The 144,179-nt window shown below is 42.4% G+C and overlaps 2 protein-coding genes across 3 annotated transcripts in view; one reads left to right on the top strand and one right to left on the bottom strand.

Moving 5' to 3' along the window:
* Window positions 1-58,837: 58,837 nt before the first annotated feature.
* Window positions 58,838-112,538, bottom strand: LOC147897962 (fiber). Its single transcript, XM_087380738.1, has 3 exons — window positions 112,195-112,538; window positions 59,249-59,331; window positions 58,838-59,141 (listed from the first exon to the last, which is right to left on the bottom strand). The coding sequence occupies exons 1-3, from the start codon at window positions 112,271-112,273 to the stop codon at window positions 59,109-59,111; spliced, it is 195 nt and encodes a 64-aa protein (XP_087236864.1). The 5' UTR covers window positions 112,274-112,538; the 3' UTR covers window positions 58,838-59,108.
* Window positions 112,539-139,576: 27,038 nt separating this feature from the next.
* The window catches only part of LOC147897963 (39S ribosomal protein), an 18,847-nt gene continuing 14,244 nt past the window's right edge, over window positions 139,577-144,179 (top strand). The window contains exon 1 of one of the 2 annotated variants that reach the window (XM_087380754.1): window positions 139,577-140,033. In XM_087380754.1, coding sequence (XP_087236880.1) covers window positions 139,674-140,033 — 360 coding nt within the window. In that variant the 5' untranslated portion in view covers window positions 139,577-139,673. The remainder of the gene's footprint in view (window positions 140,034-144,179) is intronic. The other variant, XM_087380753.1, reaches the window with a different exon arrangement.

Raw genomic sequence — 144,179 nt, forward strand, 5'->3', positions numbered from 1 at the left:
CGCATGACCTGTCATGTGGTTTGACGCACCTAGGTCAACATACCACACATCATTGCTTTCTTTTGCACTTTTCACAGAATTGGTCATGTGCTACACCATAAACAAATTCTCATTTCTATCATCACCCTGTCTACTAGAGGATGCATAATTGCCTTGCTGTAATTTTTCATTCATGATATCATTCTACTTTTTATAGCAGTCTTTAGCCATATGACCCATTTTACCATAGTAGTAGCATTCAACATTGCTATTTGCATTTTGGCCTCTCTACCATCCACCACGACCTCTTTGGCTCCCCCTACCTCTAAGCTTACCACCTCCTCATCCATAGGACTAGTTTTCTTGAATTTGTTGCATATTTTGATTTCTACCATGGCCTCCAGATCAGTAGCCTGCTCTACTTTGCCTCTACCTCTTCTAGCATTTGAGTAGAAGACAGCTTCTTTTGAAGTTCCTCTTGAAGAAGATGCACCACCATTTCTCTGCTCTTCAGAAATTAGAAGAGCAATTAACTCCCCAAAATCAGAACAATTCTAACAGACAGCAATGGATGTCTGAAACTATGCATAATCCTTTCCTAGACCATTCAAGGTTACAGAAACTAAATCATCATCTTCCACCGGTGACTCAATGGAAGCAAGTGTATCTGCAATCTTCTTCACCTTTATTGGTAGTCATTAATGCTCATACTTTCTCTCTGCACATTATGCAACTCCTGCTTGAGTTGCATTTTCTTGACTTGTGTATTTGTGCTATACGTTTTTGTCAAAGCATCCCATGCCTCCTTCAGTGTGCTTGCATCCTGAATATGCACAATCATAGAATCTGAAATAATGATAAACAGCCAGTACATAACTTTCCTAGCTCTCTCATGCCATCCTTTAAATGCCTGCAACTCCTATTGATTGGGAACATTACGAATAATTGGTTCTTATTCAGCTCCAGTAATGAACTCCCAATAGCCTTTTCCCTTAAGGAAATTCATCATTCTAAACTTCCATGCTGGGAAGTTGTTCTTGTCAAGCTTTTTAGTGACTATCTGTGAAAGAGCATCAGACACCATTATAGAACACTGTAAAAATATTCTGTCACTGCAAAAAACACAACTTCTGCCTCACAAGGGCAATTCTACAAAACTGCCGAAAGTGGTATTTGACCACATAGTCACTTCCTAGTGACGATTATGCATCAACAGGCAACAAGAATGATTCTGTCACTCCCAATATCTCCGTGCACAAGCATACGATGCAATTTCTGCAGTAACTTTTCATCGACCTATGGAACAATGGTCGCATAGCAAAAATAGGGCACCTTTTTGAGTGCCTACGAAAAACTTCTGCCACCAAAATGGCCCCAAAAATGGCCTCAAATCAAAAAAATAATGTCAACAAAAGCTTTGCCCTTTTCCCGTAGCATAAACTACCCTCTCGTTGCACTATGAACGGCATCCCAATCTGAGAAGTGCACTCTTGCACTTTTTGGCTATGCTACCTGCAGAGATTTGCTCCCAAACTCGAAAAAGGAAAGCAACATTGATCCTCTTACCAAGACACCATGAACTTGGTTTGCTTTCTTGAGCTCCTTACCATGAACCGAGCTTTGATAGCATGTAAAGAGAGTGGGAGAGAAGTAAGGAGTCTCACTTAATGGGGGAATATACACAAAGGTGGAGGCTAAAAACAGTTTTCCTCTTCTTAGTTGTGAAAGCCAAAAGAACTCTCTCTTAGTACAAAAGGAATAGATGTGGGTATCAAACCAAACTCAGCTAACCTAGGTGGCATACTAACCTCGGGGGGGTCACTCATCATATGTAACCCTATCACGTGAGTTCAACAGAAGGATATTTTTTATTTCTAGAATTTACATAAATAAATATACATAAGGGATTATTTAAAATAGTTTTGGAAAAAATTTACAGATTTGTATAGAAAAGGGGTACATTTTATTAATGAAAAAATTACAGATAAGGGATTTTAAAAATAGGCCTTGAACGCACGTGATATAGAAGGTTTATACATAGTAACCCCCCTGAGATACTAACTAAGCCACTAACTAGAGTACATAAAGATAGCTATCATCCAGCTATTATTCATGGGCGGTGTACCAACCACATTTGCAACTAACAAGTCGGTGACATAAATGCACAACGGTCACCCTGGCATATCACAAGTGAAGCTCGATATCTCAACACAACACACCTTATGGGTCCTCTTACGTGGAAGGGTGGCACATGGTCATGCCCCTCCACCTCAACCCTGGGACTTATGCATACCATATTTTATTATACTATTGCCATACACACATATTTATGCCTTTTACTTTGGTCAAATTTATCCATAATAACACACACACACACACACAAAAATACATTTGCTTAATAAATGTATCACACATACACAGACACTTATTTCTTTACACACATACACACACACATGAATACTTTCCTATCTATGAATTATTCTTCTATATACCCCCGTTAAATCTTCCCTTCACGCTTTCTTTTTAACCACCCCACATAGCAAGCCCACTAATCGTCCCATACCTCCTCTAATCCCTTCTTAACCCATGCACTCATTTGCTCCTTACTCCACTCGTGACTTAAACTTCACTTGTGGCTAAATCATTTTTTCTAATAATCCATATGCTTGTCTATATTCCTAGGTAAAGCGATAACAAGCCGGGGAAAATAGGCATTACCTGTCTACCCAAACATAACTATGATGTTCTAACACCTAGTTTGTTTGGATGGTGGCAGGTAAGTGGACCCCGACCTCAAAACGTGGACTACCTGAGGATTCTACCTATTTTTTCAATATTATGTTTGTCAAACTCAATATTATTCAAAATCCTTAATTTTGATCGAAATTTTTGCAAACTCTAGTTACATTTTTCAAATTAGATGTCTCAAACATTTTTTCCTTATATGTTTCTCTTTTTTAAAGTTTTTATCAAATTAATGGAATTAATTGTATGGCTCAATTATTGATGGGACTTTTTAATCTAAACACACACTTTGATTTCCCAACTAGCCTTTGGTTCGAAGCTAGTGCCATGTAATTAATTCACATCCATTGGATAATTCTTTAGCATGGATAATCCCTAGTCATGTTGTGATCCACCTTTTTCTTTACAAATTTTTATATCTATTTTGTAGAAGTGGTTTATGCATGTACTATTGGCATTATTTTTTCATTTTGATACTTATCATATAGATCCACTTTTATTCACTTATTATTAGTAGGTGGGGAGTAAGTTATGATGGGCTCACTCCCCACCATGTGGCCTTACCCTCTGGGTTGGGGGTGGGACACACACACACATACACACACAAAATAAATTTTATTAGTAAATGTATTCTACACACACAGACACTTATTTTTCTTTACACACATACACAGACACACATATGAATACTTTCCTAACTATGAATTATTCTTCTATGTACCCCCGTTAAATCTTCCCTTTACACTTTCTTTTTAAACACCCCACATACCAAGCCCACTAATCGTCCCATACCTCCTCTAATCCCTTCTTAACCCATGCACTCATTCTCTCCTTACTCCACTTGTGACTTAAACTTCACTTGTGGCTAAATCGCTTTTTCTAATAATCCATATGCTTGTTTATAATCCTAGGTAAAGCGATAACAAGCCGGGGAAAACAGGCATTACCTATCTACCCAAACATAACTATGGTGTTCTAACACCTAGTTTGTTTGGATGGTGGCAGGTAAGTGGACCCCGACTTTGGAACATAGACTGCCTGAGGATTCAACATATTTTTTCAATATTATGTTTGTCAAACTCAATATTATTTAAAATCCTTAATTTTGATTGAAATTTTTGCAAACTCTAGTTACATTTTTCAAATTAGTGTCTCAAACATTTTTTCCTTATATGTTTCTCTTTTTTAAGTTTTTATCCAATTGATGGAATTAATTGTATGGCTCAATTATTAATGGGACTTTTTTATCTAAACACACACTTTGATTTTCCAACTAGCCTTTGGTCCGGCTAGTGCCATATAATTAATTCACATCCATTGGATAATTCTTTAGCATGGATAATCCCTAGTCATGTTGTGATCCACCTTTTTTTTAACAAACTTTTATATCTATTTTGTAGAAGTGGTTTATGCATGTACTGTTGGCATTATTTTTTCATTTTGACACTTATCATATAGATCCACTTTTATTCACTTATTATTAGTAGGTGCAGAGTAAGTTCCACATGGTGGGCTTACTCCCCACCATGTGGTCTTACCCTCTAGGTTGGGGGTGGGACACACACACACAAAATAAATTTGATTAGTAAATGTATCTCACACACAGAGACACTTATTTCTTTACACACAAATACACACACACACACACACATGAATACTTTCCTAACTATGAATTATTCTTTTATGTACCCCCGTTAAATCTTCCCTTCACACTTTCTTTTTAACCACCCCACATACCAAGCCCACTAATTATCCCATACCTCCTCTAATTCCTTCTTAACCCATGCACTCATTCACTCCTTGCTCCATTTGTGACTTAAACTTCACTTGTGGCTAAATTGTTTTTTCCAATAATCCATATGGTTATCTATATTCCTGGGTAAAGTGTAACAAGCCGGGGAAAATAGGCACTACCTGTCTACCCAAATGTAACTATGATGTTCTAACACCTAGTTTGTTCAGATGGTGGTGGCAAGTAAGTGGACCTCAACCTCGGAATGTGGACTACCTGAGGATTCAACATCTTTTTTCAATATTATGTTTGTCAAACTCAATATTATTAAAATCCTTAATTTTGATCGAAATTTTTGCAAAGTCTAGTTCCATTTTTCAACTTGGATGTTTCAAACATTTTTTCCTTATATGTTTCTCTTTTTTAACTTTTTATCCAATTGATTGAATTAATCGTATGGCTCAATTATTGATGGGAATTTTTAATACACACACACACACACATATACACCATTATCTCTCTCTTTCTCTCTCTATACACACACATATATATATAGCTATCTCGGTGTATCACATTGAATGAAAATTTGGTGATTTTTGCTATCGTAATCCTTTTTAATATATCATGCATTTTTTGTGTGATGTGTTGTTTCTACCTGCAATAGATAACTACAAATTTTTTGTTCACAGGATCGGTGGTTGGACCTGTCAACACTTTGGCACCCCCAAGGGAATGATTTGAAAAATTGAGAATCCACAAGGCCTGAGGAAGTCAAATACTTTAAGGGGATCAAATCTTATATTGACAACAAGACTGATAGAAAATAAATTACATCAAATTATGGCATAGCCAGGGCTGAGAACCCGAATAATGAGTCGAAAAATACTTGCTGAAGGAGAACTTGTGAAGAAGATTTGTGAATATGCTCCTTTGCACCGTTCTCCTAATGACTTGGAGGATGCTCCCAATCGCATAGATCCATTTTGGGATGCATATCATAGTAAGCCCATGGGAGGAGGAGGCCGCTTCTGAACTACACATCATGGCATGTTCCTTCACATTGTTTTAGAGATTGCCGATCCATTGAAGAAGCAGGCAAGGCAACTAAAGGGGGGCTTATCAAGTAGTTAGGCCGCTATCCAAGTACACTTGGATCTTCAAGGGGGAAAATGGTACCAGCTACCTACAACTAGAGAAACTGCAATGCCCATTGCATGAAAGACCGGGGGTCATTTGGCAATCTCTGATTTTGCACTATCGGGGATGGTTGGGCTGCCTATGGTGCAGGCTTTTGACTAGGTGGTGGAGGCACCTATGGCAAGATGCAACTGCTAGCGGATTCAATGCTACTAGTGGAGGAAATGGCGCTAGCTAGGGAAGAGCGGATCGATTGCAAGAATGTATCTAGGAAAATTGAGAGAGCATCGCACACCGTGTGGATTCTAAAATTTGTAATTGTGCTGCCAACTGAGCAAGGCATTGGATGCCCATGTAGGCATTGTCAACAATTTGTCGGTTGGATATGAATTGTTATCAGGTAGTGCTAAGGTTCTACTAGAGCTACTGCTTCTCAAGCAGGAGGTCATTTTGCTGTTAGTGCACAATATGTAGACCGTCACTACCATTTTGATATGCTCCTCCTGCACTTCCTACAGAATTGTCTTGGAGGGAGGAAGTTGTTGCACTCATTTTTGTGGTGGAGGGGGAGGAGGAGGCTTCTTCGTTGACCAAACCAAAGGCACGAATCGTGTGTCAGTGTATCTTCTTGAGGATCTAGATTCCCTTGGCTCTGTGTTATGCTCTCTTTTTCTATAGGAGTCTCACGCTCTACTTGAGCGTCTTGATCTTCTTCTTGATCTTGTCATCCTACTCCACCTAGCTCTTGGATTCAAGCTTGAAATGCAACATGGCTACTCTAAGTTTGTCCTTGGTGTTGTCTCAATTGCATTCTAGGGCCGTAACATGTTCCTCTAGGAGCCAGAGTGGAGGGGACTCTACTTCTTTAGCCAATCTAGTAAGGAGTAGGAGTCCATCCATTCACGGAGAGTCTGTCATCAAGGGGGATTTTTGCTCTATCATCAAGGGGTATTTTCCCTTTCAAGGGGACAGGTTTGCTTGCTTCTCGCTACTAGGATCAAATGTAGGCATTGTCTCTTAGCCCTGTACTAAAGACTATCCGACTGACCCAATTATGGTAGTGTGCCTCTATGGTTGGAGAGTGGTAGCACCAGTAGCATATACATGAGGATATTGGGCATCTATTTGCATCCAAACCCTAGGATGAGCTCAATGTGGTGCCACCACTACTTGACCTACTCTACTATGGGTGACGAGTGCTTTCATCTCCATCAACATATCATCTTCCATGGAGACTACACTTTCTGGCTAGTTTTGGGTTGTGTGGAGCTACATATCCTAGAGGATGGCTTGAGCTGTCATATCTGCATGTTGCTAGAATAGGCTCTTGAGCATTCAAACTAGCTTCTCCTTGACCTACTAATGTGTGTGCTTGAGGCTTTCCACCTCATGTAACAGCTACTAGGAGACCTTGGTGCTAAACTCCTAGCGTAGCCATGCCCTCTCTTTCTCCTCCTATTGGAGCTTTCATATTCATCATCCAATGGCCAAACCACAACAAAACAATCGACCTCTATATCTACTTCTGGCATAAACTCTCTCTTCTTTGGTCCACAATATGGATGTGGGAGTAATGATACAAATTCATTTTCAAAGACTGGAGTTGGGCGCAAATCGTTATGAGCATTTGGCCAAAACATATTGCATTCTTCCTTGACATCCTTTGAGCCTCGCATTCTCTCAAGGTCCTTTCTTAAATTTCATGTCTTGTTAATTACAGAGGTAGTGTGTTCTCTCCAAGTAGGCTTCGAATCAAGATATCTCCGGAGCATTTCCTCTTTGTATGTAATAAATGCTTTTAATCCTTCTATTTCACAGTTAGACCTCTCATTGAATTCTTGTATAGGAGTCCATGTTGGATACCTTTCCTTGCTGGGAATTGAAGTTAAGAGACTGTAAGGTTCTTCAGGTTTCCATTTTGTATCATGAGAATACTGTTGCCATTGCATTACGGGTTTTTCATCTTTTTAAAAAAAACGAAAGTAGTTTGGATTGGTATGACCTATCAATGCATCACCACCCATTTGTATGAAAGGTAGAATGAAGCTCTTCCAATCATACATTCTTTCGAGCCTGTCACATACTGTACTTTCCTTACGACCACCAACTTGCCTGCCACATCTTCTTACCAAGTCATCTATTGTCATCACATCCTTGCATTTAAGCTCCCTTGAGACTATGCTAAAAACCTGATCGATATCCTCATGTGTATGCCCAACATACAAAAATTCACATTCGACCTCATTGAAGATTCGATGAGCAACTAGCATGGAGCTGAATGCAAACATGAGTACATTCTTATTTTCTCGCCAGCAATTATCAGCTTGTATTCTCAAAGTCGGTGGTAGGCGACCTTTTTCTACATGTACATTGCGAATTGCCTTCATAATAGATGCTACAACTTGATTGCTATCATGTAGATGCAAGGAATCAATCCATATATATGCAAAGAACTTAATTCCATGCACTAACACTCCACATAGATGTGTCTTTAGAAAGTTCTTTCCTTGTAATTTAGGTGGAGTGACAATGAGGCAATGTTGTTGTATTCTAATCCATGCCATCTACAATAAGGCACATGTAGTCATCGGGATGCGAAATAGCTTGCTCCTTCCAATATGGATATTTTTGTCTAGAATGTCGAATAAGGTCATGATGATATTTTTGGTTTTTTTTGTATAATTCCCTTTGATTTGGACATGTTGCACTCTCAATAACTCGCTTTAAATCATCATAGACATTGCACTTTGAAATTTTTTGCCTCCTTGGGATTTTAACATATCCAAAGTTCTTCTTCCAAAGAGTATACAAAGTATGAGAAGAAGCTATGGCATCCCCTCTTTGCCTTTGCTTTTCTACAATAGAGTCAAATACTTCGAGCTTTGTCAAGCCCATTGGAAGTGCATTTCAGTGATCGCATCACCGTTAGGGAGTTTGGTAGATATATGGGGTTGAGGTAAAGCATTTTCATGTATGAAGTCTTGCAAAATTGCTACTGCCCTGATAGTTGAGATTCTTGATTTGGACCTTCCTCTATTACCGTGAATGCTAAATTTGTTGTCGCCCTTTGCCTTGGTGACTAAATCCCAATATGTACCATGGGATAATCTAGTAATATTGCGATATGCCTTATTGCAAATCCTTTTTCCATTTACGAGAGGTTTTACCTTTTGTCTTGAACTTAGCCTTTTATTGCCATTCTGAAGAAAGCAAGAGAGACTTGTGAGAAGGTATTCATTTCTTTCGCTTCCTCTTCTTTGCCACACGTGTCCTCTACATTCCCTGATGTCTGCAAGATCAATGAAGCGCATACATCTTCGCTTGCAACATAGATATCCCAATGCATTTAACATGTTCTTCTCCTTCATTACTCTCTTCCTCTTTGGTTGCTTTTGTGGATCTGCCTGGATTCGCTTTCTCTTCATGCATATGTATGACCGTTTTTGTTCCTCCTGCATGTTGTTATCTGTATTTATGCACTTCTTCTCCTCACATTTGTTTGTAACCAAGCATCCATGATTGGTCATTGCATCCTTGGCCATATCACAATCAAAGTTAAATATTGAATAATCCTCTGTTGATGTCATCCTCGTTTTTAACATACTCTTAGGACCATTCAATGAATTCAATATTCTACGAGAGTATTGAGAACCTTGAAACTCTTCCACTCCTGAGAGAACATCACTCATTGGGACATCTTGCATGGCTTTCACAAATCCACCAGATTGACACCAGGTTTGTTAATATGCATGAACTCATCCACACTTGAAAAGACGTCACTATTGAAACCTTTGCCCTTCTCACTGTGCAAGAATTCATCCACCCCAGATAAGGCTTCACTTCTAAAATCATTTTGTTTCTCAGAACCAATGAACTCATCCACTCCAGATAAGATGTCACTTCTATAATTGAGTATATTGAAATCATCCAAATTTGAAGTGATAGAGCCTAGCACATGGGCACACTTTTTAGGTCCTTTGATATTGTAGTATACTTTGTCTTTATCATTGAAAACCACATGCCTCTTTCTCATGTTTAAAAATTGCATGCTCCATCTCATATTATTGCCTACCTCATAGTAGGGATCACATAAGGATGTTATGTTATCAACCATACCATCATTAGTGACTTTTAAAATCCTCATTTGTGCAAATGACCATTGCTCCACTTGTTCAAATCCCAATACTTCACCTTCTGCTACAATCTTATTTGCAAATGATCTCATTTGTAAAATGTCCCCTATAGTAAAATCCAAGGTGGTGCACTTTGTATTCTTGATAATGTCTGTTGCATAAGTCTCATCTTTGTCCCATGCTATAAATGATTTGTTGGATGTATTGTAGGGCATAACATCTCCAAGTGTTTCCATATCTCCACATTTATACTTTAGCTCAACATGTGCACTAAGAATCTTTGATATAGTAACTGCAACCTTATCTTTGCCAAGTCTTCGAAAGTGGCAAACTAAATTGGGATCACTATCATGGATTGTAGCAAATGCAACTACTTCTCTTTTGCTACATAAAATCACATCCATCCCTGGAACAAAATCTATAGCCATCTCCTTTGTGAGAGTCCTTCACAAGCAAGCTGCAGTAGCAACAATTACATAAATATTAGTCTCTTTTAAATAATCTACTCATTTATTATAATTTTTAATTAGTACTTAATTTATTGGTGGGAGAAGTTATCCGATCAAGTACTCATCAGATGGACATGCCAAGTTATCCTTTGCATGGTCGATCGAGCATTAAATACTATTTTTGCTCTAGTGTCATGCACATCCGTAAAAAAACACGCTACTAGGTATGTTATCCAATCAAGCACTTATGGGATGGGCATGCCACTTTGCATGTAAGTAAATTCCTCCTAGTTGAAGGTGTGTGCAAAGTATTGTGCCCATCAAATATGCTTTGCATTGTCAATCACGCATAAAACACCGTTTTTGCCTTAGTGTCATGCACAACCATGAAAAAACACGGTCCTAAGTGTGTTAATCAAATAAGTACTTATTGGATGGGGGCTCCACTTTTCACGCAAGTCCGTTTCAACTAGGTTGAGATGCATGCAAAGTATTTTCACCATCGGATATGCTCTTCATGGCTGATTATGCATTATACAACGTTCTTCCCGTAGTGATATGCACATCTACAAAAAAACACACCCTTAGGTATGTTATCTGACCAAGTACTTATCAGATGGGTGTGCCTCTTTGAAAAAATTACAATACCACCTAGGTCAAGGCATAGGACAAGTATTGTTCCCATCGGATATGCTTTGCATGGTCTATCGAGCATTAAATACCATTTTTGCCTTAGTGTCATGTACATCCATAAAAAAACACGTTGCTAGCTGTGTTATCCAATCAAGTACTTATGCGATGGGAATGCCACTTTGCATGTAAGTCAATTCCACCTGGTTAAAGGTGTGTGCAAAGTATTGTTCCCATCGGATATGCTTTGCATTGTGGATCAAGCATAAAACACCGTTTTTGCCTTAGTGTCATGCACAACCATATAAAAAGGCAGCCGTAGGTGTGTTATTCAAACAAGTACTTATCGGATGGGGGATCCACTTTACACACAAGACCGTTTCAACTACGTTGAGGTGCATGCAAAGTATTGTCACCGTCGGATATGCTTTTCATGGTCGATCACGCATTATACACCATTTTTTCTCGAGCGATGTGCACATCCGCAAAAAAACACGCCCTTAGGTGTGTTATCTGACCAAGTACTTATCGGATGGTGTGCCTCTTTGAGAACATTCCAATACCACCTAGGTTGAGGCGTACAAAAAGTGTTATGCCCATTAGATATCCTTTGCATGATCGATCGAGCAATAAATACTATTTTTACTCTAGTGTCATGCACATCCGTAAAAAAAGACACTGCTAGGTATGTTATTCGAAATAGAACTTATGGGATGGGTGTTCCACTTTGCATGTAAGTCAATTCCACCTAGTTGAAGGTGTGTGCAAAGTATTGTGCCCATCAGATATGCTTTGCATTGTCGATCAAGCATAAAACACCGTTTTTGCCTTAGTGTCATGCACAACCATGAAAAAGCACGGTCCTAAGTGTGTTAATCAAACAAGTACTTATCGGATGGGGGCTCCAATTTGCACGCAAGTCCGTTTCAACTAGGTTGAGATGCGTGCAAAGTATTATTACCATCGAATATGCTCTGCATGGTCAATTACGCATTATACAACGTTTTTCCTGTAGTGATATGCACATCCGCAAAAAAACATGCCCTTAGGAATGTTTTCTGACCAAGTACTTATCAGATGGGTGTGCATCTTTGAGAACGTTTCAATACCACCTAGGTTAAGGTATAGGAAAGTATCATCCCATCGAATATGCTTTGCATGGTCGATCGAGCATTAAATACCATTTTTGCCTTAGTGTCATGCACATCCGTAAAAAAACACGCTGCTAGGTGTGTTATCCGATCAAGTACTTATGCGATGGGAATGCCACTTTGCATGTAAGTCAATTCCACCTATTTGAAGGTGTGTGCAAATTATTGTGCCCATCGGATATGCTTTGCATTGTCGATCAAGCATAAAACACCATTTTTGCCTTTGTGGCATGCACAACCATATAAAAACACGGCCGTAGGAGTGTTATTCAAATAAGTACTTATCATATGGGGGCTCCACTTTGCACACAAGTCCGTTTAAACTACATTGAGGTGCATGCAAAGTATTGTCACCATCGGATCTGCTTTGCTTGGTCGATCATGCATTATACACCATTTTTTCCCGAGTGATATGCACATCTGCAAAAAAACACGCCCTTAGGTGTGTTATCTAACCAAGTACTTATCGGATGGGTGTGCCTCTTTGAGAACATTCCAATACCATCTAGGTTGAGGCATACAAAAAGTGTTGTGCCCATCGGACATTCTTTGCATGATCGATCGAGCAATAAATACTATTTTTGCTTTAGTGTCATGCACATCCATTAAAAAACACGCTGCTAGGTATGTTATCCGATCAACCACTTATCGGATGGGAGTGCCACTTTGCATGTAAGTCAATTCCACCTAGTTGAAGGTGTGCACAAAGTATTGTGCCCATCGGATATGCTTTGCATTGTCGATCAAGCATAAAACAACGTTTTTGCCTTAGTGTCATGCACAACCATGAAAAAACACGGTCCTAGGTGTGTTAATCAAACAAGTACTTATCGGATGGGGGCTCCACTTTGCACGCAAGTCCGTTTAAACTACGTTGAGATGCACGCAAAGTATTGTTACCATTGGATATGATTTGCATGGTCGATCACACATTAGACACCGTTTTTTCCCTAGTGATATGCACATCCATAAAAAAACACGCCCTTGGGTGTGTTATCTAACCATGTACTTATCAAATGGGTGTGCCTTTTTGAGAACATTTCAATACCACCTAGGTTGTGGTGTAGGAAAATTGTTGTGCCCATCGGATATCCTTTGCATGGTCGATCGAGCATTAAATCCTATTTTTGCTCTAGTGTCATGCACATCTGTAAAAAAACACGTTGCTAGGTATGTTACCCGATCAAGCACTTATGGGATGGGAGTGCCACTTTGCATGTAAGTCAATTCCACCTAGTTTAAGGTGTGTGAAAAGTATTGTGCCCATTGGATATGCTTTGCATTGTCGAAAGCATAAAACACTGTTTTTGCCTTAGTGTCATGCACAACCATGAAAAAACATAGTCCTAGGTGTCTTAATCAAACAAGTACTTATCGGATGGAGGCTCCACTTTGCACGCAAGTCCATTTCAACTATTTTGAGGTGCGGGCAAAGTATTGTCACCATCGGATATGCTTTGCATGGTCAATCATGGATTATACACCATTTTTTCCCTAGTGATATGCACATCTGCAAAAAAAAACACGCCCTTAGGTGTGTTATCTGACTAAGTACTTATCAGATGGGTGTGCCTCTTTGAGAACATTTCAATACCACCTAGGTTGTAGTGTAGGAAAAGTGTTGTGCCCATCGGATATCCTTTGCATGGTCAATCGAGCATTAAATACTATTTTTGCTCTAGTGTCATGCACATCCGTTAAAAAAACACGCTGCTAGGTATGTTATCCGATCAAGCACTTATGGGATGGGTGTTCCACTTTGCATGTAAGTCAATTCCACCTAGTTGAAGGTGTGTGCAAAGTACTGTGCCCATCGAATATGCTTTGCATTGTCAATCAAGCATAAAACGCCGCTTTTGCCTTAGCATCAAGCACAACCATATAAAAACACGGCCATAGGTGTGTTATTCAAACAAGTACTTATCTGATGGGGGCTCCACTTTGTACACAAGTCCGTCTCAACTATGTTGAGGTGTGTGCAAAGTATTGTCACCATCGGATATGCTTTGCATGGTTGATCATGCATTATACACCATTTTTTCCCTAGTGATATGCACATCTACAAAAAAACACGCCCTTAGGTGTGTTATCTGACCAAGTATTTATCGGATGGGTGTGCCTCATTGAGAAAATTTCAATACCATGTAGGTTGAGGCATACAAAAAGTGTTGTGCCCATCGGATATCCTTTGCATGGTCAATCGAGCATTAAATACTATTTTTGCTCTAGTGTCATGCACATCCGTAAAAGAACACACTGCTACTAATGTTAGTCGATCAAGCACTTATGGGATGGGCGTGCCACTTTGCATGTAAGTCAATTCCACCTAGGTTAAGATGTGTGTAAATTATTGTGCCCATCGGATATGCTTTGCATTGTCGATCAAGCATAAAACACCGTTTTTTCCTTAGTGTCATGCACAACCATGAAAAAACACAGTCCTATTGTGTTATTCAAACAAGTACTTATCGAATGGGGGCTCCACCTTGCACGCAAGACTTTTTAAACTACATTGAGGTGCGTGCAAAGTATTGTCACCATCGGATATGCTTTGCATGGTCGATCACGCATTATGCACCATTTTTTCCCGAGTGATATTCACATCCGCAAAAAAACACGCCCTTAGGTGTGTTATCTGACCAAGTACTTATCGGATGGGTGTGCCTCTTTGAGAACATTTCAATACCACCTAGGTTGAGGCATACAAAAAGTGTTGTGCCCATCGAATATCCTTTGCATGGTCGATCGAGCATTAAATACTATTTTTGCTCTAGTGTCATGCACATCCGTAAAAAAAACATGCTACTAGGTATGTTATCTGATCAAGCACTTATGGGATGAGTGTTCCACTTTGCATGTAATTCAATTCCACCTAGTTGAAGGTGTGTGCAAAGTATTGTGCCCATGGGATATGCTTTGCATTGTCAATCAAGCATAAAACACTGTTTTTGCCTTAGTGTCATGCACAACCATGAAAAAACACGGTCCTAAGTGTGTTAATCAAACAAGTACTTATCAAATGGGGGCTCCAATTTGCACACAAGTCCGTTTCAACTAGGTTGAGATGCGTGCAAAGTATTGTCACCATTCGATATGCTCTGCATGGTCGATTACGCATTATACAACGTTTTTCCCGTAGTGATATGCACATCCACAAAAAAACATGCCCTTAGGTTGAGGCATACGAAAAGTGTTGTGCCCATCGAATATCCTTTGCATGATCGATTGAGCAATAAATACTATTTTTGCTCGAGTGTTCTGCACATCCGTAAAAAAACACGCTGCTAGGTATGTTATCCGATCAAGCACTTATCGAATGGGAGTGCCACTTTGCATGCAAGTCAATTCCACCTAGTTGAAGGTGTGTGCAAATTATTGTGCCCATCGAATATGCTTTTCATTGTCGATCAAGCATAAAACAACGTTTTTGCCTTTGTGTCATGCACAACCATGAAAAAACACGGTCCTAGGTGTGTTAATCAAACAAGTACTTATCAGATGGGGGCTCCACTTTGCAACCAAGTCTGTTTCAACTACATTGAGGTGCGCGCAAAGTATTGTCACCATCAGATATGATTTGCATGGTTGATCACGCATTATATACCGTTTTTTCCCTAGTGATATGCACATCCGTAAAAAAACACGCCCTTAGGTGTGTTATCTGACCAAGTACTTATCGGATGGTTATGCCTCTTTGAGAACATTTCAATACCACCTAGGTTGCGGTGTATGCTTGATCGATAATGCAAAGCATATCCGATGGACACAATACTTTGCACACACCTTCAACTAGGTGGAATTAACTTACATGCAAAGTGGCACGCCCATCCCATAAGTGCTTGATTGGATAACATACCTAGCAGCGAGTTTTTTTACGGATGTGCATGACACTAGAGCAAAAATAGTATTTAATGCTTGATCAACCATGCAAAGGATATCCGATGGGCACAACACTTTTTGTACGCCTCAACCTAGGTGGTATTGAAATTTTCTCAATGAGGCACACCCATCCGATAAGTACTTGGTCAGATAACACACCTAAGGGCGTGTTTTTTTGCGGATGTCCATATCACTAGGGAAAAAATGGTGTATAATGCGTGATCGACCATGCAAAGCATATCCGATGGTGACAATACTTTGCATGCACCTCAACATAGTTGAAACGGACTTGCGTACAAAGTGGAGTCCCCATCAAATAAGTACTTGTTTGAATAACACACCTATGGCCGTGTTTTTATATGGTTGTGCATGACACTAAGGCAAAAACGGTGTTTTATGCTTGATCGACAATGCAAAGCATATCCGATGTTGATTGGATAACATACCTAGCAGCGTGCTTTTTTACGGATGTGCCTGACAGTAAGGCAAAAATGGTATTTAATGCTCGATCGACCATGCAAAGCATGTCCGATGGGCACAATACTTTTCCTACGCCTTAACCTAGGTGGTATTGAAATGTTCTCAAAGAGGCACACCCATCCGATAAGTACTTGGTCAGATAACATAGCTAAGGGCGTGTTTTTTTGTGGATGTGCATATCACTACGGGAAAAACGTTGTATAATGCATAATCGACCATGCAGAGCATATCCGATGGTGACAATACTTTGCACGCATTCTAATCTAGTTGAAACGGACTCGTGTGCGAATTGGAGCCCCCATCTGATAAGTACTTGTTTGATTAACACACTTAGGACCGTGTTTTTTCATGGTTATGCATGACACTAAGGCAAAAACGGTGTTTTATGCTTGATCGAGAATCCAAAGCATATTCGATGGGCACAATACTTTGCACACACCTTCAACTAGGTGGAATTGACTTACATGCAAAGTGGCACTCCCATCTGGTAAGTGCTTGATCGGATAACATACCTAGCAGTGTGTTTTTTTACGGATGTGCATGACACTAGAGCAAAAATAGTATTTATTGCTCGATCGATCAAGCAAAGGATATCCGATGGGGACAACACTTTTCGTATGCCTCAATCTAGGTGGTATTGGAATGTTCTCAAAGAGGCACACCCATCCGATAAGTACTTGGTTAGATAACACACCTAAGGGCGTGTTTTTTTGCGGATGTGCATATCACTCGGGAAAAAATGGTGTATAATGTGTGATCGACCATGCAAAGCATATCCAATGGTGACAACACTTTGCACGCACCTCAACATAGTTTAAATGGACTTGCGTGCAAAGTGGTGCCTGCATCCGATAAGTACTTGTTTGAATAACACACCTAGGACCATGTTTTTTCATGGTTATGCATGACACTAAGGCAAAAACGGTGTTTTATGCTTGATCGACAATGCAAAGAATATTAGATGGGCACAATACTTTTCACACACCTTCAAATAGGTGGAATTGACTTATATGCAAAGTGGCACGCCCATCCCATAAGTGCTTGATCGGATAACATACCTAGCAGCGTGTTTTTTTACGGATGTGCATGACAGTAGAGCAAAAATAGTATTTAATGCTCGATCGACCATGCAAAGGATATCCGATGGGCATAACACTTTTTGTATGCCTCAACCTATGTGGTATTGAAATGTTCTCAAAGAGGCACACCAATCCGATAAGTACCTAGTCAGATAACACACCTAAGGTCGTGTTTTTTTGTGGATGTGCATATCACTAGAGAAAAAATGGTGTATAAGGCGTGATCGACCATGCAAATCATATCTAATGGTGACAATACTTTGCACGCACCTCAACATAGTTGAAACGGACTTGCGTGTAAATTGGAGCCCCCATTCCATAAGTACTTGTTTGAATAACACACCTAGGACCGTGTTTTTCCATAGTTGTGCATGACACTAAGGCAAAAACGGTGTTTTATGCTTGATGGACAATGCAAAGCATATCCGATGGGTACAATACTTTGCACACACCTTCAAATAGGTGGAATTGACTTACGTGCAAAGTGGCACACCCATCCCATAAGTGCTTGATGGGATAACATACCTAGTAGCGTGTTTTTTTCGGATGTGCATGACACTAGAGTAAAAATAGTATTTAATGCTTAATCGACCATGCAAAGGATATCCGATGGGCACAACACTTTTTGTACACCTCAACCTAGGTGGTATTGAAATGTTCTCAAAGAGGCACACCCATCCGATAAGTACTTGGTCAGATAACACACCTAAGGGCATGTTTGTTTGCAGATATGCATATCACTAGGGAAAAAACGATGTATAATGCATGATCGACCATGCAAAGTATATCCGATGGTGACAATACTTTGCACCACCTCAACGTAGTTGAAAAATACTTACATACAAAGTGGAGCCCCCATCCGATAAGTACTTGTTTGAATAACACACCTACGGCCGTGTTTTTATATGGTTGTGCATGACACTAAGGCAAAAACGGTATTTTATGCTTGAGCGACAATGCAAAGCACATCCGATGGACACAATACTTTGAAAACACATTCAACTAGGTGGAATTGACTTACATGCAAAGTGGCATTCCCATCGCATAAGTACTTGATCGGATAACACAGCTAGTAGCGTGTTTTTTTACGGATGTGCATGACAGTAAGGCAAAAATGGTATTTAACTAGCAGTGTGTTTTTTTTACGGATGTGCATGACACTAGAGCAAAAATAGTATTTAATGCTCGATCGACCATGCAAAGGATATCCAATGGGCATAATACTTTTCCTACACCACAATCGAGGTGGTTTTGAAATGTTCTCAAAGAGGCACACCCATCCAATAAGTACTTGGTTAGATAACACACCTAAGGGTGTGTTTTTTTGTGGATGTGCATATCACTAGGGAAAAAATGGTGTATAATGCGTGATCGACCATGCAAAGCATATCCGATGGTGACAATACTTTGTTTGCACCTCAATGTAGTTGAAATGGACTTGTGTGCAAAGTGGAGCCCCCATCCGATAAATACTTGTTTGATTAACACACCTAGGACCGTGTTTTTTCATGGTTGTGCAGGACACTAAGGCAAAAACGGTGTTTTATGCTTTCTACAATGCAAAGCATATCCGATGGGCACAATACTTTGCACACACCTTCAACTAGGTGGAATTCAGTTACATGCAAAGTGGCACTCCCATCCCATAAGTGCTTGATCGGGTAACATACCTAGCAGCATGTTTTCTTATGGATGTGCATGGCACTAGAGCAAAAATAGTATTTAATGCTCGATCGACCATGCAAAGGATATCTGATGGGCACAACACTTTTATGCACATCCGCAAAACAACACGCCCTTAGGTATGTTATCTGACCAAGTACTTATCGGATGGGTGTGCCTCTTTAATAACATTTCAATACCACCTAGGTTAAGGCATAGGAAAAGTTTTGTGCCCATCGGATATGCTTAGCATGGTCGATCGAGCATTAAATACAATTTTTACTTTAGTGTCATGCTCATCCGTAAAAAAACACGTTGCTAGGTATGTTATCCGATCAAGTACTTATGCGATGGGAATGCCACTTTGCATGTAAGTCAATTCTACGTAGTGGAAGATGTGTGCAAGGTATTATGCCCATCGGATATGCTTTGCATTGTCGATCAAGCATAAAACACCGTTTTTGCCTTAGTGTCATGCACAACCATATAAAAACACGGCCGTAGGTGTGTTATTCAAACAAGTACTTATCAGATGGGGGCTCCACTTTGCACACTAGTCCATTTCAACTACGTTGAGGTGCGTGCAAAGTATTATCACCATCGGATATGCTTTGCATGTTCGATCACGCATGATACACCATTTTTTCCCAAGTGATATGCACATCTGTAAAAAAACACGCCCTTAGGTGTGTTATCTAACCAAGTACATATCGGATGGGTGTGCCCCTTTGAGAACATTTCAATACCACCTAGGTTGCGGTGTAGGAAAAGTGTTGTGCCCATCGGATATCCTTTGCATGGTCGATCGAGCATTAAATACTGTTTTTGCTCTAGTGTCATGCACATCCGTAAAAAAACACGCTGCTAGGTATATTATCCGATCAAGCACTTATGGGATGGGAGCGCCAGTCTACATGTAAGTCAATTTTACCTATTTGAAGGTGTTTGCAAAGTATTGTGCCCATGGGATATGCTTTGCATTGTTGATCAAGCATAAAACACCGTTTTTGCCTTAGTGTCAAGCACAGTTGTAAAAAAACACGGTCCTAGGTGTGGTATCAGATCAAGTACTTATCTAACCGACACACCACTTTTCATGCAACTCAATAACACCTAGGTTGAGGTGGGTGCAAAGTATTGTGCCCATCGAATGTACTTTGCATGATATATCACGTATTAAACTCTGTTTGTGCCTCAATGTCATCCACAACCATACAAAAACAGGCTTTTAGGTGTGTTATCCAACCAACTCCTTATCAGATGGGTGTACCACTTTTCATGCAATGCAATACCACAATTTTTGAGACTCATGGAAAGTATTGTGGCCATCGGATATGCTTTGCATTATTGAACAAGCATTAAACACTGTTTTGGCCTTAGTGTCATGCACAACAGTCAAAAAACGCGGTCCTAGATGTGTTATTCGACTAAGTACTTATGGGATGGGCACGCCACTTTGCATGTAAGTCAATAATACCTAGGTTGAGATGTGTGCAAAGTATTGTGATGATTGCATATGCATTGCATTATCGATTAAGCATAAATCAGCGTTTTTGCCTTAGTGTCATGGACAACAACCAATAAAAAACATGGTCCTAGGTGTAATATTCTAAAAAGTACTTGTCAGATGGGGGAGCCACTTTGCAAGAAAGTCAATTTCAACTAGGTTGATGTGTGTGCATAGTATTGTGTCTATCGGTTATGCTTTGCATGGGGGATCACACATTATACACCATTTTCCCCCTAGTGTTATGCACAATCGTCAAAGAACACGCTCTTAATAGGTATATTATCATACCAAGTACTTATTGAATGGGCGTTCCACTTTTCATGGAATACTATACCATCACTTTTAAGGCACGTGCAAAGTATTGTGCCCATCGGATATGCTTTACATGGTAGATTGAGTATTAAATACCGTTTTTGGCCTTGGTGTCATGTACAACCATCAAAACACACGATGGTAGGTGTATTTTTCAAACAAGTACTTATCGGCGGATGGGGATGCCACTTTGCACACAAGTCAATACTGGCTAGGTTGAGGAACGTGCAAAGTCTTATGTCCATTGGATATGCTTTGCATAGTCGATCGCACATTATACACCATTTTGTTCCTAGTGTTATGCACAATCGTCATAAAATATGTTTGGAGGTGTGTTATCCAAACAAGTACTCATGGGATGGGTGCACCACTTTGAATGCAAGTCAGTACGACCTAGGCTGAGGTGTGTACAAAGTTTTGTGCCCATCAGAGAAATGTAGATGCGATAATATTAGAAAATTCTTAGTATGTGTATATGTGTGTGTATGTGGCAAACAATTTTGATACAACAAAGTAAACAACTAGTGCACAAATTATGCACTTCATACCTTGAGTAAATAAGCTTGTTGATGAGGATAAATATGCCCTTGAATAAAAGCACAGTTGTTGTATGACCACAATAGGATCGCTTTAACACCTGTGATTTAACCCACATTGAGGGAGACTTAGGGAGAGAGAGAGAGAGAGAGAGAGAGAGAGAGAGAGAGAGAGAGAGAGAGAGAGAGAGAGGGAGGAATGAAACTTCTGTGCTAGAGGTAGGGAGAGAGTAGGGAGGGAGAGGGGGAAAGAGAGAGAGAGAAGAGAGGAGGGAGACTTAGGGAGAGAGAGAGAGAGAGAGAGAGAGAGAGAGAGAGAGAGAGAGAAGAGAGGAGGGAGACTTAGGGAGAGAGAGATAAAGAGAGAGGGAGAGAGAATGAAACTTCTAGCGACTGTGGCCACCAAGAGAGGGAGGTAGAGAGAGAGAGAGAGACTTCTCGCTGCCGTGGCCACTAAGTGAGGGAGGGAGGGAGGGAGGGAGGGAGGGAGGAAGGCTGAGAGAGATTAAGAGAGAGAATTCAAAGAGAGAGAGAGAGACATAGAGAGGGAAAGAATGACAAATCCTAGCAGCCAAGAGGATAGAGGTAGGGAGGTAGAGAGGCTAAGAGAGAGAGAGGGAGAGAGAGGGAGAGAGAGAGAAGAGGAGAGAGAGAGAGAGGAGATGGAGAGAGAGAGAGAAATAATTGCAAATCCTAGGGAGAGAGAGAGATAAAGAGAGAGAATGAAAAATCTTAGCCGCCATGGGAAGGAGAGAAAGAGAGACTTGAGATAAACTAAGAGAGAGAATGAGTGGGATGAGGACAGAGAGGGAAACACATAAGAGTTGTCAGAGAGAGAGAGAGAGAGATTAAGAGAGAGAATGAGGTGTCTTGACTATGGCTACAGAGAGATTTAGGAGTTGAGAGAGAGAGAGAGAAAGTAAAGAGAGTTTTATATATTTACATGTTTTATATTATACTTTTAAAAATTTATAAAAGAGTGAATTTATGATTTGTTTTCAAGGTGAGATAATATTTTTATATATATTCATCTTTTAAATTGAAAAATGTTAACTTTTCTTTAGATACTTGTTCTTCATTTCTCTCACATGCAGGTTTAGCCTCTACATCAAAACCCCTTCTTTTGCATATTTAAGCCTCTTAAACCCCAGCACATTAAAATGAACACAGAAAAAGAAATTATTCATTGCTTTTCTTCACTTCGACGGTTGGTTTAGCATAGTTTAGCATAGATTAGATTGTCTTAGAGGAGAGACAATTCTCCAAGTTGCCAATCAAAGCCATGCTCAAATTTTTCTAACTAGTTCCTAATCGTTGTCAGTCCCTTCGCTCACATGCAGTTTAACACTAATAACATGCTATTAAATAAGACCTTTTACCATTTACCAAGAAGTTTATCAGTGGGCAAATTGCATGAGCAAATATCAGTGGACAGATTACATGTCATGGGACACATTGGAGTTTGATGATTATTGGTTATTTTTATTGCATTTGTATAAATATTTAAGCTCATTTATTGTCATAAAAAACCTTGTAAAGCCTTCTATGCTATTTTTTACATTTATTGCATATGAAGCGCCTTGTAATAAACTCGACCATCCTGACCATTCACTATTTAATGAGTATCAGTGGGCTGCATAAGTGGATATCATGTGGGCTGCATAAGTGGATATCAGTGGAACAGTTTTTAGTGGGTTGATTGCATCAGTTGGGTATTAGTGCACAGATATCAATGGATGGATAGATTACATGTCATCACGAAGATTGAAGCTTTATGACCAGAGGGCAAATCAATGGATGGACAGATTACATGTCTTCATGAAGATTGAAGCTTTATCACTAGATGACATTTTATATTATTGTAAAGCTTTATTGGCTAATTTTTTTACATTTGTACAAATATTTAAGCCTTGTAAAGCCTTCTATTCTATTTCCCACATTTATTGCCATATGAAGCCTTGTAAAGCCTTTTGGGCTATTTCCCACATTTATTGTATCAAGCGTTGTATATTGTACTTTACTTGTATGTATCTAAATTCTTCATTATCTTTTCTTGTAGGATTATGGAGCAATCAACTAATGTGGTGGCTATCCTAAATGACTCTGAGATCAGAGAATGGGTTTTTGATGTCACTTTGAATTTGAAAGGAAAGGAATATAGCCCCAATGGCTTTAATAGGTGGGCTCGATGTCACATGGGTAGAAGAGCTTGGTTTCTTCATCAAAAGGAAAAGAGACTCTTTCTACTTATGTCAAAAAGGGAGTTCAATGGTGTTGAAGATCCATGGGATGCTACTTTCTTCAAAAAAGATATACTTCAAGCCTTCTAATAGGCATAATGATAGAGCTAAAAGAGACTTTTATGGATATTTTTACAAAGAGTTCAGATCCTAAAGTTGGCGGTCTTCATTTTGTTGTGTCAAGGAGAGACTCAAAGACCTTTGTGATGCCTCCTCCTCAACCATCAAAGTTTCCAGAGCTGCAAAGTGCATTGGAGGCTCTTTCATATACTTGGGAGCAATTTCCTAGTGTGGTGACAAAAAGGATGCATACAAAGATAATGTTTGAGTACTTTCAGGATGCACAATATGCTCCTCATATTCAAGGATCTTCACATGAAGGAGATCAAAAAGCTCAGACTTTGATGCAGGGACAAGAAGAACAGGCACATTGTCACAAACGTGTAGAACATGAGCACAAACTTCTAGAGCAAGAAATGGTGGATGTAACTAAGGATGATGAAACACAAGCCTTGTGTGCACAGGAATGAAAAAAATTTGAAGAAGATCAAGGTCGATCCATTGCAGTTATGCTAGAAGCTCTTGCTAGCAAACCACGACGTGAAATGCAAAAGGCTAGTACTGCAAGAGCCACAGTTCCAAGCAATAAAAAAAGGCATCATCCCACTGTAGAGAGAGATAATGTGGATGAAAAACGGTTAAAAGAAGAGAAATATGAAGAAGACTCAGAACCTGAGGTTGAAGATGATCAGGATGAACTCACATCAATCAAAAATCTTAATCTGCATCTTAATGAAGCAGTTACAGATGATGATGTGGGATATATTTGGGGTCAAAGGATGTGGTTTGTGAATGCCAAAGATGTGGAAGCTATAGCTGTCTTTACTAATAGCCGAAGCCATGATATATCCTATGCACTGCAAATATATGAGGCTTTGAGAGATGGTAAGAAACCTGTGGCAAGCAATGTGGTCTTGCGCCCAATAATGTTTTGTCTAATCAAAAATAGTTTTTTGGATCAAATAACATTTACAGGGCCTACACATTTCGAGGAAACCTTCAGTCGATTCTTTAAAGACACTCTTAAAAATATTCCACATGAACAAGGCGAAGAGGCACAAGGTGAGAATATGCTAAAGGAAGCAAAGAAGGAATTCCTCCTTCATTGCAGATTCCAGCCCATTGATGGTCAACATTGGGCTTATGCTTGTAATCAGATCGCAAAGAAAGCAAAGGAGGTCAAAAGACTCACTTCAGAACAATTTGCAAAGATAAGTTCATTCCATTATTATCCTACAACAATCTATATATTCAAGCATGAGATCAAGTATTTGATTGAGTCCGAAAGACTTAATCATTATGTCCATGGAAAGCATAAGATATCCTCAACATCAGAGGTCTTACAGAAGGCAAGTGTTATATGGACAACAAAACGTGCATTGCTTGTGAGCGTGGACAGTTGACCTATGAAGATCCTTTGTTTATCTCCGAAAAGTCAAAGGTAATGGATAAGAAGGAGTTGATGGCAAGGATGTGGAGGCCTATAAAGTACTTACCTGACAAGTATGCATCCATGGCAACACAAAAAATTTTAAAGAAAGAATTGTTTTTTGGAAAAAAAGACAGACCACTGCATGGAATAATGCATCAATGTACCGGTGAGGCGTGACGCAGTGCATAGTGCCATTAAGTATTTGGTGTCAGAGAAACAAATTCCACTTACTCATTGTAACAGTGACTATAATGTGGTGAAGCATATAGCTTCTTTGTCAACACCCAAGGTAAAGCTATGGGCAAACAAGTGGATTAAAAAGGATGAAGATGGGTCATAAATAGTAACCTCTTATATGAGAAATGAAATCCCACAATAGGTGGTTGCATATGTGGAAAGATTAATCAGCAAGATAAGGATGCCGACAGATATGCACCAAAGCTTTCAATTCAATGTAGAGGTTATAGCAGAGTCTGGAAAGCTTGTGAACTTCAGGGGAGTCTCAGAAGATGACTTCTTCAAGAATGAGTCAGCATGGGATAAGCTATTCTTTATCAATGAAGTTTCTAGTGATGATATCCATAACTTCATTGATAGAATAGTATATACCACCATTAGCAAAGTGGCAATTTGCAATATTGTCATTTTTGTTGATAAAAAAGACAAAGAAGCCATGCAGGTTACTCTAGAGCGAGCATATTCATCAGATTTGAAGATCTATAGTGGTGTTTATGCAGCAAAGAGAGGCAAGAGAGAATGTGGCATAGCGATTCAATCTCTTGAATCATTCTTTTTGTGTATGCGGAGTCCCAATACTGATCACTCCTTACAAAAGAACATAAGAGGGAATTCAAATAATTTGGGATTGATGCTAGAAGAGCAAGATATTCTCAAGTCCATACATTATCAAAAAAACAACTATGGAAGTCCCACAAAAAGTGGGAGTCTCTTGCTTACCATGATGGAGAATTTGCTACCGGCAGGTTGGGAGGTCACCTTGTATAGGATGGGATATTTATTTGAGGATCTCCTTAGAAAAGGCAACTCCACAAATATTATTGAAAATAAGCATTTCATGGCTTATTTTCAGCTTCAAGCAGATCTAACCACAGGCTATGAAAAAGAGATAGACCACAAGGACATTGATGACATGGATGATTACCTTGAAGATCATAATGTCCCAGTTGATGATGATGAAAAGATGGACTTACATGACCCGTTCAGAGAGAAGTTGGTGGATGAAGACAAATATTATGATGATGCCTTCTTTCATAATTATGGCTTGCAGGGTTATGAAAAAAGGCCACTATGACAATACTTAGCGGTATGAACTCTCTATTTCTCAACTAAATACAATTTTTTAAATAAGATTTAAATTTAAAGATAATGAATCTAATCTCTCATATTTGTTTACAGGCAATAGAGGGAGAAGAAATGGATGAAGTCAATATGGAGGCACTCCCTTCTACTTCAACAATGCAACCACCTCTAAATTTGATTGAAGAATCCCATGAGCACAAGAGCTTTAAAGACACCATGGAAAAGCAGAATGACCCCAAACATAGAATACAAGCTATGACAGAGACCCATTCTGCAAATTTAGCTGCATTGGATAAAATGGAGAGCTCATTTGAAGTTAGGATCATTTTGAAACGAGAACCTCAGTATTTGAGCTTTGGTAGAGAGGAGGTTTCAATCCTCTCCAATCCTTTAAAAGAGGTTAATGACAATGTTATCTTGGCCATTCTCAGGTAATGTTTGTTTATTTGTTGCTACTTCAATGAGCTAACATTTGTTTATTTATTTACAGTGTAGTTATATATCAGTTTCCTAGTGTAGAATGCAAATCAATTCTATGAGCTAATGTTTGTTTATTTCTTAGTGCAGTGTAGTTATTTCTCAGCTTCCTAGTGTAGTGCAGCATCGTGTCTACATGCTCGATGCTCTCCTTTCTTCAATTCTTATCTCTCCTCTAATAAGCTAATATTCATTTATTTGTTGGTGTAGTATAGTTATCTCACGATTTGGTAGAGCCGTACAAAACCGTGTGTATATGTTGGATTTCCTTCTTTCTCCTATACTTAGCAATAGCAGAAAGACGATAGCCGATGTTTGTAAATGGTTACAGCCTTTACATTTACATGGCATGCAAGTCCTATTTATGGCATATCATGAGATGTATCATGGCAACCTTTATTTTCATCTTATACTGGCAACATTGTGTTAAATAATAATGGTTCTTAATTATTCGTGTAGGGAACATTGGAGTCTGGTGGTTTGGGACCTTGAAGACAACTATTGTTGGTTTGTTAACTCGATTGCAGGCTTTCATGGCTTAGTGCAAATGTAAGTATTCTATTAATTTGTTGTTACTTCTATATTATGTACCTTATGTAATAGACACACTAAGTTTTTTTAATATGTCATGATGAGGAGGTCGATTGAGAAGTTGGTATCTGCTATCAGAGAAACAGGACAGTACAAAGACTCGGTAGACTTCCAAAAGCATTTAGTAGTAGAGCAGGAAGATGGGCATAGTTGTGGGTGGAGAGTTGCCTACAGTTGCATGTTGATTTTCAAAGAAATTTTCTCACTCAAGCCACAGATCTCATCGGAAGACTCTTTGGAGCTCAAATATTCAGAGGAGGATATACAATTGTTTAGGGCTGAAATCATTGCTACCATTAGAATACAACATGCAACTGAAGCAATATCAGAGCTTGCATTTAAGGAAGAGGAGACTGAGTCTACTGTGAAAGCACTGCACACTAAAGAAGAAGTAGAGACTCAGTGTACACCTATAGCACCACAGCCTCCACTGGAAGTATCAAAAGAGTTGCCATAGCCTCCGCTTGCATTTAAGGAAGAGGATACTGAGTCTACTCCGAAAGCACTACATACCACAGAAGAAGTAGAGACTGAGTGTACATCTAGAGCACCACAGCCTCCATTGGAAGCATCAAAAGAGTTGCCACAGTCTCCACTAGAAGCATCAGAAGAGTTGTGATGCATGTATGATGTGTTTGTATATATGCATGAGGAGCATATTCTCATGATGTTGTTTACTCCATGAATATTATGGTTGACATTTATTTGTTGCAATGTATGAATCATGATGTAGTTTTTGTTGATTATATACCAATTTCTAACTTATTACTTAAGTGGCATTTAGTCATGATATTTATGCACACAATTTTATGATATGAATGTGTGATGATGTGATTATTAGGAAATATAACCTTCTGTGATGAGAATTTTGATATGAATATGTGATGATGTAATATTTGTAATATATTTCATGGCAAAGTATCAATTCCCAATGCTCCACTCACTTAAAGTACAGCATTCCCAATGCTCTGCAAAATTTTATTTAGTTGGACAGTCTCCACTCACTTAAAGTAGAGCATTTCCAATGCTTCTCTCACTTTATTCCAACCCTTATCATAGCGAACACATCGTGCCTTAGTGCACTTGTAATCTTCCATCATAGTCCTTCCACAAACACTCTCTTATTTCTTACATCCTAGTCCTTCTGATTAACTTGTATTCATCTTTCACTTTACGTCTTCCCTCACTTTCTATCACTCTTGAAGGAGGGGTAGCTCACTGTGCATACATTGCTATCGCTCCCTCACTCTCCTTCTCCCACTTTCCCTCTAAGACAATGACTAGTTACTACCCAACTTATTTTACTGAACTCAAATTCTGTCTTAGATCTCTTTTGTATGGACCAATGAAGGGAAAATCATTCGAGGAGGATATGTTATGCACATGGCTGCTTGATTTGAACTCAGTAGAAGAGGTGAATATCCTTAGCTTTCTTTTTCGCTTCTTTTAATCACGTACTTCTTATGCGAACGAGTTAAATTTTTGTATAGGATATGGCGGTGGCTAGAAGCTGTATTGAAAAAAATGGTGAAGATGAGGAAAGCCAAGAGAGAAAACAAGAGTTGTTGAATGCTTACAAGTCGGCAGAAGATTCGAAACAAGTTGTGAGGAGAGTCTGTGAGGAGATTTGCGATGCCAGCCCTGGTTACGCATGGCCTGCAAGTTTAAAGTCTGCTTGTTTTCATGAAGCCAATGCCATAGTAGGCACTTTCGAGGACATATGCTCTCTCTAATGACTTGATAGTCAAGTGATGGAAATTTAATTCCATAGAAATTTAAAGTAACTATGAAATTTAATTCCATAGACTTATGTGTTTTCTAAAGTAACTATAATAGACAAGAAATGAAACTACAGTTCCATAAAGACTTTTTAGTTCTCTAATGTAAAGTTGTAATAGACAAGAGAGACAAAGATGACATCTTCTAGGCTGAGCTAATGGAAGGTGTTTTTTAACACCATATGGCTTTGAGTTATATGATCTACTTCTTGTACAAATGTGTCATGCTTTTTTTTAAATGTACTCTAGTTTTTTAAATGTACTCTAGGCTTTTTTCTAATTTGATTTTTTTAAATCTTACTTTTTGTCTCTTTTAACAACATGAAGTCCTCTTTTTTTAATGTACTCTAGTTTTAATAACATGTCACGTCATTTTTTCTAATTTGCTTTTTTAAAATCTTACTTTTTGACTCAAAGTTTTGTTTTATAAGAGCCTCTTTTTTATCCAAAATTATCTCACAAAACGAATTTGGACAGTGCACTAGTCCAAAATTAATGAAATAGGTGTTCATTGTGAGAGAGAATTCTGTCAGAGAGAGTCAAGCCCTTGCTCCTTCAAGGCAAGCTCAAGATTCCGCCTTATGAAGCTTGAGATATGATCATTTGTGTTCGGAGATGAGAGATATGGTTTGAGGTTCATTTCTATGAACTTTGTAAGGTTCACCTTTTGAAGGTTCTGTAATCTTAGCTTGAGTGCCTCAAATCTCTTTGATGGTTCTATTCTCCACAATGAGGTGTTCTTTTTATACACCGAGCCATTCTTTAAGCACAACAAACTATTCAAGCAAGCCAAAGAAGCATGGTCTTCTACAATAGCTCCAAAGCACGTGCACACCTGCAACCTTTAGCGCTCCATGCATCTAGCCCGCCACATCTATATAACCAAAAGCTCCTCCAATGAGCAGTCCACCTCATCAATGTAGCTCCATGAGCTGTAGCTATAGTATGCATGCAAGCTCCTCGACTCCTATAATGCTCCTTTTTTAAGAAAATGACTCCACAACCCCAATCGACCCAACTCTCATAGTCCTACAAAATAGACATCCACACTCCATGACCACGAGGGAATCTTAAGATATCTTGAAAAAATATGCGTAAGATTCCAAAGATTCTTATCTCAGGCTCCTCTAGCTGGTTGTTGCTAACATATGGCACGTGCACCACATCAGCCTTATCGAGCCATGTCTACATCCCTCAGATCCCACCACGTCATCAAGGTATCTGATCTTCCACATCACCGCTCTACCACGTCATCCACACTAATAGTCTACCATGTCAACAGGCCAACTTGAGTGCCATATCAACATCTCTAATAATCTACCATGTCATCAACTAGGCCCCATGCCATGTCACTTACCACCTATGTAGTCCACATCATCAAACTGCCCAATCAGCTCCTTGCCTTGTCATCATGACACATGGCATAGTGCTAGCAAGGAACACTTGCCTCTACACATGCACAATGCATTTCTACATATGACTTCAACCTACCACCTCACCATAGGCTATGTCATCATTTTGATCACCTTCATGGGATCCAAATTTGGCCATCCTTTCGAGAGCCATAACTTTTGATCCAAAAGGAATTTTGCAAATCTCTAAAAAGAAAAATTGCTCGCCAGCTCATGCGCTACGTATTTGTCACATTAGATTTCACATTTGAGATATTCACAGCTTAGCATCATCAAATCTTCATCAGTGGACTCTTGATCCATTACAGTGTACTCAGTACTTAAAATGAATTAAGATAAAAATCATTATCTGCATTTTGTGCTTTGATGTGTAGTCTAGTTGTAGACTAGCACCACGATAGAGGAGATCCAACTCCATCAAGCCAAGTCATCCATTGCCACATTACCCAATTAGTTCCCACCCCTTTGGATCTATCATCGGTGTATGCATTCACACATCTGACACTAGCTCAGCTTCTTGTGGCATTTGGCATTGCATCACCTTAGTATGACACTTGGCAGATCTTCTCCTCGAATTCAGGATTGTTGCACACATCTTGCATGCACATATGCCACCCATGTACAATCACATTTGTTGACTATTTTTTAGCATTAGTTCCCAAACATACATCAGCCTTGTACGACCTCTTGGCTATGCCTGATTCTCAGTTGTCATCTTTATTTTACAAACTTGATCCTTGGCATGCACGTAGTTCTCACGTGACTTGGGTTCGACCATTTAGCATAAGCCCCTTAGTGGCAGTTCTTTTACATTATTCTCATGGGTAGACATCAGGTTTAGCCATAGCGTAACCTAAGGAGACTCAGTGTTTCATCATGTACTTATGGTTGTCATATACAGTCCATACTTGATGCAGATTAGTGGTTGGATTCATGACTGTAGATCAATCCCTACATTAGCATTTGGCACCTCATTCACTTCAGGGATATATTATGTTTTCACAGTTGTATTTTAGGCTTCTAGGCCTTTACACTATCAGCTCCTTCTTTTTAAGCCTATGACAGATGCTACATCCCATAATTTAAGAGGGGGTGTTGAGGATGGTGTAAATTGCACCATACCTCTAGGTCATTAGGGGCAAACTGTAACCCTAACCCTACAACTTCATGTATAGATATGTGTGTACTCCTCTCTCACTTCCACTATCATTGAAGAGGTATACCATATCTTTGAAGAGTTTCTCAATAGCCTTAAAGCAACTCCCAATGGCTTTAAAATTGGAACTGATAACTCTAAAAGTGCAAATGTAGGCTACTAATATCTAAACTTGGATACATAGATTTAAAGTAATGTGTGGACATTAAGATACTAAGAGAGGTTAGAGAGGGGTCAAGTTCCTTTAAAGTGGCAACTGATAGCTTCCTAGTGGGGGCTGATAGCATTAATCAATCTCCAAATATATTCAGTGCTCTTGTTTTGCATGCTATTAGGTTCTTTCAATTCCATTGATACAATTGGTCTAAAAATTTAAACATGACTCACTATGTTTGTGTGAGAGATGTAGTTGTACACTAGATTTAAAGAGTTGCATTTAGATGTCCAAATCATTGTAAGCATCTTTGAAGGCATTAAGCCATACTTTGTATAAAGTATGGACTAGCACACATGTGGTTGCATTGAACATGTGCAAATGATTTTCTTGGAGAACCATGTGTCTCATCCATAATTTGGGCCTCATGGCCATATATGTTCATTCAAGTTTTTAGTATGTGTCACCAAGGAGGGAGTAGGTTCTTGCACATCATTATGGAATATGTACAAGAGTGTGACAGACATATGGGAGCCTATAGTTTGTGCAAAGATGGATGGATGTATGTTTCACAAGTTTACATGCTTGGCTATTTGGAACCCATCCAAAATGTAGTACACAAAAATTGGTGCATTGTCCAATAGAAGAGGTACATAACAACGTGTTAGTGGTGTGGCTGTTAAGGTTTTTCATCACATAGAAACCATTTTTGATGAGGAAGGAAAGAAGAAGAGAAGAAAAGAACTTGTGCAAAAGAAGAGGCCTTGCAAGGATTTGCTCAATATGATCAAGCGGCATCTTGCCTTCTTTGTTAGGCACAACTTCATTTATAGGTGGCAAGAAGAACAATTTAAATTGTGTCTCTCAATGCTATTGTTTCAATCATTGATTTTACTGAAGGCTCTAGGTGCAAAAGATAAACTCAATTGGGAGACACTTCGAAAGCCAATCATTATGTAAAGACCCCATATAGTAGGTACTATCAAGGGGTAGTAAAAAAACCCCTACCTATGGATTTTTATAACCTATACATCCCTTGCGTAAATTTTGAGATGATTAAGAAACCCTTATGTATGTACATTTTCTATAACTCCATAAAAATATAAAACCCCTTCCATGAATCGCACGTGCTATCTTACATATTTCTTAGTAACCCCCTCGAGGGTTTTCCCCCATTGGTCCCAAATGGAGCCCCACTCCCTAAGGGTATGAATATAGATGAAATAGCCATCGACCTTCTGACATGAGTGGCCCAACAAATCAAGGGTCTTTGGCATAATCATCTACTCCCTAGGAGAGACAATGTGTGATATGGACTATGCATGGGCAACCATCCTACAAATGAGTGCCCTCACCTTAGGGCTAGACTGGTGCTCTATTGTGCTCACTATGCTGGATGGGAAAATCATGAGACATCTCAGTGTTGGTATACCAAGGTTTAAGCCCCAACCTATGTACCAATAGAGGCAACTCTAACCTTGCCTATCCCATCTAACTAGTTTAATTAGGGCCAACTAGCAAAACAAGGATCCCCTTCTACTAACCAAGGGCAATATAGGGCTCAAAATATCCCATTGCCACCACCTACTATCTTAGGCCCTCAACCCCCACCAACACCTTGGATCATCCCCATGAACCAGGTGATTGTTAAGGAACCACTTAGTGAGTGGGAGGAACTAGATTATGTCCCATAGACAAGTGACTATGTGCCTATGAAAGTTGCTTATGCCAATCTGGCTAGATAAGCCATTACATATTGTATGATGAACAATATTTCCTAGTGTAACTAAATGTTTCTCGCCCCTCAATGGGCCCGAGACATGAATACATTTGACACAAAAACCAATGGTACAGTGTTAAACATGTCAAGGCCCACATTGAGCGAGTGAGTGTCCCTACAAGGCACTAGCCAACAAACCAGTAGCATGCTTTAAGTGTCAAGGACCTCACTTCCTAATGGACTACCCCTACAAGGATGACCAATACCTTCCCATAGCATCTGCCCCATTACAAATGCTATGTGCTCAGGATGTGGGGTGGATAATATCTTAAAGGACTGTCCAATGAGGAGAGCCCTAAGGATGGCCCTAGATCCTAAGACTAGCATTAACGTGCTCTGCATTGAGAGAGGCTAAGTGTCATTGGTGTCTTTGAATGTGATCACTAGGGTCTAAGCTAGGACTATAAGTAAGGTATAGGTGTAGTTAAAGTAGGGTAGGGATTGGACAAGGCTATCATCCAAAGTTGGTCCAATTAGGACACGACTACTATATCCACTTCCACATCTTCAGAGGACACATAGAGTCGGTACTAGATCCTACTAACCCTTGGCCTAAATAAAAGGGTATTGCAAGAGGGGTACATTCACACAAGTAGAGCTCAAACCTAGCAGATCATAATGAATCCTTTGACCCCACGATCAAAAATCAATGTCTCGTAGAGGCACAATAGTTGCTTCATGATTGTGCCAAGAGAAATTTGAGCAAAGGTTCATGACCAACAAGGTCATGGATACTATTCATTCGGTCTACCAAGCCCTAAACAGGGCTCCTAAGGCCTTTGCCAACTTGGAAAAGGTGTATGAGGAAGGATCGAGTGGCATATCGGTGGGATGACTCCTCCTAAGACATAAAATGAAAGAAGATCCCTCATAGCACCAAACTACTGAAGAGGACCATATTCCCTTTTATGGATTTTAAGGATTTAAAAAGTATTATAATACATACTTTTGTATTTAAAAATGCATCCACATTCTAAACGTAAAAAATGTGCTTTTTCAATCGATTAAAGTTGGCCTATTGCCCAAGAAAATACCGTGCGATATGCCCAATTACCATAGGGTATTTTCTTTAATGTATCACATAGTATAGGCTTATATCGCAAAGTATCCAGCACATCATATGAAATCATACTATACCATGAAGTATATCTTAGGGCACCATGCATCACAACCAAGACCACCAAATATTTTAGGGTAACAAAGTAGGGCCATTGAGCTATCGCATGGTAGCTCAAGGTACCACATGGTAGTTTTGTGATATGCTATAAAAAGGCCACCTCCCCATATTCTTTGCAAAAACACCATTCAAGCTATCAATTTTGGAGAGTCACGCTCTTCGCTTTCTTCTTCATAATTTTGTTTCTATTTTGGTGTTAGTTAGTCAAGCCACTACATCGGTTAGTCGGAATCACCTCACCGTGGCTAACTGTACTGTGTATGTGTGTGTGTGTGTGTGTGTGTGTGTGTGTGTGTGTGTGTGTGTGTGTGTGTGTGTGTGTGTGTGTGTGTGTGTGTGTGTGTGTGTGTGTGTGTGTGTGTGTGTGTGTGTGTGTGTGAGAGAGAGAGAGAGACAGAGGGGTGAAAGCATGCTACGGTGTATATACAAATGGCAAAAATGTAGTCCTATGTATTAGTACTATTTCAAAAGAACTCGAGTTAATGCATGCACATATTATTATATACACAAATTAAAAAGAGAACAAATTTCATCAAAAAAAGGGGTTATGGTTACTATGTGCTTGTGTAAGTGTGTGTGGGGTGGTTTTGACAAAGTAGGTGGGTGTGTATGTGTGTAAATGTGTGCATGAGTCCAAGTGTCATAGAAGTGTGTGTGTGTATGTGTGTGTGTGTGTGTGTGTGTGTGTGTGTGTGTGTGTGTGTGTGTGTGTGTGTGTGTGTGTGTGTGTGTGTGTGTGTGTGTGTGTGTGTGTGTGTGTGTGTGTGTGTGTGTGTGTGTGTGTGTGTGTGTGTGTGAGAGAGAGAGAGAGAGAAAGAGAGAGAGAGAGGGGTGAAAGCACGCTATGGTGTATGTACTAATGGCAAAAATTTACTGCTATGTATTAGTATTGTTTCAAAAAAAGAAATATGTTTCACATACAAAAATTCAATCATATATAGACTTCATACTACTATTGAATTTATAATCCAATGGGGATTAAGGAGTTTTGGTGACATTCATTCATCAAGGATTTACAATTTGTAAAGAAAGAATTTATATTAGATTGGTATTTAACCAAAGGCATAAATTCAATAAAAAGGCTTTTGTGTTCTTGTGAGAGGTGGGTCCTTGAACTCTTCCATGCAATCAACCATAGGGGCTAGAGCTTGATCCCTCCAGACTTGGCTAGAGTGAAGATGAGACATGACAAGATCATGCAAACCTCACAATGACATGTTTGCCAAGATCTCTTCATGCACCTCCAAGGGGACACGATACACAGTTATGTGGCCTTTAACAAAGTCATTCTTTACTTGTAATATATGGAACTTGATTTCCAACATTGCATTAGCATGCATTATAGAAGGCAGTGCCTCATCACATAGAAAATAACTACTTCTTCCAATAGGTAGTTTGGAATAGAAGATATAGCAATGAGATTTACAAATTCTTGATAGTATCCAACCTAAAGGGAATATATATGTGCAACAAAAAAGGCCTTTTTGGTCCTTCCATCAAATAATTGAGGTGTCAGCCAATTATTTTTAGAAATCTTCTTGATATTTGCCCTCGATCTCTTGTTATACATTAAGTACCTGGGTAATAGGTTCTCCTTTGAATTTGCCACACATCTTGCATGCCCCCAAATCACAAATTTTGATTTGCATTTCTTTATTGGATGCATAATCTAGGAGAACATTTCACTTCTTGTGTTGGCATGAATGATGGGTGTCTAGTGATCTAATGCATGCAACAATCATTTTGTAGGTGCTAAAACTACTTTAAAATAAAGAACACATGCAATGCTAATGTAAATTAAGCCACTCACAAATGATATGCAACACAATGGGCTGCTTTCATGATGCAAAATAACTTTCATAGAAGTTCAACACCATATAATAATAAAATACTAAATACCTTTTGCTTTCTTAAACAATGGAGTATTATGTCAAGTAATATGCAGACCACTCCACAATCCACTATCATAATGTGTAATGTTAGTTTAACGTATTAGAAATCTTCATAAAGTGACTATCTAGTAGCAACCTATCAGGTGGTAGAGGCTAGAACCAAAAACATGCAACAACATCACATAGCCAAGATGATCTAGATTAGCTTTGCCAATCACACAACTAGTTGGGAAAGGTTGTTATTGGGATGAACCGACCAACAAAAGCGGTCCATCATTTGAATAAAACACGGGTTTATTTACACCTATGTATAGAAATAGTACATAAATAAATATGGTATATAAGTAATCAAAGTGGGTGTAATCATTTAGAAACCATGAGCCATCACTCAACTTCAATCTTTATTAATGAAAGAACACACATCAGTCAAGGCAAGACGATTCTGATTAAAGCGGTCTCCTGGCCTTGACCGAAAGCATGCTATGATGTATGTAAAAAGTACTCCTTTTGGCAAAAAATGGTGGAGTTATAAGAATCCATTTAGTACTAAATAGTATAGTAGTATTTTGTAGAATGAGGCCATCCTTCCCTGCACATCAACTCTTCACTACACAGCCCTTTCTTGATGATAGAATGTTTGTTGATTGAATGTATAGGTAGAATTCTTCATGAATTTCAGAGAGATTGATGTGAAGGTAAACATTGGCTTCCACGCATTTTAGAATCTTAAGCCTTACTATGTTTAAAAACTAAAGAAAAGGAATAATTGCTGCTACATCTATCATACAAGGATAGATTTGTTGCAAATCGTAGTGAACACTCTGAGACAAGATACGACATCTTTGCATGGGCCTATGTGTGATTGCTTATGCAAAGTTTGTAGGCCAGCATGAGAAGAAACATATGTTGCATACACTAGCACATACTCTTCTATATATGAAATGTGGAGGCCAGTAGTATGTCCAAAGAAAGAGAATGCTGAATGGCATGATCTTGATTGCTTACATCACAAATGTGAACAATGCCCAAATCCTTTTTTTTGCCCATGTGAGATAAATAATGCAAAAGGTGCATTGATAAGGTGGAAGACATATGAGTATGTCAGTGAGAATCAAAAGAAAATAATAAAACTTGTATACAAGGAAACAACTCCAGCCACCATCATCCAATAGTTTGAGCACCACTTAAAAGTCTTTATGATGCACAACTTCTCTAGTTACTAGTAGAATTTTCAATTTAAAGAGTATCAAATGTTTTTCAGAGGATGTGGTGGTGTAAGTACTTTATTTTCTAGAGAACTATACTTTTAAAGTGCATAATGAATTCCAATAAATGCATTAGCATAATGATCAATGTACCATCATGGTTCAAATTTGCTATTATTGGGAGATGGGAGAGATTATAAAACAATCCATCTTTTACATTTTAAATGACAAACAACATGACACACTATTCATGTAGCATTGCTTTATGCTCCACTACCCATGGCTATTGTCCAAAGGCATGAAGTTGAAAAGACATTGGGTTTGGTCAGATGGGGCAGTATCTTAGTTCAAGGCAGCATGCCCATTGTACTTTGTTGCAAGGTAAGGAATTTGCAATAGGTCTTTGTTGTTTTCTACATCACTGTGAAGATGCTACACATTTTGAAGTGCTATATAACAAACTAATTTCTCTTTTGGTTGTGCTAGGTGCTGCCCTTTGACTGGTATTCAGATGATGTGGAGCTTTTTTGGTAGAGGACATGGAAAGGAAGAACGTTGGTGTAGTGATAAAGCATGCATTAACCACTGCCGAACAAGTGGAAGAAAATGGTGTGAATCTATAGAATGTTCATGAGGTTGTGTACTGGTTGACTTGGAAGATGGGAGAAGATGTGAAGAAAACACTCTTCGTGGAAGTAAGGGTGGGTGATCTAGATAGGACTAAAACATGGGATTGCTAGACCACCAAAGGGACTTGGTCACGACATTGCATATTTGGTTTTAGATGCAAAGATCCTACACAGGAGCCAATTAGAGGTTTATCATGATTTTGTTCATTTTTCATGGATGAATCATGGGACAAGTGCACCAATTTATCTCATGCAAGTTCGTGGACTTGGCATAGGCTAGAGACCACCATCAATGGACTGAATGCAAGAGCCATAGAGGATGGCCGAACAAGTCCATGATGAAATTCTCTTTTTGTTTTGTATCATTCTCTTTGTTTTGGAGACATTACACTCTCAAGTGCTCATTTTAGATCATCACAATCACTACACTTTGACATTTTTGGCCTCTTTGGGATTTTAACATGTCCAAAGCTCTTCTTCCAGATAGTATACAAATTGTGAAAAGATGTCAGAGCATGCCCTTTTGCCTCTATGTTTCTCCAATAGACTTAAATACTTCTTTTTTTGTCAAACCTATCAGAAGATGCATTTCAGATAGATGGGGTTGACATAAAGCATTTTCATGAATGTAGTCTTTCAAAATTTTTATTGCCAAGACCATTGAGGCTCTTGGTTTGGTCCTTCCTGTGTTTCCATGAATGTTAAATTTTACTCCATACTTTGCTTTATTAGCCAAATCCCAGTATATGCCATGTGATAACCCTATAGTAATGTGATATGCATTATTGCAAATACTTTTTCCATTTATAAGAGGCTTTATCTATTGTTCGAAACTTTTCTTTTTTGTTTCATTTACCAAAAATCAAGGGAACCTCGTGAGTAGGTATATATTTCATTTTATCCCTCTCCTTTGCCACACCTATTCTCGACACCCCTTGATGTCATGTAAGGTAATGGAATGCATACATCTGCGCTTGCAACATGTAGATCACATTGCTTTTATCATAACATCTACCTTATTCTCTTTGGTTGCTTCTCTACATCTGCTTTCATTTCATGCATATGTATGTCCATTTCCTTTGTACATCCTTATTTAAATTTGTACACTTCTCCCTGTCAAATTTATTTTCACTTTGTTTTCATAGGATGTTGCATCCTTGATCTTATCACAGTCAAAGTCAAATACCAAATAGTCCTTTGTTGGTTTCTTCTATGCATCCTTATTTGAATTTATACATTTCTCCCTTTTAAACTTATTTGTCACTTCATTTTCATTGGATGTTGCATCCTTGATCTTATCAAAGTCAAAGTCAAATATCGAATAGTCCTTTGTTGATTTCATTCTTGTCTTTGAACCAATTATCGAACTATTTGAATCAATATCCTTGTCATCCATGTTTGATAAGCCAACACTTTTGAACTCTTTGTGCCCCTTGTCAATGTATGTGAATTCATCCACTCCATATAAGACATCTTTTCTAAAACCTTTTGCTTTCTCAGTACCAATGAACTCATCCACTCCCAATAAGATATCACTTATATAGTTAAGTGCATTGAAATCATCCAAGTTTGAGGGGACAACACTGATGATATTTTTATCCTTATTGATGTGCGTGAATTCATTGACTCCAGATAAGACATCCCTTCTGAAATCTTTTTCCTTCTTGGTACCACTAAAGTCATCCACTCCTAATAATATGTCACTTCTAAATCTAATTCTATAGATGATTGCATTAAAATAATCTAATTCTAAAGAGACCACTTTTGATGTCTTTGCCTTTCTCGGTGTGCATGAATTCATCCACTCTAGATAAGGCATTGCTTCTGAATTCTTTATCTTTCTCGGTACCAATGAACTCATCCACTCTTGATAAGATGTACTTGAGTCCATTGAAATCATCCACATCTGAAGGGACAAAGCTTGGCTCATTGGCATATTCTTTAAGTCCTTTGAAATTGTAGTAAACCTTATCTTTATCATTGAAAACCGCATGTCCTTTTTTAATCTTCGAATCTCAAATCTTTTCCTTCCTCACAATCTGGACCATCCAATGACACTACGTTATCATCCATTCCATCATTAGTAACTTTCACAATCCTTATATATGTAAATGACCACTTATCCACTTGTTCGAACCCCAAAATTTGACCTTCCACTATGTTCTTATTTGCAAATGATATCATTTTCAAAATATCTCCCACAAGTGAAATCCAAAGAAACGCACTTTGTATTTCTGATGATATGTGTTGGATAAGTCTCATATCTATCCCATGCAATAAATGATTTGTTGAAAACATTATAACGCATAAAATCTCCAAGTACTTCCATATCTCCACACTTATGCTTTAGCTCAACATATGCACTAAGAATCTTTGATACAATAACTACCACCTTACCTTTGCCAAGTCTTTCAAAGTGACAAAGAGAATTTGGATCACTATCATGGATTGTAGCAAATGCAACAACTTCTCTTTTGCAACATAATATGACTTCCATCCTAGGAATGAAATCTATAGCCATCTTCTTTGCAAGAAAGCTGTGGAATAATTATAAAAAATAGTAGTCTCTTTTTAATATTTTACATATTAGTTGTAACTTTTTATTGAATTACTCTATTTTATTTTACTTTTACTTTATTTTATTTTATTTTGATGGCGATACAAATTTAGGGGTTTCCAATAATGAATTCAGGTTTAGCATTTAGCTAGTAGAATCTATAATTTAAATTTGTGATTATATGTTTTAGAATAATTCATGATGGTATAAATATTTTAGGTCTAGCGATGAGAGACGGGGGACACTTGTCACTAAACAAAAGCTCCCTAAATTTTAAAAAGAAATCTAAGGGTATATGTGCTATACTTTTTACATGCTCATGGTGGTTTATAATAACCCTTCATCTAATTATTAGTAAAATAGGTGCCATTGGCAAACAATGACTTCAAAAAGGCATGATTTGGTTTTGAGAGGACCACACAATGATTGAGCACATTGAGAAGTGATGGGGAGTCAACATGACACTTAAAAAGATGGCCACTCGATAGTAGGAGACCCATAAGAACCTACTCATAAAAATGGAATAGATCGATCTATAGTATATCAAGCTTGAGGAATGGAGACGGATGATGATGGTGATGGAGACAAAGGGGGAGGTTTTCTTGAGGGTGACATTCAGTTTGGTCACCGTCTCCTCCCAACGCCCATCAATCCTGAGAATATTCCCTTTCATCTACATGTGTCGCATGATCTCTTGATAGAACTTCCGCAAGCTTTTTTGGATCGTGCCCCTTGTCATCAAACTGATGAGTTGGAGTTCTTAGATGAGATTTGGATGAGATTTGGTTTCCTACTTTGCCAAACCAAGCAGATGTGTGCTGTTATGGATAAATTTGTCTAAGGAAAAAAAGGCATAAATATGAGTGTGTGTTTGTATGTGTGGCAATAGTATAATAAAATATGGTGTGCATAGGGCCCAAGGTTGAGGTGGCAGGGCATGACCATGTGCCACCCTTCCACGTAAGAGGACCCATAAGGTGTGTTGTACATAATCCATGGTAGTAATATTATAAAATGTAAGGTGGCATGGCTCCTCCATGTGCCACCCCTCCACCTAGGCTACATTTAGTGAGATATGGCTCAAAGTCCATGGGAGAAGTAATATAAAATAGGTGGAGATGGATATTATATTGAGTTACCCTCCATATGGGATAGGCCCATGTGGGGGAGGTATAGAAGGTCTAAGAGAGCAAGTTAAATAATGGGGAAAGTAGGATGAGGTGGCAAGATTCCTTGTGCCACCCCTCCACTTGTCCTCGTAGAGGTTTGACCATATTATAAAATTTGGGAGAGACCAAAGGAGTATCATAGACTTGAGATATGGGGCTTGATTTATGTGGAAAAATGAGGCAAAGGGTTGTCGCACACAATTGAGAGTGCGTAACCGCCTAGCCCACATGGGAGACTTTTCCACACACACCATGCATGTGGGAGGAGGCATTTATTGGGAGAGACTCCCTCTCTTGGCTATAAAAGGAGGGGGCTATTTCTTGATGGGATACGCTCCTTCTTGTAAAGCCACCTAGCTAGTACTTTGATTTCCCCCTTCTCTTTCTTCCAAATAAAGCATGGTCCTCTTTTCTTGATGTCTCCATTTTTACATTCCTCCTCCAATCATGTACATGCTTCTCTTCCCCCTCTCCCTTTCCCCTTGTGCCATAGTCTCCCTCTTCATTCCCTCCCCTTCTAATCCATTTTCTCCTCCCATGATAATGTTTTGTCCTCACGTTCTCCTTTCCTCTATGGCCCTTAAGCATCGCCATGCTTAGTGTCTAGCCACTTGTCTTGATTTCTTTTCTGGCTAATAGAAATGGTACAGTGGCTGCTGGGATCAAAATCTCCATAGCTAGTGGTGTAAAACCTATTACTCCTACGACTGGGTGTGGCTCTGCAGCCTCTTCTGTGCACAGTTCTCTACTTTTGCACCTCCAAACTGTGTACCTTCCCTATCCCTACAGTTGCAAAACCTCCCTGCTTTTGCACTTTCAGACTGCCTGCTTTTTGCTCATAGTTTCTACGTGTATTGTGGCTGGCAAATCTTCTGCTCGTATCAGTCACATTTGTAGAACTGTAACATCTGTACTCCTTCTGAGTTCCTATGCGCACATTTGATCCACGCATCTACTGTGTTCACCTGCGCAACAGTTTCTAGGCTCCTGCATCTTCTGGTCACGGATAGTTTTTCTCGTTTCACGCATCTATTGTGTTCACCCATGCAATAGTTTTCTGGGCTATTGTGTCTCCTGGTCGCAGACAGTTCTCCTGAGTTTTTGCAAAACTGTAACAGCAGAACCTATGCCCCCCCTCTCTCTTCTCTTCTTTTTCTTCTTCTTCTCCTTCTCCTTCTCCTCTCCTCTCCTCTCTTTTTATGAAAGAGTAGGATTTGAACCCAAGACCTCCCCCTTCACAAAAGGGAGACTTATCATTTGGCCAACAAGTTGGAAGTGATGAAAATGCAATGATTTTTATTTATATATTGAAATCTCGGGAATAACTCTCTAACCATGGGGAGTTTACTCTTGCTATAAAAAGCAAAAGTACTTCATTTCATGTGCTCTATTCATATCTCCTGCTTGATCGCTAATTCGGAACTTTTCCAAGTCCACTTCACGGATGCACGCCACACGAGGAGGGTGGATAATTATGTCACTTCTCGATGCATTTAAGGATTTGGTGCCTGGTCCTCTGCACCTTACGACTACCAATGCGCGAGATCTCTTTCTTGATCTTCATGTCGACCTTCAATTGGCTGATTGTCTAGTGCATTGTTCAAGGAGACGATGGGTGGGATGATACACCGTGGTTGATTCAAGATGAAGAACTATTGATACGCTGGGAGAGCTTTGATTTTAATTCTACTCATTGTGTGGTGATCGAGCTACTTGTTGCTTTGAAGGTAATTAAAAGGGTGTCCTTCATTGAAGGGTGGGATGCTCCCCAAGCTTGGGGGGAGATTTGGCGCATCTGCTTATTAATTCCTGTGGATAAGCTCATCTTGAATGGTTTATTCTCAATCTCACTACAAAGGTTTCTAGGCCTCGGATATGGTTGGTGATGTTTCTACCAAGGAATCCATTTGTACCTAATCAACATTTTGCGCCTCATTTCGAGCTTCAAGTTGTAATTCTTTTTGGTCTAAAGATAAACTAACAACAAAGGATTGCAAGTTTATTTGGTGCTGAATGTTTGGCTCAAGTGTTAAATTCTCCCCACCCTCTCCTTCTACCTATCGTGGACTACCGAGAAACTTGGGATGTCTGAATTTTAGTCTTGGTGAGATGACATCTTGGATCCTTCAATTTGATGAAGCTTACAAACCTTCGACCAAGGCTGCTGGCATAGGTGTGAAGCTCACTTCACCGGGTGGTGAGGAGTATTGTTATAGCAAGTCTACACCTGCAAGTACTTGCAATCAAGCTGAGTACTCGACGCTCATTTTTGGGATACAAAAGGCACAAGAACATCACGTTAAGTAACTGGAGGTGCAAGGAGATTCTCAACTAGTGTGTGAACAAGTTAGTGGAAGGTGGAAGGTGCGGAGCAAAGGCTTGGTTCCATGACATCAACAAGCATTGGAACTTTGCAACCAATTTGAAGAGGTAAAAATTCAGCAAATCCCTCGAGCTCGAAATCTAGTTGCTGATTTCTTGGCACATGAAGCTTGTACTTCAATCATGCATAACGCGAGTGGAAGTACCATCCCAACAAAGCCACAAGCCATGAAGGAGAGTGATCATTTGTGAGGAATGCAAAGGTTGTGGTCATCATAAAACTAAGTGTTGGGCATATTTGATACGATTTTACTGACTTCGGAAGATTCTCAGAAAGGTCCTCAAGGACATTGCTCAAAAGAAGGATGCCAAACTGCACACCCCTTGAAGAAATAGCATGGCGACTATAAGAACTGGAAGAAGCTGAAAGTGATGTGCAAGCTCTCCAGCTATTGACATTTGTCATGGCATTCTTGTTTGCCTTGATGAACAACCTCATGCAGCGTCGTGTCTCTAACCCTCACTTCTAAAGATAGACGTGATATCATGAGGGTTGGTCCTTTTAAGATTGTCTATGTGCTATTCTATGCTGAAAATTCTTCCCATGTAGTATTTCACAATACACCAATCACACCCCACCCTGCCTATGTGTGCTTTGTGGATGTATCTTCACCCAATTTTTAGTTCAAGCTTCCTCTTTCTATTGTTTATCCATAGATAAGCCTCATCTTGCCTCTCTCTTTTCCATCTTCCAAGCATGGTTGACATTCCCATGTTTTGTGGATGGGTGGAAGAAAATCCAAATGAGAATCTTGTGGCCTTCAAGCGCCATTGTGTTTCTCTCAACTTTCTTACTGAAGACAAATGGCTGTTGGTTCTTCCCACATTTCTAAAGGGTTTGGCTCAAGTGTGGTATGAGAAGCAGACTGAAGATGTTTGCCAAAGCTGGCCAAGGTTGATAGTAGTGATGATTGAGTATTTCGGCAAAGAAGAGGAGCCGGAGAATGTGTACCTGTAGGTGGCAAACTTGAAGTAGTTAGAAGGTGAGACGGCGCGTCGATATGTGGATCGAACGATCGTGCTCTTGGACCGTTTAATTTCCACGTAAGAGACAATGCCGGATTTCAAGCTGGAATGACTCAGCATGTGTTGGGCTACCTTGTAGTAGGAGCAAGTGACAAATTCTGCCTCAAGCTTAAATGGGAGAATCCAGAAACTATGGTGCTAGCACATGAGATTGCTCAAAAGTTTGACAAAGTTCAGTCTAACCCCGCTTCAAAGAAGATGATAGTTCCTATGGAATCCCCTCAATTCTTGCAACAACAACCTGGGGGGTCTAACTCAGGGGCATACCCCCACCCCTCATCACGGATGTATCCACCACCTCCACCTCAAATGTATGGTCCTCCCTTAGATGCTTACCCACAATAAGGTGTATATTCTCACCCTCTGCCTCGAAGATTTCCTCAGCCTTGCCCACGAGCCCCCCTCCTTTCTACTCCCTCGGCCCCTCCAACTAAAGAGGCCCCCCCTGCAATAGAACCTGGAGTCAATGACCTAGCCAAGGACCTGAATGATCTTTGGCTTGAGATGGTGGGCATCAGAAATCAAGCCAATCACCCTCCAAGAGACTGTGCTAATGTTGTATGCTACGAGTGCCACCAAAAGGATCATTATCGCATAGAATGTCCCAATATTCCAAGGTTGAATCTTCTAAGTGAATCAGGCACTAAGGATTCTGACGTAGAGATCCTTGCAGGAAAAGAAGTCGTACCACCTCAAACCCCTCTCCAAACCATGGACCAAGCTGCCCCAGGAAGAAGGTGCCCTTCTGAGAGCCCTCAGATCTGAGATGGCAGACCCACCAATAGAGAAGACTAAAAGATCCCGCAGGAGTAAGTGGTTGCCCTCGGATTTTCCCATCGGCTCAGACTATTCGGTAGTTTAGGACCTTGCTCATCGGTCTTTGAGCATCATGCTCCCTCAACTAATAGCATTAAGCCCTAAGGTAAGACGTGAGCTGCAGCAAGGGCTCTCAACAAGGAAGAGCAAGAAAAAGGGAAAGGTATGAGAGGTATCTTCTATCTCTAAAGAAATTGATCGGCACCCACATACAGTAGATGTCATCATAGATAATTACTGTGTCAAAAATGTGTGTGTTGACGGGGGAGCTGCATGTAATATCATGGTGCCCCGAATCATGAAGAAATTGAATTTGAAATGCACAAGGCGTTCCTCCACTCGAATCAAGGTAGCAAATGGTTGACGACTCGCCACCCTGGGAGTCATTGAGAATTTGCCCATCACTGTTAATGGGTTGACCACTACCATCAATTTCTATGTAGTCGACATCGAAGATATAGGCAGGAGTTACCCAGCCATACTCGGGAGACCATGGCTGAGAAAGAGTGATGCAGTCAGCTATTGGAAGATAGGACACATGTCTTTTGGTGCTTCTAAGGAGAAGATCCCGGTGCAACCAGGTGCCATGGAACCAGAAGAAGAAGAGGAGTAAGATAGTGATACTCTCTCATCCTCGGTGCCTGAATCAATGGAAGGATCAGGCCAGGGGGAGGAGTTCTCAGATGAGGAAGTTTACATGATGGGGGTGTCTCTAACCCTGCCACCTACAGAAAAGGTAACAGCTAGTCCTTAATAGCTTAAATCTATGCTTTCCCCAGACCTCACTCCAAGTGAGAAAGATGAGTTCTTAGAAATGTTCGAAGATTTCCCTGACCTTTTTGCAACTAGCTACCGCCACCTTCGCCATGTGACTGCCATAGAACATAAGATAGAGCTGAAGCCTGATCCGAAGCCTATGGCTCAGAAGTATCAGAGATTAGGGCCCCTACAGATCGATGCTCTGCACTCAGAGTTGCAAAAACTTGTAGAAGCTGGGTTTATTGTTCCAGTTCACAATACTGAATGGGTTTCACCAGTGGTAATCACCCCAAAGAAAAACAACAAGTGGCGGGTCTGCATCGACTATAAGAAACTCAATGCGGCCACCAAGAGGGACCATCATCCTCTTCCCTTTCAAGACCTCATTCTTGAGAAGGTAAGTGGTCATGAGATGTATACTTTTTGTGATGGTTACTCCGGGTTTTATCATATCAAAATTGCCGAAGAAGATGTGCTCAAAACCACATTTGCCACACCCTGGGGGACATTTGCATTCAAGATAATGCCATTTGGCCTCACCAGTGCTCCTACTACCTTTCAAAGATTTATGCAGATGGTGTTTGCTCCTTATTTGGGGGATTTCTTGGAGGTGTTTTTAGATGATTTTTGTATATTCTTGTCACATAAGGAGCACATCATGAAGGTTAGGTTGGCCTTCCAAAGGGTCAATGATGCAAATGGTAGTCTCAACCCTGAGAAATGCATGATTGGAGCCACTCAAGGGAGGTTACTGGGACATATTGTCTCATCTGAGGGCATCAAGCCTGACCCCAAGAAGGTAGAAGCTATCCTCAAGCTCTCCCCGCCAGCAACCAAACGTCAGGTACGCTCGTTTGTCAATCTCGAGGATACTATCTCCGTTTCATTGATCAATATGCTGCTTTGACACGACCCATGACTATGCTATTAAAAGATAGGGTTGATTTCTCTTGGGATGAGGATTGTGATCATGGGTTTGCACAAATCAAGAATGCTCTGGCTTCATAACCCATTCTACACAATCCAGATTGGTCAAATACTTTCTATATCAATCTTGGGTTTGGTGAGCACACTCTAGCAGGTATTCTTCTCCAGCAAGGGGAGGATCCGTTCATGTATCCCATTCGATTTGCTTCTCGACAATTGCTCGACACTGAGCGATGCTATTCAAAGGCTGACAAGCATGCCTTGTCTTTGGTGTTCTGCATTGAGAAATTTGAGCATTATGTGGCTGGAAAGTCCTTCATTATACTCACTAGCACTGGTCTTGCAAAGCAGGTTCTTCAATCACCAAATCCCATGGCCAATTGTAGAATTAGACAAAATGATGAAATATGCAACATTGAAATAAACCCCATTTTTCAAAAAAAATCAATGGGACACTGCCCTCGCACCCCATTGGGACGCTGTCCTTAGACCCTACCCTACTATGGCATAAGGACCACAAGTGGGGGATGTCGCCCCTTGACCCTGCATCAAAGCAGAATCAGCCTAGAATTAGAGCCTCAACTACACTGACCAACACATTCACTTGAGATTAATAAGAGTCCTAAAAGCTAACCCTGAGCTTGAGGATAGTGCCTCAAATACCATCTTGTCAACTTACACAAAATTCAATGAGCTTTCAAAACAATTCTTATGCCATGCATGAACCACCACAAGGTGACTTGTCTAGCTCAAAAGAGTCCATGAGCCTAGATAGAGACATGGGAGAACCCTCCAATGTTAGATCCCTAGTGGCTCCGAACTCCAGCTTTGAACTCCTGCTTTAATTATCCTCAATCTCCTACCCTTCTATAGCAGCTAGATTAAGGGTATCCTTTTCCAACATGATGAATAGGCTTGGAAAAACTGAACCGATGAACATGTTAAACCCATTTGCTGGGCAGAATAGAGTGTTGGTAGAACCTCAGGTGTCAACCCAACCATCAGCATCAGAAACAATTACGAAACGAAAGTCCCATTGTATCTATTGCCAATCAACCCCCACCATATCCATTCTTTCATGAAAGCCTGTCATATAGGGGTGAAATTGGCCTCAGACTCCCCCTTCACATGCCAAAACAAAGTGGACAAAGGAGTAATCTGGAAGGTCCACAAATAATACCCCCCACATCCAGAGTTCCATCATTTCCTACTTGGCCATAGAACATGGGAGGTATGCCATATCCAATGATGTCTCCTTATAGGCCTACGCCTCAATAGAACATGCCCTTTCCCAAAGGACATCCATCCCAATTTGTTAGGCCCAGCTGGCCCCAAGTCACAATGCAAATGCCTAGTGGTTTAGAGTCCCCACATCCTACATTTGTACAAACATTGGATCATAGTGCAAGCACTAGGAAGGAGGGCCATGCCTTCTACATTTATGGGAAGAGACCAAAACCCTTCTAGAAGTAACCCATCACAATTTCCAAGTTAATCACCAAGTTCTTAGGAGAAGGATACCCAGTCTCCCATGTACAGCATTTTGAACATATCTGCGAGACATTTGGTGACATCAATTATTTAGACAAAGTCAATGCTTTTGGCTTGACTCTTGATGGCAAGGCAGGTTTCTAAAGCATGAGGAGATCAATTGGGACACCTTGCACAAGGCATGTATTGTAGGGTTTGCCTCAAGGTTATGAACCTGGAGGAGTTGGCTACCAACCCGTTAAATCAATTGAGCCAACAGTTGAAAGGGAGAGTGGCAAAGGAAGCTCCTAGTAATCCTCATCTATTCCTGAGGCATGATAATGTGGGTTGTGGGATATGTATTGGAAACCATCCCATCAATGAATGCCCTCGCATTAGGCCAAGGCTTGCACTCTATTGTTCCCACTATGTGCATTAGGAAAGTCATGACACATCACAAGTATCATTATCCTAAGGTGATTCTTCAACTCATGTATCACCCTACCTACATTGTATAATGGGCACAAAATGTTTCATCACCCCCATCAATATTGAGACCTCAACGACCACCACCAGAATCACTCCCATGAATCAAGTGTTGGTGGAAAACTACCAACAAATGGGAAGACCATGAGCAAAGGCTCACTCGAATCAACTACTTCCAATATGCTGAGAATGTATGTAAGCTTAGCATCATAAGTCATTATATTATGCAAGACGACCAGTACATATCGGTTGACTAAATGATCCCTATCTCTCAAAAGGCAAGAAATATAAACACGTTGACAAGCAGACTATTAAATCAATGCTATACTTGTCAAGGCCCTCACAAGACCAATGAGTCTCCATATAAAGAATTAGCTACACGGTCCCTACAAACACACTAGCACCATTGTGCACTAGGTGTGTTGCTAAGAACTTCTCAATGCGGAGACCACAACAACACTATCTACTATACCTAAGAGTGAAAGTCTTAATCTTCTCAGCATTGAGAGAGGCAAGGTGTCCTCTCTGTATCCTTGAATGTAATTACAATGGGCAAGGTCTTTAATAAAGAGCTTCATAAGCAAGCAAAAAAAGACAAGGCCAGTATGTTACAACCTAGGGAGGCAACTCAATCTATATGTGGAAATATTAAAGGCACCACTAAGATCAAAAAGGTCCATGATAAAGTAATCATCCAGGATGGGTATGATGAAGGCACTATCCTAGCGCACATGGAATTATAGCCTAGCACATGTTGGGCTAGCTTTGACCACGTTGGGTTAGCTTTGACCATGTCGAGTTAGCTTTGACTATGCTAAATTAGCTCCTAAACTAAAGGTTATTCAGTTGCAATTTTAGACAAAAATGGTAAATTTTGCATACAAATTGCATTGAAATAAATCCCATTTTCAAAAAATCATTGGGTTGCTGCCTCCGCACCCCATTGGGATGTTGTCCCTAGACCCTATTCTGCTGTGGCGCAAGGAAGCCATAAGGGGTTTTTGTCCCTTGACCCTGCATCAAAGCAGAATCAATAAGGAGGTACCAATTAATTAACAAGTTGGGCTAGATACTTTTGAGAGTGACAACACTAACGCTTTACTTTCCATCTTCTACCAAGATAAGAATGCTATGGCAATCTTGGATGGAGGAGCCGATGTAAGTATAGTCACTAAGCAATGCTAGGCCAAGTGGGGGGGCGACCTAAGATGGATAGCACAAACCTCATAAGTCAAATTGGTAGATGGAGCAATATCCCAACCGGTAGGAGTTCTAAAGGACATGAATATTAAGACCTTCGGTCTGACCAATTGAGTGTGGTTTGTCGTAATGGCCATAATAAATTCACTAAGTACTAAAGAAACTCAAATTATGCGTCTTGACAACATGATAAACCTACCACCATTACACCTTTTTACACCATAAGAGCCATGAAACCTAATGAAATTTAAACTTGCATTTGTTGACTCCATTGATACTAAGGAGATAGATATCACTCCATCTCAAATTTAGCTAGAGCTGATATCAATAGGTGCAACATGCCAAATACAGGCCTTCGCAGATAGTCAAGCAAGCAACAACTCTCCTAGAAAACATTAAAACATCTCATCCAGGTACTCCTTGAAGTCTGTCATTCTAAAATTCAATCCATAGGAGTTACCTCAATTAAGGTTGTTAGTTCTTTAATGATGAATGTTCCCATGGACAATCATGTTGTGCCTTGTAAGTTTTTTGTAACTCCAGCAGATATCTTAATGGAAGCCATAATTCTTGGTAAAATTTGGATCCAAGGCACTTATAGAGGGTTGTTTAGCCGATGAGTCAACCCATCAAGGTGCTCCCAAACGGACCAAAATTCAAGCATTGGCATTAACATCTTCTTCCACCACTGGACCTATGAAAGCACCTCACCAACAAAGAAGACAAAGAAGAAGAGCAACCAAGCAATTGTGGGTCCGTATAAGGATCTATTATACAGGCCTAAGGATACTTTGAAGGTGAATCATACATTTGGATTCCGATGAAACCTCGACATCAAAAGCTAAACCATCTTGTAAACAACAAACCCCAACAAAAAAGAGCAAAATAATGCCATCCAGCAAGAAAGGTACAATACCGTTGGGTTCCCATAAGTCTAATAGAGGTCCATGTGTAACAAGATCAACTCCATCATCTTCAAGCAACAATGACAATGTGCTCAATGAAGAGCAGCAGAAAGAATGGAGACCAAAGCCTCTAAAATCATCATCATCAACAAATGAGAGGCAACCGTCACAGTCAAGCCTACCCATTATGAAAAGGGATGGCAAATATTGGCAAGCAAAGCCACAAGAACCCACCTTGGAAAAGGTAGAACCACAAAAACCTGCTCTTAAGTATAAGGAAAAAGCTCAAATTCAAGAGGGCCACACACAAAGAACATCCTCTCTATTCTATCGAGTAGTTACATAAGAATTTATCTCCAGAAAAGGTACAATAACACAAGAACATGCTCGACCAAAAGTCTATCGAAATGCCCTTGAATTCATTGCATCCTCTTCAAGGCAAACGGCAGTTACACAAGAATTTGTCTTCAAAAAAGAGACACATAAGAACTTGCCAAGAAAATAATAAAATCTACTTTGGGAGCTATAATAGAACCTTCCTTCATGACAAATTCAGCAGCAAGCATGTGACCGCTACATAAGAACCTATCACACCTACAAATTCAACATCAAGCATCATGACAACTACATAAGAACCTCTCACACCAACCATGCTAAACACAGTGGAAGTCACACAAGAACCTTCCAATGAGAATGAGGAATCAACCTTACTGATAGCTCTCATAAGCAACTTTGGCTCAACAAAAACAAAATATCTCTAAGACATTGCGAACCTATTCACATTTGCTACAAAGAACATACATCACTTTATTATGGTGATACAATGGAAGTTGAACATGCGAGAGGATGTAATTAACAAAGGCATAAGAAAGTTGAGATAAGAAAAACCACTGCAAGCTCAAGGATGTTGCAATGATGACACTCAAAATGTGGATCCTTAAGGGCAGCTTCACCCCTCCACAACAATGAGTGGAGACTCCAAAAGTTAAGCCTACAACACCAACAACAAATAATGCACCAGTAATAGCTACACAAGAACCCGCTCCTAAAAATGGAGTGGTAACACAAAACCTTACAACAAGGTCCACAAAGGGCAAGACAACGATAGTTCAAGGCCTTAATAGGTTTTCCCAACAAGGAATTACAAAGCTACTCATTCAACATGCCATTCAGTCCACCTCCATAGTAGTCGACCCACAAGAACCTACTCCTAAAAATGGAGTAGATCGACAAGAACTTGCTGGTGACGAAAGATACCAGTGACCTTAATGAAATGTTGGTATGCCATGGAAAGAAATTCCTCACCAACCAAGGGCATGCATTCCTAAATTACTTCATCAAAGATATGGGACTAATCAAAGACATGTCAACCCCGTGTGTCTCCATAGTAGAACAAGTGGCCCTATACCAATAGCTCCAAGGGATGAGTACGATTGCAAGTTGAATTTGATGACCTCAAAACGGGTCTGCATGAGTTTCTTATGATCCTCAGAGTCTTTTTTTCAATGGAATTTACTAACCCCACCCTTCATTAGCTAACTCCAAATCTCCCTCCTCTTTTTATTTTTGTCTATTCTTTTTCTTTTTGCTACTATAAACCTCTTCAGCCATAGTCAAAAGTGTGTTGGTGTATTATCAGACTCCTCTGAATTTGATGAATGAAACAAAGAAAGCTCCAGATGATGGCACCACAAAGATATTGGGCTCAAAGAAACTTCCAAGCAAATCCATCAATGAAATGTAATCCATCAAATGGGTTCAAAATGAAGACCCTATGCAAGAAGCACGACAAAATATCATGCACGACTCCAGATGTACAAACATAGCATGTCAAAGATAGTCTTATGAAATTCCAATAGAAGTCCTGCTATAATTTTGTATGGGACGTAAGGAGAAGCATGACAATATACTGGTACATACTCCGCTTACGCTAGCACCTCTAGGATCTTACATCAATCCCTACTAACACCTTACTAACTTACATCTTCTTCTTCTTCTTCTTCTTCTTTCTTTAACATATGACAAGTATTCATCTCAAATCCATCCACCCAATGTCTAGCCATTGCAATTGCTCATGTTGTGTTGTGCCAATTATACTGGAATCCGATGCTACTAAACAAAATATGCACCTCCCCTCAACAATTCCACAACAAAGGATCCACTGAATCCCTATGAAGCAATGCAGCTAGGGAAGGTTCCGCAAGGGTGGAGCCAGAGGGGCCCAAGGTGCTTGTAAAGAAGGATGAAAGAGAGTGGTATAAAGAGAATAGGGTTGGCTCTACTTCAAAAGCTAATATGTATAAAAGGCCAAATGTTTGACTTTGGTCTTCAATTATTGATTGTAAGTTTTGAGAAATAAAATCTATGTTTTTTCCCAAGAGTTGTCTTGTATTTCTCTTGTCTCTTGCCTTTGTGAATGCCTCTCATCCCCCTTCACTTCTTGTTTCCCATTCCCTCTTCCTCTTTCTCTTCCTTCTCCCCTCGCTTCTTCCCCTTATTCTCATGAGGATTCACATTTGCAACAACTTCAAGAGCCATTTGAGTGACACTTATGGACCATGCATGCTTGCATAGCTCCCATAAGAAGTATCTCGCAGTAGGAAGCTCCATCGTCATACTTCCAAGATACCCATGAAACGTGAGTTAACGATGAAGATTACACACTTTCCAAATAAGTCAAGGAATCGCTAAGAACCCATGTCCAAGGTAGAGACACAATGCCCAACAATCACAATAAATACACAAAACCCTTGCTGGAGAAACAACGCCCTATCAAAGCGCAAAACTTGGTGCACGAGCGTCAAAAGAAGTTTAAGCAAAGACTCAAGGCAAGCAAGAGAGCTAACACAATTCATCTAAGGCACTGTAAATTATTTGAAGTGCCCGAAAAAGTGAAAGAGGAAATTATCTCACGCTCTTCAATGGAAAGGTCCACACTAATATAGCAAATGTTTGAAAAGGATCATGCCTTAAAACAAGTAGAGGAGTGACATGACCTATGGATTTGAAGAGCCAAAATCATTCGGCTTGAAACTAGTCACCAGACCCCAAGAATTTGCTGGATTGTTCTCGTTCTTATCCACTGAGGTAAAGATGCCCATCATGGCACTACTACACGAGCTAATCCTACTCTATGGAGAGACCTCCCAGATTGGATGAATGAGCAAATAGTAGCTCCTAAGCCCACCGATCCTACAACGGTCTAACTCCCAAATGAATCCCATCACTTTTCGAAGGTATCCATCAATAAATTGACCCAAGACTTTGAGAGTAATGATACAAATGTAGTGCCACCCATATCCTACCATGATAAACACGTAACAGCAATCTTGGATGGATGAGCTCGTCTTTATCATCACCAAACAATGTTGGGAAAAGAGAAGAAAACCTCACATGGACAGTACCTCCACGATAGTAAAATTAGCTAGCTCCATCAATAGGGACAGAAAAGAACATTAAAATCAAAAAATTTGTGGCCTCATATTAGGTATGCTTTATTGTGATAGACTTTCGCAACTAGCCCCATTCGCATGCAATCATATTGAACAGACCTTTCTTACATACGACAAGATTGATCCATGATTGGTGCTCTAATACAATTTACCTACGAATGCACAAGCAAGTCATGAGGATAGATCTCTAAACATGAAAGGCTTACCCTATGTCGAAAATCTATTCACAACTGAATCTGACACTACCAATAGGTCGACTTAGTGTGTTCAAAGCTTATAAGAAAGAGGAAAACAAGAAGAGTCTTGAAGACTCTTGGTGTGCTCCTTTACCCAAATTAAGAGACTCACTAAATTAGATACATATACTAACCACAATAGATCCACCAACTACTAAAGAATTTCAAATTATTCACTATGAGAATGATCAACCTACCCAATGAAAATGAACCTACAATTGCTAACTCCATTGATACTTAGAAGATAGTTGTTACTTCATCTCACATTTGAGTAGAGATATTATCAATAGATGCAACATGCTAGATACAATCCTTGACAGATGGTCGAGCAAGCAACAACCTTGCTTCGTGGGAAACATTAAAACATCTTAGGAGATACTACTTGAAGTGTAATTATCAGATTCAATCCGTAGGAGGTACCTCAATTAAGGTTGGTTATTCTATAATGATGAATGTTTCCATGGACAATCACATTGTGCCTTGTAAGTTTTTTGTGACTCTAGCAAGGTACCTTAAGAGCAACAATGGTCCTTGGTAGAAGTTGGATCCAAGCCACTTACAAAGGATTGTTTAGTAATGAATCACCCCATCACATTCAAGCATCAGCATCAATATCTATTTCCACCTCCCAACCTCTAAAAGCACCAACAACAAAGACCACAAAGAAGAGCAACCAAGTGGCTCTGAAAGGATCTACTAGAGGCCCAAGGGTACTTCAAAGGTAAATCATATATTTGGATTCTAACAAAACCTCCATATCAAAAGCCATCAACTCCATCTCCAAGCAACAACAACAATGTGCTCAATAAAGAGGAGAAGAAAGAATGGAGGCCAAAGCCTCTAAAATTGTCATCATCAACAAATGAAAGATAACAACCAAATCCAAACCTATCTATTATGCAACATCAAGGCAAATATTGACAAGAAAAGCCTTAAGAAACTATCTTTAAAAAGAAGCCTTACGAAACTATCTTTAAAAAGATAGAACCATAAGAACCTACTCACAAGGACAAGGAAAAAGTATCCATATAAGAGGATCACTACACAAAGAACATCATCTACCTCCTATCAAATATTTACACAAGAACCTATCTCAAAAAGGAAGTAACACGAAAACCTACTCGACCACCAGTCTATTGAGAAACACCATTGATAATTACACAATAACCTTTCTCATAAAAAGAGACAATAACACAAGAACCTGACAAGAAAAGAATAGAATCGTCTTTGGGAGCTATACAAGAACTATCCTTAGTGAGAAATTTGGCATCAAGCTTCATGGCAACTACACAAGAACATCACATCAACCATGCCATACAAAATGGAAGCCACACAAGAACCTTCCAATGCGTGAGGAATTATCTTCACTGACAACTTTCTCAAAAGCAACTTCGGCTCAACAAAAATAGAAGATCTCCAAGACACTAAGGTCGTACTAACATTTGCTACAAAGGATATATATTATTTAAAAAATAGGGTGAGAGGTTGGAGAAAACCTAAACCTAAATATTGTGTATATAAGTCCCTTCAAGCCTAACATAGTCCTTGAAAAACAAGTCACGCCACTGGCATAGATCTGAAGAAGTTTTCCTGTACAACTTAAGTTTTAGGAAGCTGTTTGCAAGTATGGCTTGGAGATGTGCCAAAGTGGAAAGGGATGAAGTAGAAATGGAAGCCACAAAATGGCAGAGTGGAAAGGACAGAAGCAGAAATGGAAGCCACAAAACTTGCTCAATTCACTAATAAAAGCAGTGGAAAAGTAATGAAAAAGCTTGATTTTAAAAGCAACAAAAATGGACCCTTAGATTACAGTTTGGATTTCAACATCCATACACAAACATATGGTTCATGAGAGTCCAGTTTTTGGAAACTCTCTGTTAGGCAATCACTGCCTTCATATCACAAAATCATCCTTACGATATGTTCTTTCTAAAAGACTTTTAAGTTTGGTTACACATCCATCAAATGTGAATAACCATAGTTTGTGATTATGAAAGAGCCCTCCCTGATAAGATGGTAGAGAGAAATCATTGTTTCATTCTACTGGGGTAGATGTTAAGTCTATGGTGTGCATAGATGGTACCATCTCAAGAGAGGCCGCAAAGGGCATTTGTCCGTATAATACCACCACTTGTAGCCTCTGCATAAAGATTTTATCGATCCTAATGCTATACTGAAGCTGCTATGGATTATGACTCAAAATCTTAAACTCTAGGGACTCCCCCAACCGTATGAACTGTCCAAGCATCTCACCAACCATGCTAAAAGAGAGCACAAGGTAAGAAGACCTTTTATTCCCACCATAAAGGTCATGAACCACGGTAGCTAGCCCTGTTCTAAGCTATGCAACCATGTCACAAAGACTACTATTGAGTTTTGTACTGGCCCACATAGAGCTCAGATCACTCAACACTGATACTTGATAGCAGTTATATCCATCACGTATCCATCACATGGGTACTCACTTGAAGCTAACAAAAATTATATCTGCATGAATCCAAAAACATAACCAGACTCAGTAAGAAGTTAAATAACTTTGTGGCTTCAATAACATGATATCACCCACAACCCCACTCCTTCAAGGTACGGAAAGGCTGTGATCTGAGGATCCAATTTATAACTATTGTTTCAAACTGTTCATTTCCAATTTGGGATCCGACCTACGAACAATGTTTCTTTTAATGTTTCGACATTGCTTTGGAAAGATAAGACCTGAACAGCCCACATCACAGATGTTATTTGAAATTACCCAAGAAATGTAGCAGGCTTCATGCTCATGAGCAAATTATAATTAACAATTTTCTGACAGGTCATCAGAAAAGCTTGGACGAGATTCATAAATCAAAGGACCCATGAACGTTCGAGATGATATGACCCAGATGATTAAAAACAAGTTTGTACATTATTCTTCATCAATTACATCTATAACAAGAGACAATGCATTTGCATATATGCATGTAAATCAGCTGCCTGCAAGGCTGCTCGTTCAAACCTTCAAATCCATCCTCATGAGGACTTCCCAGTCATTCCAGAAACCACCTGTAGAAAGTGATAGACACAAAAAAAAGTCACACAGATATGTGCAATTCAGAATTGATTCATCAAACATACAATATAAAGGATTCACAAATCAGGATGGGACTCACATCTGAAATCTTTGGCTGCTCAACTGGCTCTGCCCTTGAGATTGCATTTCGTATGGGTGGAACAACAATTGGCAACAACAGCCCTGCACATTCTCCTTCCAATTGTCAAAGTTGATTCTAGGAAACATAATCCATCTCCTAGCTCTGTAACCAGCTGGAAAAACTGTAGATATGCACAAAGCCAGACAAAGTGACCAAGAGGTACGGAAACCCCTTCTGCCTAAAGAACTCTGAATGGGGACAGAACCACACAAAAATTCAGACGTGTGTGCTTGTCTCAAAGATGTACACACAAACTCATACACAGCGCAAGCATCGAAGGGTAATCCTCCAGTCTCCTTGTGAAGGTCTGTGTGCATATGGTGAGCACTAATCAAAGGAGATGAGCTGGAAACTGACATGTCTACAGCCAGACAAGGGTCAAATGCTGGGATTCCGATTTCCAAGTACTTGCAAAAGACTTCATTAAGGAAAACAGCTGACGCAGGCACCCAAAGCGTGGGTTAGCTCGGTCCAATCCTAGGTGTAGCCCAGCTGCCAAGTCCTGCAAAACAACCATAGATTAAAAAGACCAGATTGGGCAAGTGGGGCAGCTCACCACCCAGCCATAGATGCAGTATACAATATCACCCCCAAGCCTGAGGTTAGCCAGGCACCACACCATGTCCATGGCCACAACCCCGTGTCCCATACCACAGGTGCCCACCAGTCCAAGTGTTGGGCAAGTCTAGGCACAGACATGCTCTTGGTCTCAGTATCCCAAGAGATCCCTGCAAATGAGCCCATTGCTCATATTTATAGACTCTCCTAGAGGTGTCCTTGATCCAAGGATACCTATACACTGGGAATTGTTCTAATGTATCAATTGGCCCCTTTAAAAGGGTTCACTGCTTGGACCTAACCCATCCATAGTGCCAGCTCATGCCATGACATTGGAGTCATAACAAAACCCATCAACAAAATCAGCGCCACGAACCTGAAGGCATCTTCATTTCACAGCAGAGATACAATCAAGGGACACTCGAAAATGACTTTTTCCCTCGTGTCCTTGACGTCTACTCTGCCCCCTAAACTTTAACCACCCAGTTTATCTGGGCAAGCCCCTACTAGACGTGTTACCAAACATTTTTTAAATAACAATCATGCTCATACAAGCCTTTAAGGGATAAAAGAGATCATTTCTGATCTCAATCCAACTCATAGAGTCCACATAACCGATGCGGATTTACATCAGCCACCACATTAGTGGTTTCTTTTCTGTACTGGATCTCAAAATCAAAATCCTGCATAAGCTCGAACCATCCAGCCTTGTGGCCACACAAGTCTGGAACATTACAAAAGTACTTAGTGTCATCCATACACACCACAAACTCGAAGAATAATGCCTCTACTTCTTAAGCGCATTTATTATAACAAAAAGTTCCCTTTCATGTGTAGGATAATTGACCTGTGCTATTTCCCTGAAATAAGGCCGCTCCAATGGCATAATCCTCAGTCTCAAGCACAAATGGTTTACTCAGACCCACAATGTGCAATGTTGGTGTGGCAATCATCACATGCTTCAACTCTTTAAAGCAAGCTTCCAAAGCATCCGTCCAAACAATAGGTCTATACTTGATGTGCCAGTAAAGAATGCCTTTATCTCCTTCAAAAGATTTTGAAAAAGGTAGCACAATACCACAGACTCACATGAAAGTTTTAAAATTTTGAATAAATCCTAAAAAGGCTCACTTCCATGATAGTGTGTAATACGGGTTACTTGACCTTTTCAGAGTCAATACGAATAGCGCCAACGAACATAATGTGGCCAGGATATAGTAATTCTCCCTTTAAGAACCCACAATTCTTTGCCTAGAGAACCTCTCTCCGAAGAATAGTCAAAACTATCTTCAAAAACATAACTACGGCTATCCGCCATAGTTCAAGGAAACATTTCAACACTTTGAAAGGTGAAACGTTTTTTTAAATCAAAAATTCAGTTTGTATTTTTGCATCATTTTATGCCTTGAATACATATGGTACGTTGAAACTTTGCAAAACAAGCTAAGAAGTCACAAAATGACTTCATACAATGCCTATGATGCCCAAAGATTGTGGGAGTAATCTAGAGTCTAAGGTATTACAACAATCTTTCAAGGAGTTGCAACCTATGTTTATCATCATTCATTCCTCCTTGTTTACTGAACATACACACATTTCAAAACGTTTCATTATGATATGCTATTACAAAAGTATGTTATCAAGAAACACGATGACAAACTTTCTGAGACATGGACAAAATATATGTTCATCATCCATTAGAAAGTAGCGAGCACATTCATGAGTCCAACTGAGAACTCATAATGGTTGGATTGTATACAAAACACCATCTTAGAGACATCCTCATAACTAATACAGACCTGATAGTACGTAGATCGAGCTTGGTAGTGAAGTCTATCGCACCATGCAAGCAGTCTATGTTAGAAATCACCCAACAGAGGGTACGCACAGCAACATTCATGAGTCCAACTGAGAACTCATAATGGTTGGATTGTATACAAAACACCATCTTAGAGACATCCTCATAACTAATACAGACCTGATAGTACGTAGATCGAGCTTGGTAGTGAAGTCTATCGCACCATGCAAGCAGTCTATGTTAGAAATCACCCAACAGAGGGTACGCACAGCAGAAGACTGATCAAATAACCCAGGAGGTCACACAATGCGTGTGGGGAGTGGAATCACAAACTTCTTTAACTTATGTGCATCACAGAGATGTGCAGACTAGTAAATAGACAATGATCCAGCCAGATATAGAAACCACCAAAAGAATATATTTCCGTCCAAAGCTATGGACACAATACAAAAGAGAGAGATCCAAAGTCCCACCAGAGCGTGGTCCTTTGACCTTACCACAAGGTACTTCTACTATCTGCCAGATATCTCTAGAACACTGAGCCCGCGTGCTCCACCTCGAGCGTAGACTCTCCGTCCAAAGACCTCAGCACCTTGCTGCCCTAGAAAACAGCCTAGGTTCCAGCCCTAGATGAGCTCAGTCTGCAGCACCTCTGGGTCTCCTCTGCCTCCAGGATGTAGGCCTGAGGGCCAATGTCCTGCTGCTCCCAAAACTTGCTGGTTGCTGGGTATGATATGGGGCCAAATGCCCTTGCTTTTATAGGGCTAGAAGCCCCTTGAATGGGCCGACTTTTCAGGCCCCCTCCTTTCCTTGATTTGAGGGCCCTCAGGGCCGACCTGCTGGCCGACCCAGGTCTGCCTTTTTGGGCTGCTGTTGAGCCCCAAGGGAGGCCTATATAAGGCCCCTCCTGCCATGCCTCCCTCTTCTGCCCCCTTTGGGGTCTGTTGCACGCCTTTTACCTGGCCCAACAGCTGCGCTATGCAGCCCGCCCTTGACAGAGGATGACCCACCCTGTTTGCGCCATCTTTGAGACCTTCTTGCAGGTCGTATCCCTGCCCATGGATCCCGCCATGCTGCCGTACTGCAGTTGTACCTGCTCGCCTCTGTCTGGAGCTCCAAACAGCCCCGAACTAGCAGCTAGTGCTACTCTAACCAGACCTAGTGCTACTCTAACCAGACACCTCTGATCTCGCCCTTTGCTGCACCTGTTCCTGTCTCTCCAAGGCCCTACAGACCTTCCAAAAGAGCCGTAAAGGCTGCTACTCATGGCGGATCTGTTCCGTACTGTTCCAGGTTCCCAGAAGGCTCTTTTCTTTCTCTGATCCTTGCCCACATGGTAACCATGATGCCGCCCATGAGGCCTTCCATCAGTTCCCAGGTCCACCCCCCCCATGCTCTCCTCATATGGGGGCTTACAGATGGGGAGGTGACCTTTCCAACAGTCTATGAGGTTATTCATCCATGCAAAAGGATGTTAGCTTTAGTATTTGTGAGGTGTGTGTGTGGCAAATTGAAGAGCTCTAAGGTTTGTGGAGGGGTAAAAAGGCGAGTGCCACGTGGCACTATCTCATGCAAGCTCGTACGTGGTGACTCCCTTCTCGGCTAAACGACTCCGAGGCGGTTCTTTGCTTGGCTCTTCCATGAGAATCAGAGCCCCAAGCATCCATGAAGAGGGCAGCTATGACATGTGGAGGAAGCACCGCAATGGACGATTGGTTCGTCGTTGCTGGAAACACTTTTCTGCCTTCTCACGACTTCCTATGGCTCTCCATCGACTCCTTTATATTCAGATTCATACTGAACAGATGGAAAGCTTGCAAGCAAAATCGCTGTTGCACCATCACTTTCTACTCGAACATTTAATTCTTGAAGCTGCTTCATTATTGCCCTCATCCTATTGAGGTGAGTGGCTAAGGATTCTCCTTCTCCCATTTGCAAAGAGTATAGCTCTTGCTTTAGCATAATTTTAGAAATAATTTCTCTTCTATTCCAGACACAACCCCCCACAGCCCTTTCTCTATGGACAGAAGACGCACAAATAGCTGCCAAGAAGGGAAATTGCATCTTCCCACCGATGTCTTAGGCAAGGCGGTCTTGGAAGATTCTGTTCCACATGTCCATTTCTACAATTGTTGAAGGATCTGCCAACAAGTTCGGCAAGCACGTTGCTGAGCAGTGTCTTTCTCCTTCGTGCACTACGTGGCCTTTTGAGAATGCTGGGAACCTTGATGACCTCAAATCTTGGAGACCTTCTGCAAATAGTAGTCCTTGCAGTAGCCAAGTCCCTTGCAGGTGCATATGAAGCGTCACTCTCCCTACCACGATCAAGTTCCTTAGTGTGGCAATCTTCACGTTTGTCGGGCAAACCAATCGTATTCTCTCATGTTTCAGAGCACCGACCCCTACAGAGATGCTTTAGCGCTGTGCCACGTGATCGCTTCACTAACCCTCTGAATCTTCGTCGTCTTCACACTACTCCAAGTTCACAGCTGACGTAAACTCTCGGACCCTCACACTCTTCTCAAAACAAGGAGATCGCAAATCCTCACCGACACTCTGAAATATCTCAGACCCTTTGAGCCGAACCGCCCTAATGGCAATTGTTGGCAAATTTCATGCCATACTAACTCATAACTCACATAATCGGAACTGACAAAGAGAATAGCAGAGAGAATTCGAATGATAGACAGCACAAATGAAAGCAACCTTTATTGAAAACTTTCAAACTGAAAACACTCCGCTAACAGATGCGCGGCTTGTTCCATCTGTTTACAAAAAGCTCTTAACAATAAGCCACAAAGGCTGATACAAGAAAGACACTATGAGCTCCAAACACACAAAGCATACGCCACTCACACACATATGAAAGATTGTCACCATACTTACGCTGAATTCTGATGCACTTGATTTTCATGATGTTTCCATGCTTATGAGTAAAGAAAGGAGGGCTGAGATTAACATGCCGGGTACAAGAAAACCAGCTTTCACAGTTAAAGACAAGGGAAAAGGCAAGAAGAAAGATCTCACTGTGGGAGAGGACACATAGAGACATACTGTTACAAGAGAGAATTTGATGTGAAGCAGAAAGAAAACAATAAGAAGACATGTATTGTGGAAAAGGAAGGACGAGGGATAACTTTGCAACCTTTGCACAGACAGAAGTAATTGACTTGGAGAAGGACAATGCAATATACCTATTGACACACTCTCTTTCAGCTAATAGTAGTAGGAGTTGGTTATGGCATTGCCATTTCCTCGTTAGTAGCAATTTTGGCTTGCAACCCCTTCTCAGTTTATGGGGGGTTTGTTAGCTATAGCATTTGTGAGGTATGTGTGTGGTAAACCTCCAAGGGCTGGTGAAGAGCTCTCAAATTTGTGGAGGGGGTGAAAAGGCTAGTGCCACGTGGCACTATCTCATGCAAGCTCTTACGTGGTGACTCCCTTCCCAGCTGGACAACTCTGAGGCGATTCTTTGCTTGGCTCTTCCATGAGAATCAGAGCCCCAAGCCTCCACGAAGACGGCAGCTATGACGTATGGAGGAAGCACCGCAATGGACGATTGGTTCATGGCTGCTGGCGACAATTTTCCGCCTTCTCATGACTTCCTATGGCTCTCCATAACACCTTTATATTCAGATTCATTCTGAACAGTTTGTCTACTGTGTGAGTGTCGAATGCTCCATGTGTTTGGAGCTCATAGTGTCTTCCTTGTATCAGCTGTTGTGGCTAAGTGATAAGAGCTTTTTGTAAGCAGATGCAACAAGCCCCGTAGGGATGCGCATCTGTTAGTGGAGTGTTTTCAGTTTGAGAGTTTTCAATAAAGGTTGCTTTCATTTGTGCTGTCTATCATTTGAATTATCTCTCACTATTCTCTTTGTCAGTTCTGATTATGTGAGTTATGAGTTAGTACTGCATGCAATTGTACCTTGGTTTGCCAACAAAGGATATTTGTTTTGAACGGTCACTTTATCTAGACCTTCATAGTCCACGCATATTTGCATGATACTACCCTGGTGCGTCCTAGGGAGATTTATTAGAACAAATATGTTACATTCAAACATATCCCAATAATTGCCAGACAATTTCACCTTCTTTCTTTGTTAAAAACCATATGAGATCTAGGGAAAAAATTAATCTTATTGTTCACACTTCTCTGAGATGGAAGACCGTCTGATAACTCAAATGGAAACACATCTGAAAACTCAGCTAGAATCCTTTGGAGAAGTTGCGATTCTTCAAAACCCATTGAAGGTCTAACAATTCCTTTGAAGGAAGCTCGAGAATCTGAAATTGCAACAGAAAACCGTCTATAGCAACAGTAGAATACCCTTGATTGAGTCCACAATTCTGCTAGTACATCCAGAATCCATCGGATGACTTTCCAAACCATGGAATGAGTCGTATGTGAAGAAAACTCACAACTGTCTAATATTTCACATCATTGTCGATATTAAAATTGTAATTTTCAGAATTTGTCCCTACATTTCACGTCGCATATAATTATGGTCCATCCATGAACCAAACCCGCATTTTGCAAAGAATTTGCTACCATAGGAAGCATCATGACCAACAAGGCAAAGCAGCACGAGAATAGAGAAGACATCATGAAGTAGGCATAATAGATCCTTTGTATTCACAAGGAGACAGAATATCTCGAGGAATGCCAGGCCGAGGATGATTACAGAGCGACAAGGTTGCATGGGAAGGAGGAGCAAGAGGAGACAGATACAAACAATGACTCATGATCTTAATCAAAGCAATGTGGCTATGTACGCCGATAGAACTAGAGGAGGAAGAGAATCACCACATGGAGAGATGTCGAGCGTAGAGGCTTCTTCCCTTCACATCAAAGAGTAGTGCCCATTTTGTAGATACACATACATCATATGAGAGAGGCACCATCCTTGCGAACAAATAAGCCATGCTTTCTCAATTGCATGTGACAACTTTGACTTGCATTTTCCACAAGAATCAAGCCTCAATATCTTAGGCTATCATAGCCCTTGAAACCTTTCTCACTACAATAATATATGGGAGGGATAGCACAAAGATGCTCTGCCACCTCATCCTCACTCATACATTAAAATACTTATAGAGGTAGGGTTGGCACAAGATTCCTTGCCACCACAACCTCTCACATAATTATATTCCCAAACCATTGACCTTGTGCATAGCTCACTTAATCTTACCATGGGCCCCATTAAGATGGCCCATGGAGACTCATTTACACATCATCTACTTTTTTCGTATTTTATTATAGATGGACCACACTTGCATAAACAAATACCAAATAGACACACCATTACATAGTATCCTTCTACCTTAGGATAACTCACATTACCCTACACGAGAAGTAATATGATACCCACTATTACATAGTGTCCTTCTACCTTAGGATAATTCCGTAAAATAATATAATAGCCACTAGAACACATGGCATTTTAATCCTTATGACAGTTTTCCACCTCAAATCAAGATGAATGAAATTCATACTTGGAGTTGCCCCAAGGGTTCTACTTGAAATACATTCATTGTTGGTTGTCGACCATGTTTACCCATTCTCTTTAGCACATAGGAGCCCTTCTCCAAGGTATTTTCTATCAAACAACTTATGCCTAAAACTTAAAACGGAAGCTAGCCTCCCCTCAGTTTGAAAAGGTTTTTCCTTGGTCTAACAGAATGGGTGGTCTAGATGCCATATCCACACGCCCTCAATCAAATGCCCAATGTTGATATGACAAAATGCATTCAAGACTCAAAAGGGCCACAAAACTCACATATTGCATCAATAAACTCAAAAGCTGGTTACTCCTCCTAAGTTTAGACAAAGAGACTGACACGAAACCTGAACAAGAGGGCCTCTCCTCGCTAGACCACCCAGCCACAGATTCCTAAGAGTCACATGAACTTTCTTTCTTTTTTTAGTTCCTTCTGGAATCCTCCCTCCTAGCCTAGTGCCTGCCACATGGTGTTCTCTTGAGTGCCATGTGTCCATTTGGACCTTAGAGTCTCTATGCCCATTTAGGCTGCCCATTTAGGCCTTACTTATGCACTCTGTATTGATGCACGCACTATCGAGTTTCCCGCTTCACCATAACCACACTAGACGATTTCAGGATTATGGCTGACGTAACATTCCCTTCCCCTTAAGAATGGTTTACGTCCTCGAAAACAAAATTGGGAAACCTCCTTTGGAGACTCTTTACCCTTTCCCATGTTGAACTCTCTTCAAATCTATCTTTCCACTTAACCAGACATTCTTTCCATATAGTATGTCACGTTCTCTTTTCTTGTGTATCTAAAATTTTTTTTGGTTCATGTAGTAAAGGTACAGGTTCAATAAGTTCAACTAGGACTTCATTTCCAATGAGATTATCATCATCTCCTAATTTTCTTTTTAGCCTACTAACATGAAAAACTAGATGTACTCTACATCCTTCGGGTAAGGCTAATTTGAAAGCAAGTTCTCCAATCCTCTTAGGTATTGTGAATGGTCCACAATACCTAGGAGACAATTTCGAACATTTACCTGTTTTTAGAGATTCTGAAGATTCACGTACTTTAAGATAGACTTTCTCATTAACTTCAAACTCCAACTTTCTACGGTGGGGGTTTGCATAACTTCTTGCTCTATCTTGAGCTCTTCTTATGCTATCTTTAGCTAACTTAAGCATTTGATTCATATCCTCAAGAAAGTCTTTGGCCGCTTAAACCTTCTCTTTTTCGAGTCCCACTGTCATTGGGGCTCTTGGTTGAAATCCATACATCATCATGAATGGACTAAAACCTGTAGATGAATGTTTAGCACTGTTATATGCAAATTCTAATATGGGCAAATACTGTTCCCAATTAGTTTGCCGTTTACTTACATATGCTTGAAGCATATCCTCAATGATCTGATTGACCCTTTCAGTTTGACCATCACTCTGTGGATGATCCGCGGTGCTCATATTCAATGAAGTTTCTAACCTCTTAAACACAGCTCTCCAAAAATGGCTGTTAAATTTGCTATCCCGGTCACTAACAATACCGGCTGGTAGCCCATACAGTCTATAGATATGCTCCACAAATAGTCTAGCTAATTCTCGAGTTTTAACATCTTCACTGACAGGGATAAAATGAGCCATATTGGTCAACCGATCCACAATTACCCACACAGAGTTGTGCCCCCTCTGTGTTCTAGGTAGTCCCACAATGAAATCCATGGAGATACTTTCCCATTTGCTAGATGGAATCTCCAATGGGTGTAGGAGACCTCCTACCTTAAGGCGTTCAATCTTATTGACCCAGCATTTTTGGCACTTTAATACATAATCTTGGACGTCCTTACCTATTCCAGGCCAAAAGAATTGCCTTTTCAAAAGCACATATGTCTTCTGAATTCCCGGGTGTCCAGCACTCGGACTATCATGACATTCAAAAAGAATTTGGTGCCTAATGTCATTATCCTCCGGGACACATACTCTACCCTTGTAGAGCAGGTAGCCATCTTCAATAGTATATTTTTTCCACTTGAGTCCTTTATCACCAACCTGATCGACTTCTGGATATTGTTTCTTACTCTCATCAGGAGTTGTGTCATGGCTGAGTAAGAAACAACCTACTATCTACAGAGACAAAGTACAGTACTACTTGTACAACAGCATGCAAAACATTGTGACTCAAGACATGAACGTGGCCCAAGAAGATGCGACGGTGATTATGTGTGAACCAAAGTTGCATAGCAATCACCAACAACCCCGTGTTTCATGCACGGACGAAGCACATCGAGGTCCACTACCACTTTGTTCGTGAACTCATCGACGAAGGTGTCATAGAATTGATATACTACCCGATCGACGACAACATCTCGGATGCCTTCACAAAGGTGCTTCCTAGGGAGCAGATGGAGCACCTCATTCGACGAATGGGGATCGGCCCACAGTTGTGTCATTGAGAGGGGGTGGTAGAAATGTCACTGCCCCACCTGTGAGCCCCCGATTTGAGGGGACAAGGGGGCAGGAGACTATAGGGTGATGGGGGCTGAGTGTACCTTGCTGTCTGAGGGCAGCACCCTGCATAAAACAGTGCGCCAGCACCACGGGCCCATGCGGGGGCATTCTGCAGCATGTGTACCAGCCAGCAGCAGCCAAAAAGGCCCAGCATATGGGGCCTTATATAGGCCAAAGGGCTGGCCTAGAAACCGACCAAAAGTCGGCCATTTAGGCCCTTCTGGAAGTTGGTGCAGCATACTGGAACCAACTGGAAAGTTGGCCAGTTTAGGGGGCTTGCTGCTCACCTATATAAACCCCCTCCCCCCCCCCCCCACTTTTCTTTATCACCAGCACTGACAGCCTGTACCCGGGCAAGCGTGCAGGGACTAGAGAATACTCAGCCTTTTGTATCAGCATCTCTTTGCTGTTTGGTGCTCACCTTTTGAGCTTTTGTCAGCCCACTGTTAGTGGAAGAATACATCTGAGTTTTGTCTCTCTATCTCTATCTCTCTTTAATTGTTGTATGAGCTGCGATCCTGAGAGAGAGGAGTGAGTGATTCTATCTTCTACTTTCCAACAAAGCCTTCCTTCCATCAGCCACCTTAATCCAAACCGGGATACACCAAATGCGTTGAAGGCCAAGAGCTTGTCATGGATACCTAATAGCATCACATTACACCCCGCACCTCCATCGATACATGCTCCATACATTTGACTCCATCGATAACCGCATCAATGGTATAGGGCCAGCTTATCAGCATCGAAAGCCAACAGTTATACTACAACGAGAAGCTTCTTTCTTTGAACCTCTTCTAGTGAAAATTTCTTGACTCAATTCTCAATGGGCCAATGGACTCTATAATTGAAACTGGGCACTTAGACAAATCATTCAGGATAGAATGGTTAGAGGTACACGCCTAGAGCTGCCTATGTAGAATGTTTATGGTTGATTGAACTTGCTTGTGTTAGAAATGAACCACACAGTGAGTATCCCACAGCAGAAGACTGAACAGAGTGTCCCACGAATACGCGGAAGAGTTTAACTACGGAATCCAAAATTTCTTTACTTGTGTGTACTCAACAAGCATTCATGTGTGTGCAAGCCAATAGTAGACAATGCTCCACAAGAGATATAGAAAGGCCTAATTCTTCGCCGGATCCTGCCCCAAACCCTTTACAATCTTCCTCTGAAGTTACGCCACTATTCCAGGCCCTGTTCCAGCTCTTGGAGGTCTGCTCTAGGTCCGTACCATACCCTTCAGCACCCCGTACTGTTGCTGGCATCATCGCGCCTGCCAACGCCTTGTTTCCAGCCTGCTTCTCCTGCGCAATCATGCTCCAGCCAACCTCTGATAGACACGAGGAACATTTGTACCAGATCTGTCCACCATGATGGCTTGCTCATGCTCAGAAACCAGACACCCGATTGGCCCCAAACCTTGGCGCCCCTTTCAGTATTTCTTTATTCCCTTATTCAGTAGGCAAAATTAAAGCAAGGCTAAATGCCCTTGAATCTGTCCAAACACAGCCCAACTGAATCTCAACACTGGCAGGCACAAGCAACTTGCTACTTGGCCAATTCCTGGCTCAAAAAGGCATCCAAATCCAATGCATAATCCATGGCCAACTGTTCCAAAAATCCCATCAAAATCTACAAGGAAGAATCACCTCTTCCTAGCTGTCCAATCATCAATCCCTCAAACACACAAGGTTTGCACACAGCCCGGAGCTGTTACTAGCACCTTTGATTCAGCTACACAGCTCTCACGGGCTGTCACTAGTGCCAAACATTTGCTGCCCTCATAGGGATACTCTGGCTGATAGAGAAAAGAAGGCAACTCTTTTTGGAGGCAAACCTTGTATGGGTTAAGCTGAGTTTAGGTTAAGGGGGGCTTAGTGGAGACGTGAGCCATGTGGCAACTGCATGGATTGCATGAGTATTGGAGCAGCTCGGGTATTAGCTGCACTATTATCTCGGCCCTTAATCGTGGTGCGGATTGTGGCTGTTCTTCACCGAGACGACTGGTCCACAATGCACACTTGTGATGGCGGCATCTATCTTCATATACCCTCCGAAACATTCTATCTCAATCTAATGGCTCAATGCCATGAGTTGTAGCGTGGGGTTATCAAGATGCAGTTCACATGTTCTCTGGAATACAATGGCTCTGTACAATTCCTTCTCTTTCATGAAGTTGTCGATTTATGTTTTGAGTGTGTTTCATGTTATAAGGTGAGCTTGAATTCAACAGTTGGCATCAGAGCAAGAGAAATGGAGTCGAAGGCAAAATCCGTGAAGCTCGTGACTTTTACCACGTAGAATTTCCCTACATGGAAACTTGAGACCCGATTATACTTGATGGAAAAAGGATTATGGCCAGTTGTGTCTGGAGCAAAAGAAGAGCCTAGCGAATCCGACTAACAAAAGACATCGCAGTGGGAAAGCCACAACGAGAAGGCTCTTGGGATCATTGGTCGAGCACTTGGAGCTAAATACAACCATCATCTCGGTTTGACTCCAAGTGCAACGGAACATTGGTTGATACACTGTTCGGATCTCGATTGCTTGAAGGTGATTTTGAAACAAGCTTTCTTTGGTTTAAAGATGGATGATGGAGTTTCCCTTAGAAAGCATCTCGATAAAATGAGAGCTATTCTAGATCAACTCCTAGACCTAAAAGTGAAAGTCGAAGACGACGATAGCAAGGCAGTCCTTCTCACGAGTCTTCCACCGGCCTATGCTGGAATTGTGAAAATCCCAAGAGAATATGCAGATGTCTCTTTGCCAAAGATGATCACAATCCTTCTGGACGACAAACGACGACAGAAGCTTAATGAAGGCTTTGATATGGAACGTGCTTTTGTATTCAAGGTGCCTACAAGTAAAAACAAAATGCTGAAGGAGGATAATCACCCTCAACTTTCTTGTAGTTACTATGGAAAACCCAAGCACCAAGAAGAATTCTGCTATAGGAAGCATGAAGACACAAAAAAGAAGAACAACGAGGCCACCAAAGCGAAGGAATCGGCACATGCAACACACGTTCATGAACGTGTCGCAAGTCTACGCGAGGTCGAAGGTGTCAACTATGATGAATATGCGTTCTAGAGGTCTTGAATAGTAGTTAGGTGTTTTGTAATAACCTGCTGCAGTCGAATCAGTTTTGGAGCTTCTAGCAGCCCTGGCAGCTCCCAAACAGCCCACGGACTGCTCCGGTAGTCAAAAATCAGCAAGGTGATTTGTTAGAACAGCCCTAGGGCACTTTCCCATCCTGTGACTTGCCTCTCTCTCTCTTCCTATGGTCCATAAAACTACCTCAAAGCAAATTTCGACTTTTCTTCTTGTGTCCCAAAACAACTTGCCAAACGTGGCCCATGGAGCTTTTTTTAGCAGTGGGATTTTTACCCCTCTCTTGCCCTTCAACTCCTTGCCTAGGCCCATAGAATTAATAGACTGGATTATCCCTCTATCCCTTTTTACAATTAAAGACACTCCTTCTCTACAAGGCCAATTCTTCACTTGTCACGCATGGATTCACTGATAGTGATTGGGCTGGCTGTTCTGGCACACAAGTCACATAGTCGCCAACTGTTTCATGCTTGGCACTTCATGCATCTATTGATTAAAGCTCTTCCTCGACCTAAGTTTGAGGCTTTCCAGCAAGCTTTGAACTTAGTACCTTTTGTAACTTGATCCATTATGCTAGGTACATTCACAAGTTGCTATATCCATACAGGATGAACGTGTGCAACCATGACATTAGTTCTTCAGGTATTCTGAGATGTGTCCAAGATACTTCAGCCCACACCATGGAGGGGGGTTTGTAGGCCACTCTATGGACTATCCATAGGTAGCCTTCATTCCTTGGTATGTGCCTTGTAGGCCTAGATATAGGCAGTTCGGACATATGGTATAGTTAGTACACTAGGTACTACTAAGACACGCTATCCTAGGGTTTTGTTATATTGGGTGTACTTTGTACTAGTCCATTCATTTCAGCAGTACGGTTTCTCTCCATTGCTTCCATTGCTTGCCTTAGCTTACAATCTAGAAGTGCCACACAGGTAGTAGGACAACACCTTTTGGGGTTAGGACAGAGGACAGCAATTTGGTGGGACTTGTGAGGAGTGCAGCGGAAATGAACGAAAGAAAGAGAGAGAACACGCCTCACACACACACCAAACTGAGAAGGAGAGAGAGGAGAGAGAAAGGCACAAGAGAACTGTAAGTGATCTCTAGAGAAAACCCTGCTACAACTAGGGGAAAAACTCAAAACCAGCCGGCTGCTCGAGAGCTCGGAACAAACAGCTCAACAACTAAGTGGAAGGGAGCACAAGGGAGTGGATGAACTGCTCCACTACCCTACTCAAATGCACAACTAGGCTGGCTCTGCTCCTCTGCCAAGTCCTGCAAAGAGATGATCTGAACTACTCCAGAAGACACCTGGAAGAAGTGCTCCAAGCAATGCACAGGAGGCTATCCACGTGTGGGAGTACTACTCCACTAGATGCTAGTCTGCACTGAAGTGCTGCTTCACTAGGTGCTCAAATGAGGGCTGAGCAGGGGCCTATAAATAGGCCTCCAGCCCCTGCCTAGTCGGGTACAACAGGCTGGCCGACCAGCCTGCAGAGTGGCCGACCCACCTACTTGTTCATGGGGGCACACACCCCTATAAGAGGGAGCACCCGTCTATGCCTAGGGAAGACAACTCAGCAGGCCCTACAAGAGCCGACCAGGCCTGCTACTCCCCTATATAAAGGGCTCACCCCCTCCAGCATACAAAGAGGCTACCTACAGCCGACTAGATCTACCCTCACGGGGTGGGCACACCACCAGCATACGATTAGACCTTCTCCAGCTCCACACATCTCGGGCTTGGGGGGGGGGGATCAGGAGTTCCCCACCAAGACCCAATTCTACCATGACGACTTTCTAAGGATATCAGAACAAGGCTTCATCATCATGCCCCAATACCTCGAGGATAGGAGAGTCTCACACGCCTTGCGGATTACTATCGAACAAATACGAATCTCATCCCACCAATTGTGGATTGAAGTCGGGAGAACGACTGGCATACCTAGAGAGCAGGGGGTCTGTACACTATGCATGATGGGGGAGATTAAGACAAAGGAGCATTTTCTATGTGTCATTCCGACCTATTATGAGATCCGAGGACGATACCATTGTCTCTTTCAAGAGGGGCTCGGCTTCGGACCACTCACACGGCTGATACATTTCCCCAACCAGGTTTGCATTGGGCTCTACCTAATTGAGAAGCAGAGACATAGGTATTCCCTTGTGCGGCACGCCAGAGATCAACTACAGTTGATGCCTCAGGACACCGAGATAGACCGAGCACAAACACATGTCACTAATTTTTACGCATCCCAGCCAGCACCAGATGAGATCAAGGGGAGGGAGCTCGAGGAGACGAGAGCACTATGGATCAGTCGTGAGATCCGTCACCAGGATATGGTTGGACGAGAGACGTGGAGACCACACATGACACGTGGGGCAACCAAAGCACGCACAATTGAGGTCCGACCTATCTCAGCCCTCCTCAGAGAAGACTGCCAGAGACGAGGCACTACTATCGATATAGCCCACTGGATACAAAGATCGTGCCCCCCGCCACTGCGGGAGACATCCCGACAGACACAAATACGTAAGCTCTTTGCACCCCATCAGAGGGCCATGGGGGAGCCGGGTTGTATGGAGCTTACACACGTACTTGGAGCTCTGGCTCTGAGCAGTACTTGATTGCTCTTTTTCCTACTATTTTGTATTAGCTTTTTGCATTCCTAGCACTTAGTACTCATCAAGGGCCTTAGTGTGCCCTTTGCTTTCAGCCCACAGTGGCTTGTATAGGTTACATATATTTGTACTTTGTCTCATCCCGTGAGGTCTCCCAAAGACTTTAATACACCTTCCTTTCTTTCTTTCTTTCTCCCTACCCTAGCCTCACTCTAGGCGGGCACACTATCATGTGCACGCTAGGGACAAAGGCAAACAGATACGGGCTAGAGTGCTATTCGTGGGAACAAGGGTCAGCAAGATTGTTTTTTGCTTTCTTGCTTTCCGCTTTTCTTGGCGCGTGTGTGCTTCTCTTGGCTTTGCTTGGCGGACACCATGCATTTCACCTTTGCAGGATCCACCCGAATGCCATGTCGACTCACAATATTGACATGACCCCGCAAGATCTGACCCTATCACTAACCTAGAATCTCGTCCTCAATCCAACCAGAATCATAGCGCAAGTGCCTCGATCCTCTCAACCACCCCCGAGCACGTGGGCTACAGCTCGACTCATCCATAGGCCCGTATCTAACCCAGGCGTCCCATACCACCTGAGCCCGTCCAGAGGACCTTCGATACACCACCTATGATCCGCCATGTAGATGGCCAAAGTCCCGGCTTGGGTCCAAGCCCCATCCATCAGTTGAGGAGCGCTCAACTGATCTACACAATAGCACTGGCCCTCCCTCTATATAGAAGAAAACTCGCTATAGATAGCACAATGCTATGAATAGCTCCCTCCATATAAAGTGAGCACTATATATGAATAAATCTCTATATAGCGATCTCGCCTAAAAATAGCCATCCAGCCCTATGCTATCCCGTAACCCATGTTCACCTGATATCCAACCCTAGGTACACCATATCTTAGAAAGCATGTATGCAGCCCGAAATGATGCAAGGGTATCCTTCTTGAAAAGAGAGTTAAGTAATACACATATGGAAGAGGGTGACTCCATGTCAGTCCACCTCACAAAGGTACAGGATCTCAGAGAGCAATTATTGAACATAGATGAGATTATTCCTGATTCAGAGATGATTACCACCACTCTGAATTCTCTTCCTGAGTCTTATCTCAGCTTTCATACCTCGCTGAACTTATCATTGAGGGCGGGTGCAAATCCTCTCACTTTTCATGAGTTGATAGGACTTCTGCTTCAGGAAGAGCAGACCAGGAAAAACTTGGCTTCACGTGCAGGTGAACAAGCTATGCTCTCAAAGTTCAAGTCAAAAACAAAGGGACAGGCAAAGACATTAGTAAATCAGCCTTCCAATGGGTTAGGACAGCCTTCACAAAAGGCTAAAAACGATGCAAGTAAGCCCAAGAAGAACCGTTTTTGTCATTACTGCAAAAAGCCAGGTCATCACATTGCAGAATGCAAGAAAAGGCTTGCAAAAGAGAAGAAAAACAGCTCCGGTATGGCTGTTTCAGATTCAGCTCCTCATGCATCTGACAGTGGGGATGCTGCAGCCAACTTTGTTGGACAAGATTATGCCTTTTTATCTTGCATTTCAGATTCTAGGCTGGCTGCTCCAGATGCTCGGGATAGTACAGCCACTTGTAATGATGATACATATGCCTTTTTGACTTGCAATTATGATCCTTCCACGGATGCATCAGCTTTCAGTGTCAATGAAACACTGAATACTTGGTATTTTGACAGCGGTGCCTCTAAGCATATCAGTTCTAGGAAGTGTCTCTTCACTTCCTTGCATCCACCTCCTGTTGGTAAGAAAGTCACTTGTGCCAACAACTCGTCATATTCAGTACGTGGTACAGGAGATGTTGAGCTTACCGCCATTGATGGCTCAGTTTTCAGACTTTCAGATGTCTTGTATGTGCCTGGTATCACCAAGAATCTCCTTTCAGTGTCCACTCTTAACAGGGCTGGATTTCAGGTCATCTTTGAGGATGACAAATGTGCTGTCCGAGACAGAGAAAATGATTATGCCTTGAGATTATCTGGTGCTCTGCTGTGTGGGCTTTTTCAGCTTGATCTTTTTGAGAAAAGAGCAGCCCATGCTCTTGCAGTTTCTACTCCTACTGCTGCCATGCAAAATGCAGAATTATGGCATGCCAGATATGGCCACATGCATTACAACAGCTTGATCACACCTCAGAAGCACTCTATGGTTGATGCATTGCACCTCTTGAGATACCTCCTCCACATGCCTGTGAAGGGTGCATTTTAGGCAAGATGCATAGATTCCCCTTCAAAAAGAATGGTTCAGTTAAAGCTGTCCGCAAATTACAGCTTATACACAGTAATGCCTGTGGTCCCATGAGGACTTCATCATTGGGTGGTCATCTCTACTTTGTTACTTTTATTGATGATTACAGCAATTTAAATTGGGTCTTTGGGCTGAAGCACAAATCAAAAGTGTTCATGGTGTTTAAACACTTTTCAGCCATGGTTAAAAATGAAACTGGACTCAAGATACAGACATTGCGCACAGATAGAGGTGGGGAATACTTGTCTACAGATTTTGATGCTTTTCTGAAAGGCAAGGGTATTGTGCATCAGCTCACAAAGAGGCTGACCCCTCAGCAAAATGGCAAAGCTGCAGATATTTTCACCAAAGCACTACCATGTGAAAAGTTTGAGGCATTTCGCAGTGCCCTGAACTTATATCCGTTTGGTGATTGATCAGCCTTGTACATGACATTGGCACTGCAGGGGGATATTAGAATTATAGATATAATTCAGCAGTGACCAATGTAATTTAATAAGCTAGTTAGGGGCACTTTTCCCTCTTTAAGAGGTTTTTCCCCCTAACCGCAGTTAGTTCACTAACTATAATTAGTGACTACTAAGGTTTTGTCACTAGGACAAAACCTTATCTCTCACTCTTTCGGTTGTACTCTCACACTCTTCATTGCAACTAAGCTTTCAAGCTTTCAGCTCTCAGCTCACTCTCTCTCCCCAAAACTCACAGGTCTGTGGGACAAAAGAGACCTGGTTATACATCAGTACAGAGAGGGCCATAAGCAACCTCCCTGGGAGTATCATTAGGTTCTTCCAAAAAACAAAAACACATAGAACCTAAAAACATAGAACATAAAACTAGGTACTAGGCTATGGGGTGGCCATTACATTAGTTTAAGACTGAGGGTCTTTAGGTTTTGTCTTAAATTCTCTAATCAATGCAAGACCGTCACGATAGACTGCCCATTTTCCTGCTTCCCTGGCTGCCCGAACCTTAGCAAGCTCGGTAGCTTTGTCCTTCAGTTGGGTTCTTGTAAGCTCCTCAGCAATCCATATCTTTGTCCCCTTCAGCTTATAGGGTTGTCGTAGAATCCTCTTCCTCAGTGTCTGCGAGTTGAAGGTGATGACAGCGTGTCCATTCCTGGGTGATAAATAAACTGGGGAAGAATCTTCTTCATCATCATTCTTGTCATCAGTTGGGCTTGCTAACCAGTCAATGGCTGGGACTACTGCCTTGATTCTAGAGAAAAACAAAAAAGCAACCTATCTTTTTTTAAACCAAAAAACAGTCTCGCTTTTAATAGATCTGGTCTCACTTTTCTCCCGCCATCCAAAAATAGCCAAAACGCGCTAGATTTAGAGCAAGTGCTTTCCTTGCTAGAGAAAAACAAAAAAGCAACCTGCTTTTTAACCAAAAACAGTCTCACTTTTAATAGATCCTGTCCCGCTTTTCTCCAGCCAGCCAAAAAAAACCAAAATGCGCTAAAATCACGCCATACGCTCCTTCCCAAAGCCAAGCGCCTGCCCCCAATCATATCACCCCTGTCTCTGATGCCCGAATCTCCTAGACAAGCCGCTTTCTAGGCTTATGAACGCTCTCTCTTTCCTCCTACTTCTCAACTACAGCAAATCTAGGTCTCTAGGGTAGGAATCTCATCCTTGAGAACCTAGAGCGAATTCTTTCCCTGACAAGCCCACTCTCACGCGTCCCCACACAACCAATCACATCAACAACCCAAGCGTGGGTAGTTATAGGTCAAAAACGATCCATCCTCGTATCTCTTGCTGAAAGCATCAAGTCTTCTCATCACCTACCCTTCTCACGGAATCACGATTTCCAAACACGTAGCAACCGAGAGAGCACACAGCCTATGGGCTTCTATTTCTTCCACAAATCTCTCAATCGTGAGCGCACATCATCAGCCAACAATTCAGCCCATACATGAGCGGAAATTCAGATTTGCAAGAGCAATCTTGAAAAGCATACCTAGAAGACCTTTTTGCATACCTCGCGTTGAATTCAATTGTGATAGGACGGCTCTGATACCAGATGACACAACCCCGCAGGATCTGACCCTATTACTAACCTAGAATCTCGTCCGCAATCCAACCAGAATCATAGCGCAGGTGCTTCGATCCTCCCGATCACCCTCGAGCACGTGGGCTACAACTCGACTCATCCATAGGCCCGTATCTAACCCAGGCATCCCATACCACCTGAGCCCGTCCAGAGGACCTTCGATACACCACCTATGATCCGCCATGTAGATGGCCAGAGTCCCGGCCTAGGTCCAAGCCCCATCCATCACTTGAGGAGCGCTCAACTGATCTACACAATAGCACTGGCCCTCCCTCTATATAGAAGGAAATCCGCTATAGATAGCACAATGCTATGAATAGCTCCCTCCATATAAACCGAGCACTATATATGAATCAATCTCTATATAGCGATCTCGACTAAAAATAGCCATCCAGCCCTATGCTATCCCGTAACCCATGTTCACCTGATATCCAACCCTAGGTACACCATGCACATGACAAATATGCCCCAGGTACTCAATCTCTGAAGAGGCTGGAATATGAAATTTAGCATGTGTATGTGCGGAGTTTTCAAAGAATATAACATCTCTACTAACAAAAATCTTACGTGTAACAGGATTGTAGAGACGATAGCCTTTGCTATGTGAACTATATCCCACAAAAATGCATTTGAGTGCCTTATCTGACAACTTGTGTCTAAACTCCACAGGCACGTGGGCATATGCAACACAACTAAAAACTCTAAAATGGTCCACTGAAGGCTTTCTCCCATGCCATGCCTCATAGGGAGTGATTGTCTTCAAAGCCTTTGTAGGAGCCCGATTCAAAATATAGTTGGCACACATGAGGCCTTCTAGCCAAAACCTATGAGGCAGCTAGCTTTTGCATAAAGCTGATGCATCCTCAAAATTTCCAGCAGTTGCTTCACATGCTTAATGTGCTCTTGTCTATCCTTGCTGTAAATGAGGGTCTCATCAAAGAAAACCAAGAAAGTGGTTGCAATATCTTGTTTATCAGTGCCTGGAAGGGAGCCGGTGCATTAGTCAATCCAAAAGGCATCACCTTGAATTCATACAAGCCCCATTCTGTGCAGAAGGCCGTCTTGTACTCATCTCCTTCTTTCACCCTGATTTGATGATACCCAATCCCCAAATCTATCTTCGTGAAAAACTAAGCACCCTTGTGGGAAACCTCGGAAATGGCGATGCTGCTGATTTTCTTTCATGCCAATCGGTCACCTTAGGCTTCTTCTCAGCCTCATTTGCATTCCCATATGCGCTGCCCGCTGTCATCTTATACTTGCTGGCATATTTGGGCTCAAATACCTCTGCCAATTGGGCTGCACCCTCAATTGTTTGATGGTTATGTGCCTTCACATCTACAGCGAGAGAAGGGCTCAATCCCTGGATGAAATGCAGCAACTTCTCTCTCTATCAAACGTCCTGTACAAACAAGGAAAGTATCCAAAAACGCTGCAAGTACTCTTGGACAGTACCAGTCTGCGATAATGCATAGAATTCAGCCAGATATTGCTCCAGTATGAGCAGGGATACAAATGTGATGATCATCAACTCCTTGAACTCTTTCCATGTGGCTGGCCTCTGAGGCGAGTCCCTCATATAACGCCACCAAGTATGTGCATAGTCCTGCATGTGCATACCCGAAAAATTTGTGCGATCCTCTGCTTTGGGTAGAAGCGGAAATAATCTTCCAACTTTGTAAGGTGTGCGAGTGTCCCCTTTGAACTTATGCACGGTGAGTTTGTCCTTGATATCCTTGGCTGCATAATTCTTGTGTGTGTAACCTCCGGAATTGCGGGCATCATCATGCTTGACATTCACATAATCGGAGAAGGACATCTCAAGTTTGATGGCCTCAAGTAGGACCTAATATGAACGCAAAGAATCTACCAGCATGTCATCAAAAGTGGCTTGTTGCCCACCACTAACCCCTGCTGCATAGTAGCTGCTGCCATCTGATGCACTAGCTGCGTTTGGCTATATGTGCTCGCTGACGGAGCAATAGGTGCATGAACCCCTGGCTGGGTCTCTCTGCCAAATGCATCTCTTTGAAATGATGGCATACCAACGGGCTGAGAAGTAGGAATAACCTCTCTCCCAGAGGTGTGGGCTGCTGTATAAACCCAAGCCAGCTCTTGCTCGTGCGGTGAAAGGAGCACTAACTGGATGCACACCAACGGGTCGGCCCAAAAGAGATGGCTCAGCCTGCATAGATGGACAAAGCTGTGAGCCAAAAAATGGCCTGACATCCTACAAGAAGGTGCTCTGTGGCACAGAAAATGCATCATCTAAGTCCAAAGAATCCCCATGTTGAGGTACATGCAGCGGTCCGGAAGACTAAGGCACGACAGGCATCCGCCATAAAACCCCTGCGTGGAGCAAACAAAATGAAACCAGCCTCAACAACGCAAAGGGTGGTAGGATCCACTTAATTACAGCATACATAGTAAATTGACAAATAATTATGCACCATAGATCAAATCACAAGGGAGTTAGAGTGCTGATGATTTTCCTTGGCAAGATCTGGAAGCTCCAAGCAGATGATGATTTTGCTCTAGCAGAACCTGGCAAGCTCTGGCAGCTCACAACTGATGATCTGGCTCTTCTGGAACTGATTTTGGCCTTCTAAGTCCCAAAAAAGGGCTCTCCCCCTCTTTTTAAAACCCTGTGCTAAAAATAGCAATTTTAATTGCCCCACTCTTTTGGCCCCCTGTTGCACACTTTGGCCCTAGGAATTAAGTGCCTAGTAGCTGGACGCACATTCACAATTTCCAAGAGCCCATTACAAAATTTTAATTCCCCATGGCCAGACCCTCGCGCCCAAGAGGCTCAAGGCAATCACGCGCAAATTACAACAGTCGAAAATCAAAAGTCCCATAATTTCACGTCCTCATGACACAAAACATCCTGACTGTGTAAGTGGTCCCCTTGCTGGGGTGCGGGCTGCTTACCCTTATCCTGCATAGCAATGGCAGATGTGATCTACTGACCAATCTATTGCCCCATCTAAGGGTATTTTAAATAGCCATGGTTGTTAGTAAGCTGTTGACTGAACTCCTGTCCTATCTAGCTAAAAGCACACTCGAGAACTGTGTGCGTTGCCGGGATGCAGGAGAGAGAGGCTGAGTGGAAGGAACCTCTGTACAACCAGTGGATGCAAGTTGCAACCACTGTGGCAGATACTTGCTCACACTGAGCAGCCTCATCACTGTCATGCAACATATCACGAGGGGCATGCTTCGGCAGCATGATGGCTGGCCTTGGAGAGAGGAGCTTGAATGTACGCAAAGAGAAATGGACAGCAATTCCCTGCAGTAATGAGCACCTGAGATAGTGTGTGGAAACGTGAAAAGGTCGATGGAGAGGCTCAGAAGAAAGGTCGAAGAAGCTTCCAAACGGGCCCAAATGAGCCAAAATAGGGCTGTGGAAAGCCCCTGAAAGAGGCTATAAAATTTTGAGCTTTTGCCCTTTTTCTTTTTCTTTTTTTTTTGAAGACCTAACCTAGCCCAACTAACTAAACCTAAACCTAACCCACTAACTAAACCCCACCTAAGTAACCAAACCTACCCACCTAACTCGACCTAACTAACCCAACCCAATTGGTTAACCTAACCCTAACCTAACTAACACCTTAGTTTGCAAAACCTTGTAGACTAAGGTTTGCAAGGGTGGGGCGACGGTCGGCGGTGAAGGCATGGCGACGGAAGGCGACATAGATTGGCGTCACGACGAAGCAGCAACAAGATGAGGCGGCGTCACGACAAGGCTAGCTCATGAGCTCAGACTCATGGCTCTCGGCGGCTCACGATTGGCAAGACAGGCTCACAAGCGATGTGACGACGAAAATGGTCACGACGGCGACGGCGACTGCGGCTCACGGAACGACGGCTGGCTCACAAGACGGGCTAACCGAACAGCCAGAACGGGCTAGAACGGCTATCAAGAGGCACACCAGAACCAAGTTCTAAAGAACGTTGCCATATCTTGCCTGCTGTACTCAACAAAATTTCTTTTACATAGCGTCGTCTCATGCCATTGTCCGCAATCACAATTCTTCCTTGTGCACCCAAACGGCACGGCGAAGGCCTGACGAGAGAGCTTGCTGTGAAAACTCTAGAATTCTATGGTGGCGCTAGCCATAAGCTTCGTGCCAGTCTGTGGAGCTCTAGTTATGGCGCTCGATGGCTAAAAAGCTTCCTCGCAAATCTGTGGATCTGTGGTTATGAGCGGCAAGTTGCATGGCTCACAGCCTTTCCCTACGAGCAGATAATCCCTGATTATCACAGTTCGCGTTGTGATTGAACGTTGTGATTGAACATTGCACACTACCGGCCCTGCATCGGCAAGACTGTTAGACTTCAGAAGGAAGGTGAAAGGGAAACCAAGGCGCCAGTATCGTGCTCTGATACCAATGTAGAAAAGGGATAGGGACAAAGGGAGAGAGAGATAAGGAGAAGGGGGGAAGAGGAGGGGCAGGAGTGAGAGAATAAGGTAGGGGGGAGAGAGAGAGAGAGAGAGAGAGAGAGAGAGAGAGTGTGTGTGTGTGTGTGTGGGGGGGGGGGGGGAGGAGAGAGAGGGTGAGAGAGAGTAGGGAGCAGGTAGCAAGAAGGAGGTGGAAGCGTAGATAGGATTAGATGTCACATCAAAAAGTGCATAGTAGGAGGTAGATGGGAACTTATAAAGTCCCTCCACATTTTCCACCTATCCTCAAAAGGGCCTCTAAACTTGACCCTTTCTCCCCTTCATTACAGCCACACGATCTAGTTAGGCAACACCTATCAAGATGAAATCTGCCAGGTCGTATGACTGTAATACAGACTCCATCATCACCCCCCAGACGCAGTAATTGAGCCCATCCAACTGCCAATCAGCTGGGAACGTGGGCAACACTGGAATTCTAGTGTTGTTCTCTGCCATCTCGGACAAAGTCACCATGTCGGGAGCTGCCCTGTACTCGCTTCACATGAGGAGGTAGCCACTGTAGACCGTTTCTTGCTCAACCAAGAAATGCAAGCATGTCCTAGAAAGAAACAATTCCCACTGGTGGACTGCCTAGTATCATAGTCTCTAGCCCAATCTGAGTCACTGTAAGCATGCATCTGCAAGTCACCCCCCCTGGGAAACATCAAGCCAAAAGACTTTGTACCTTGCAAGTAACGGAAGATGAGTTTTACAGCCTGCCAATGCATAATCTTTGGGCTGTGCATATACCTGCTCACCTGAGAAACTGAAAACTGAATATCAGGTCGTGTATTGCAGAGATAAATGAGGCATCCAACAACCTGACTATAGAGTGTGACATCAATTGATTCACCCGCATTATGCATTGTAAGCTTCAGCCCCGGCTCCATGGTGTAGGATCGGATAGAAGAGAGAGAGTGCAGGTAGCAAAGGGTCGCAGAAGAACACCCGTCACGTCAAATCTTAGATAATGAAAAGATACAAGTACAAGGTACTTGTACCTAGACCTAGGACTAAGTGTCCTAGGTGTCACATAGGACTAAGTGTCCTATGTGGCCTAAAAGGCTCTAACACTACAAGTGCATTCACTTATGCCTACAAGGCACATACCATCGCCTATAGGGCATCACTAGAACCACCAGAAGATGGCCTACAAACCCCCCTCCAATGTACAAGGGATGTCAGATCATGTAACAAAGGGAACCAAGTGTAAAGCCTGTCGAAAGACTTCGAATTTGGGACGAGGAAGTGCCTTTGTAAACATATATGCTATGTTGTCCTCTGTAGGAAGATAGGACAACTCTATGTCTCCTACTCACAACCCCTCCCGAACATAATGATAGTGATCTTCAATATGCTTGGTACGCGCATGAAACACTGGGTTATGCGCAATGGCCAAAGCACTCTGGCTGTCAGTGTAGACAATAGTGGAGGATGTCTGGCAAATACCAAGATCTGTAAGTAACTGTCAAAGCCATACTCTACTGTAGCGGTGAAAGCTGCCCTGTACTCAGCCTCACAGCTAGACGTGGCAACTGTTGGTTGCTTCTTGCTGAGCCAAGAGATACATGAATTGCCAAGCAAAAAATAATTGCTAAGTATGTGACACTCTGGTGTCGGAACATCCTGCCCAGTGACTATCCGTGTAAGCATGCATGGTAAGTGAACCCTGATCACCATAGAAGAGGGCTAAATCCTGAGTGCCTCCGAGATATCTGAAGACTCTCTTCGCTGCCTGCCAATGCTGTGAACTAGGCATGTGCATGAATCTGCTGAGCTGAGATACTGCATACTACAAGTCAAGTCTGGTGTGACATAAATAAATAAGGCCAGCCTGTTGATAAAGAGTGATATCCCATGGTGGGCTCCCATCATGAGCTGAGAATTTGAAGCCAGGGTCCATTGGAGTAGAGATTGGCTTGCAATCCCCAAACTGGGAACGATCAAGGAGCTGTCCAATATACTTGGACTGAGACATCATGATATGTCATGTGCACGGATTGGTATCTGACGTGTACTAGGTACACAGAACTAGCTCAGGTTAGCCTGGGGAGGCTTAGAGCTAGGCAGGCTTGATTCTCGGGTTGAGTGGCAAGGGTACGAACTATTTATAGGTCTTCGCTATTTTTGGCGTCGGGGCCCGAGTCTATAAAAGAGGCCCAGGGGGTTCAGTTCTCGGTGTGCAGTTGGGAGCAAGTCTCGTTCCCAGGTGCAAGGTCTGATCCTGGATTGTGTCGCGGACGCGCGCCTACATCTTAGCGTAGCCCAAGGCCCAGTGGCAGATCCAGGGCTTCACAGCGCCACCTGGTGGTATGGGACACCAGGCTGGTTTGGATCTGATTGGGAGTTCGTGCCAGTAGCTCAGCTCGTGGCTCGGAGGGGACATCTTCTGATTCGGGATCACATCCCGTAGATGTCACGGTTGGGTGGTGAGCAGCCTGCTCAGTTCTGATGTTGTGTGTGGTTATTTTGCAGATCAGGGGTTTCAGGAGTGCTGGGACGTGTCAGTTGGTATCAGAGCCAACTCCTGAGGTAGGAACTTCTGATGCGAGAATTTTGACGGATTTCTCTTCCAGGTATGCCCTAAAATTCGAAATTTCCTGTTGCGTTTTGCTGGCTACCTGGGGTAGAAGGGGTGAAGAGATATCTGGAAAAGAAAGAAGAAGAGGAGTGAGAGAGAATTGAAATCTCTGAAGGCTATGGAGAGAAGTTTAGAGGGAGGAGAAGGAGAGCAGAAAAGGAGAGAAGTGCAGGAATTAGACAGCAAGGGAGGAGGGGATGCGGAGCCTAGGAGGGGGCGCAGTAGATGAGGCTGTAGTGGCGGGACAGCCTGTGTAATAGGCTGTCCACAGCCAGCGCAGTAGGCTGTCCACAGCCTGCGCAACAGGCTGCGAACAGCCTGCGCCTAGGGCTGCGTGCAGCCTGCGCTGAAACAAGGTGCTTTTTTCGAAAAAAAGCACCCCTCCAAAGTTGGAGGGGCTCAGGTGCTTTTTTCGAAAAAGCACCCCTCCAAAGCTGGAGGGGCTTAGCCTTTTTTGGAAGCCTAGCTTCCAAATCAGGCAGCCCTGCACCCTATATAGGTGGGGGCTGGGTGCTAGGCTACCCACAAGCAGCCCCAAGATTCGAGAAGTTATCTCGAGTTTCGTGCCAGCCAGCCTCGCCCTTCAGCCTGCGCCCTGTTTCGATCAGCTCCCCTGCATCTGCCCTTGCCTGCGTCAGCCCTGCACAGCTCCCGAAGCTTCCGTACCAGCCCGTACAGCTCCAGCGACAGCCGTACAGCCTGTACGGACTGTCCTGCCTGCTTCTGTACCTGCTGCTGTACCAAACAGCAGCTGCGCCAGCACCTGCAGCCACCGTACGGCCTGCGTCAGCAGCCGTACAGGCCACGTCAGCAGTCCGTACAGCTTCTACTGCAGCCGGCGCATCCGGTTTGCGGGTTCGGGAAGGCTCCGCGACTCTGGGTCTTCCGATTTGCCAGATTTCAGCATCTCCTTCCGTCAGCTTCTTACGGGACGGGTTTCTTCTGCTCCATCCTCCTCTGTGCTTCGTTTCAGTCAGTTATTTCTCTCCGTTTGTAATCAAATCAGATTTCAGCCATGTCTGATGCTCAAAATCCCGAGTTCACCATGGGAGAGCAGGACTTAGATTACACTCCAGTGGGAGAGGATGATCAGGGTCTCTATGACGACCTGATAACTAAGAAAGCCTTCAGTGAGTTTACAACTGCTCTTGATGGCAAATTTGAGCAGGTCAACGCTAATCAATCGGGGTTGACACAGCAACTCCAGGGGATACAAGCAACTCTGACTCTTCTGGCTAGCACGGTTCAGGCACTCACGCATGTGGATGCCATGGCTTCCGTACTAGGCCCGAATATCACTCCGGATCCTTTTCCAGGTGACCAAAAATCAAGAACAAAGGAGGTAGTTGACACTTGGTTGCACAAGTGGCAAGTACACTTCCAATTTCATCCCTATCCAGATGAGAAAAAGATTCAGCTAGCAATAGGGTTTATGTCAGGTAAAGCCTTGCTTTGGTGGAAAGAACTCCAGCCTAAGCCTGATACTTGGACAGAATTTGAGGGTATCTTCAGGAAGGAGTTCCTGAAGAAGGAAGATGACTATGATATCGTCGGCAAGCTCAAGGCCCTCGATATGTCAAAATTGAATTTAACTTTTGAAGTTTATCTTCAAAGATTTAGGGATCTACAAACCAAGGCCACTAAAATGGATCCAGTAACCTTGTTAGGTTTCTTCGTGGATGGTTTGCCAGACTCCTATAAGTTACAAATTAAGAATAACAAGTGCACAACATTGCAGGAGGCCATGACATATGCGCGCATATATGATGATACCATGGCCGGTACCAAGGCAACCACAGTTACCGAGACCAGCGGAAAGAACAAACGCAAGTTCTTTCAGCATGCAACTGGTATTGGGGAGACGAAGTCTACGGACAACGCCTCCAGGAAAAGCTTAACTCCTGCGAAGAATGGTAAGGCCCGTTTCCTCCGCACTCTCAGGCTCAAGAAAGAAGGCCGATGTTTTTATTGCGAGGAGCGAGGCCACACAAAGAATGAGTGTCCTAAGCGGAAGAACCAAAAGTTGGTGCTAGGACCGAAGCTCCAGGCGGGTCCACGTACCGCAGCCAAGGGAGCCAACCAAGTCACGATGACAGGTATTTCAGTAAATGTCATTACCTGCCCCCTTTCTTGTAATTGTACCTTTAATACTTCGTTGTTTGGTTCCCATAATCTTTTCCGAGTTTATGGAGAAGTTAGGGACCAACAGGTTCACATTCTCTTTGATCCGGGCAGCTCTCACAATTTTGTTAATTACAAATTTGTGCAGAAGATGGGGCTGTCCACAGTACCTAGCGACCACACCTACGAGGTGCAGCTTCCAGCTGGGAAGCAGTTTTGGGATCGCAAGGTTGAAGTGCTTCCCATCCGGATTCAAGCCTACACGGGAGCTCTCACATGTTATGTTATGCATCTAGAGCATGTAGACTTGCTGATCGGGATAGAGTGGTTTAAAACCCACAATATTCAGATCGGATGGACGGAGCATACGCTTTCTTTTGTAGACAACGACACCCAATTTTGTATTCAGTGTGATAAAATCCCCCTTTCTCAGGGGCCTATTGTATCTGCGATGCAGCTTCGGAATATATTAAACAATTCTCATTATGATGTCTATCTGTGTGTTTTGATTCCACTTTCTTCATTTGTTGTTTCGGTCATTAACAAAAATGAATTAAGTGTGTTTGAACACCGAGAATTGAGAATGTTGTTAGATAATTTTACAGACGTATTCCCAGCTCAACTGCCGGAAGGTTTACCTCCAAAACGGGCAGTAGATCATCGCATAGACTTAGTCCCAGGGGCTCAACCTATCAGTGTCCCACCTTATAGGATGAGCCAGGTAGAGGAGGATGAGTTAGCTATCCAGCTTCAGGATTACCTGAATATGGGCTATATCCGCCCAAGTAAATCACCTTGGGGTGCACCTGTCCTCTTAAGAAAGAAGAAAGATTCTTCCTGGAGAATGTGTATAGATTATAAACGATTAAATAAAGTTACAATTAAGAACCGCTATCCTTTACCTCGTTCTGATGATTTGATAGACCGTTTGGCCGGAGCGAAGTATTTCACTAAGATTGATTTGCGTACGGGTTATCACCAAATCCGTATCTATGCTAAACACATAGATAGGACCGCATTCCGGACTAGGTATGGTCATTACGAGTTCCTCGTATTACCTTTTGGTTTGACCAATGCTCCTGCTACTTTTCAGCAGATGATGAACGATTTGTTCAGGGATTTTCTGGGCAAATTTGTTGTAGTGTTCTTAGATGATATCTTGGTATATAGTAAAACGCTTGAGGATCATATAGGACACCTTCGGGTTGTCTTACTTGTTCTAAGACAGCATAAGCTTTATGACAAGATGAGTAAATGTGACTTCTTTATGAAGGAGATCATTTACTTAGGACACAAGATTTCTTCTGAAGGTATTAGCATTGATCTGGATCGTATCCAGAAGGTTTTAGAATGGCCTATCCCTCAGACGGTGAAACAACTTCGTTCTTTCCTAGGATTTACGGTATTTCTTCGGAAGTCAGTGCGTGATTATTCACATATCACAGCACCCTTGACCAACATATTGAAAGGTCGTGGACGCAGGTCTACTCAACCGATCCCTTGGAATGATGCAATGAACAAGGCTTTTGAAACCTTGAAGTTATCTATCAAGGAAGCACCCGTTCTTGCATTACCCGATCCCACCCGGCCTTATGTTTTAGAGGCCGATGCGAGTGATTATGCGATTGGGGCAGCTTTATTCCAAGAGGGCAGACCTGTAGCTTTTGAGAGTAAGAAGCTAGACGACACTCAGTATCGTTGGCCCACACTGGAGAAGGAACTTTATGCTGTAGTGTATGCTCTCAAGGTTTGGAAACACTACTTGTATGGTTCAAAGTTCCTTGTATTGACTGATCACCAGTCAATTAAGTATGTGTGTGATGGATCAGACTTGAAAGGAAGGAAAGCCAGATGGGCAGAGCTAATGCAGGATTTTGATTTCGAAATACGTTATCGTAAGGGTTCGTTGAATAGTGTGGCGGATGCCTTAAGTCGAGTTAAGTTTGTAAATGCTTTGTCATTTACGGAAATATCCTCAGACCTATTTCAATCCTTGAGAGGGCTATACGCAACTGATAGTCATTTCAGTTCTTATTGGCAGAGAGTCCAGGATGGGAGCTCCATGGTTGACCAGGACTCAGGGATTGTGCCCCCTAGGATACAGGCGGCGGGAGGTCAGTGGATGATTAGGAACGGCTTGCTGTTCCGAAATGAAAAGATTTGTGTGCCTGATGTTTTGGACCTTAAATCCAAGATTCTCTGGGAGTGTCATGATGCTCCTAGTGCGGGACATCCAGGTATACATAGGACTCTGTCTCTTGTGAAGCATACCTTTTATTGGCCTAAGATGCGTGCATTTATAGAGAACTATGTAGTAGGTTGCCGAGTTTGTCAGGTTACTAAGGCTGAACGCCTTAGAAGCGCGGGCTTATTACAGCCTTTACAGATTCCAGGTAATAAATGGGAAAGTATTTCCATGGATTTTAGTACTGGTTTACCTCAAACGCGCAAGGGTCATGACTCTATATGGGTCATAGTCGACCGTTTGACAAAAATGGCTAGATTCTTACCTACAAGAACAACTATTTCAGCTGTTCAGTTGGCTCACGAGTTTGTGGACTACTTGTTCAAGCTGTATGGTTTGCCATCTGACATAGTCAGTGACAGGGACTCAAAGTTTACAAGTAACTTCTGGACACTTGTATTTGAGAAGTTGGAAACTACTCTAAGTATGAGTTCCTCGGATCATGCACAATCTGATGGCAGTACAGAAAAGGTCAACCAGTTGGTTGAAGACATGCTTCGGGCATATGTATCTAAGAGACAGTCTTCATGGGAAGATTATCTACCCATGATTGAATTTGCTTACAACAGTGCAAAGCATTCTAGTACAGGTTATAGTCCTTTTATGCTTATGTACGGGTTTCAACCTAAGTCACCAGTTATGGTTGGATTAAAAGGGATTCAAAATGATGCTGCTAAGAACTTCTTGCAAGACATGCAGGAAATGTTGCAGTTTGCCAAGGAGTCTATTAGAAGTGCCCAAGATCGGGACAGATTTTATGCTAATAGACATCGTTCACCCCGAGAGTTCTCTGAAGGAACGATGGTATATTTGAGAATTCCTAAGGAATCCAAGAGCCTAAGTACTGGTTTGGTTCCGAAATTATCCCCCAGATACTGTGGTCCATTCAAGGTCATTAAAAGAATTGGACCAGTTGCATATCGACTAGAATTGCCTCCTGATGTTAAAGTACATCCAGTCTTTCATGTCAGTAGACTGAAAGAAGTATTGGGTGCAGATGATCAACTTGTTTCTCCTCATGAGATTATAGAAGTTACAGATTTGACTTTTATTCCTCACGAACCTGAATCTATTCTTGAATTTCGTGAAAGACAGATTCGAAATCGTACTATCACGGAATACAAGATTAAGTGGAAGGATCGTGTTGAGGAGGATGCAACATGGGAGACATTACAAAGCCTCCAAAGAACATTTCCAGATTTCTTAGCGAACTCAAGAGTGAGTTCTTAGAGGAGGGGGAGTATGTCATGTGCACGGATTGGTATCTGACGTGTACTAGGTACACAGAACTAGCTCAGGTTAGCCTGGGGAGGCTTAGAGCTAGGCAGGCTTGATTCTCGGGTTGAGTGGCAAGGGTACGAACTATTTATAGGTCTTCGCTATTTTTGGCGCCGGGGCCCGAGTCTATAAAAGAGGCCCAGGGGGTTCAGTTCTCGGTGTGCAGTTGGGAGCAAGTCTCATTCCCAGGTGCAAGGTCTGATCCTGGATTGTGTCGCGGACGCGCGCCTGCATCTTAGCGTAGCCCAAGGCCCAGTGGCAGATCCAGGGCTTCACAGCGCCACCTGGTGGTATGGGACACCAGGCTGGTTTGGATCTGATTGGGAGTTCGTGCCAGTAGCTCAGCTCGTGGCTCGGAGGGGACATCTTCTGATTCGGGATCACATCCCGTAGATGTCACGGTTGGGTGGTGAGCAGCCTACTCAGTTCTGATGTTGTGTGTGGTTATTTTGCAGATCAGGGGTTTCAAGAGTGCTGGGACGTGTCAATGATACCCCCCTCAACATGAGCAAACTGAATGCCCAAATAATAATGGAGCCGTCCCATGTCTGACATGTCAAAAATCTGATGCAAATCAGCCTTGAAAGCTGCAATTTACTGAGTATCTGGGCCCGTGATGAGCATATCATCCACATATAAAATCAGCACTAAAAAATCACATCCACTCCCACGAACATAAAGAGTGGGTTCTATGGGACTATTCTGAAAACCAAGGGATAGTAAGTGTGCATGAATTTTGGCATACCATGCCCTGGGTGCCTGCTTCAAACCATAAAGGGCTTTTCTAAGCCGGCATACCTTATTTTCAGCATTAACAACCTCAAAGCCAGGAGGTTGTGTGACATAGACTTCTTCCTGCAGATCCCCATGAAGAAAAGCGGTCTTCATGTCAAGTTGGTGCACTTGCCAATGATGATGGGCTGCAATGGCAATGACACATCGAATGGTAGTAATCCTGGATGTGGGAGCAAATGTCTCCTCAAAGTCAATGCCTTGTTGTTGGGCATACCCTTTTCCAACAAGACGGGCTTTGTATCGATCTATGCTGCCATCAGATTTACTTTTTAATTTGTAGACCCACCGTGTTCCAATGGCATGCTTGCCAGGAGGGAGATCTACTAATTCCCATGTGTCATTTTTGGAAATAGATTGCAACTCAGCTTTCATTGCATCCATCCACTCTTTCCTGTCAAAAGCATCTTTATGGCACAAAGGCTCTTCATTGCAAGCTGTAGCAAGGAGTGCAAACTCAAGAAAGTGACCATGCTGTCTATTCCCTGATCTTGTCCGGGCAGCAAAAGGCTGATCTTGTTTGCTGTCCCTCAATGTATCAAGAAGCCATCTGGGAACTTGCCTTTGCTGTCTATTGACAGCTCTTTCTTCAATGACTACATCAAGAGTAGGGGGATCATTTTGTGCCGGAAGAGAAACCTGCAAATCAGCATGAGGTTGTGGCTGATTATTGCTTAGTGGAGGGCCTGCAGGAGGCTCATGTTGCTGGTCAAAATCCTCTTCTGATGATGGAAGAGGTAACCAAGATTCAAAGGCATCAAACATGTCAACATCTGGCTTTGCTTTGCGGTCCACAAGAGGAGAAGCTGAATGTTCAGCAAAGATCACATCTCTACTTACAATAATCTTCCCAGTATTTCGTTGATATAACCGATACCCTCTGCTCTCCTCCCAGTATTTGATTGCCTTGTCATCAAGCTTATGTCTCAGCTGAGATGGTACATGAACATATGCAAGAGACCCAAAAACTCTCATGTGTGAAAGTGAAGGCTTCCTGCCTTTCCATGCTTCATAAGGTGTAATGGTCTTCAATGCCCGTGTAGGTGATCTATTCAGCACATAGTTGGCACACATTACTGCATCAAGCCAAAATTTATTGCGCAAAGACTTGGCCTTAAGCATGCATCTAGCCATCTCCATTGTGGACCTGTTTTTCCTTTCAGAAACAGGATTCTGCTGAGGAGTGTAAGGAGTAGTGCATGAGTGAATAATGCCCCGTGAGGACAAAAATGCATCAAACTCCTTTGACATATACTCTCCCCCCAATCTGTGTTGAGGGTGACAAGCTTGCATCCAGATTCATTCTCAACCATATTCATCCATCTCTGAAAGCATGAGAAAACTTCAGATTTGGCCTTTAAAGGATATACCCAGCAATATCTTGTGAAATCATCAATGAGAGTCACGAAATACTTATACCCCCCAATGGCATTTGTCCTCATTGGGCCACAGACATCACTGTGTACTAGCTGCAATTTCCTTTGTAAGAGTTTTGGACAATTCTTTGGAAACAATCGATGCATCTTACCCAAAAGACAACCCTCACACACATGTTTGGAAACTGTGTGAGTCTGAGGTACATCATTTGCCATCTCCTGTGAATGTAGCTTTGCAAGAGCTCTATAATTGAGATGGCCCATTCTCTCATGCCAAAGATGAGTTTCAGCAAGAGGTAAATCTGAAATAGCCAATGCTTCAATAGAAAGTGCAGCTGGATGATGATCAAGGTGATAAAGCCCTTTTTGCAAAATGCCAGTGAGAACTATGGCATTGTAATCATGAAGATCATAATGTAGACATCTGTAGCCATCAAAAATTACTCTGAAACCTGAAGTAGCAATTGCTGATATTGAAATCAAGTGGACTTCAATGCCAGGCACAAAAAGGACATTTGTCAGAGTGACAGGATGGCTTGAAATGGATGTGAGCTGCACATCTCCAACTCCTTTTATAGCATATGAAGCATTATTAGCACACGTAACAGTCCCCCCTCGAGGTGCATCAGCTAAAGAGTCAAACAACTATTTGCAAGATGTGACATGCTTGGAAGCACCACTATCAAAGTACCAGGACTGAGCATCATTAGCAGTAAAGAGTGCATCAGCTTTGGAGGGATCGAATGAGCAATGGACAGCCCATGCCCAATCATCATGAAGAGCATGTGTGAAGCATGGATTACCCATGGCCATTAATCGAAGGGTTGTAGCAAACCCTTGATATGTATCTGGCAGTCCATTCAATGTGGTACTAACAAGCTGTGAATTTGGCACCACCTCATCAATGTTGGCAAGCTGTTCCATGAGGTCCTTGACCTTTGTCAAGTATGCATCCATTGACTCACCTTCATTCATATTGACTTCCTGTAATTGCCTTCTCAAATATGCAACACGAGCTTCATTGCGAATCTGATAGAGAGAAGCCAATTTACCCCAAGCATCCTTTGCTGTCCTGCAAGACCGGATGTGTGGAATAATGATTCTCTTGCATGATAAAGCAATGCATGAATGTGCATTTGCATCTCTTGCATCCCATCTTGATTGTTCTTGAGTTGGAAGAGCAGCAGCAGGAGTGCTAGAGGAAGAGACATCAGGAGGAGTACCCCCTGCAGAAGGACCAGCAGTAGAGGCAACCACTGTAGCATTGGAGCCCCAGAAACAATATTCCACAAATGCTTTGCAACAAGAATATGTTTCATGAGATAAATCCACATCGGATAGTTGGTGCCATCCAACTTATCATCTTCACGAAGAACTCCAAATAAATCTTGATTGTTCCCAGCCATAGCAAATGTGATACCCTGAAAAAAGACCTGAAAACCCAAAAGCCTCAAGGCTATCACTGCAAAAAGCTGGCTGTCCAAAAATGACAGCAAATATCTGCAAATTTCTGACCCAAATCAAAGGGCAAATGCAGATCTGACCCAAATGTGACTGTGACAGGCAATGTTGACTGCAAAAACAGCAAATCTGGCAAAAGCCCAAATTTATTGAGGGCAAATAGGCCAAAAAGAGGGCAAATGCAGAAAAGCCCCAAATTTTGCTGAAATTTTTGCAAATGTGACCCAATGTATGCAAATCTGACTCAATGTCTTGCAAATGTGACTCAATGTATAGCCTCAAGGCTTGCAACTGCAAAATTAGGACTTGCTGTCCACAAATTGACTGCAAAAGTGCACCTGTCCAAGCTGTTGAAATGGCTTGAGAAGATTTCAAACAGTAGAAGGAAGATAAGGAGAGCAAAAGCCCTCAAAAGCCCCAAATTTTGAGAATACTTTGCAAATAATTTCACACGTGCCAAACCTGTACTGAAATCCCGGGAATAGTACGATCTGTACGGACAAAGCAGGTACGTGACTGTACGGTATAGTGTATGGAGCATAATGTACAGCTGTACGGTAGTTGTACGGAGCAGGTGACTGAATCCAATGTACGGATGTACAGATGCAGTTACGAGGCAAGTACGTTGTACTGAACAGGTACAGTGCTGGTATGCTGTACGGAGCAGGTACGTTCCCACGTGTAGGTACGACGTGTCAAGTGCGGAAATGTACAAAGTCACAGCCCGTATCTGCTGTACGGCAATGCGAATACGGATCTGTACGTCTGCTCACATATGGAAGAGGTACTGTGTGCGTTGTACGGAGCAATACATGGCTGTCCAATGTACGATACGCAAGTACATTGGCTTTACGGTGTACGATGTACGGCAGCACATGTATGCAACTGGTATGGCAGCGGGACTCGGGATCTGTACGTGATCTGTATGGAAGTTCGTACAATCGTACTGATTGTACGGATGGAGCGCAAGTAGATATGAGATCTGTGTCATGTTGCGGAAGCTGGGCGCCTGGATCTGCAGCACAAAAAATGGCTGACTGATGGCCACGGGTGCTGTAGGAGACCTCGAAAAAGCTGCAGCAGGGCCTAGAAGTAGTCGCCTCTGCTGAAAAGCAGCAATAAGGTAAGTTATGGTGACAAAAATGGCTATGGAAGCCTTAGACAGCAGTTGAAGATCCTCAAACAGGCTGGAGATGTGACGACCAGCAAAGCAACAGACTCCCAATGAGCAATGGAGGACTCGGGGGGCTGAGGAGAGCTGGAAGACAAAAGCAATACCCGCTCTGATACCACTGTAGGATCGGATAGAAGAGAGAGAGTGCAGGTAGCAAAGGGTCGCAGAAGAACACCCATCACGTCAAATCTTAGATAATGAAAAGATACAAGTACAAGGTACTTGTACCTAGACCTAGGACTAAGTGTCCTAGGTGTCACATAGGACTAAGTGTCCTATGTGGCCTAAAAGGCACTAACACTACAAGTGCCTACACTTATGCCTACAAGGCACATACCATGGCCTATAGGGCATCACTAGAACCACCAAAAGATGGCCTACACATGGGAGTGGACATAGGCTTGCAATCATGCATGTTGAATCTGTCCAAGAGCTTTTGAACATACTTGGACTGAGACATAACAATGCCACATTTCTCTTGAATAAACTGGATCCCCAAAAAGAAATGTAACAAGCCCAGGTCTAACATATATTGGGCCTTAAAATCTGCAATTACTTCCTCATTTGATCCGGTGAGCAACATGTCATCTACATAAAGAATGATGACCAGAATATCCCCCCCATCCTTCTTGATGTAGAGGGTGCTCTCAGTTGGACTATTGTGCAACCCCTTGCTAGTCAGAAAGGCATTAATTTTGGCATACCATGCACGTGGCGCTTGTTTCATCCCATACAAAGCTTTATTCAGCTTGCATACCTGAAGTGCATTTTCTGAAATTTGAAAGCCCAGAGGTTGTTTGACATAACATAAATCTCTTCCAACAAGTCTCCATTAAGGAAAGCTGTTTTAATGTCCAACTGATGAACATTCCATTCAAAATTTGCAGTCATGGCTATAACTGACCTGATGGTTGTCATCCTGGATGTAGGAGCAAAAGTCTCCTCATAATCTATGCTCTTTTTTTGAGCATATCCTTTTGCAACCAGCCTTGCCTTGTACCGATCAACGGACCCATCTGGCTTTCTTTTAACTTTGAAAACCCACCGTGTACCTATGGCATTTTTACCTGGCGGCAAATCCACAACAGCCCAAGTCTGATTTTTATTAATGGACTACAACTCATCGTGCATGGCATTCATCCAATGCACATTATCTTTTGCTTCTTCAAATGTCTCAGGCTCCTACTCATCAAGAAGAGTACTTGCATAAGCTGATTCAACTGAATGAGCTCCCTCCATGTGCCTTACTGCACTACGAGTTCTGCCAGGCAATGGAGCTTCAAGCCTACTCTCCCTGAGAGTCTGAAGCAGCCAATGCGGGACTGAATTTCTTGCTTGACAACTTCATCCACACCCTAAGGTTGTACCAATTCAGCTGGGGGCTGAATCTATACTTGTGGAGCTGGCGGAGGTTGCTGTAAATTCTGATTTTCAGCGGGGGAACCAAATGCTCAAACACATCATCTGAAGAGGCCAGAATCTGAAATTCAGCATTTGTATGTGCAGAATTTTCAGAGAATATGGCATCTCTACTAACAAAAATCTTGCGTGTAGCAAGATTGTAGAAGCGATAGCCTTTGCTTTGTGAGCTATATCCCACAAAAATGCATTTTAGTGCCTTATCTGACAACTTGTGTCTGAACTCCACAGGAATGTGGGCATATGCAACACAACCAAAAACTCTGAAGTGGTCCACTTGAAGGCTTTCTCCCATGCCATGCCTCATAGGGAGTGATTGTCTTCAAAGCCTTTGTAGGAGCCCGATTTCAAATATAGTTGGCACACATGAGGCGCTCAGCTTTGCCATTCTGTTGAGGTGTAATCCTCACTGTAAGCTGATGCATAATGCCTTTTCCTTTCAGAAATGTCTCAAATTCATGAGACATGTACTCCCCCCCTCAATCTCTGCTTGCAAAAGCCCCAAATTTCTTCAAGGAAATTGCATCCAAAAGAGGGCAAATTAACTGAAAACCCCAAATTTGCAATTTGTCTGCCAAAAATCCAAATGTGCTCCCAAAAACTAAGCCAAACAATGGTTGTATGCACAGGAGCCTGACAAAACTCTTTCCAATATCCTCCTACAAAGAAAACTCTGCAAAAATGCAACTTTCCAAGCCCACCTACAAAGTGACCAAATGTGAACATGTTTCACCTTCAAACTATACGGACTAACAGTACGAAACTGTCAGTCTGGTTGAATGCAGCTTGAATGCAGCTGTACGGAACTGTACAGCGCAGCCTGTACGGTCGAAATCCATGCACCTGTACGGATGTACGGAATCTGTACGGACAGCTCAGCACAAGTGTGCGAAAGTGTACTGACAGAACTTGGCGAGGCTGTATGACGAAATCGTACGGAAACGTACGCACTATATGGGCGATGTACGGACGAACCAGACTGCACGAGATGGGCTACAGGCTGTACGGCAATCTGTACGGACTGGGGCTGTACGGCTGTGCGGCGATCTGTACGGACTGGCGTCGAGTGCAGGTACGGGCAAGCGTGCGGATGGCGTAGGGCAGCTGGGCCTGGTATGGACGTACGAAACAGCCAACAAAGGCTGTATGGATTTGTTCACGGGCAGCTGTACGGAATGGTACGGAAGCAGACAGAGCTGTACGGACAGCGAGGGAGCTGGTACGGTGCAGGAGCTGGTACGGATGGGGAGCAAGCTGTGGAGCTTGGAGCAGGGAGCAGGGTCAACCCGCTCTGATAGCAAATGTGAGTGGAAGGGAGAGAGCAAAGTGTGAGAGCAAGAGCACGAGAGACAGAGCTGAAAACGATAGTTGCAATAGATGAGTGTGTTACAACTAAAGAGAGTGATAGGTTTTGTCTAAGTGACAAAACCTTATCCTTCACTAACCGTAGTCATGCACTAACCGTAGTTAGTGAACTAACTGTGGTTAGGGAAAAAAACCTCTAAATGAGGGAAAAGTGCCCCTAACCTACTTATTACATTACATCGGTCACTGCTAAATTATAACAATAATTCTAACACATGTGCCAACAAGATTGCCTACACTATCCAGAATTTTTGCTCCTATCTAGTTGAACCTCACCTCATGGTCAAGGTCAGTTATGAAAGCAACTGATAGCAAATTTCTTTTGATTTGTGGAGATAGTTTCTTAACATCTCCATTCACAGAAACAAATGAAACCATACTTGTACCCTCAACAGGGCATTTTGCGTTATTACCAACCGTCATGGTGATGGGTTCCTATAGAGACTGCATGGAACAATATAGACCCTTCTTGAAGGTCATGTGATGGGAGGCACTACTATCCAACACCCATGAATCAGTGGTTGAAGCTTCTTGAACTGAGGAACACTCTTCCTCAATGGCCAGAAATAGATCCAAATCTGCTTCCGCTGTGTTAGCTATCTCTTTCCCCTGAAACTTCTTCTTGCCGCCCTTCTTCTTTTTGTCACCACTAGTAGAGGACTCACCTTTGCTGGAAGAACCACCTTTGCCTTTCGCAGTGGCAGAGAAAGCAACATCCCCATTGCCGCCTCCATCTCGAGCTTTAAGCCTCAATTCCTCCTCCATAAGTAAAGCACAGAACTACTCAAATGACAATGGTTGGGGTCTCACCTGAGTGTTAAGCGCTGTTACCAGTCCATCAAACCTTGGTGGACATATCCAGAGACACCGCCGAGCTAGCTCTTCGCTAGTCTTTTGTATCCCAGCACCAACCATCTGGTCACGCAGATTTTTTATTCGGGTTATGAACACCTCCGCTGTCTCTCCTTCATTAAACTTCTCTGCTGCGAGCTGATTCTCCAAGTTCTGAATCTTGTCTGATTCCACGTCTCATACTGACTCTTCAATATATTCCAGGCCACAGTTGCCTTAGATGTACGTTGAATCAAGGTCAAAACACTATCAGTAGTACTTGTAACCAGGGCACACAGAGCATCTGCGTTCCTGCGTTTCCAAGCTCGTAGAAGATCGGCATTAGGAGGTATCATACTCTCCGATTTTGCTGGGTCAGGGGTTCCTTGTGGTTCTGAGTCAGTGCCCAGTACTGTCTCCCAAAGCTCATATGAATCCAGAATAGCAGTAATTTTAAACTTCCACAGAGTGTAGTTCGTACCATCTAGCTTGCCTTCAGTGAAGGCTGGTGGGCAAATCCTCAACGCCTGGATTGTTGGTGCAGCAACAGCTGCTGAACTCGAGTCACTTCCTGTTGCCATCACTTTGTATGCTGTTGAAGCCCTCGCCTCTCTTCTATTCTGTAGAGAAGCCATTAATGCTTTAGAAATTGATTTCATTATTTCTTAACCAAAAAGAGTGCCTGAGATAAGTATTCTTAGAGCCCCCTGAGCTCTGATACCATGTTAAATTACACGACGCAGCAGAACAGAAACTGAACAAAGAATAGAGAGTACACAACAAACTAGAGAGGAACAAAAATTTTCCTTCAATACTGATGTAGTACAGATGATGGCTCCGTCCACCCGTGCGCTCCCACAGTGGAGCTTAGATGGCGATCTAGACAGATACTAGGTGAAGAGCTACTAGCTGGAAGATCTGCTGATCTGATCTGAACTGATCTGATACAATGGACTAGGGAGGTCGCCTCTTTATAGCTATGAGAGCGATAGTCGGATCAATGTAGTCAGTGGAGTCGACCAGTCGACCTAGTCGGTGGAGCCGACCAGTCGACCTAGTCGGTGGAACCGACTAGTCGTCCATGGAATATTCAAAGAATATTCCCTACACCGTCGCCTCGGGGGCTCCCACCCCCGAGCCACCAAGGGGGCCGTTGGCCCCATGCCCCAACAAGAATAAGAGACTCCCACACAATCACCTTTCTACCATCAACGGTCTCATTGATAGACCTCATCTGACAACAAGTCAGGATCCATCCAGTGTCCCGGGCTCACACATGGCTTCTCCTCATATGGGGGCCTTACAACTTGAGCACCTTGGACCACTGGTGGTTACCAAGAGAGTGGGGCATTGAGCATATCTAACAGCAAATGCAGCAGGCGAAATCTATAATTTCCGATACACATCCATGGCATGAAAGACTTGGATATCTCAAATACGGTAACTCACCAAAATGCATTCATGGTGGTAGACCTCCCACAAATGCATGCACTTTCCAAACGTGTGGTTAGGGCTGCTTGTTGGAAAAAATGCATCCGTTCTCCTTTCCTAAGAATGGGATTGTTGGTGCATCCAGGAAGTTGCACGTAGTACATGAGGACCAATGCAGATAGCATCTCTAGAAGCGTACTCATACTATTGTGAGGGAAAGAGGGGAGAGTGGAACGTTAGGAGAGGGAGACACAAGAAGTGTGGGTGTGTAAAAGTGTTGAGCCACACCACAAACTCATAGGTTTTATTAGGATTAGGGATTCACCCTATGACTGTCTTACACATTGCCACCCTTTAAAAGTTATGATCCCTATGACTGTCTTAAGACAGTCATAGGGATCATAACTTTTGAAGGGTGGCAATGTGCCTTTACCCCAACAACCTCCCACCTAAAGGCCAATGTGCCTAAAGGGGAGAAAAGAATAAAAATTACAGCAATATAGAGTTACTGTATACAAGACCATAAAATAAGAATGGTCTCATCCTAATCCCATGATGTGGCGACAATGTGCAAACCGCTCTGTAGGCAAGCTCTTAGTGAGCAAATCTGCAGGATTATCATCAGTATGCACCTTCACAAGCTCAAGCCGCTTGTCTTCCAGTACCTCCCTGATGAAATGGTATTTCACATCTATGTGCTTGGTCTTCTAATGAAAGACCGGATTCTTTGCCAACATGATAGCACTCAGGCTATCACAATGCAAAACTGGCATATCTCCTGTAATGCCCAAATCTCCCACCAGCCGAGTAAGCCATATTGCTTCCTTGCAAGCCTCAGTGGCTACAACATATTCAGCTTCAGTGGTTGACAGTGCAATGCATTTCTGCAACCGAGACACCCATGATATAGCACCTCCTGCAAATGTGAAAATATAACCGGTAGTAGACTTCCGATTATCTGCATTCCCTGCATAGTCTGAATCTATAAAACCATGCACCAATGCATCCTGCCTACCATAGCATATGCACAAGTCTTTGGTACCCTTGAGATACCTCAAGACGCCTTTCACTGCTTCCCAGTGCCGCTTGCCTAGATTTGCCATATACCTGCTGATGACTCCCACCGCAAAAGCAATATCCGGACGAGTGGCAACCATGGCATACATCAAAGAACCAACTGCAGATGCATACGGAACCTTGGCCATCTCAGCCTTATCATCATCTGATCTGGGGCTGTCCTTACTGCTGAGTTTTAAATGAGGAGGCAACCGGGTACTAATGGACTTCCCCCCCTCCATGTTAAACCTCTGCAGCACCTTGCCAATGTACTCCTTCTGTGACAGAAACAAAAGTCCCTTAGACCTGTCACGAGTAATCCGCATACCTAGTATGTGATTTGCATCACCCCAGTCTTTCATGTCAAAAGACTTATGTAGTCGCTTCTTCAAAGCAATGATCTCCTGCTGAGATTTGCTGGCAATCAGCATGTCATCCACATATAGAATGAGTAGCATCAAACTGTCATCCTTTGCCCATTTGGTATACAAGCAGTGATCGGTCTCACACCTATGATACCCTTGGGACTGCATGAAGGCATCAAACTTCTTGTACCATTCTCTTGGCGCCTGCGTGAGTCCATACAAGCTCCTCTTGAGCTTACACACAAGCTGCTCTTTCCCTTTAACAGCATATCCCTCTGGCTGACTCATGTAGATCTCATCATGGAGATCTCCGTGAAGAAAAGCAGTCTTCACATCCATCTGACATAAATCCATGTCCTCATGAGCAACAAGAGCTAACACTGCTCTCAAAGTAATCATCTTGACTACAGGGGAAAAGATCTCATCAAAGTCAATGCCCTTCTCCTGCTTAAATCCCTTGGCAACCAATCTGGCCTTATACCTCGGTAAAGCATTTGAATCCACTTTGACTTTGTAAACCCACTTGCATGGCAAAACCTTTCTGCCTGCAGGTAGCTGCACCAAGTCCCATGTATCATTTTGAAGTAGGGAGTCCATTTCTGACTGCATGGCTTTCTTCCACTTCGACCTTAGGTAACTTAGACTTTAGCCAAAATGCCACATGGCACCTGTGTAGAGCTTTGGAGAAAATCTAAAACAGAGAGACAAAATGGCGACTCAAAGTTTTGGATCTCCGTGAATACTCCACCGAATCACGCAAGACTTTGTAGGTAGCAGTTTTGGCCCATCTCCGAGTCATCGAAACTAACGAAATCAAAAATGATGGGCTCTACAAGTTGGTCCAGTACATGAGCGTTGAAACGTAGAAGAGGATTAAAGAACATAAAACGCTTAATTCTACAACTTATTACTGCTCCTCCTTCTCCCAAGCTGGTTGAAAGCTGAATGGAGTCCTGGAAGTGCTTTGGTAGTGGAACTTGAATTGGAGATCATAGGTCACAAAAATAGCATCAGTAGTAACAAGTAGATTTACGAAAATGGGCTCCTTCCTTGCTCAAGTCTTTCACAGAGCTCACGAAATGAGCAACAGAGTCCAAAGCCATGGAATGCGAGCACCCACAAGATGATTCCAGGACAAATCGGTCCACTTAGACTCAAAAAACCTAACAGGCTCCAAAACCACCCAAAAATTCGTTTTTTCCTTCAAAGACCACTCAAAGCTTGGAAAAACCACTCGAGAGACTTCCAATTCCATTAAGAGGCTTTCATAAGGTTCGAATACCACCTGGGCAGATCAAACAAGGACCCACAGGCTTCCACAAAGCTGCAAATGCCACCCACACAACTGTATGGATGTAGAATGACCTCTCGGGCTTAGCTAGACCACCCACAAGCATTAGACAGACCACCCGGGCTCTGATACCATTTGAGTACTAGTTGTGAGATCTCAATAACAGAAGTAGAATGGAAGAAGGTGGGAGAGAGGGAGAGCCAAAAGAGAGCCACACAAGTTTTGGTGCGTACAAAACACCCTAATATTCTATGTCATCCATATATATGTGTGTTTGAGTATTGTACATAACCAAGGTTAAGGTACAGAGGCCTTTAACCCCCACACAACTCTCGTATAATTGTGCCAAAATAATTTGTATCCATAAGTAAATGTCCCTTTCTCTGTTCTTCCCATAGCTTCCCTGAAGCTGGAAGGCTCACCACAATCTGTCAGCATGATAAAATCAGCCACATTATTGGCTCCTGGAACAAACCTGTCAGGACGCCGTTGTACACAGGTGCTCCTCCTAACAAAATGCTCCGTATTAGGCTGCTGTCTAGCCTGTTCATCAAGCATGACGGGTGGCTGTGCCACCATATTTGGCTGTCCTACAGCGCCATTTGCTGGCATATCCAGTGGTGCATCATTGGCAAAATTGTCTGGCTGATTTTCAGCCTGTATACCCCCTTGAACAGGGTTATTTACAGCAGCCTGCTGCTGCATATTAATGGGCATTCTTTGCTGTCCGACATCATCATAAACAACCCTCCTGTATTCCACAGGTTGCACGGGTTCTTTGTGTACACTATCCTCTTTAAAGATGACGTCATTGCTGCGTATAATCTTCCGTTTGACAGGATCCCATAACCTGTACCCCATTTCACCTTCGTCACCGTAACCCATGAAGATGCATCCGAAAGACTTTGGCTCCAGTTTGGTGCACAGTTCTTTGCGTACATGAGCAAAGCACTCGCAGCCAAACACACGTAAGTGCTTATATGAAGGTGGTTTGCCAGACCACACCTCCTCTGGCACTTTCAACTCCAAAGCCTTGTTCAGCGACCTATTAATTATGTGAACTGCTGTTTGCACGGCTTCTGCCCAAAAGCCATGGGGCAATGCAGCATAAGACAACATACATCGAACTTTCTCCTAAATAGTTCGATTCATCCGCTCACTCACACCATTTTGAGATGCATTATGAGGGGCTGTGAGTTCCTGTTTAATGCCCTTAGCTTCGCATGATTGTACAAAAGCATGTGACACATACTCACCCCCATTATCGGATCTGAGGCATTTCAGCCTGCGTCCTGTCCGATTCTCAACGTGAGCGACAAACTTCTTGAAAGCATCTAAGGCATCGCTCTTATGCTTCAAGAAATAGACCCACACTTTGCGTGTGGCATCATCAATAAAAGTAATGAAATACTTTGCACCCCCTAGTGATAGCTGTGGCATCTCACACAAATCAGTGTGCACTAGATCAAGCGGTGCTCTATTCTGGGGAGTTCTCCTCTTATGCGGAGTCATAGAATGCTTTCCAAAAATGCAATGATCACAAGTAGGCAAATCTGAAAATGAAAGAGACGGCAGATAACCCAAACGTGACAGTTCTTGCATTCCTTTAACGGACATGTGTCCCAACCGGCTATGCCACAATGAAACCTTCGGCAGCTCGGTTATGGCGACAACATGATTACCTACACTGGAAACATAAAGAGGGTACAAGGTATCACACTTATAACCCTCAGCCACTACAACCTGGCCATCAGTAATCACCCATTTGGAATCCCCAAATGTGGTGTGGTAACCACTGTCATCCAACAAGCCAGTGCTAATCAGATTTTTCTTGATTTGCGACACATGGCGAACACCATCAAGCATAAATATGCGTCCATCAGGAAATACTATCTGTATACTGCCAATCCCTGCAATCTGACATGCATAGTTGTTCCCAAGGTGAACAACTCCATGAGTACCTGTGTAGGAAGTAAACCACTCCCTATGAGGCGTAACATGAAAAGAAGCACCTGAATCCAAGAGCCAGGTGTGCATGTCATGGCCATCAACAACCAATGTATGTGCAATCACAGCAGAAGAGCATAAAACATCATGTCTGTCACTGTCACTGTCCTCTGCTGCAACATTCACTGCATCAGTGTCATCTCCCTTGGCCTTGCCTTTGCCTTTGCTTCCACTGCCTGCATCCTTTGTCTAAGCCTTCTTGGCTTTCTGATCCCGTATAAACTTGAAGCACTTAGACTTCACATGTCCCTTCTTGCCACAGTAAAAGCATTCAATATCCTTTTTGCCACGGGACTGACTGCGGGATTTGGACTTGCCAGCAGATCTCCCCTGCTGCTGAGTCCTACCTCTTTCCTGTACCTGCAAAGCATTGGAAGACTTGCTGCCCATATTATTCTTCCTGCTCATCTCCTCCATAAGGAGAGAGCTCTCCACATCAGCATACATAAGAGTGACATTTGAATTTGACAGAGTGGTCTTGAAAGTGTCCCAACTCTCAGGGAGGGTACACAACAAGAAAGTAGCCTTGAACTCCTCATCAAGGTTCAATCCCTGTGCAATAAGCTGTGTAAAGATGGCATTGAACTCACTCGAGTGTGAGGTCATAGCTGTACCTTCCTACATGCGAAGGTCGACAAGCTTCTTCAACCAATAAACCTTACTGGCTGAACTCTTTTGGGCATGGGCATACAACTCTTCTAGCCTCTGCCATAGGCCATAAGAGGTCTTTTCAGCCTGAACATTGAACACAAGAGAATCAGTGAGAGTAAGCATGATAGCAGCCCTTGCGGACAAATCAAGCTCCTCCCACTCATCATCTGCCATCCCAGATGGCTTGACACCCTTCACCCTTATGGGCTTAGAAATCTTCTTTAGCTGAAGTGCATTCAAACACTGTTCTGCCCATAATGCATAATTGTGTGCCCCTTCCAATTTCTTTATGTTCAGTATTGAGGATTCACTTCCCCCTGATGCCAGACAAGGAAAGTGCCTGACTCCCTGTAAGTCAAAAATGACTAAATAAAATTCTGATTTCTCAGAAAACCTACTCTATCAAGAGCCAGGATCACTCACAATAGTGCTGTTTTTTTACTATCAAAAAATCTGCAGCAAAACAGAAAATTTTCCCTCCAGTCACTGTACCTTCTGACACACTGTACCGTGCTCAAACAGGCATAAAACAGTAACTACAGAATGCTGCAGCTGTTCCACAAGTGCTTTACAAGTGCATCATCATCTGACGATACACAAAACACTGATGTCCTGATCACTTCTCCCACCTCAGATGAGGTATTGCACTGATTTTATATGCATAAACCACTTGTCATACATTGTTTTGTCCACTGAAAAAGACTCCAAACACCTCAGCCTGTCACAAAACCTGCAACAAAGTATGGGACAAATCCCAAACAATCACCCTTCTGCCAAGGGGATAAAAGGCATCTGAAGTTCTCAAACAGTAACTCAAGTGCTCACAAGCAAAATCTGGGCAAAAGCCCCTTGATTTGACACCTGTACCAAGTGAAAAACACCTCAACACTGAGGTAGCATACAAAATACAGCGCTCTCCTGGCACTTTCACCTGACAAAGTAATGCATAAATTGCCTGTGTGCACAGTGGTAACACAGATCCCAACGTACAAACACCGAAAAGAAGATCTTTTGAGCACTGTCAACGATGGACAGTTAGGGACCGAGTAAACTCGATGCGCCCTGGCCAAGCGTGGCTCAACTGAGATTTTCAAAGTGTCGTACACAGAATGTGACCTGCAAGAAATGTCACTGAGTACACTGCGGAAACAAGACCAATGTGGGCACCCTAGCTCCACACTGCCTCAAGGCATACACTGCATACACTTCCAGGCAAAAGCCCTTTGAAATTGTCACCCGAAAACCGAGATTTGCACTCAGCAAAAGCATAAAAGCCCTCTGCAAATTAAGGCATCTGATCTTCCCGAAACAAAATAACTGTGCAACCACCACACACTGTGGCACTAGTCACCTCAAGCACGAGGGACACGAGTGTACTTGCTGTACCTCAAGCGCACAACCTCAAGCGCACAATTTTAGAACTGAAAAATTCCGAGAATGCATCAAGAAAAACCTCGTTGTACTTCTGTACTGCGTGTACTTGCAAGTACCACGCAAAAGGACAGAGTGCTCTCAGTCTTTTCCTTCTTCCCCCAAAAAAAAATCTGTGCCTGCTGTACCTTCTGTACCTGCGAAGGGTACCTGCTGTACCCTGTACCTGCGAGGGCACGGATCCCCCAAAAAAAAAATTTCGAAATTTCTGTACCTACGAGGGCACTCGCAGCGTCCGTACAGCCGGTACGGCTGGCTGTCGCGGCATCCGTACAGCTGCGTCCGTACAGCCGGTACGGCTGGCTGTCGCAGCGTCCGTACAGCCGGTACGGCTGGCTGCAGCCGCTGGCTGCGGCTGCCTGGCTGGCTGCGGCCGCCTTGTAGCTTGTAGCAGCTAGCAGCAGCTAGCTGCTGCTGCAGCTATAGCTGCTCGCACAAATGCTGCGGGTGGCAGCTCCTGCGCGCTGCTGCCCTGCTGCGCGCTGCCCTGCTGCGCGCTGCTCGCACGCCACTGCCCTGCTCGCTACTGAGGGCACGAGGCCCGAGGGGAGAGGAAGGGGTAGAGGGAGGGGTAGACCAGAATGAGAGGGAGAGAGTGGCTCTGATACCACTTGTGAGGGAAAGAGGGGAGAGTGGAACGTTAGGAGAGGGAGACACAAGAAGTGTGGGTGTGTAAAAGTGTTGAGCCACACCACAAACTCATAGGTTTTATTAGGATTAGGGATTCACCCTATGACTGTCTTAAGACAGTCATAGGGGTCATAACTTTTAAAGGGTGGCAATGTGCCTTTACCCCAACAACTATCACCTTTGTGGATGACTTTACTAGGAACACTTGGGTTTATCCCTTGCAATTCAAATTCCATGATTTTGCTTGTTTCAAGCATTTCCTTGCCATGGCTGAAAATGAGAGCCGAGACTCAAATTCCATGATTTTGCTTGTTTCAAGCATTTCCTTGCCATGGCTGAAAATGAGAGCCGAGACACGCTCCTCACCCTCCACACTGACAAGGGGGGTGAGTACATGTCCCATGAATTTTTTGATTTTTTAGGAGCCCAAGGCATTACACATGAATGCACAATGGCACACACTCCGCAGGAAAATGTAGTTGCACAGCGGAAGAATCAAACTTTGATGGCCAATTGTATGCTTAAGGGTAAGCCTTTCCCAAACAAGTATCGGTTGGATGCAATCATGTGCTATGTCCTCAATATAGCACCCACACGGACATTGAAGACAATCACTCCTATAAAGCATGGACAGGCCGGAAGCTTGTGATTTCACACATGCGGGTATTTAGGTGTTTGGCATATGCACATGTTCCCTCTCAGTTGAGGCGAAATTAGAGGACAAAAGCAGTGAAATGCATATTCATAGGCTACAGCTATAAAGACTATAGATTGTATCAGCCTAGCACAAGGAAGGTTATTGTCAACATGTTTTTTTTGTTGACCATGCAGCTTTGCCCTGGCTGGGACTATTGAAAACAGCCTTCTGTAAATGCTTCAGATGTGTTTGAGTCATTCCTGCCCCTCTTTCAAACAAATACAGATTCAGATCAGCACTTGAATTGGATTCCATTTGCCAAAATGGCACATGAGAGCTGTGTGACTTGCCTCCTGGCAAGTGTGCCATTGGCACTAAGTGGGTTTACAAGTTGAAGCTGATGGCAGTTGTAGACTGCTACACAGCCCATCTTGTTGCCAACGGCTTTGCTTGGCAAGGTATTGACTTTGAGGAAACCTATGCTTCCACATTACGCATCACTACCTTTCAGTGTGTCATTGCTATTGCATCACACAAGCATTGGAAGGTTCATGAACTTGACATTGACTGCCTTTCTTCATGTTAGGAAGTCTATGTCAGCCAAACTCCTAGTTTTGAGGTTGAGGGGTCTGAAAATAAGGTCTGCCCGCTGCACAGGGCCCTTTATGGATTGAAACCCCGGACATGGTATGCCAAAATTCATAGAGCACACCACATGCTCTCCCTTTTTTTCACTCACACCATACACACACAAAGTTTGCACATCGCTTTGCATTTCCAAGCGATTGCATTATAGCACTCAAACTTCTACACACAAGCTTCCATCGCAAGTGCTGCAAAGTAATAATCCATTCATCTTCACGATCATTTGCGTTCAGCAGAACCTAAGGCAGTGCTCACGAGCTGTTTACTTAGCCTTGGCAATCACCAAAAGCTCAAAGAATACATCTGTAAAAATCCCTCACAGCTCTAGAGCCACGTGGGCAGCCATGCAGGGCTGCCATGTGATGCAGGCTACAGTTCCAGCCTTCAGAAGGTACAGACTGCCATGCAATCAGTCGTATAGGCACATGACATCAGCACTGGGTGGCGGCAGCACAATCAGCAGCCAGATCTGCCACGTGGCACGTGGCAGTGACATCAGTGCTCCCACAGACCAAGTGGGTCCTTTGCCAACTGTCTGCCAAGACCAGAGCTAGTCAGGCCCCCTGCTCAGTCAGGTCAGGACCTGGGCCTATATAAGGAACCCCAAGTGCTCATTCCACAGGACCAGCAGCTCTAGCAGTTCAGCCCTCAGCCGTGGGTGCCTACGTGGCGGTCCATGGGGATGTCTACACGGCCTGTGGACTCACTGTTTCCCTGAGCTACATTTGTCTGGGGTATTGACAATCGTTGCGGCTACCTTTAGGGCCACCCAGACTGAGGGATTCATAGCCATCAATTCTTCACAAACGCACTCAGCTTGGATCCTCGTGAATACCTACAACTTCATGGCATCAGATCACCACAATGCTAAGGACTGGAAGTTGAGGGAGGTGTTGAGAAAATTCTACAGCAGAGTACACACTGAGGCTCTATCATAAATCTATCCAACTATTCTTTTCAAAATGAAATGGAGTAATCTCAAAAATGGAAATAATGTAATCGGCCTTCAAGCCGGGCAGGTTATATAAATGAAGGTAATCATTTAAGTTGGTTTGTTCAAGCACTTAGATCGGCAAGATGCAGGCTGGTGCTGTAGTGAAATCACCAGTTTCCTGCTAGCGGTAAGATGCTTCATATTACGAACTTTAAGCTAAAGGCAAGATATTGCAAAGCGACTTGCGTACGAGACGAATGTAGGAGCAGAGATTCCCTTGAAAAGAAAGAAAATTTGCGGACAAATACAGCGAGGGAGAAGAGACTGACCTACTCCAGCGAGCATGCAGGAAAAGGCAACGACAGGGTCCTTGACGATGAGCCTCCTTAAAGAATCGGAGAACCCCATGATGATGCTTCCGTCCTTTGGGAAAGCGTGGGATTGAAATTCAAATCCAAATACCGCATAAAACCAACCTAGCCCCACATAAATCTAGCCCCAATTGTTGGCTCTTCCCAAATCTATCTCCAATGCACTCGGGGCTTTCGGCCCGTGTCTTTTTCCAACCCGGACTCGCTCCCCTCACTCTTCAATCGGGCAGGTCCCCTGCATCGGATCCGGAATTACATGAGCAACCGGCTCAAGATCCAAATCGACGGCAATGTTTGCAGTAGGCGCCTAGAGGGAACTTTTCCCTTTCTAGGCCACGTGTCACAATCTCTTAGACGTGATCTTCGTGAAGATCTAATGGTGGAAATCTCTTCCACGACAAATATGGAGTTTTGGAATTCTGAGTGGAGATTTAACCACATGTCGTGATTCTAGTGGTTTATCACAAAACGCCAAAAGTAGGAAAGATTGAATTCCATCAAAAGCCTAAAGATGGATCAACGCGACCTGCTACTCTGGCTCTCCTACAATCGTTTGGTGGTCTGAGCCATTTTGCAAGAGGAAGACAGAACACTTTTCCCCTATCTATAGAGGCAGAGAATGCAATTCTTGAGTCGGCAATCCAATTTGAATAGTGTGATCTGTGCCTAATCTCTTGAAGGAATGAAGTAGGAGCAATTGTTCTCCCCCCCTATTGCTCTTTGTTTGCCACTTTGTTTGCCACATTCTCCACCTCCAGCCAATGCAGAACTAGCAGCTGCATAATTCTAATTTCTGCTTAGCACGCCGCCGCTCGTATTTTACCAACCTTCGACTACGATTATGACTATTGACATTCAAGTAATATTCTAGTATCTTATCCATTCACGAGACTGATTCTCAGCGCTAATATTCTTGACATTTATATTCTTGGCACTTATATTCTCAGTGCACGGGGAAGGGCCCATTTCCTCGGATTATAACTCTTTGGGAAAGGAAGCGCACCGCCTCTCGTCCACACTATGTGTGGTTATACTAATTATGTATTATATATTATCATACAAATATTTCATTGCTCATCAATTTAAAATTTTTTTGTTTTCAATTTGAATTCTTACAACATTCCTCTATTTTTATGCATGTTCTCGAGGCGAGGGAGTAAGGAAATCCAAGCTGGATGCAAGATCGAAAGATATCAACAACTTTATTCATATGATTTTAGTCCATGTGACAATATTGTATAGACTACAATGAGGATCAGTTATGAGCTCTTGTGAGCATAAGTGGGATCGGGACCTAACGGACCCTATGTCATGTCTAATGTCCACAATTTTACTCATTCACTTTGTCCTTTAAAATTTTGATAAAATTCTAGGATTAGAGTTCAATTTTGAGTTAGTAGTTATGTGCTCGGCGACAGAACTGCTGCCTACCGCAACCTAGTCTTTGTTTGGAGAATGGTAGCAAATTTGGCTATTAAAAATTTTGGAGGGAATGTTCCTAGGAATTTTGTTTAAGATCGTGATCAATACAGGGGTTTGGCAACTAGGTGACTGCCAAAGATATGGCGTTTCTAGGGAAAATATATATAGATTCTCGATAGAAATAAGTAAAGATCCTTAGAGAAGCAATTATAAATCTTGCTTGAAAAGGGTGGAGGGTCGCACCTTTTGGATACAATTCAAAAAAGTATCGGTTGGACGTGCTTGGTCTAGATAATAATTTAGCTTTGCTCAGCACATGGCAAATGAGCGAGGCACTCTGAGTTGTTGTGTCAAGACAACCGTGGAGGCGATGCTTGCTATAAACATGGACAATGCACCCCTTCATTGCCTTGTGCCCGGGTATGAATTTCGTGAATGATTGAAGGAAGAAAGGAATCTCATACAGGGCCCCTCATTGCAAAGATAAAGGGGAGGGAATGATTTATGAAGCATAGCCGTCGCTAATCAGGATGAAGGCTGTGAGTTCACAAGAAGAGCCATTAAGTGAACATTTTTCTCAACAAGTTCTACAAGGATTGGTTCCAGAAGAATTTGCAACACTCATCTAAAGATTAGTTGTAACAAAAGTCACCCAAAGCTTCTTTGCATCAAAGCCCCTATTTTCTCAACCATTCTGCTGATTTTTTGGGAGACAATCTCTTTAGCAATACCTATAGTTATTAGTCTTTATTTTTATATTGCTAGATGAGTTTCTAAAGCTAGTCGATTGATTGAAAGATTCTACGTTAGTTTGTCTCTTTTGCATTTGCCACTTTATCATTGTTTTCTCTGCGTTTTATGTCATCTGAGGCTCAATACTACTACTTCACTATTTTCCCAGAGAGATTAGTCCACTGTGCATCTGTTTTGTCTCAAAAGTAGCAAGATATTTGACAATATTGGAAGAGGAGTTCCTGCGGGTCCCTACTATGACTCAGTCTAATATCACATTATACTTTGATTGAGGTTGCTACTTGTGCATCCTTCAAATACTTGCTCATGTTTAAAGGCATGTGGACCTAGGAAAATAGCAAATGTTGGATGAGGTTGAGGATGATGAGCAAGCTCATGCAACCATTATGCTTACCATTGACACAAGGTTGGTCCACCACATAGATGAGCTTAAAGTGGCTAAGCTCAAATGGGATGAAATGGAGAAATTGTATGGTGCCAAAGGAAAGAATTTATAAACTACCCTCTATAACTTGAATTCTATAGCCTTGAGTACATTCCAAGTGATCTTGGGACTTTTATTTCATGCGTGAAGGATCTCATGGCCCAATTAAAAGTTACAATTGATGAAGAGGATGCAATAGCAAGGCTGTGACCAAACCATACTCTAACCTTATTCACAACCTTGAAGAATATGCCTACTGCAACGTTTGAGTGGGTATTCTTAATGAGGAGAAGCAGAGTGAATTCACAAAGGCATCTTTATTGGGCACAACAATATCTAATGAAGCATTGTATACTAAATGAAACTCCCTTTAAATGTTCTTACTATAAAAAGAAAGGGCACATTCAAGCTAAATGCATCAAAAAGCACCTTATGTGTAAAAAAAGTTACAAATATGGTGAACAAGGACACTTTAGTAGAGAGTGTACAACTAGAAGTGGAAGAAGGGGATTTAATCTCTTCTTCTTTGCCAAACACACTTCTTTGAGTAATGCCCTAGTCTCCAAGGTGATTTCTCAACTTGAATGGTTTCATTAAGGTCATTCATGACCATTTTGTGAGGATTAAGATGAGGTGGTGGGTCTACCCTACTAGAGTATCCATTTACATTGCATAATCAAATCTTGATTTGTAGATTGACACTAAAGGATTTATTGTGTCTTCAAGAGACAGGTCGTCAATTCAAGATTGGGCACAAGTATATGTCCATTTAGTTACTAAAACTGAGCCTTCCATAGCACCACCACATAGATTTGCCCCTGCAATTCCAAGCTTAGTAGATGAAACCTAGCTTTTGAAGGGGTGAATTGATGTGTGTGTGTGTGTGTGCCTATGGGCTTGGAGTACTATGCAAGAAGTGCATGAGTGTAGGTGTGCTAGAAGGTTCTAGTTAGGTGTGTCAGGTTGGTGTGATGAGTGAGTGATCATAGGAGGTGATTGATTAAGATAATCAGGGAGATGATTGTGGATCTGGGATGTACCTACATGGAGGGAGTTGCCTATATATGTAACCACTCTTGCAATAAAGATTTACATTTGTGCCTCATTGCTTCCTCCATGGATTCACATGTGGTATTAAAGCTTGCTGAAGATCCTAGTGCCTTTGAAGAGATTCTTTGAAGATTCCCTGTAGATTCTCTCTTCTTCCCCAAATGGAGTTTTCTTCTTCTTCTTCCATGAATTTCCTTAAGCTCATTCTCCTCCTACAAGCCACCATTGCTCTAGCCCTTTTAGGTGTAGATTCCCCTAGTTAGGGCGCCCTTCCACCTGAGAGGAAGGTGATTTTTTGCAATTTGCATCTATATGGTGAAGGTGATTTTTTTATTCAGAAAGATTGACCTTTTGTAAAGGGATTAGACACTGCCATTAATTTGGTAAGACCTTCCCGAATTGCTTCCAAACTAAAAATAGATAAGTTTGAAGGAGAGGGGTTCCACACTTGGCAAACAAAATTGAAGTTTATTCTCATGAAAAAGGGAATATGGAAGGTAGCAAATGGAAAAGAAACTAAACGTACAACTAGAGAAGGAGAAGCTTCATGGCTTCCGAAAGATGAAAAAGCACTTGCTATAAATTGTTCTTGGTTTGAGTGATTCCTTTATTCATCACATTGATGGATGTGAGACTACTCATGCTACATGGACTCATCTTGAGCATGTGTTTGGAGCACAGGGAAGATGCTCTAAGTTTAGCTTGCTTTTATCAAGTTTTTTGACTTAAAATTGGATACAAGGGAGTCCATCTCTTCACATCTAAATTCAATGAAGAGCATTTATCTCGCATCAAGTTTAATCTTGATGAAGATATTGTAATTGCCATCTTACTTAGAAGTCTCATTGAATAATATGGCACTATTGTAACCACACTCACCAATATTCTAGAGATAAGTCTAGTAGAAATTGAAGCATCACTCTTGGAAGAGGAGAGAAAGATCAAACAAAGAAGTGATTACAAAAAAGGGGCATATTTGGCCAGAAGCAACTTAAGCAACTTCAAGGGAAAGAGCAAAATGAAATGTAACTTTTGTGGCAAACTAGGACACTTTGAAAAGGAATGTTGTGCCAAGAAGAGATGTTCAGCCAATCTTGTTGAGGAGGCAGAAACTAAGGAAGAAGAAGAACTAGAGAATGTCAAAGCTCTCACTGCTTACAACACCCAAGTCAAATCTGACAAGGGTAAGGATCTATATGTTGGTGGGCAAGCCATGGAGCATCCCATGTACTACTGCTGAGGGATGAGGTCGTCAATTTGTGGGGGGGAATGAAGGGGCAAATTCATGTGTGTGTGTGTGTGTGCCTATGGGCTTGGAGTCCTATGCAAGAAGTGTGTGAGTGTAGGTGTGCTAGAGAGTTCTAGTTAGGTGTGTTAGGTTGGTGTGATGAGTGAGTGATCATAGGAGGTGATTGATTGAGATAATTAGGGAGATGATTGTGGATCTGGGATCTACCTACATGGAGGCAGTTGCTTATATATGTAACCACTCTTGGAATAAAGATTTACATTTGTGCCTCATTGCTTCCTCCATGGATTCACAGCTTCTAGCCCATTATCATGCATGAACTTTGAACCTATGTTGTCATGTGGAGATTAGACTTGAGTATAATAAATAAGCTAAACTTTAATTTGAATGGTGTCATTGAAGTGCATCCTTGATGTTTTTGTGGTAAGTGCTCCATCCCTAGGCTTGGTGGCTAGATCTTGGCCTTAAACTTGTTAGACAAACCTTGCCTGCTAACGCATGACTAAGAGTCTAGCCAACTAAGGTGGTGACTAATTTTTTGCTCTTAAAGGATGATTGGTGTACAAGGTCCTTGTAGATACAAACCCAATTCCTTGATTATTGGATGTTAATCAATCAACAGTAGATGGAACTTGGGAGTAGAATCAAGAGTATGATGTTTTGGTTTTTACCGTTAGGGCCATCAAATTTGACCTCCTTATGGAGACAACTTGAGGAAACAAGTGTTTCATTATAGACTTGAACGCATGACCTCTGAAGAGTTGGTCCTAGGTACAACCCATAGCTTTGGTCTATGGAGTCTTTAAGTGCTAGTTTTGGATATGAATAACATTGAAAAAGTCGTGTTATATCAAATGAACTTTCTTAAGGTAAACTTGAAAGAAAAAGATAGCTTTTTGATGAAAGGAAATCATTTGAACATTTAGATTTGGAGAGATTCAAGTCAAGCTAGCAATTCAACTACCACTAGGTGGCAGTTAGAGGGGCCACATGAACTCTGCTCTGCATGAGATAGCTGCTAGCATGGGCTATTCAAGGTGGATATAGATGCAGTTATTGTTCTAGTTAAGCCATAATGAATGAGACTCAACGATGAATTCTTTGTGTGAGGATAAATATCGTGCATGGATTTGCCTCACATTAATATGATGAGTCATCCAATTGTCTCAATTCTATCCAAACTATAAGGGGTGGTTGAAAAGGGGAGAGTCACTACTATAGTCTCCGAGTGGTGACTCACATGTCATCAGGATCTTGGAAGAATTTGTCGCCTTGAGAGAGCAGGACGAAAGGTGATGCATGCATGAGGCAACCAAAGAGGAGGAGCATGAGAAGCCTATAGCATGAGCATCAAGGAAGAAGAACAACAATTCAGTGCAACAGAAGCATTAGCACTTACAATGACCTCACAGCGTCTCCACCAGTAAACTGACACCCTCACAGCTCCTTAGCCTATGTAAAAATTACAGGTATACATAAGCTAATTATCGAAAGGGTAAAGGATGCAAGTCCGCATGTCAGGGAGGCGAGGGTGGTAGCAAAGGCCTAGCCTAATCGAGTGACATTTGAAAGGGCACCCAACCCCAATTACTCATAGACATATAAATGAAGAAGGCATAGGCCGAGAGCTAGGGAGCTGGTGAGTGGCTCAACAGATTATCTTGGAGCTTGCATAGTAGCCCCAAGTGTGCTTGGTGATTTGCACATAGTTGTGCCTTACAAGAGGCTTGCAAATCTGGAAATGCCCAAGTGGGGAAGGATGCATCATGTGACCAAGGTTTAATTAAGTTTAATTACACTTAATTAAGTTTAATGAAGTTTGTTTAATTTAGTTAATTTATTTTAATTTGATTTAGTTAGTTTAGATCATATGCCTAACTCGTTAATTAATTAAATTAAAGTTAATTAGTGTGGTTATTTAAATTAAATAAACTTAAGTATTTTTTAATTTTAATAAGTTAATTAGTTTAACTTTATTAGAGTAAACCATACTCCAATAAAATTAGTTTAATTAGTTCAAATAATTAGTTCACTCTAATAAAATTAGAGTAATTAAATTAAATTATAAGTTTAATTAAATCAATCTAATAAATTTATATAATAAAATCAATCTTTTACATTAGTTTAATTAAATTAGCTTAATATATTAATTTAATTAAATGAGTTTAATTAAATTAGTCTAATTAGTTTACTAAAATTAGTATAATTGAATTAGTTTAATAAAAATAGCGTATTTAAATTAGTTAATTTAGTTTAAATAAGTGTAATAAAATAGTCTAATAAAATTCATCTAATAAATTAATTTAATAGACCTAGTCTAATTGGTCTAATTAGTTTCCTTATATTAGTTTAATTAAAATTGGTCTAATTAAATTAGTTCAAATTAGTTTTACTTTGTTTGATTAATTTAGTTAAAATTAATTAAATAAAAAAGTTTGAGCTTTTAAATAGTTTAAGATATATTAATTCGTGTATTTAAATTAGTTAATTTAGTTTAAATAAGTGTAATAAAATAGTCTAAATAGTCTAACAAAATTAGTCTAATTATTCTAATTGGTTTAATTACCTTCATTTAATTAAAAGTAGTTTAATGAAATTAGTTTTGCTTTGTTTAATTAATTTAGTTAAAATAAGCTTTTAAATAGTTTAAGATATATTAATATTTATTTGTTTGAAATGTTGCAGACTTTCAAAACACTTTGTTAGTACTTATTCGTCATCTATGGCCAACATCGAGCTCAGTGCTCATGCTAAGGACATGATGGCAAATCTCAATTTGAAGGAAATCGATACCAATGAAATGAAAAAATATTTGGATTGTGCCTGGCACATTGTTGAAAAGTGAGATCGTTGCCATGAAAGACAATGTGGGAAGTGAAATTTTCAACCTTGTGGCATTTAGAAATGTGGCTCAACTTGTGCAACCGGATGTGCTCGAAGGTGCTAGTGATGGCATTGTGTGCACACACACAGTGAGATATAAAGGTCGAGTACTTCTTATATAATTGCTTTTATTGAAGTTGCAGACGGGGGAAAGGAAGTACTTCACCCAACAAGTACCGGAATCTTCCAAAAGATTTACGTATCTGACTTATGCCTTGAAGCAGTTGAGGAGTATGTGGGATGCATTGCTAGCTAGCATTGCCAGGTATCCAAGGTGATCAACAACTTATTGAGGATTTGAGGGTGGCAAGATATACATATGAGGAGATTATTAACTCACTAAGGCCTAAGGAGACTACATAGAAGATTAAAGAGTCCAAGAAAGGTCGATCAGAAGAAGAAAGTTCACATCAAGTAGTGCAAGCAGGCACTGGAGGAGTGGCCCAAGGTTCACAATAGGAAGTACAAGCAGTGCAAATAAGCACCAAAGCGGTGCAAGGTTCATAGGAGGAAGTACAAGTAGGTACTAGATGAATGCAAGCTTCTTGGAGGTGAACGCAAGCTTCTCGGGTGGAAGGCAAGGAGGCAGAGGCAGGAGAGGAAAAGAACAGGGTCCTATCACGATTCCGAGAAGAGGAGAGAAGAGGCCAACACTTGAATGAGCCAACCCACAAGTGGCGCAATTAGAAGCTGGCGAAAGGATAGATATAGATGATAGTGGCATTGAAGACAAGGAAGCTGTTGACAATTATTCCCCTCTACGTGAGATTGCTATAACCATGGATCTACATGAAGATAGTGATGACGGGTACTTATGGCGCACCAAGCAATACAATGTGGAGACAATCCAGATTGATTGAGCCTCTTTGTGGACGAATCAAAGAAAGCTCAGTGAGCACTTTGAACGGAAGTTGTATGAAGAAACAAGGCAAACAAAGACACCTACGCATAGCAATATCACTTTGCGTCCCATGTCATTTAGAAGGTTTGCAGGTGATGATGAATCCTTGCCTGCAGTAGCCACATTTCATAGATGTATAGACTTCTGTGATTTGTTTGAACAGTTCAGGTAGATTGACACAATCCATGCTGCTGAAATGTATGAGCTACGGTATGGAGATGATCTTGAGAAAAGATACATGCTCTCCAAAAATAGGTTCCTTGAAAGGTGCAGATTTGAGCCCATTGATGGGCAACATTTTTGTGGAGATTTGCAACGAGAGAAGTAACAAAGGGAATTTGCCAAGAGAGGAGCACTTTGAAAATTTTGCAAGAGTCATAGCTCACATAAGTTTATCCGAAGATGACTCCAAATATATCCTAGAATCTGTGAGGTTGAACAATGAGCCATACTAGAAGAAGAAAAAGACAATGCTTTCAAAAATACTTCTAAAAGCAAGGGACTTATTGAAGGGTTGCAGAAGCCTCGATCTATAATGGGAAGGAGGTTCATGGGAGAGTTCTTGGCAAGGTAGACCCGTTCTATAAATGCTTGAAAGGTGTTATCAATGATGTTAATTCGTCAGCTCCTCTGACAGAAGATAATGTCAATTATATGGCGGAGGCCATTGAGATATTGCCCCAAAAGATCGTACGGTTGATTGAAGGAAAATTGTTTCTTTGGTAAAAAGAGCAAGCTTGCAAGCATGGATGAACAAGTAAATCAAATAGTGAAGGCTAAGGCAGCATATGGGGTACTTCAGCTTTTATTGTCTTTAGACAAAGAACTGGCAGGTGTCCAATACAATGTGGATGCTAATAAAGCACATGGGTTCGGACAAATGATCGACAAAGGTTGGGCCTTGAAGTGGGTGAAGACATGGGACAGTGATGAGACATTGAGCAAGGACCTGCGAGCGACGATCCCTTCATTCTTGGAGACAATATATGCCTTCATTCCTGAAGAAAAGAACGAGAAATGCGCCCCGCTTTAATCCAAACTACAGCTTTGCTTATGACATCAATTTGTTAAAGGGTACCAAAGACTATGCTATTGTTACCGCCATTGAGAGCAAAAAGTTTAAGGTGATGGGGGTAGTGAGAGTCTTGGCCATCCCCTTGCTTGTTCTTCTTCGATGAGCTAGAGGACCTTGCAGTTTCAAGGATCATCAAACTTGTGCGACATTCTATGGAAGGGTACTATGGCAAGACACCAGAGAGCGACATTTGTCCTCTTTATCACAAAAGCACAACAGGATGGATTAATTAGAAGAGTGTTTCATAGTTTAGTATTACGCTATGAGAACATACTTGTAGCTAGCATTCCCACCCAGTCTCTTCAACCCAAGCAAAGGAGATGGGAAAAGCAAAGGATCTAGCGAGAGTGGGGAACCTCTAGATCATCAGAGGAGGAAGAAGGATCTTAGAGCCTTGGATCAGTAGACACAGCACGTTCTTCCAAATGTGCATCCGAAAGTGGAAACTCTAGCTCATTAGAGGAAACACATGGAGAGCTACACACAAAGAGATCAAAGGATCTAGCTGTGATAAGGATAATTGAGACTCCTTTGACCATAAGGGAAGGTGGCAAAAAGGAAACAAGTAAAAGCATTGTTGTGGCAGGAAAAGGTAAGGCAAATGAGGCTATAAGTCCATGCATCAAGCCCTCCAAAAGGATACTTTTTCATGGCGACAAGATTGGAGAGGCTGAGGCAACATTGGAAGGAGTTGAAGGTGGAGGTAGAAGCAATGGTGCGAGAGTTGAAGAAGCTGGAGTTGGACGGTGGGGTGAGAGTTGGAGTGGAGCCTGCAACACAAACTTCAATGACGGGACCAGAAGGCATGAGCCAGCAACGTAGGCCTCCACAACCACATCACGCATTGATGAAAGCCAAGGAGGATAAGAGATGGAATTGATGCATTAGATATACATTTTTATATTCCTACTAAGGCAGAAGACTCGATGTTCTTTTTGTGCTTTTTGTATACTTTGAATACAATATGTTGCTCATGTTTACGAGTGAACATGCCTTTTCAAATAAAGATATCATTTCCTTTTTTCATCGTTATGGTTAAAGTGACGATTTTAAAAATTTAATGGCATATTTCAATTTCAAGATGGTGTATATATACACGGCCTATGTCCTGGAGAATAATCAACTTCTTATGTGGCTCGTATCAGCATGGTGTATATGTATACCACATGTTTGAGAGAACATGCAACTTCTGTTTTTGATCATCTATATAAAGTAGAAGGGCTAATGATGTGTGTAACCTTTTCTTTGAAGAATGTTGTGAAAAAAAAATCATGACAAGTGGGTGTATAAAGTATCTAGTAGATAGTGTGATACTTTTAAAGAAAATTTTGTTTTCAAAGTTGGAGCAAAAAACCATGGGAATAAGCAATTCAAAGGTTTTGGACTTTTATTTAGTCAAGTTTTGGAATTGGACTCAGGATCTATAGAGCACTCTAAGGTGGATGGAACCTATGTGAAGACATGATGAAGAGAGTGCTCATGACATGTACCTTAAGTCAATTAGGTTCCAAGATAGATTAGCTTGGACTCATAAAGAGAATCTTGAGATAGTGCATAGTGCTTGATTGATATTACTTCAAATGAACCTCCCTTTTATGGGTGAGGGTACTTACATCCATATGCTTGCTCACATGTGGGATATCTCCTCCATGCCATGTGGCAGCTTGCCCTTTAAAGACTCATACCTTTGCTCTACATGTGCTCATGGCACCACAACTCTCAACACCTCCCCTTGGTGTCATGATTCTTTGGCTACTGCAAGGTGGTCAGATGTGAGTTACAAGATCAAATCCTCCCCTGGGTGCTTACATAGCTACTCTCAGGTGGTCAGGTTTGATTTACAAAATATAGGCAAGATTGGCAAGGTTTTTGTTTCTCAATACATGTTGTTCCTATCATTTAGCTCATGCCTTGATGATGACTCCACGTAGTTGACTTACTTGTTGTTCAATCTGCAATCTTCTTCCTTGTGTCCCAGCTTCTTGCAATGGTGACACTTTGGTTTGTTCTTCAATCTGTAGTCACTTTGATAGTGACCCATCCTTCTGCAATGGTAGCACTTCATTGATGTTTTACTGAATAGTGCTTGTTCTTCATTATAGCTGTTGCATGTTGATGTTGATGTGGATGTCGATGCCTTCAACTCTCTTTCTTTTTCGAGAAGAGAGGATACACATTCCTCAAACTTTGGATCTGGCATATTCTTCAAAGTGGTTGTCAATGCACTATACTCTGCAGGCATGCTTTTAAGGAGAATTACAAGTGCACCTTTCTCTCCTACTTTTGCATTTATGCCCTCTAGTTGAGTCATAATGCTTTTGATTTTGTTGACAAATTGTGCCATGGATTCATTGAAGCCCATGTGCATACCATAGAATTCAATCTTAAGATGGATTTCTTGGTTTTTGGCTTTTGCACCAAACACTGTGTTCAACTCATCCCATGCATCCTTGGCATGATCCTTAAAGTCTATATGATGAATTATGTTTGGACCCAAGTGCAATCCAATGAGTGATAGTGCTGCTTCATCTTTTTCCTTCCAAGCATCATTTTGTGCAGTGGCTATGTCTTCTTTTACAGTCTTCCAAAGCTTTTGGTGCATCAGGAGATATCTCATTTGTGTAAACCATGTGTGAAATCCTTCCTCGATGAACTTCTCAACAGTTAGGGTGCATGCTGCCATTGCCATTGCAAAGGTCTTACTAGTTGATGATACTTTCAAATCTGGTAGTGTCTAATTGCATATAGAAAATCTGAGTTGACAAGCGCGTAGAGCTTGAAAAATTGGTTATTTTTCCTTTTTAGAGCATGTGCAAATTCTTCTTGGATTGCAAGTTATGGCTTGTTGAAGTTTCTATGAAGAAGAGGGCCTTTGATGATGTGGCATAGGCATTCACATGCTAAATTCCATACTGTGCTTAGCAAGGTACGATGTGCTTAGGTGGCATTGTGGTGACCTATTACCTTAGTTTAGTTAACCCATAGCTACTTAAACTATACCAAGGTTCAACTGACCTGAACAGTTAACTTAATCACAGTTAAAAAGTTACCACCTTATCTACCATGTGGCATAATATAAGGAAAACTTTGAGGTTGCAAAGGCATGACGACAATGACGGAGATGCTGTGCGATGATGATGTAGATGCATTGGCAACGGCGGAGGGGGCATGAGAGGCTACCATGAAGGCAATGCAATAGAGATTGGATCCGGGAGCTCGTTGGCTTACTGCTGTTTGTGTGTGGCTCGAGGGTTGTGGTTGGTGTGAGGAAGAGAGCTAAGCTTACCTTGGAGGGGAGCCAGTCAAGAGCTTGGTCTGCGAGAGAGCCAGCAATGAGCTTTAGAGCATGTGAGTCATGTACGTTGAGGCAGCTGCAATCCATGGTGGCTATAGACGTTGCTGGAGGTACTTTGTTGGTAAGTTGATTGTTAGCATGTAGAGGTGTGGCATTCTTAGTCGAGGGAGCCATAGGAGCTTTGGGGCGACGCATGTTGGGAGCTGGATATGGCAGTCAAGCCTAGCTGTAGATAGAGAGGCCTAGATGGAAGGCGGCTATTGTGGTCATGCAAGTGCAGCTTGTTGGAGAGGTTGCTTGCTCTGTCTCTTAAGAATCTCTCAAAAAAAGATTTCCTCTTAGAAATATCACGGAACTCTCCCTATCTTTCCTTTCTCACTGGAACTACAAAGGAAGAAGAACACTCTCTTTCACCATAGATCTCTCAATCTCTCAAGAATGGAATTCTCTTACTCTCACAGAATAAGGAACACTCAAGCTCACAATGAATCTCTCATGAAATGGATGGATAGAAAATCAGAAAATTTCTCTCTCAAGGGATGGAAATTTGTTCTTAATCTAAAACTAAAACTAACCTAGGAGAAAAACATGAGCTCCTAAGACATGCCTACAACTAATCTAGGAATGGAAGCAATCCTAGTGAACTACTAATGAGCTAAACTAGGAGAGCTAAACCTATGCTCTGATACCATGACAAAACATGTGTGGCTCAGGATCTATGGAGCACTCTAAGGTGGATGGAACCTATGTGAAGACATGATGAAGAGAGTGCTCATGACATGTACCTCAAGTCAATTAGGTTCCAAGATAGATTAGCTTGGACTCATAAAGAGAATCTTGAGATAGTGCAAAGTGCTTGATTGATATTACTTCAAATGAACCTCCCTTTTATAGGTGAGGGTACTTACATCCATATGCTTGCTCACATGTGGGATATCTCCTCCATGCCATGTGGCAGCTTTCCCTTTACTCATACCTTTGCTCTACATGTGCTCATGGCACCACAACTCTCAACACATTAGTTATTTTACATTAATTAATTATTAGTAACTAATCAATCATTTTACTAAAAAATTCCAAAGTGCTTAGTAAATGCTTACCAATTACACATTAGCTACTTGGTTTTCAAGTGCTTCAACTAATATCACTTATTAACTATTATCACATAGCTCTTATAAAGCTATTTGATTATCACTTTAATAGAATTAATGCTCTTAAACTAGTTCCATGTTTATATTAAAAGTATTTAAATACAAAATAGATCCAACTTCTAAACCATCTCGGCTAACAAAGGGGGCATACTCCTGCCTCAAGAGTATATACATATAAATGACTACACAGATTGTTCAAGCACCCTATGGTTGCTAATTTAAGAACTAGCAAAAGTAGTAGTTTTGCCTAGGAATAATTCTCTCCATTCCATTTTCTTTGTATGAGAAGCTCTGCAACATAATATGTCGACCCTTGCACTAATCATCCTTCTGCCATGCTGCCCTTTAGCCTTGCCTTTTGCCTTACATACCCTTCAACACCTTCATAAAGCATCCATCCTTGCACAAGCAACCTGATCAGCCAAGTGCATGATTAGATGCAATTTGTACCCATAATAATAGTCCAAAATTCATTCTCAATTAGACACATAGCTTCAATGGATTGGACCCACATTTGCTCTATGGATGATTTGTTTTTCTCTTTTGCTATACACATCCATGTTATATACATTAGAAAGAGCATATAAGCATGAAGTGCTACAATACAAGCATAAGAGACCTCCATAACAAACATCACAAAAGCATTCAACATGATGGCATTCCTACCATCTTTAGTTACACTGCCCTACAAGGCAATTGAGAGTACAAATTGTATGAGTCAAATCATGTGTTATTATGTATTAAGAGACCATTGAAAAGATGTGAAATTCAATCTTGGGACAAACGTTGGCCAAGTTTACTAAGGTGCTTAAAGACACTAAACTCAAACATACAACAATCACTAGAGGAAGATGCTTCTACATACATTTGCCATCTCTTCCGTTCTGACCCAATCACAACAGCAAGGTATTATGTCCATCGCTTTCAAGCAATGAAGAAAGAGCTAATAAAGGATAAAGACATTCTAGGCAAAGTATTGGACTTCTTCTTTGTCACAGAATTCCAACATTGAGGAAGCCAGCACGACCATGGGCTACTATTGGTTAACAATGCACCAATATTTGGTTCCTCATCGATAGATGATATAACTTCATTCATCGACAACTTCATCGCAGTCGATGGCAGTCTGCTAGAAGACTCTTTGTGGGCAGCCCAAATGCATCACCATCGAAAAGGTTGCAAAAAAGGAAGTAAAAGATGTCACTTTGGGTTACCCAAAGCACCTTCATGCAAAACATACATTCTACTACCAGTACAGAAAGATATGGACAATGAAGACAACACTAGAAAATCTTGCGAAGAGAATTAATGCAACCCCATGGTACAAGTGTGGGGGTTAAAGGTCACTGTGCCTTTACCCCAGTTATGTACAATACTCAAACACATATATAAATGAATGAAAAAGAAGATTAGGGTGGTTCTGCACCCACCAAACTTGTGTGGCTCTCTGTCTCTCTCTATATCCAGCAATGTTTCCATACAATACATCTCCCACAATACATTTCACATCTGTCCTTGCTTCCGTTGAGAGCACTCTCAACTGGTATCAGAGCCCGGGTGATCTAACTGAGCGTGCGTGAATGCTTGGAAGCTCAACAGCTCTGTGGGAGGAAGGAGAAGCTCTGTGGAAAGCTTTGTGGGTGATTTTACTTGCATCCGAGTGTGCAGAGACTTGGAGAAACCTTTGGAAAAGTCACTTTGGCTTTGCGAAGTGGTTTTGAGAGCCTGTTAAGTGGTTTCAAAGAAAAAGTCGTTTTTTGAGCTTTTCCCTGTTCCGTTCGATGACAGAGACTCCGTATTGACTTGTAGAGGCAACTATTGCTTGCCTTTGGTGTCCACATTACTTCGAGAGCTTGGAAACACCTTCATTCTTGAATCCGGGATCATTTCATTGGATTTCTGGCTCTCTGTGTCAGTTTCTGCGTTTTTTGCCCGGGTATTGGAACTCAAGTTTGGAGCAACCATTTGTAGATCTGTCAGTTCCGGTGGACTCAGGAGGTCCTAAAACTGCTATGTTGCTCATCATTCGCACTCCAGTGGAGTTTACAAACAGCTCTGTTTCCAAAAACGTTTTTCAGTCCGTGTGTTGGACCCAGTGATTGAGACCACGGTTTCCAAAACCGTCTGTCCCATTGCGTTCCGGACGCCCAAAAACCCCTACCTGTCAGTTCTTGCGTGATTCGATGGAGGATTTTCAGAGTTATAGATCTCTGTGTATTCGATTTCGTCTCTCTGTTATGCATTTTTCATTCTAAGGTTTTGAAACCTTAGATTTATGCCACATGGCAGTGGATAAGTGTTGACTCCCATTTCTTACTCATCGGTTGGGATTTTGGAGTTCTGGCAGAAGAGAGATATTTGCAGATTTTCTTGTTGAGTCCAATTATGCAATGGCACCCATGTTTTGAAGCATCTCAGGTTCTATTTTCAGTAGCGCTCATTACCGTAGGACTATAATTTCTTGAGCGTACCTTATGCAGATCACTCTGGTTGCAGTTTGTGCGCTCATTCGTGGTATGCATTGGGTTGCAGTGGATGACTTATAGGCCATTTGGATGCATTGCGGTCCTTGTTGGATGCGCTGATAGGCCCAAATTGCCTTGTGGGATGCTATTTTTTATGGACACTTTGCACATGGATGCTATTTTATGGTGAGGGACAGCTTTGACACATTGCAAGTGATGCATTGATAGTGCTATGCTCTCTTGGATGAGATATTATTGATGCATATGCCAGTGGACGGTGTTTATGCTTGAGTCATTTGGCACTTATTGGCATTTTCTTTTGGGCCAGATTTGCTCATATGGATGCATAGTATATGCACATGAGTCAGATGCATCTTTTGATGCTTTGAGCTTTGAGTTTTGGTGATATTTCACTCTATTGTGGCATACACATTTGGATGCACTTGGTATTTGGTGTGATTCTCTCTTGCAGGCACTAGCATTTGGGATTTTGCTTTACTTGCATCATGGCATCCTCTTCCATGCCTGAAAAGGAGTTTTTCAGCATTAAAAAGTTTGATGGGACAAACTTTTCTTTATGGAAAGAACAGATAAGGGATGTGCTTATTCAAAAGAAGCAGATTAAACCCTTGGCAGGGATTGAAGCTAAGCCTGCAAATATGTATGAGGATGATTGGAATGAGTTGGATGCATTAGCAAAGTCTACTATTAGACTTCATCTTGCAGAGTCAGTTTATTTCACAGTGGTAAATGAGCAGACTACGGAAGATTTGTGGAAGAAACTGTGTGCCACTTATGAGAAGGAAACTGCCTCTAATAAAGTTTACCTCATGAAGAGGTTGTTTGAGCTGCAAATGAAGGAAGGGGTCTCCATTGCTTCTCACTTGAATGAATTCAATATTATTTTCAGCCAGCTTCAGGCTCAGAAAATGAATTTTGATGCGGAGACTAAGGCAATATTTCTCTTATGTTCATTGCCATCCTCATGGGATACCTTCCTTACAGCTGCTGTCAGTAACTCTACACCTGGTGGAGAATAGATCACCTAGTAAGAGTTTGGATGGTGGTATTCCTGAAGAGGCATGGAGTGGCAAGAAGCCCTCTTACTCTCATTTGCATATATTTGGGTGTGAGGCATATGCACATGTGCCAAAAGAGCTTCGAAAGAAGCTAGATCCTAAGTCTAGGAAATGCAGTTATGGTGAAAGTGGAGAGATGGGCTATCGTCTCTGGGATCCAGAAGCAAAGAAGATCATACGCAGCCATGATGTGGTCTTCAATGAGAAGAAGATGCATAAGGCACCCATGAGGGATGTGGAAATGAGGAGAATCACTTTCCAGGATGTGAATCCACCTGCATATGTTGATAGGCAGCAAGTTGTCCATGCACCAAATGTGCAAGAAATGGTACCACCAAGTACCCCCACAGGTATACAATCAAGGGTAGATGATGGATCATCTATTGGTGGAAATGATGAGCCAAATGTGGCTGATATGCAGGTGGGACAACAAGCTGAAATGCCCTTGAGAAGATCATCTAGAGTGTCTAGACCACCTGATAGGCTTGTTCCAGGGGTAGACTATGTGATGCTTACTGATTGCGGGGAGCCTTCTTGCTATAGAGAGGCTATGATGCGTGAGGATCAACGCAAGTGGGAGTATGCTATGCAATCAGAGATGAGTTCACTTATGAAGAATAAGACTTGGGACTTGGTTTCTTTGCCACATGGAAAGAAAGCATTGCCATGTAAATGGGTCTACAAAATGAAGGTCACAGGTGATGGTGTGCCTAGGTACAAGGCCCGTTTGGTTGCTAAAGGGTTCAAGCAAGAGAAGGGTGTGGACTTTGATGAGATATTCTCTCCGGTTGTGAAGATGACCACACTTAGATGCATGCTTGGACTAGTGGCATCAGAGGATATGGAGCTTATGCAAATGGATGTCAAGACAGCTTTCTTGCATGGGGATTTGCATGAGGAAATTTACATGGTGCAGCCGGAAGGCTTTGAAGAAAAGGGCAAAGAGCATTTAGTTTGCAAACTGAAGAAGAGTCTCTATGGTCTTCAGCAAGCACCTAGAGAATGGTATCAGAAGTTTGATGCTTTCATTCGGTCCCAGGGTTTTAGAAGGAGTGAAATTGATCACTGCCTCTACACTAAAAGGGCTAAGGATAGTAGCCTGATAATCCTAGCACTATATGTAGATGATATGCTATTGGCTAGCAAGAATACTTATGAGCTAGATGCATTAAAGGCCAAGTTGCATGAGGCCTTTGATATGAAGGATTTGGGATTTGCAGGTCATATTCTTGCTATGCGCATCACGCGTGATCGGAGTAGGAAACTCCCTTGGCTTTCACAAAAAGAGTATGTTACAAAAGTATTGCAACGTTTCAATATGGAGGGGGGGAAGGCAGTGAGTACTCCATTGCCTCCATATGTGAAACTGAGTCATACAGATAGTCCCAAATCAGATGAGGAAAAGGCCATGATGGCCAAGGTTCCTTATGCATCAGCAGTTGGGAGTCTTATGTATGCTATGATAACTACTAGACCAGACATTGCATTTGCAGTGGGAGTTGTTAGCCGCTATATGGCTAATCCAGGAAAGAGGAATTGGGAGACAGTTAAGTGCATCATGAGGTACATGAAGGGTACCAAGGAGATGTGCATTTGCTTTGGTAAAGGAGACATGCGTGTACTTGCGTACACAGATTTAGACTATGCAGGGCATGTGGATAGTAGGAGATCCACTTCTGGTTATGTGTTCACCTTTGCAGGTGGTGCAGTGTCGTGGATGTCTCGCGCACAGAAGTGCATTGCTTTGTCTACCACAGAGGCTGAGTATGTTGCAGCCACAGAGGGTTGCAAGGAGGCTATATGGCTTGATCGGCTAGTGGGAGATTTGGGGATTCATACAAGTGTACCGACATTGCATAGTGATTCCATGAGTGCTATTCAGCTAGCACGGAATCTAGTCTTTCATGCAAAGACCAAACACATTGAGGTCAGGTACCATTTCATCAGGGAGGTACTTGAGGACAAGCGCATAGAGCTTGTCAAGGTTCATACAGATGATAACCCTACAGATATGCTGACAAAGAGTCTACCTAGTCAGCGGTTTGAGTATTGTCGTGTATTGATGGGCATTGGATACTATGCTCACTGGTTCTTCTCCCTTAAAGGCACATTGTCCTTTAAGTGGGAGGTTGTGGGGGTTAAAGTTCATTGTGCCTTTACCCCAGTTATGTACAATACTCAAACACATATATAAATGAATGAAAAAGAAGATTAGGGTGGTTCTACACCCACCAAACTTGTGTGGCTCTCTGTCTCTCTCTCTCCTTCTTCCGTTCTTGCTTCCGTTGAGAGCACTCTCAACAAGGTCATAGGAGACTCTTTGGCTAGTTTGCTGGAGTTTGTTTAGCCTTAGTGATAAATGACCTCTTATATTGTGCATAGAAGGACGGAATGATTGAATCCCTTGGCAATAGGCCATACGTTCTTGTGAGAAAGAGATATTAGAGTCCATTGTATCCTTAAGGAGAGAGAGAGAGAAGTCTATCCTATCCTAGTTTGAGAGAGAAAGGTTACTCTTCAAGTCTTTACACCTACTTCTAGCTCAGGCCCTACTTGGCAGCAAGCTATGCACTACAACTACAACTGTCTTTTGGATTGTATCACTTTCTGCAACTATGAATCAATCACCATTGATCATAGTTTTTAACTTACAAGTTGTGGTTCGACCACTAGAGGACTAGCAAAAAGCAAAGAGCCAAGCAAATTAGATGAAGGTATAGAGGAGAGAGCTAGCAAGCTTGCGAAAGGCTTCGAAGGATAATAAGGAAGGCACAAGAAGCATTGCCCAGGAACGCAGCACTCCAAGCTATTTCGTAGAGGACTTTACCAAGAAACCACAACACACGAAGTGCCTATATACGGGACAGGTCCACAAGATAGCTCCAAGCTCCTCCAAGCGGCTCCCCACGATTGGAGCGACCGTACACAAAGCTGGAAAAGTGGACATGAATTTTTGATGCACCATGAGTGAGCTCGTAGGACACGACTCTAGCCTCTAAATCGACATCATCGCTCTCCAATGACCCACGTCTCCAAAGGTAACGACTGCTTCTCCAACTTGCACATGAGATAGCAGCTCAACTCCAATCACCATGTGATTAGCCCCAACACAACGAGCTCCATTGCAGCCTTGGAAGACTTGCCTGTGAAGATAGTGGGAGAGAAGGAAGGAGTCTCACTTGTGGCTTTCTCACATACACAATGGGGGAATACACACAAAGGTGGAGGCTGAAAATAGTTTTCCTCTTCTTAGTTGTGAAAGCCAAAAGGACTCTAGTACAAAGAAATAGAAGAACCCTATATGTGGGTCTCAAACCAAACTTAGCTAACTAAGGTGGCATACTAACTGAGCCACAAACTAGAGTACATAAGGATAGCTATCATCTAGCTATTATTCATGGGCGGTGTACCAACCGCATTTGTAGCTAACAAGTCGGTGACATAAATGCACAACGGTCACCCTGGCATATCACGAGTGGAGCTCGATATCTCAACAGTCCCCCTCGAGCTCAATCCCAATTCCTACACACCAAGCAGGTCTCTGAACTTGCGCAGCTTCTTTACGCCCAATGCCTTCGTGAATATGTCAGCTACCTGATCCTCTATGCTAACATAAACTAGATTAATAAGACCTAGTAAAACCTTCTCCCACACATAGTGATAATGCACCTCAATGTACTTTGTTCTAGCACGATAGATTGGGTTATTTACCAAGTGTATATTACCAAGTGTATACTGCTCATGTTGTCACAATAAATGACAACTGGCCCATCTGTAGATTGATGCATATCATAAAGTAGCTTATGCAACCAAGCTACCTCACATGCAGCCATTGCTGCACCTCTGTACTCAGTCTTTGTGCTCGACAAGGCAACTATAGGATATTTCTTGCTACTCCAAGTGACTGCAGCACTCCCAAAAGAGAACACATATCCATTGGTAGATCGTCTATCAGAAATACTACCAGCCCAATCAGCATCAATGTATCCATGCAATTGTATTTGAACCCCAGTCTCATAAAATAGTCCATACTGCAATGTGGACTTCACATACCTAAGTATGCATCTAGCCACATCCAAATGCGGTTTCCTTGGAGCCTGCATAAACTGACTTACCAATCCAACAGCATAGCTCAAATTTGGCCTAGTAATAGTCATATAAATCAAACTTCCTACTATGCGTATGTGCATAGTAGGATCTTCTAAAAGCTCACCTGCATCTGCGCTCAGCTGCACATTCTGCTCCAAAGGAACTGAAATAGGCTTACAGCCTATCATCCCATATTTGGACAGCATGTCCAATCCATACTGCCTCTGCAAGAGCCGTATCCCACTTGGTGATCTAATCACCTTAATGCCCAAGAAATGACGCAGCTCTCCCAAATCCTTCATCTCAAACTTCTGCTTCAATAGCATTTTCACATGAAGGACATCTTCATCACTATCACGTGTGATGATCAAATCATCAACATAAATGACAAGCAGCATAATACCTTTCTCTATTTTTGTCACATAAAGTGAGAAATCTGCCTTGGAAATCTGAAAGCCAATAGTGACAAGATACTATCCTATCTTGTCAGACCATGCTCTAGGTGCTTGCTTCAAGCCATAAAAGGCTTTCTTCAACCTGCAAACAAACTCAGGATGAACAACATGAACATAACTTGGTGGCTGCTCCATAAAGACCTCTTCTTGCAAATCACCATGTAAGAAGGCATTCTTTACATCCATCTGATGTAAAGACCATCCCTTTGATGCAGCCATCGCAATGGCTGCTCTTACAGTTGCCATCCTTGCAACCGAACTGAATGTTTCTTCATAATCAATGCCATATGTCTGTGCATACCCCTTGACAACTAATCTTGCCTTGTATCTGTTCACAGAACCATCTGCATTGTGCTTCACCTTATAAACCCACAATCTAGGTAGAGGGGTAAAAAAGAGTGAAATGTGCAAAATGATGAGGTGGCACTGTGAGTCACATGTAGTGATGATGTGGCACTATGCTTAGCAAGAGGTGTGTCAGTGGAGCACTGTGGTGATGTGGCAATCAGGTGCACATGAAGTGCCTATGGAGCATTGTGTGCTTGCAAGAGACTACCATGTGGCACTGCTGAGGTGGATGCTGACTGGGCATTGATGACTTGATAAGGTTGCTGATGTGGCAACTGACCTATATGATGATGTGGCATAAGTGACGTGTCTGTTGATCATTGAGGAACGGTGCTATTTGGACTTGAAAGCTTTGAAAAAAGGCATTGCTCACGGCAAGCCAAGAGCACTAAGGAAGTAGGGAGCACTGAGATAGCAAGGAGCATTTAGGTTATGTTGGACAGTCGTGCTTGGAAGCCGACTGGTGACTTGTTACAAGTTGGAGGCAGAAGCTTGGGTAGTGGGTAGATGCTGCAGGTCTATGGCAGCCCGTTGTATGGAGAGGCTAGCAGGTATCACCATTATAGAGGCTTTGGATGCTATTGAGGCTTGAAGGTTGGAGCTACCGGCTTGTAGGAGCTTGCGCCATTTGTGTGGTCACTGGCTATTGTCATGGCCATCTAGTTGCAAAGCTGCCTTGCTATTTTGTGAAGCGCAAATCTTTTAAGAGCTTGTAGAAGCTCCGTACACACTTAGAATATGGAGGCTTCTTGCTAGGATTATAATCTCTGCTCATAAAACAAGAGGCACGGGTGCCGAGCGCACTGCCCTTAGGAGTCCCTTAGAAGGAGTAAGGTGCATGGAGGGAGGAAGAGCAAGGTAAACTGCTAGACAGTATGTTGGTAAACTCTAGGTTTATTGAGTTGATAATGTCATTGCTTTGTATTTCACAGATAAGAGCTCTCCTAGATCAATGAATTGGGATAGTTGCATGCAAGGAAGCAGGGAAGATTCGGTAAAAGAGGTGGACTGTGACAAGCTATTTGGAAATGAATGTCCTTTAAGTAAATGCAGATCTTCACCCATTCCATTGGCGAATATTCTTCTACTCAAGAAGCATGGAAATTGCTTTCGACAGTTGAGTTGAGGATTGATCAATGCTCTTTCTTGTTTCCATCTAGAGCATCTAGCCTATGTTGTTCCTACTCATAGTCTTCCACAAGCTTAACATCCTTATCTCTAAGTTTGACGCGCCCATTGCTTTGCAAATTTGATGGGCTACTCCAATACTATGAACTCGTTTAAGACTTTGACTTGGTAGTTGCTTCAAGCTGGCTCACTCCAAATGCCCTCTCTCTCCATTGGAGCTTTGCTCTCGTGAGCCCCTTAATGTGTTTATTTTTTATTTCTTTGGCTTGCTAAGTACGAAATACAAGGTGAAGGGAGCTGCCAGCACGTCGCACACTGTCATTCAAAACGTGTTGAAGACTTTGGGAAAAAGCATCATGCAATGAGCTAAGTATCAAGAATATCACCTCGCTAAGTTTCAAGAATCTCACCGTAATAAAACAGAATAAGCATCCCAATGGGCGAACAAGTAGAAGTGGACCGCTATCAAGCTACAGATGGGAAGAAAAGGACAAGAGAGAACTGAAAACTAAAGTACCAACATCAGAATTCTTAAAAAAATCTTTCAAATGGCAACCATTACCATGCGTGGGGGCAGCAACACCATAGAGAAGGTAGCAACACCACAGAGAAGGTCGTTTCGTGGGTAAATCTAAGGCTAAGAAAGCAAAAGTTCTGAGGGGTCAGTAGGGAACCTAAGGGAAATAGAGAAGGGAACAGATCTCGTTGAGGTATTAGCTCTAAATTAAAAACGAAGTTGGCAGTAACGCTGCTTCCAGGAACTGTGAGGTGAAGAGCTGAGTGTCATGAACCACAACGTTAGAGCTCAGATACGTAGCATTCGAGCAAGTGAATGGGTGGAGGTGAAATGTGTCCAGGTGAAATGGAAATCACTTGACAAGCAAGTCCAAAACAAGTCTTCTTCAACTCTTGTTTCTCCTTGATTTTGCACGAATAGGAACTGCAAATGAATACCGATCTCAAAAGACGAAAAACACCATGAAGAGCATATACACCATGAGAAACTTGTTTTGAAAGAAGTAACTTCAAAAATGAGACGCAGGAACGTAAGAAGAAAAGAACGATCAAGAAGATATGGAATCGAAGGAACTTTCTTTTAACAAATGGGCAAAGGGATGGCCATTCCTACTTTAGATGGGCATCCTTCTAGTTGCTATAGCCTGCCCCTAGCAGGGCAAAGCTAACAAATCTCATAGAGGTTCTTGAAATAGAAAGGAATTCTCTCACCAGAAGAGTAGTGCAGAAATCTCTCAAAGACAGAATGACTAGAATTTGATGGAAATTCTCTCAAGATGAATACAAGTAGATCTCTTTCTCTCAAATGAAGATCACACTTAAAGAACACTCTCTCTCTTTCTCTCAAAGACAGAAATCACTCTCAAAAATCTCTCACAAACTTTTGAAGGAGATGTACAAAAACATCTCATCAAATGGATGGAATTTTTCTCACATGAACATAATTTTTCAAGAATGAATGAACAAAAATCTTTCATCAACCAAATGAAAGAATGGAAGCACTCAATCTCTCAATCCCTCTCATGCTCTCACGAATCGCAACGCCTCAGTGGAAGGCAAGGGAGCTCTGATACCATGACAAAATATGAAGAGGGGAGAGGAGAAGAGTGGAGATGAGGAGAGAGGGCATAGCTAGAGAGCACACCACAAATGACTAACTGTACAATAGATTTAGTTGAAAATGTAGAATATATACAAACCCATTTAGGGGTAGGGTTAGGGCATTTAACCCTTTCCTTTATAGCACTCTATTGGATTAGTGCTATGCACATATGGTCACATGATGTTGAGCGTGATCTCTTAAGAGGCTTATCCATTCTTTTGCTAGAGATGCTCTAGATTTAACATAGCTCTAATGGAGGCACTGCTTTTGGAGGCTTACCCTAACTAATGGTGGTGCTTCCAACTATAGAATTATTCACCTTGATATTGTTGATGCAAGAGGAAGTGAGCATAAACTAACGTGTAGAAATGAACTTTTGGACATCTCAAACATTTTAGGTTAGATAAACATTGAATGTTAAATAATTAGAGCAATGACACTTAGGTACAATAGTAACAATACCACCCATATGAATGGCTCCAACATTTTAACACGAAAGAGTGCTTATTGTAATAGCTCATCATAGAACACTCACTAAACATAAATTTGGCCATTGATAATGATGTAATGTTAAAAAATACTAATATATTATTTTTCAATAATCAGACTTCACCCTTGGCCAATTAGCTATAGGAAATACATTCCACACTTCTGGAGAGAACCAATTACTATGTTTGAATCCTAGCCTTGGTAAGAGACACTTCCATAAGTTGGATAGACATCCATCACCTAAAGGTTTTAGTGTTTGGATGGCATGACCTATTTGTGGAAGTCTCTGGTTAAGTGTGCTCAAGTGTGAACAAACTTTGATGGTTGACCTACCACAAAGGGTTGCTGTGGTTGCTACCATCGAGATTTCAACATGGAATTAGAGCCATGGTTGTGAATGTGGAAGTTAGGACCTCAACTCGAGTGTGGCTTGAGGGGACACTTCTAGAGAGAACCAGTTAGGGTGGGTTCAGACCACCGCCTAGCCAAGGATGCAAACTTTGCTCAAATGACTTGTCCCACTATGATTTGTGGGAAAGTTGTTCCGTCATAGAAAGGATCATTCAGCACCCCCCCTTAGCCCAAGAATCAGCCAGCCGGCCCAAGCGAGAAATTATATGCCATCCACAAATTAGAAATCCCTGTGGGCATGGATTTGTGGGAATCCTCCACTAACAATCTCTTGTCACATTTATGATATCAGGTTGGTGTGAACAGGCAAGGCAACAACCAAACGACTTTTGGGAAGATGGTCGGGCGGGTGGTGTAAACCGAGCTTAGGTGTCAGTAAAGAGCAGGTGCCTTTAAAATGTCAGAATAGGAAGGTAGGTGCCGTCCAGTAATCCTCATAGAAAAAGCTGATTCATCAAGCTCTCTCTTCATCATTTTTTGGACAAAGAGTGCCTCAGTATTAGCCCTCACCTGACCTAAGCATTGGCTCTCATAGGTTTTTATGTTCCCATTACTATATGATGATCTTGATATCTTCGAATTTCAATTCTGAATTCATGAATACCCTCTTCCCCATGGATTAACGTACCGACCCTCTTAGGGCGGGTTCACACCACCTGCTCGCATGCACATCAAAAGTGGAGGGCAAGTTCATAAGCTTACGTGGTCCAATAAGCATGACGGGCCTAGACATAAAAGGAAGCAAATGGTATCCGGCCTAAGGAGGTCGCCTAAGAGGTTGGGCGTGCAAAAAAAAAACACACATGAAATGCAACCATAGGAATTGAACTCTAGGAACCAAGTTGAGGTTCCACCACAACTCTTTCTTGCATTAATGATGCATCAATTATTTATAACATAATTGGCCGGTGGGGGGAACCACCATACCCGCGCGCCCATCTCTTGTGCAATTTTGGGCGGGCGGGTGGTGTGAACCCAGCCTTACATAACTTTCGAGGCATCCTGAGATCCACGGGTGGAGATTACGTGGCTCATGTACTCCACGATATATAATGGAAATGAATGCTTAAACTCCCCAAAGAAAGTTATGTTGGATAGTTTGGCTTCGTTAATCTGAACAGTTAGTCCATCTTTCCATCTCAAGCTTCGATCATGCTTAAGCATCTGTCCAAAGTCAAAATCGACTTCAACGCTTTAGATCCAAGGGCCTCATCTGCCCTCGAATTCCTTGCCCAGTGCAACTCTAAGAAGGCCAAATCCAGTAATCCCAAATGCCAGGTTCTTGTTAAGCGTCGCACTGACGACATACCCCCCCAAGTCTCCGTGACTTATACAAACGGTAAAGAAGAGACTCTGGATGGTTCTCAGCTTAGCGCTCAAGAGATCAGGAAAAGTATACTTAAAAAGGCCGAGGCGATGGAGACAGAACAGATGTTTAAGGAGGCAGGCATTCCCTGGCCCGTCATCATCCCTCTCGAAGAGATAGAACTGGCCAAAAATCTGCCTTTCAAGGTTAGCACTGGTTACCTTATCATTTATTTCAATACGAGAATGCATCACGAACCTGATTTGGACACTTTCGTTGAGCCTATAAAGAGAAGTTATGTGTTTATTCACGTATCTCGTATTTATATTTTTACAATAAGGGAAACAAGATTTCCAGACCCCCGCAGAGTGGCAATCCAGGCTTGTTGCTGTTTACTTAAATGCATAAACATTCACTGGTTAACTAAACACCTGAACTGAGTTGTTTTATTACGATAAGACCCGCCCTTCCATTTTAGATGTATACGCACTTAGCACAATTGATGGAGAGTTCGGCAGAGGACATGAGGTTGTAGGGAGGACTATAGTGCCTCACCCCCTTATCTATTGCACTCGTGTATTGATATGACTCCTAAGGATCCTCTAATCTACTTCGAGCTCCCTCGTCAGCATCAATGTCCATCTCTCATGTGCACCACTCGTGAGCTGCTCATATACCATGGACTACAGTGGTGCCTAGGGATCAGCTGCCCTTTAGGAGAGCATGGGGAAGCGACACCTGGAGAAAGGTGGGGAGCAGGAAGAAGGATGAAGATGCTGCCATGTGGGCAATACAAGGCTACTATATGGGCAGCATAACACTATCCTTCTTATTTTTAATAATGATCCACCCTTTCGGGCAGGTCTGTAATACCACTATCCTCCTTATATTTAATAATGATCCACCTTCAGTGGACAGCCATGGTGTTGGCTGTTGTATCCCAAAGAATGGGTAGAAGGGAGCAGGTATGGAGGGCCTCTATAGGCCTCCGGGGTCTGCCTGGTTGGCCAAACCCTAGAAGCAGGGTGGCCAGCTCTAATTGGGTTGGTCTGGGACAGTGCCAGTCAGCCAACAGTAGAGGGCATTCCAGCCCTCCCATTTGGGGGGCAAAGCATATACAGTCCAGGGGCTTAGCAGGCTGTCCCAGAAGTGTGCAAAGGCATTACAGAAGGCAGAGAAAGGCAGCAGCTCACAGCCAGCACATCCAGCCCTCATAAATCAGTAAGGCACTAGAGAAGGTGGAGGGATGGGAAGGATAGGCTGCATCGCAGATACAATAGGTCTCTGAGAAGAGAGAATATCATCACCATGAATACATACATGAGTGCCTTTGTCCAAAAAAGAGAGAGTATGATTCTTCCACCCTATGTGAACATCGTGGATTTTAAACCACTCTATTTCTAACAAGTCTACATGGTCTAGGTGCATCACATAGCACGTCAAAATGTCTGTGTAGTCTTGAATCTGAAGTGGAAGATCTCGAACCTTGAGATTGCAAAACTGCTTCCCAGCGAGGAGCTGCACCTCATAGGTGTGATCGTTAGGTGTCGTAGGTAGGTCCAAATTCTGCACAAGTTTATAGTTAAGAAAGTTGTGAGCACAAGTTTATAGTTAATAAAGTTGTGAGAACTGCCTGGGTCAAAGAGAATGTGAATTTGGGTGTCCTTGATCTTTTTGTAAGCCCGGACAAGGCCATGGGTTCCAAACAACGAGTTATTAAAAGTGCAATTACAAGAAAGAGAGTTGGCAATAACATTCACAAAAATACCTATCATCATCTCTTGGGTAGCCCCTTTGGCTTTAGTTCCTGTCCTGAAGGCAGCTTTGGTCTTGGAGCAGCTGTAGGACTTTTGTGCTTGGGACAACTTGCCTTTGTGTGGCCACGCTCCTCACAAATGAAACGACCTTCCTTTTTCAGCTTCAAGGTACGGAGGAAACGTGCTTTGCTAGTGTGAGTTGAATCCTCTTGGAGGGGTTGTCCGAAGACTTCCCCTCCCCGGTGCCAGTAGAAGGTTAGAAGAACTTCCGCTTGTTCTTTCCGATGGTATGCGAGGGGGATGCACCCTTTGTCGTGGCCATGGTGTCATCATAGATACGCGTGTAATTCTTGGCCTCTTGCAAAGAAGTGCACTTCTTGTTCTAGACTCGCAATTTGTAGGAATCAAGTATCTGCTCCTGCTAATAATGTAATAGGGTCAATCTTTGTGGCTCTAGTCTGCAAATCCCTGAACTCTTTGAAACCCCGCCTCTCTCTCTTGCATCCCGAGAAGCGTAGGCAGAGCAGACACGGTTTTTGGATGCCCTTTCCTCTATGTTCCAGGGTGCTTTCCGCCAGATGGGATAGGAGTTCAGCTAATAGCTTACCACAGCCATAGCAATGCAGGATACCGCTCTTGCCCATATGGGACAGCAGATTGGTCAACAGATCACATTTGCCATTGCTATGCAGGATAAGGGTAAGCAGCCCGCACCCAGCATGGGTATTAGTCAGATAGACACGATGAGTTCTCGGGCCCACGCAGAGGGTTTATGGCTGATGCACACCGTGCCTATGAGCATGTACCCCAACATGGGGTATCATACTAATTTGAGTGTTGCTTTTTCTGTGCCGTAGAGCACTTTCTTGATAGATACTAGGCCACCTTTTGGCTCACAGTTTCCTGCTTCTACCTAGGCTGGGCCGTCTATACTAGGCCGACCTTTGGGTATGCATACATTCAGTACTGCACACGTGAGCGTGCTTGGATCTGGTTTTGGGTTACAAGGCAGCTAGGAAAGAGGTCAGTCCTCTTCTCAGGCTTTTACCGCACCATCTTTTCAGAGGGATGGCTTTGGAAGGTAGACTCAGCTAGGGCTGCATGTTTCTATGGCTCCGTCAATGAACACCTTTAGTAGACACAGCCCGTGCATCAGGCTGGTGGTGTTACTACGCAGCAGAATGCCATAAATGGGAGGCAAGTGACCACAGACGATATGCTCTTAGATGCCTTACGCTCTTACAAAGCCTTGCCTGAGGAAGTGCGGGATGAGATGCCCTTTCCTCAGTATGTGAGCCTTAAGTGTGAGGATGCCCGACATTCTGGTGGGTACAATAAGCAGTATGCAGCCAAGGATGTGAAGGATAAGCTCTCGATGCATATGTTTGAAGGGGACACTCACAGTCCCAATGAGTTGGAGGAGTGGCTCACGAAGTTGGAAGACTATTTCCGCCTCTACCCCAAGTCTGATGAGGAGCGCATCATTTTTGCAGGTATGCATATGCAGGACTATGCCCACACTTGGTGGCGATACATGAGGGATTTGCCTCAAAGACCAACCACTTGGACGAGTGGAAGGAACCTCTATGCCACCAGTGGATGCAACCACTGTGGTAGGCGCGTGCTCATAATGAGTAGCCTCATCACTGTCATGCAATGTATCACAAGGGGCACACTTCGGTGGCATGGTGATTGGCCTTGGAGAGAGGAGCTCGAATGTAGGAATAGAGAAATGGACAGCAATTCCTTGCTGTAATGAGCACCTTAGATAGTGTGTGGAACCACGAAAAGGTCGATGGAGAGGCTCGGGAGAAAGGTCGTCGAAGAACTTCAAAACGGGGCCCAAATGAGCCAAAATAGGACTGTGGAAAGCCCCTAAAAGAGGCTGGAAAATTCTGAGTTTTTGCCTTTAAAAAAGATAAATAAATAGGGGGAGGGCTTCCCTATGTCACCTAGGACTGTTAGGACAGCACTAACCTAAGAGTATTAGGACTGTTAGGACACTGACCTAGGCTAGCCTAACCCTCCATTTAACCCTAGTTAGCACTAACCTATCCTAGGTCCAAACTAAGAAAACTTGAACTTAGCCCACTAACTAAACTAACCCTGGTCAAAATCTACCCTAAGAAGTAGAACCTCGTAGGCTAAGGTTTGCAAGAGGCAATGCGCGAGGCAGAGGTGGGATGTTGCAGCCGTTGGCGGAGGCGGAGGCATGGACGGAGCTCTGGATCCGGAAGGCACTGGCAACGGTGCTGGCAGCTAACAATGATGGGAGGCATAGGGCTCGGTGACGACGGTGACTCACGACTGGCAGGATGGCTCACAGAATGGGGCTCAAGGATGGGCAGTGGACGGAAGGCGACGGGCAATGAATGGAAGGCGACATGCCTTCAACTTGGATGGCAGAGGTGGGAGGTGGTACCGGAGTAGAGACGCTAGGAGAGAGGTAGCGGGAGTCTATGAGGTGATGGGCGTAGGTCCAAATTCAGGTGGTGAAGTCGGAGCAGTGCTGGGCATTGAGGCAGTAGCAACGGGTGCGGGAGCAGGGGTGGATGTGCTCCACATTTGCCACCTAAGAGGCTTCTAAAGGTCCTC

The sequence above is a fragment of the Dipteris shenzhenensis genome, chromosome 10 (genome assembly GCF_047967505.1).
Source record: "Dipteris shenzhenensis isolate YYH24624 ecotype China chromosome 10, Dip_SZ_1.0, whole genome shotgun sequence".
In the NCBI taxonomy this organism is placed as follows: domain Eukaryota; kingdom Viridiplantae; phylum Streptophyta; class Polypodiopsida; order Gleicheniales; family Dipteridaceae; genus Dipteris; species Dipteris shenzhenensis.

Bases quoted from the DNA above. Each gene is read 5' to 3' on its own strand.
- LOC147897962 (XM_087380738.1), bottom strand. From the start codon at position 112,273: ATGGGGTTCTCCGATTCTTTAAGGAGGCTCATCGTCAAGGACCCTGTC. The intron at 59,332-112,194 runs GTCAGTCTCTTC...GAGAATGTGCAG, and splicing joins CTGCATGCTCGCTGGAGTAG to GGCTGTTGTTGCCAATTGTT. The intron at 59,142-59,248 runs GTGAGTCCCATC...CACTTTCTACAG, and splicing joins AGCAGCCAAAGATTTCAGAT to GTGGTTTCTGGAATGACTGG.